Source organism: Lathamus discolor, chromosome 2 (assembly GCF_037157495.1).
Source record: "Lathamus discolor isolate bLatDis1 chromosome 2, bLatDis1.hap1, whole genome shotgun sequence".
Lineage (NCBI taxonomy): Eukaryota > Metazoa > Chordata > Aves > Psittaciformes > Psittacidae > Lathamus > Lathamus discolor.
The window spans coordinates 141,900,169-142,044,347 of record NC_088885.1 but is presented as its reverse complement, the minus strand read 5'-3'; the positions used below and the strand labels follow the sequence as shown (position 1 = coordinate 142,044,347).

Sequence of the window (144,179 nt, the reverse complement as noted above, 5' to 3'; positions counted from 1 at the left end):
AGGAGTCCTACACATACAGGGACCCTATCACAGAGTTTGTGGAATGCTTGTACGTTAATTTTGATTTTGATGGTGCACAGAAGAAGCTGAGAGAGTGCGAAACAGTAAGTATTATAACATTCATAAGACTGCCTTTCCTTTAAGTAAAGATCTCTCAAATTCGTAATGGACAGCTAATTTTGTTTGGGGTGGTGTTTGATTCTGTTGTCAATATTTTCTAATGAACTTTAATTCACGAGTGTGTGGAGTTGGGTTTTCTGGGACGGCAACTGATTTTGTAACACTTAAACAAGACTTACTGGTAAGGAAAAAAGCTTTAAAATTATATTTTAGCAGTTCTAGAAGTAGTGATAGGTAATCATGCATTTGGCTGAGCTTCAGCTTTTCAATTCATGCTTTAGAAATGCTGGAAGGAAAGCTTGGATTATCCTTTTGTAGTGAAAGATACTGCATTCTGGAATTGTAGTGGGTGGAAAGTAATGGAAGTAACATTAAGATAGCTAGGTACATATTCTTGGAAAACTCTTAGTTAATATACTATGAACAGTACAAGATATCTAACACTTGGGTTGACTCGTGTGAAAGTCAGTATTCCCAATAGCTGACCATTAGTAGTATTTCTTACAGCCTCTGGTTTGGCTTTTCTTTCATTAGTATTAGTCGCCTAACTGGAAATCAGGTGGTTTGTAATAGTCTTAGCTACATAGGGCTGCTGGTCCTGTAATCTAAACTTCATAGGCACACTTGTACTGCTAAGGAGCTGGTTTGCATGGTAAGGAGAATGCTGATCAAATTGCAAAGTGGAGTGGGAGAAGAATCCTACAGTATGAGCAGGGTGCTAAATTTTGCATTGCAGGGACCTTTGTTCTCTTCTTGAGTCAGACCTCGGTAATCATGTTAGCATGCAATTTTAGTTTAGCAAGCTGCAGAGCAATGAAAACCTCTAAATTTGTAGCTTTTCCTTCACATCTTAGAATATACCAAGAGCTGTGCTTACATTAACTGTTTACTGATATTGATGGTACAAGTAAATTGCTACTTCCATGTTTGTCCTCAGTGTTCCCTTCCTCCTTACACTGCAGGTGCTTGTGAATGATTTCTTCTTAGTGGCATGCCTTGAGGACTTCATTGAGAATGCCCGTCTCTTTATATTTGAAACTTTTTGTCGCATCCATCAGTGTATCAGCATTGGGTAAGATCACTTTTTAATTTTGGCAGTTCAGAAAAATCAGTCTTGGATGGCAGTTTGACAGGCAGTGTAAACTTCAGTACTAGACTACTCAGTCATCAGATAAAATCACAAACTAAAGTGTAATTGGATAGTTGCCTTTCTAGTTTTATAGCTGTAGTGTGATAATATTTAAACTACAACAATCAGATTTCAAAGTTGAATTTTTGTACTTTAATGTTCACTTTATAAGGAGGCTAATACTTTAGGTAAAATCACTTTGAGTATTACACACTTAGGGATAAGGGGTCTTTGAATAAGTATTTGGGAGAACAAATGCAAGTGTAGTTCTTCCTGATCGTTTCTTGCTGTTTCCTATACATTTTTTTATTATTATTATTTAAATTTTTTTTAGTACTGTGAATCTTGTGCATATTTAAGCACAAGTTTTAAATGAAATTAGATGCTTAAGCTTTTTTAACTAAAGACTAGATGTTGTCCTGAGAAGTCTGCTTCTCTGATCTGTCTCCAATCAATTAGCAAAGTGTGGAGGATGCATCCTAAATGTGTCCAGTCAGTCAAAAAATACTGATAAATAGTGTGTAACATACTAGTGATTTCTTACAATAGAAATAGCAAGATCTGTTTAACAAATCCACATTTATGGTAGATAGTTGTCATTTATTTAGCATTCACTTCTTTTACGGTTCATATTTTTGTGCTGTATGTGGTATTTCAACTTCAAATAGGATAGAAGATGGCTGTAGTTGGCCCTCCTTTTTATGTGTGATTCATAAATACAGGCAGCAGTGTCATAATTTTATAAGCATTATAGTGTTCTCTGAGTTGAATTATGTACTTTGAGTTGGGACAGACACATCTCAGATTGACATGGATATTCTTACCATGTATCACTTCAGGTAATTACTGTGAGATTCCTTTCAGTAAGTCATTGTGTTTCAAATAATGGACATAAGCGCATAAGCCTTAAATTTTGCCGAGCTTTAACAATCTTTAGATCTGGATTATTAAGTGGGGTGCTTATGTATTTCTTAGTGCATTTCAGACTTGGTTTTGAAGAAATTAGCCAGTGAGAATGCTTCCAATTAAATGACTGAGGCATGGTTCTTGCATTTCTTTGTCCACAAGTGATTTTTCACTGCTATTCTTGGAGTTGAAAACTAGTTGGTTGTACCACAGTGTTTGATAAGTACTGTTTAACTATTCAGAACAAATTTGAAAACAATTAGTGGGAAATCTGCTATTCTTTATGTTCAGTGCAAAATAGATGGGTCATTTAATTTTTTTTTACTACTTGCATCTGTTAAGCAGCTGACACTTTCAGAGGATGTAGTTGCTTTATCAGTTGTAACGTAGAATTTATACATACCAAATCATCCTGCAGTTAGTTTACTGTTTGAAATACCATCTTTAACATGGAGTAATAGATGAAAATAATTCGGAATGTATTTTGGTTAGTTTGATATCCCTGGATTAATTGAAGACCTGAATATGTTTCATTCTTCTTTTTTTGTATATTTTGCTTGTGCAATACAAGATAGGCTTGTTTATATACAAAGATGTGTGGAATTTGGTAAACTTGTGCTTTAAGCAAAGGAAAACTTAAATTGTGACCCAAATAAGTGAATCCCCTTTTAAGACAGAGGAACAGAAATAATCTCAAGAACTGTTTTTGAAAGTACCCTTTGAAATCACCTGTAACCTCAAATGAGAGACCAATATCCTTCAAACATTACCAAATAATAATGCAGTGATTTTATTAATCTCTATTGCATTACAGTGGGGATCTTTATAGACTGGTCATCTAGAGTACAACTTTTCATGCTTCCATTCCTTAGTACTAATGGTGTTAATGTGTATTTGTAAACCTGAATGTGTCATTACTCAGTGTAGCCAGAAGGCTTTTTGATCATGTCTGTAGCCCTTGCCTCATGTTTGTTACCGTAGTCATAAAGCTGATGGAAGAATGAGTGTTACAAATGTCCTGTAGGAGCCAACTGCCAGCAGGAAGCTAAAGGAGTTGGCTGGAAAGCCACAGGAAATGCCATCTGAAGGAATTACTCCTGGACAAGATTGTTTGTTTCATGAAGAATTTTCCTTGCTCTGTCCTGCCCCACTTTCCCTCCTTACACTATGCTCAAGCTTCTTGCAGTTTTATCTGTCACATTTTCTATACTAAACTTTGTCTCATGGTTCTGTCTCCTGAAGCTTCAATGTGAAGTTTGTTGATAAACACTTTCCTGGACTAATTGGGCTAAACTTTCTTAACTGCTGGCTGTATTTAAGTAAGAGAAAATCAGTTCAGTTGTTCTTGTTACAATCGTGTTTGCTAGCTTGTGGTTAAATTACTTAATTGACATTTTTCCAAAGAATGTCCATGTAGGCATGGTTTAATTAGAGTATAGAAAAATAGCGCAGGTTAAAATTTTAAGTACAAGATGATGTAGTTCAGAGTAAGTATATACTTAAGGGTGTGAATTCCTTATTCACACTGTCCCAGTGTAAAGCAGTGAGGGTGGGAGATGGGGCAGGAGTGCGTGTATGTAAGCTTTAAAGTCATTTCAGATGAATGGCTGCGTGCATCCCAGATTTGTGGTATTTATTGAATACAAGTCTAGGGCTGTATCAAATTTTGTGTTAGTTTAACTTGTATTCCACAGTCCCTAGTAGTGTTTACCAACATCAGGGGGACTGTATTTCACAATCTGATAAGTCTGTTATCTTTAGTATGTTGGCAGATAAACTAAATATGACTCCTGAAGAAGCAGAAAGATGGATTGTCAATCTAATTCGAAATGCACGTCTAGATGCCAAATTGGATTCAAAGCTGGTAAGACCGTACACATGGATCCAAGTGAATTTTTTGAGTTTTTCATTAAATTTCTTTTACTGTATTCAAGAACAGAGTTCTGATTTCTGCTGTTTGTTTTTCTTTGCCCATAAAGTGTAAAGTGACTCATGTATTCTGTTTTGATCCTGTGTGTAAGATGAACTGTGAAAGCTTTGAAAGCAGAGCATTCTATTAAAGGTTTAGCATTCTGAGTGATAGTTTAATTGTTATATCTTTGCTGTGTTTTAGGGCCACGTAGTCATGGGCAACAATGCAGTCTCACCTTACCAACAAGTGATTGAAAAGACCAAAAGTCTGTCTTTCCGTAGTCAAATGTTGGCTATGAACATTGAGAAGAAATTGAATCAGAGTGGAAGATCTGAGGTTGGTATAAGTTGCATTTTTCTGAACTCCTGAAATCTTTTTTTTTTTTGTGAGATATACTGAAGTATAATTCTTAGCCTGTTCTTCAGTTCATAAAATGTACCTACTTCTAGTTCTGGCACTAGGAATCAAATTGGAAAACTAATTTTTTCCTTACGGTGAGCATTAGGCAGTGATTTGTGTTCTTGCCTGCCTGTTAATCACTAAGTATTCCTTCTATTGTTGCATAAGTAAGTGTATTTCTGTCACCATTTGATTCTCTACTTCCTTTAAATAGTTTCCTTCACAACCTGAAAAGGGCTAATTTTGAAGGCTGTTATTTGTGAAAGTAGTTATATTACTTTTTTCAGGTGGGTTGTATTTAAATATCTGTAGGCATATATATAAGACTTAAGACTGGAACATGAAGGAGGAGTTGTGTAAAACCCCAACTGTTAAACCCATTTCATGAAATACTAGAGAATATAATTAGGTCAGCCAGAGGCTGAAGTAGAACTAGTGAAAGTGAAGAAGTTGGCAAGATCATCTGGTTTTCCCTCTGTCTGCTTTAAAACATAGGCAGCTTTTTTGTGAAGAACAACAGTGTAAGGTGGATAACTGAGGTCTAGTAAGGACCCAGCCATGTATACTCAAAAACACCCCAAAACCAAATCTCACATTAAAAGAACTTGGAAAGTATTTAAAGTTTTATTGGGCTTCCTCATTGCTTGTCTGAAATACTGATGGGAGTTGGACAGGGAGTGGTGCATTAGTTTATTCCATTGAAGAGAAGTCATGTGAAACTTATGTGGTATCAAAAAATATACCTGCTAATTTTATGTGTTTCTTTTAGACTCATTTAGAATTTTTCCTTTTTGAAAGTACCAGCTTAAAGGGCTCAGGCTGTACAACTTAATTGCAGCATGTATTTCTGCTGTATCAACATCTGCTTTAAACTTGTAGGGTATCCTTCCCTAATTAACAATGTTGCTGCTTCATAGCTGTTTATCAGTATTTTTTTACAATTTCTCATAAATTTCAATAGGCAATAGATAATACAGTCATTTCTTTTTTACTAATCTTTCTTTATTTTTTAGGCACCCAACTGGGCTACTCAAGACTCTGGCTTCTACTGAAATACTCCTGCAGAGGGGGGAAAATCAGTTTTCACTTCAATAAAAAGCACATGAATATGTAACTTTTTTGAGAAGGTAATCCTGTGTTCATCTAGCATTGTTCGAATAAAATTGGCTGACTTTAACAGTCTCTGCATCTCTCTAACTTAAATAGATAATTATGCTGTATAGGGGCTTTTTGGCAGTGGTCTGAATCATTTAGGATCACAGTCTGCAAAATTTACAGTATCAGTTCTGTTAGATTTGTCCTGAAGGATGCAGTTGCTGTCAGAGCTGTTTGAGTTTGGAAGTGGAAAATTACAGTTACTATTGCAATTGTTGCATTTAAAAAAAAAAAGTGGATGGTACAAACGAATGGATTCCCACTGAATGTTTGGCCAAACAGGAATCTTTCTGCACTTCCAGACTTTTCTTTGTTTGTCACAGAAGAAGCTTGGTGGAGTGAAAGCATATATAGCCTACACCTTTTATGAAACCTAACTTAACCTACACACAGAATAATCTGGGTAGACTTATGTGTTCGTGCTTCAGATTTTTTTCGTGTCCTAAATCTCCTTTTTAATCTTGCTCAGTGTTTCAAACTTTCTGGAGTAGAGTTTTTTGATTCAAGGAGGGGAAAAGCCTTTCAAGAGGTGTAACTAATGAGCTGTGTATGGTTTAAAACTTACATTTTGAAATCTTGAAGTTCTTGAGATTAATGTTGCAAACATGAAGCAACAAAACCCTGTGGTGTTCAGCTGTTGTAATTTGAAGGGTTTCTTAAGTTTCTGGGTTTTCCAGCTAGGGTTTCACACTTCCCTCTGTTTCTTTGGCACATTTGCACTGCAGAATGTATCATAGCACCTCTAAGAAAATTCAAGATCCTTTTCAGGGTTCTGTGTAGTGACTGATGAGCGAGGTGAATGTGAATATTGGAAAGAAACGGACACCTCTTTACACAGTTTTGCATTTAAGGTTGAAGGGAAAAATTAATGATTCTCCTTCACCTTATTCCATCCATGTACCTTTTTCCCTCTTTGCTCCCAAAGTTCTGGAATACATCTACATGTGGAAAGTTGCTGTAACTTGCCAGCCCTCCTGCTTACTGTCTGCAGTTACACTTTTGGCTGGGTAACAGTCACAGGAACTGATTTGTCCATCAGGATGGCAGGTTTCTTTCTTTAGAAGCGATTCTCAAGACAGACTAGTATCTTCACTCTTCCATGCCTAATCCTGTACTATACCAGTCCAGGAGGGGAGCAGTCTGTATGCTGGAGGGCAGGGTTGCAATTCAGGGGAAGTGCAGAAGGCTGGAGGAGTTGGTTGAAGTTCATCAAAGCCAAGTGTCAAGTCCTGCATCTGGGATGGAATAACGTCATGTAGCAGTGCAAGCAGGGGTCCTGAACTGAACAGAAAGCTGCTTTCCAGAAAGGGGGTTGGGGGCATGGTGGACAGCAAGGTGACCACAAGCAGCAAGTGCCCCTGTGGAAAGAGACATGACCGTAGCAGAGCCATAGTGTCCTTTCTGGGCTTCATTGGCAAGGCTAAGACCAGATCTTACTGATGCTTTTGGTCTGTTCAGAGGGAGGATTCACTGCAGGACTGGTCTTGAAGGTACATGAAACAGGATGAGTGTCAGTGGACACAAATAGGGTAATTCCAGTTGGATTTAAGGGGTTAAATAAGATTATTTTGGGGTTTTACTGTGAAGAAGATCAAGCACTGAAACCAGAGATGTTACGGAATCTCAGCCTTTGGAGATGATGAAGTGAATTACCTCACCATCCTGATAGACTTAGACCTGCTTTGAGTAGGGAGTTGGATTCAGTTGACCTCCAGAGGTTCTTTACAGTCTAAATGATTTTGTAACTTCTATTTATTAATATGCATACTAGAAACTTATTTTAAAACATACTTTAATACAGCAGAATATTATAAGAAGAACTGATCTAGCTGTAATAAGCATTGTTTATTGTGCTTAGTTACATCTTTTGCCTTATGATTGTCAAAGCAGTTGTGGTGGGTAGCGGGGAATTTAAGAAGTGGTGAAAATAAGCAGTTAAAGGTAGATTTCTGCTGGACTATATACACCAATGCAGAAAGCTGGTGTGGAGCACAAGGATTCACTTTATGAATAGGATTGGTTCTTCTGAGGATGAAGAGCCTCATTTGGGGCTGAAGGTAGCAAGACGCCTTTTGACAGCAACATTTCTTAAGGCTAAGCGTGCTCTTTATGCCAAGTTTCTTATTGCTCCTCAAGTTTTCTCTTGAGAGATTGGCTAAATTGCAAGCTGTAATTTCATTCTATATTGTTACAGCCCCAAAACACTCACTTTAGAACAATCCAGATTGTGTAATAGCCATGTTCCTTGTTTGATAACACAGTCACAAAAGTGCTGTTGTGTAATAATTAAAGAATTTTTAAATGAGATAAAATTGGAATGTCTTTTGTAAACAGCAGGCACATGGCCCACATGCAGCTTTGCTTTTGACAGGAAGAATTTACTTAAATAATCTGAGTTTTAAAATCGTCTTATCTCAGGAGCACAAAACTGTTGTCGTAACTTTTACTGTTTCTTTTTTTTTTTCTGGCCTTTCATGCAGCAGGTGTGCATTTATGCAAAAGATACCTGCAGGTAGTACCACTGCTTCAACTCTTGGTGGATACTGAATTGAAACATTAGTTACATGAAAAGTTTTGAAGCTTAGGAGTTTTTTTCATGTGTAAACCTTAAAGGAAAGCTTCCATTTGAAATGATGAAAGTACCTGCTGTAGATGTATTGTGCATCAACATAAAATCATAGAATAGTTAGGGTTGGAAAGGACCTCAAGATCATCTAGTTCCAACCCCCCTGCCATAGGCAGGGACACCTCACACTAAACCATCTCATCCAAGGCTTCATCCAACCTGGCCTTGAACACCGCCAGGGGTGGAGTACTCACAACCTCCCTGGGCAACCTATTCCAGTGTCTCACCGCCCTAACAGGAAAGAATTTCCTCCTTATATCCAATCTAAACTTCCCCTGTTTAAGTTTGAACCCCTTACCCCTTGTCCTGTCACTACAGTCCCTGATGAAGAGACCCTTTCCAGCATCCCTATAGGCCCCCTTCAGGTACTGGAAGGCTGCTATGAGGTCTCCGTGCAGCCTTCTCTTCTCCAGGCTGAACAGCCCTAGCTTCCTCAGCCTGTCTTCATACGGGAGGTGCTCCAGTCCCCTGATCATCCTCGTGGCCCTTCTCTGGACTTGTTCCAGCAGTTCCATGTCCTTTTTATGTTGAGGACACCAGAACTGCACACAATACTCCAGGTGAGGTCTCACAAGAGAAGAGCAGAGGGGCATACTTTGTCATCCACACACTGGAATTCCTGCACCAACAAGCTGCTCTACATCTTAAGGGGTTCCCAATGAAAGGTGTCTGTCCAGCTCACAAAGCAGGCCTGTGTTCACATGCAGTAAATTGTAGTGACTTGGGGGGGGTGGGTGGTGGTCCCTTTAAGGAAACTGAAAGGGTAAAGTTTCTTCAACTTCTTGAAGATGTAAAACTGATGCTTTTGTGGGATGATTTTTAGATTGTGGAGGGAGTGGAGGGTGAGGAGTGTTTCTGGTTTTATATTAGCATTTAACTCCTGGTGTAGTGATCACTGACACCACTGATGTAGTCAGTCAGTCACCACATGCAGTCAGGTGGGCTTCAGAACAGGAGTTCAAAATGAGAATTCATATCACTTCCCACAAGAGACAATTGCCAGTCAGTTCACTAAAATAGATATTGTAGAAGTCATCTAAAATTCAGAGCAAGGCATAATCACTGGTGATACTTCAGGTACCTGTAAGAATGTTGTAAGTAACATTTCCAGTTTTCTGCTGTTCCGATTTAATGTGAAAGGGGTTTTTAAACAATTATTATTTTTTTTCATTACTTCTGTCAGTCACCTGACATTGTCTCTGCCTAGGAGAAGTGGAAAGTTCATGTCTTTCAAATAAAAAACAAAGCATAAAGATAGTTACGTGATGGAGAGGAGTGTTCTCAAAGTCTATCTGCTGTTACACAGGGTAATGTTGTTAAAATGATTCTCTTAAATGGCATGGATTTCACCTTGGTTTGATAGTGAAAGGGGAAGGCTTCATTTAGGGAGTCCTGTTGGTTGTGAAGGGCTGTAGTTCCAGGTGAGTCTTGGTGACGTAAACCTACTGGGTGCTTCCAGTGACCTAGTAGGAATTTAGTTTCTTCTGTGTGCCTGTCCTGCTACTCAGAGAGGAAAGCTTTGCTGAACCAAAATGTGCTCTGCACTGCTGTTACTCTGTATATCTAAACACAGATTAGCCGTATTTAGGCATACGGCTTCTCCGTATGTCTAAATACATGCTCAGCAGAGCTTGTCACATAGGTACTGATAACATGCTGTCTTCCTCACAGAGCAAGTCAGGAGGTCACAAAATAACTGAGGTATGATTGAATTACACAGGGACTGAGCAAAAGATGGTAGAAAGCATGTTCTCAGCCGGAGGACACAGCTGGCCAGAGCAGGGGTTTGCAGTAGGTTGGCAGTAGATGAGACTTCAAGCATGACAATTGCAAATTCTGTCATAACTTTCCATTGACTATGATACAGCAATCTCAGTAGCAGCAATATTTTATAAACATCCAAGAATAGTTGTTCTCTTTAAATGACATGAAGATAAGGTTCATTTTGTGCCTCTTGTTTTGGCTTGGCTTTCACAAAAATATTTGTAGTAACTGCTAAAAGAAGCCTTTGGAAGGGGGAGAGGAAGACCAGTGTAAGATTTCCCTCCCCTTCCCTTCTTTGGGAAGAAAAGCAGAAGATGAGGAAACCCTGTATTTCCCCCTACTGCAAGGAATCTTTTCAAGCAAAGTTTGATTTTTATTTTTTTCTTCCAGTGAATTTGTTGAGCAGTTTCAGTGTTACATTGCCAAGTTTTCCTTCATGTGTAGAAAGTAACGATTGTCTTTTTCTCTTTACACAAGTGTAGCACATAAAGCTATGAGTCTCATGGGGTTAAAATATTTCATTTCTGATCTTACTTAGAGAAGAAGTGTTGTTGTCATGTTTGTAATTTTTAACTAACATTTTTAATGGTTTCAATAAATGCCTTCTCAGTTCTCATTGTAGAAATGCCATCAAAAATTAAATCTGAACACCCGTTCAAGGATTTTTAATTAAAAGAGCAGGGTGGTGGTATGGGGAACAGTTCTGCTGCTGGTAATGGGTTCCTTTTACAGCATGTACAAGTGGAAGAACACTGTGATGAACTCCTAATCTTCCCTGCAGTTAGCTGATGATTAAGTATGTAAACTTTAATATCCAACAGAAAAACAAAATCAGATGCCTGTGAGCTGTATATTAAAATAAAGGTTTAAACAAAATCCCACCAGCAGCTTGGAAAGACACATGATTCTCTACTCCAAGTCCTCACTAGGATTTATGGCCTAAGACTGTGCTGCCAACAGAAAGCGCTGGCTGTTGGAAGGGTGATGAGTCAGGACCAGGAATAAGTGGCTGAAGGAGGTCAGCGGAAAGCACTGAGAACACAGCATTGCTGAGATGTGGACCTGGCTTTCCTTGATCCTTTTGTACCTTTTGGCAGAGGATGCGGTGTATGTACTATCTTCACTGTAAGCAAACAAGATGGTAACAAACAGATACCTACCTCCTTACAGGTAAATAATGCAGGAAAGACTTCATGTGACAGCATGGCTGCATGGTTAGTACCGAGGACAGAGTGCCAATGCACTGTGCAGGAGCTGTGCATAAGCTCCCGCAGATGGAGCCATTAATTCTGTATCCTTAAAAAGGATGACAGCTGCCAGCAGCAGCAGGGTTGTGAAAATCATTCATTACTGTGACTGTCCAGCCAGCCGACAGGCTGTAACTAACATCCTTCTTTACTTGTATAATGCAGTCCTGATTAAACTATAATTTAAAGATGTGAAAATGCAAAACTGCAAACCTCCAAATGAATGTTTTCTTTTTGTATGAGAATGAGCAATGCTTTGCAAAGAGCAGAACTGTCATTGCTGCATAGCTATCCAAAGATTCGTTAAGTTGTTCAAATAGAGCCTGGCTATGGTTTCTCAGCAGCCTCAGCTAAGAGTTAAGCCACATCTCGGCCGCATGCATCTTTATAAGTACTATATTTGTTTCTTGCTCAGTGCATTCTCAGTGGCAGGAGGACATTCAATCCCTACTTCCCCTACTTCCCCTGCACTGATGGTATGAACTGAATTTCTCCATCCGTTGTGTCCCAAAGTATCTTCTCTGTGAAGGTTTGCACTCACACATGCATTATGGCCACTGGACAAATTTGCACTTTAGTATCAGGTAAAATCATAATGCAGTGTAAATACATTCCATAGCATAAGGAGTTTGAAAACATATATGAATTAGCTGATCATGATGTTGGAGCTTGTCTTTCTGGAGGAACCAACCCTGAATACACTTAAGTATTTACTAAGTAAGCCACAAAGAGAATTTTTAATGCAAACAACATGAAAGCTTAAGCTTGTTTCAGTAGGTTGAGCTTGTTCCAGTGAACATCCAATGTACATGGAAGAATTTGTCATAAATACTGGATTCTCATGAGAGCCTTCACACACTGTAATACTAAGTGCAGAAAGGTGCTGGCTGTGCTGCTCAGCTACAGCTGCCTTGGCTGAAATGGCCATGGCCTGGAAGCTGCAGTAAGTGAGCTTTTAAGAGGTGGGAACATGCAGGTTATATTCCTCTAACAAGGACCCCAGGCAAGGTATGTGGAAGAAACTATTTAAGACAAGGATCCTTTTATATCCACATTGAGAACACTTAGTTGTTGTGCCTCAGTGGTCAGAGGTTATGGTATTTAAGGAAAAAATTGTGCTGTGCCATAAAGGCATTTATTGAGCGTGTCACAAGGTGTCAACCTTGTGGTGGAATCAGGCTGGTTGTGGAAGGATCAAGATTCTACGCATGGCTTGGACACAGCTTTCTTATTTAAACTCAGAAAAAAGAAGCTTCGTCTTTGTGTCTGCACTTAGGAATTGGACGTTAAACTACCTTTTTGGAGTGTTGATATGTTAATAATTAAATTATTTCAGTATGTTTTCATGTCCTTGTACAATGAGGGCCACAGAAATGCAATGTGTTATTTGATAATAATTGTTCAGATGATGCTTAACTTGTTGGTTTTCCCCCCTATTACTACTGCTTTAAGGAGCGTTCTGCCTCCCATGATGCCAGGTTGATGTGAAGGGGCAAAAAGATGATAACATTTAGACAATAAGAGTTTACCCTACACCACACTGCAGTTTATCCGTCTGACTTAAATGAACTTTGTGTTGTATGATTTCCTTAGTGTAAAAAACCTTTTTCCTAATGATTTTTTGAAAAGAACAAAGAATTCTTGTTTGCAATACAGGAAATATAGAGGTTTGAGCAGTATATAGAGAGCAATCTGTTTCTTATTTTTTTCCTGCAGGTTTATTTTTGACCTAACTAGGACTATTTGTTTAGAATCTATGGTTCTCTGATTCTATGCCTTTCTTTCTGTGTACGTGGCAAAAGCCATATTGCAAACTTCTTTTCCTCTCCATCCCTTCACTTCATACCGCCTCATAAATCTCCCCAAAGGATCTGAAACTCACTCAGGGCAGTCAGCTTCCAAAGCTTTGAAAACATTTATTGGAAATTATATGAAAAATATAGTCCAATATGCTGTATGATTTGAATACAAAGCAAGCATTACCAAGAATGAGAAATGTCAGAGAATTTGTGGGGTTTAAATTAAGTTAGAAGAAGCAAGGACACTCATCTATTTTGGATTTCAACATAGTTAGATACTAGCCTCTTGTACAAATTCAGTCAGTGTTTTCAAAGAATATACAGTTTCAGCTGAATGACTTGCACGGATTAAAGGTACTAATAATTTGCAGTGTCCCTGCCTGGCCAAGTAGACAGAATTTGTGAGAGGTCAAACACTTCTGATTGTCGAGTAGTTACTGCATGTCTGTCTGTAGGTTGAAGAACCCGATTTAGACAGATGTGTTATCTCAAATCTTGGCTGCATTTTGTAAAGTGGCATAGAAGCCTTTTGCATTCAAAGGTGCTTTGTTTTAACAGTACAGTGAGGGAATACCCCTGATGTGAAAGGAGCTTTCCATTTTGACCTCACTCAGTCCTCATCCCCCCAAAGAAACTGTCCGACTGCATCATGTTATATAATTTATCTGTCGATTCTGTCAAAAAGGAGAGCTTGTGTTACTTGGAGGGCCTTCATGCCAATTCCAAAATGAAAAGCAATGTACACTGCCAGTACAGCAATTGCCTGCAGACTTACTGAATTTCTTCACTCCCACTCACCACCAAAACCAGCTCAGGAAAAAAAATATCCCCCAAAAGGCTTGTTAGAAGTCAGCAGAACTGCAAGTGATAAAATACTGACATTTTTTCCTGAGGGGAAGACAAAAGCAAAATTATATATTAAACATTATTAGTGGGCTATCACAGAATCACACAGAATCACAGAATCCCAAGGGTTGGAAGGGACCTAAAAAGATCATCTAGTCCAACCCCCCTGCAAGAGCAGGGTAACCTACAGTACATCACACAGGAACTTGTCCAGGCGGGCCTTGAATATCTCCAGTGTAGGAGACTCCACAACCCCCCTGGGCAACCTGTTCCAGTGCTCTGTCACTCTTACAGTAAAGAAGTTCTTCCTGATGTTAACGTGGAACTTCCTATGTTCCAGTTTACACCCATTGCCCCTTGTCCTATCACTGGATATCACTGAAAAAAGCCTAGCTCCATCATCCTGACACCTACCCTTCACATATTTGTAAACATTGATGAGGTCACCCCTCAGTCTCCTCTTTTGCAAGCTAAAGAGACCCAGCTCCCTCAGCCTCTCCTCATAAGGGAGATGTTCCACTCCCTTAATCATCTTTGTGGCTCTGCGCTGGACTCCTTCAAGCAATTCCCTGTCCTTCTTGAACAGAGGGGCCCAGAACTGGACGCAATATTCCAGATGCGGCCTCACCAAGGCTGAGTAGAGGGGGAGGAGAACCTCTCTTGACCTACTAACCACTCCCTTTCTAATGCACCCTAAGATGCCATTTGCCTTCTTGGCCACAAGAGCACATTGCTGGCTCATGGTCATCCTCCTATCCACCAGGACCCCCAGGTCCCTTTCCCCTTCGCTACTTTCCAGCAGGTCAACCCCCAACCTGTACTGGTACATGGGGTTGTTCTTCCCCAGATGCAAGACTCTACACTTGCCCTTGTTAAATTTCATCAAGTTTCTCCCCGCCCAACTCTCCAGCCTGTCCAGGTCTCGCTGAATGGCAGCACAGTCCTCTGGTGTGTCAGCCACTCCTCCCAGTTTTGTGTCATCAGCAAACTTGCTGAGGGTGCACTCAGTTCCCTCATCCAGGTCATTGATGAAAATATTAAACAGCACCGGTCCCAGCACCGACCCCTGAGGAACTCCACTAGTCACAGACCTCCAGCTAGATTCTGCGCCACTGACCACAACTCTCTGCCTTCTTCCTTTCAACCAGTTCTCATGTATAGAGCCAGTCTCAATGAACTGTTGAACATGTAGGCACAGGGATCCATAAAAACGTATAGCTTGTGTTAGTTTAAGCCCACATATCCCAGTACCCCACCACATTATCTTCACTTGCTCTAAAGGTTGATCCCATAGGGATGGCCTTTCTCTCTTTCAGTTCCTCTGTGTGTTAACTCTCTACACTGTGAGAAAAGTAAATGGGTGACATGGTTTAAGTGTGAGGTGTCCCTGCCCATGGCAGGGGGCTTGGAACTTGATGACCTTAAGGTCCTTTCCAACCCTAACTATTCTATGATTCTATGATATAAAAGGGTATCTATCAGCTGGCAGGATCCACCTATTTAAATGTAAAGGATGGGAAGGAAGCCTCCACTCCAGGCTTGAAAGGAATGTCCAAAGAAACAAGATACAGCAAGTAGAGGAAAAACTTCAAGAAATTATTTGAAGACAAGATAAAGCATCTTATGGAAGAGAAAAAAGAATCTGTTAAATAAGATGAATTTCAATAAGAAGAATCAAAAGTACTAGGCAAAGTTAGGAGGAAATTAGAGCAGAGATACAGACAAAGTAAATATTCCATGCTATGAATATGGGGAAGAAGTGTTAAAATTTGCTTCAATGTATGGGGCTCATCAGCCAATTATGCTATTTCTGTCAGCTGTAGTTAGTGATAATAATGGGGATGGAAGAGCCGGACAAAGTACGATGGGGAAAGAGGATAAAATAAGCACTGGTGTTTATCTCTTAATTTTATCTGTTTTCTGTGTGTTGGCTCATTAGGAATCCCACCTGCTGCCAAGAGAGAAACCATTTTGGTTTTGCATAGTTTCAGCCATGTGGGAGAAAAGAGATAGAGTATCCTCTCTGAAAACTTTTGTTTTCTCTCTAATGTAAGATAAGATATTTTGGGCACACCATGCTGTTTGCATGGAAATATTACAGCTGAGGAGTTAAATGGCAGAAACAGAAATGGAATAATAAGCTTGAGGAAAGTAGTCTGGTTGGCAGCTTATCGGAGGTTTTGGTTAGTAGTTATAACAATCCAAAGGCTTCTAGTACCACAAGCGTCTTTCTTTTCTTTTTGGTTTACTTGTGATGAGAGAAGAATGACAGTAAAGATCCAATTTTAAATTTCCAGCATGCTTTTATTTTTTTCTGCTGTGTTCAGAATGGTGATTTATTAAGTGACACTGAAGCAGGCTTGTCACTGGGGGAGCAGCACAGTGCAGCTCTTGCTATCTGTCGGACAACGGCTCAAAGCTATAATTTGCATAGGAACTCTTATGCAAAATGCCACAAATAAATAACACGATGTGGGGGTGGCTGGGAGCAAGAAGTCACCACAGTCCAAACTTCCCAGAGCTAGAGGAGAAGCCTGGCTGAACAATCCTTCATTTAAATAAGGGAGAGAATACTTCTCATTCTGGGGCAGGCTGCCAGGAACCCTAGGAATCAGTTTATTATTGTTAGATTGATCTAAAATAAGGATAAAAAAAAATCGCAGAGCATAGTTGTTCCAAGCACTATAGGTAGCTTGTGTGTCTTGGTGCTGTCAAATGGCCTGGAATATGGAACAAGAAAGGTAGCTGTTGCGTTAGTGAGGAGTTTCCAACCCCAGACCTGCTTTTCAGATCCTTCCACAAGCCGCTTTCCAGATGCATCTGTCTAACTGGTGGATGGAGAAGGTACAAAGTTCCTTGAAGAATTAGAGCCTTAAGCCTATTCTTTACATCCTCCTGATCTGCCCGTAAAAAATTTTAGTAAATAGCTGTGTGTGAGCAGGGCTTTGACCATATAAAGCATCCATGGAGCGAAGTATGTACTCGAAAGAACAGAGGTGTGACCATCGCATATGAGGGTGTAGACATGCCAGCCTGAAGTTACCTGATAAAGAAACTAGTGGCAATGAGGATGCTGCGTTACAGGACTTGGTGCCGATGAAGGATCTCAGGAAGGTCTGAGCCCACAGTGAAGGCCAAACCATGTCTGAGAGTTGTTCCCTTATAATCAACATTTAAGTGCTTTATTCAAAGCAAACCAGCTATTTCTGCTGGCTTACACTTGCAGTTTCACTTGCAGCACAGATTTAATCTGTGTGCTAAAAATCCCCCACGCTATAGCAATGGTAGGATTGCCCTGTAAATATCAAGAAGTAAGGACATTACCTTTGCTCTTACAGCAATATTGTCCTCACCACACTATGCATTCCCAAAACTGTCTGGCTTTCAGAACAGCATAGCTAACTGTACTTTTACATCTGGCATCAAGTCTGTGGGAGATTTGCTGCAGTATTTACTCAGACCATCAAGACATAGTGTATGGTGTTCGTTTTTAATTTTAGTTTTCAACCATTATTCTATTGATAAAGAAAGAAACCAGCAGGAGGAGATGTGTTAACACAGGAGGTTGTGTTAGTTTAACAGGCAGAAATGTGTAAGAACAGCCAATATTTAACCAACTTTCTCCAGCTGGGTGGTGGGATCACAATAACTGGGGAATGACTTCGGTAACCATTAGACCATTTGTCACCAGTAGTGTCCTTGTGTGACCCTACAGGATGAATTAGTAATAGAAAATCCTCCTTTCATGTGCAGGTGCCTACATATGAATTTAAACCTGTGATGCCTTCCAACGCTGCAATCTAACCTTGAGACTTCTGAATTCCCCACATGGCTACATTCCCAGTGTCGTGTATGCAGGCTGAGCTTTGCAAGAGCTGTGTTCTTTCACCTGGGGTCCATCCTGCATGGTGGGCTCTCTCTGAACATATTTGTGAGAGCTGGCACAGCAGGAAAACAAAAATGACAGAGAGATGTCTGCTGATAGCCTGAGCCCACACCCGAGACATGCAGTGGCAGGGTTATGTCTCTTGGATTCCTGATTCAGAGCAAGGATTTGAACCTCAGCATCTCACCTCTCAAGAAAGCACCAGGGTGACTTCTCCTTCTCCTGTTTTTACACTTCCTGAATGATTTTTGAAGCAGGTCTGCCCCAGCAAGCCTGTGATTCATTCCCTTATAATCAACATTTAAGTGCTTTGTTCAAAGCAAACCAGCTATCTCAAAGAAAAAGAAGCAAACTATTGACTGAGAAGCCAGAAACCCAAACACAAATATTTTCTATACCTTGTATACAAAACAGTGCAGTTTATGGGAAGGTTTTGGTTTAACCAGAACTCTCCAGCAGTGTAAACAGAGTGACAAAGTGGATTTATTTTGACTGAGGTATCAGCTAGTGATATCTGAGACATATGAGATATCTGCAATGGGAATCATTCTTGGCATAGCTATGCTAATTGCTAACCTCAGGTGGCTGGCTCAAAGAGTGGCTTTCTTCTACTGTTTGTTTGAACAATTTACACAGTTTTGCAGAATTTTTGTTATATATCCAGGCCTCATGTTGGACATGTATGACATATGGGCTTTGAATATATATACATATATTTACGTAAAATATTAAATTATTTTAGCTGCTCTGGAATGTTTTATCTGTTAAGCTACTACTTGCTTTTGTGAAAGCTCTCTGCTTCCAGAGTATCTTGCTGGAAGACTGAAAAAGCAAATCATAGAAATCAATACATTTCTCAGTATGTATTGTATGTATTGCAGTGTCAAATGCAAAACCAGTTGCAGACAATTTGGTATTTAATTAAACACACTGTAGCTACCTCAGCCAATCCAGTTGATTCCAAGATTCTATCATTCTGTGCAGTAATTTACAGGCTTGGCCATTCAGCCAGAGAGTGGCAGATGGGTTCTCAAACCCATCTTTATCCTCTGTGTTAAGTCACATCCACATTTCCTGGACAAAGCCGTGTGTTTTCCTAACCGGAAACCAGCAAGAGATGCATTGCTTCCTTCACTCGCAGCAACTTAATCCTTATTCAAGGCCAGGCTGGACAGGGCTTTGAGCCCCTGGTCTAGTGGAAGGTGTCCCTGCCTGTTGCAGGTGGCCCTGTGACAGGGTGGTTAGAACTAGATGAGCTTTAAGATCCCTTCCAACGCAAACCACTCTGTGACTCTATGATTGATCACGGACAGAGTGTGTAATGGGATGATTGCTCCAAATGAGGTATATAGCTGCGGGCTCTCAGCCTCCTGTTCTGAAATGGTTTTGTGGCTTGACGCATGTAACATTTTATGCAGTAACTGATGAATGTATATATACATCTTTTAGGGGGCAGAAAGCAGAAACCCGAAATCCAAGCATGACTCTTTCCTAGGCTGTGGGTTCCTCTCTCCTGCTTCTCTCTAATTTAACAAATCCTGATTTCCTTCCTGCACAGGGGCTCAGATGCCATAGGGATGGTATGGATCGCCTCCTCCCCACCTTGCCTTTCAGTTCTAATTACTTAGAACACATTCAGAGATTAATGTTTTTGTATAATTCGGCAAAAGAGGGAAAATTGTTATTGTGTGGTATGAGCATATTGTTGCTGTCTGTGTCTTTACAAAGAAGTCACCACAGAGGGGTTTTGCAGGGAAACCATTTCCAGAGATTTTCTCAGAATGTGCCTGATAAATCACAGAGTCATGGCTAGGGAGATAGACCGAAGTCATTGATACACATTTTGTATTTAAGGTTTGAAAATGCTTGTGTCAGTGAGGGCAAATGAAGTGAGGGCCTCAGCCTTCCAGATTTGCTGGTTTGAGGTAGAAGCAAAGCTTTGTTCCTCCAGGATCTTTGAACTCAGTGGCACCATTTAGTCCGATTTCAAAGCCTCTAGATGAGAAGCAAGCTAAAAAAGGGGGTTTTAAATTATTGTTATTTCCATTTTGGATTTAGGTGCATTGGCTCAGGTGAGATTTAGTTGCAGACATTCAAAAATGTCCCACTTGACTGATCCTTAAGTAGTTGTGAATGCTCCATTCTTGGCAGTGTTCAAAGCAAGGCTGGACAGAGCCTTGGCTGACATGGTCTAGGGTGAGGCATCTCTGCCATGGCAGGGGGATTGGAACTAGATGATCTAAAGGTCCTTTCTAACCCAAACCATTCTATGATTCTATGATTTAGCCCCTAGTTTCTATCTCACATATATATACATATATATATGTGAGATAGAATTGAATACACATATATACACATATTGAATATGAATACACGCACATGTATAGATAGATAGATAGATAGATAGATAGATAGATAGATATACTGGGTACACAGGATTTACTGGCTACACAGGATTTGGACAAGGCTAAGGTTCTGAATGACTTCTTCGCCTCGGTCTTCACTGGCAAAGGCTCTGACTGCACCACCCAGTTATTAGAAGGTAGATGCAGGGACTGTGAGAATGAAGACCTTGGGCCCACTGTAGGAGAGGATCTGGTTCGAGACCATCTTAAAACTCTGAACGCGCACAAGTCCGTGGGACCTGATGGAATCCATCCGCGGGTCCTGCAGGAGCTGGCAAATGAAGTTGCTAAGCCACTGGCCATCATATTTGAAAAATCGTGGCAGTCAGGTGAAGTTCCCGACGACTGGAAAAAGGGAAATATAACCCCCATTTTCAAGAAGGGGAAAATGGAAGACCCGGGGAATTACAGACCAGTCAGTCTCACCTCTGTGCCTGGTAAAATCTTGGAGCACATTCTCCTGGACAACATGCTAAGGCACATGAAAAACAACAAGGTGCTTGGTGACAGCTAGCATGGCTTCACTAAGGGGAAATCCTGCCTGACCAATTTGGTGGCCTTCTATGATGGGGCTACAGAATTGATGGACAGGGGTAGAGCAGTTAATGTCATCTACCTGGACTTGTGCAAAGCGTTCAACAGTGTTCCACACAACATCCTTGTCTCTAAATTGGAGAGATATCAATCTGATGGATGGACCACTCTGTGGATAAAGAACAGGCTGGACGGCCGCACACAAAGAGTTGTGGTCAATGGCTCGATGTCCGGCTGGAGACCGGTAACGAGTGGTGTCCCTCAGGGATCGGTGTTGGGACCAGTCTTGTTTAACATCTTCATCACTGACATGGACAGTGGGTTTGAGTGCGCCCTCAGCAAGTTTGCCGATGACACCAAGCTGTGTGGTCCAGTTGATACGCTGGAGGGAAGGGATGCCATCCAGAGGGACCTCGACATGCTTGTGAGATGGGCTGATGCCAACCTTATGAAGTTCAACCATGACAAGTGCAAGGTCCTACACCTGGATCAGAGCAATCCCAAACACAGCTACAGATTGGTCAAAGAAGAGATTCAGAGCGGCCCTGCAGAGAAGTTCTTGGGGGTGCTGGTCGATGAGAAAATGAACATGAGCCGGCTGCAGTGCACGCTCACAGCCCAGAAAGCCAACCGTATCCTGGGCTGCATCAAAAGGAGCGTGACCAGCAGGTCGAAGGAGGTGATCCTGCCCCTCTACTCTGCTCTTGTGAGACTTCACCTGGAGTATTGTGTGCAGTTCTGGTGTCCTCAACATGAAAAGGACATGGAACTGCTGGAACAAGTCCAGAGGAGGGCCACGAGGATGATGAGGGGACTGGAGCACCTCCCGTATGAAGACAGGCTGAGGAAGTTGTGTCTGTTCAGCCTGGAGGAGAGAAGGCTGCGTGGAGACCTCATAGCAGCCTTCCAGTACCTGAAGGGGGCCTATAGGGATGCTGGGGAGGGACAGTTCATCAGGGACTGTAGTGACAGGACAAGGGGTAACGGGTTCAACCTTAAACAGGGGAAGTTTAGATTGGATATAAGGAGGAAATTCTTTCCTGTTAGGGTGGTGAGACACTGGAATGGGTTGCCCAGGGAGGTTGTGAGTGCTCCATCCCTGGAGGTGTTCAAGGCCAGGTTGGATGAAGCCTTGTGTTGGATGGTTTAGTGTGAGGTGTCCCTGCCCATGGCAGGGGGGTTGGAACTAGATGATCTTGAGGTCCTTTCCAACCCTAACTATTCTATGATTCTATGATTCTATTCTATATATGGAATAAGACACCGTATCTTATCTTTTCCTAATCTTGAAAAAGCATCTTAAGTTTTTCAGGTGACCCTTTGATGAGGACACAGCAATAGCATAAGATAAATCCACTTTTAAAATTCCCTTGCCTGAAGCTTTCCCAGCCACATCCCTATGAGTCCCTCACGCTGAGCAGATAAAATGTGGATTTTGATACTGGAACAATTGGTTACTGTGCAAGAGGCTGTTCCCCAGAAGGACTAAACAGTGAGGAGTGGACTCAGTCCCAGTGTTATTATTAGTTGTATTCACCAAGCCAGCTATCAGTCAGAAAGTATCCAACTGCCAGCTGTGGGCCAAACCAGGACTGGGGTGAAGGAAGGTTTGGGAGTGTCATGAAGGCACTGCAGATGATCAGTAGCTGTTTTTAGACTGGGGCATGTGATATGTAATATTCCATTTGTTAATTGTCATGCTGGCTTAAACCCCAAACCTTGTATTTTCCCCTAGGAAAGAAGCTGACATTAAGTAATGAGAATCATCACTGAGGTCCAACTGAGCTGAAAATATCCATTAAAGCAATGATAAAAACTTCACTGTTAAGTTCAGGGAAAGCAAGTGAAATATCTGCATTTGGCATGGCCTCCTTATTCTCCTATTTTAAAGGCACAGTGGAGGAAAAAAAAAAAGCTTCCAAATGAAAGCAGAAATTAAAGGCAGACAACATCTAGATTACCATACGTTTAATTCTGCCAGTGCACGGCTGAGTTCTTTAATACTCATTTAAGTCTTTCAGTCCATAAGGAGCATGATTTATAGGTTTTTCTGCTGATCGACACAAGATAGGCATGGTTAAAGACTACAGCTACTTATGTACTGTGGTTCATGCTTTTGGCTCCAGCAAGGGCTTCTGAGCCCTTGGGGTGTTGTTGAAATGGTAGACATCACAGTTTCTCTGCCCTATTTTCTAATTCAATTTTACTCTGAAGAATGGTGACCTTAAATTTGCACTTTTTTCTGCTTATGGCTTAGCTCTATCCTACTATAAGGACAGATATGAGTCAAATTTTCGTTCCAGAAGAAAGGTATGATACACCTTTCCAAAACTTGCAATGAAGCAAAAGCTGGCATTCAGCTCCCATGGTGATTAGCAGGGTATAGAGCCCAAACAAGGCAGGATTCTAATGTGGTTTATCGCTTTTTAAAATTAAAAGCTGTATTTTGTGGCTCTCAAGTTCTGAAAATATGTCCTTGGATATAACTGTGCAGTTCTTCTGACAAAACGGGATGTAAGCTCTTTTCTTGCCCTTTCACTGAAAAACCTTCATTTCTGGGCTCAGGTATTTGTCACAACAACACGTGAAGGGCTGGCATCCTGAGCTCAATGAGATCATACAGCCATTTCCTATTGGTGTCACTATCTACTGATCCTTTTGCTGTAGGATTATCTATGGATCCAGGCTTTCTTCTAAGCTAGGCTAAAGGAGGTCACAGTGTTTTGGAGGGAATGCTCATGTGTTGTCTTTTAATTTGCTTTCCTGAGCTTTGTTTGTCAGATATATAAGACAAGGGGTAATCAATGATTTGACGGTGGAAAAGTATAATATTCTGCAGATTATGAAAGTTTCTTGAACATATGCTTTTATATTTATGGATGCAGTTTTACTTCTGAAACTCACTGTAGATTAACTACACAAGTTGTAGGATTTTATCTAGGGATTCTTAACTGTACAAAATTCTTTTTAAACTCACTTCTTTATTATCATTTGGCAGAGATACTTCTTGTATAATCCAAGAAATATTGTAATAGCTTTATTGCTATATAGATATGCTGAAGAAAGCATGTGCTTAGCCTCACAATATTTAACACTTAGCCTTCATTAACATTTACTAGGAAAGGTCTCTAAATTTTACTTGGAAGACATCTCCAAAGCCAGTTACTAAATTAGAAGGTTATTCAGAAAAGATGCTCATAAAATGAATCATAGAATGGTTTGGGCTGGAAGGGTCCTTAAAGCTCATCCAGTTCCAACCCCCTGCCACAGGCTGGGACACCTTCCACTAGACCAGGTTGCTCGAAGCCCTGTCCAACCTGGCCTTGAACACAGCCACGGATGGGGCAGCCACAGCTTCTCTGGGCAACCTGTGCCAGTGTCTCACCACCCTCACAATGAAGAACTTCTTCCATCTATCTATTCACAGAATCACAGAATCCCAAGGGTTGGAAGGGACCTAAAAAGATCATCTAGTCCAACCCCCCTGCAAGAGCAGGGTAACCTACAGTACATCACACAGGAACTTGTCCAGGCGGGCCTTGAATATCTCCAGTGTAGGAGACTCCACAACCCCCCTGGGCAACCTGTTCCAGTGCTCTGTCACTCTTACAGTAAAGAAGTTCTTCCTGATGTTAACGTGGAACTTCCTATGCTCCAGTTTACACCCATTGCCCCTTGTCCTATCACTGGATATCACTGAAAAAAGCCTAGCTCCATCATCCTGACACCTACCCTTTACATATTTGTAAACATTGATGAGGTCACCCCTCAGTCTCCTCTTTTGCAAGCTAAAGAGACCCAGCTCCCTCAGCCTCTCCTCATAAGGGAGATGTTCCACTCCCTTAATCATCTTTGTGGCTCTGCGCTGGACTCCTTCAAGCAATTCCCTGTCCTTCTTGAATTGAGGGGCCCAGAACTGGACACAATATTCCAGATGCGGCCTCACCAAGGCTGAGTAGAGGGGGAGGAGAACCTCTCTTGACCTACTAACCACTCCCTTTCTAATGCACCCTAAGATGCCATTTGCCTTCTTGGCCACAAGAGCACATTGCTGGCTCATGGTCATCCTCCTATCCACCAGGACCCCCAGGTCCCTTTCCCCTTCACTATTTTCCAGCAGGTCAACCCCCAACCTGTACTGGTACATGGGGTTGTTCTTCCCCAGATGCAAGACTCTACACTTGCCCTTGTTAAATTTCATCAAGTTTCTCCCCGCCCAACTCTCCAGCCTGTCCAGGTCTCGCTGAATGGCAGCACAGTCCTCTGGTGTGTCAGCCACTCCTCCCAGTTTTGTGTCATCAGCAAACTTGCTGAGGGTGCACTCAGTTCCCTCATCCAGGTCATTGATGAAAATATTAAACAGCACCGGTCCCAGCACCGACCCCTGAGGAACTCCACTAGTCACAGACCTCCAGCTAGATTCTGCGCCATTGACCACAACTCTCTGCCTTCTTCCTTTCAACCAGTTCTCGATCCACCTCACTACTTGATCGTCAAGCCCACACTTCCTTAGCTTATCTATGAGGATGCTGTGGGAGACAGTATCAAATGCCTTACTGAAATCAAGAAAAACTACATCTACCGCTCTACCATCATCCCTCCACCTAGTCACTTCCTCATAGAAGGCTATAAGGTTGGTCATACATGACTTCCCCCTCATAAAACCATGTTGGCTGTTCTTAATGACCCCCTCATCCTTGATATGCCTAGTGATGGAGTCAAGAATAAGTTGTTCCATCACCTTTCCAGGGATGGAGGTAAGGCTGACCGGTCTATAATTACCCGGGTCCTCCTTCTTGCCCTTCTTATAGATTGGTGTGACCTTTGCAGTGGAAAAACAAGGTAGATGTCTTGAAGAGATACCCTTAAATCAGATGTCTGAAAGAGGCATCCTTTGAAAAAGACATCCTTGATCTTAAGGATGTCTTTTTTAAAAAATATCTTAAATATTTTCTCTATCATCTGATTTATAGGTGGTAAAGAAACAGAGGAAGTGCAAAGTAGAAATAAAAATTAACATATGTTTAAAACAGAATATACCATCAACATATAATTCAATATATAAAGATATGCATACAACCAAACATATAAATATATTTAGATATAAAAAGGAGCTTATAAGAAGATGGGGTGCACAGAGAAAAAACAAGGTGCAATGGTCACAGCTTGTGAAGAGGAGAGTTCTCTCTGAATATATGGAACAAATTTTTGCCATGAGGATGGACAAGCACTGGAATAGGGCACCCAGAGGGGCTGTGGAATCTCAAAACTCAGCTGGAGAAGGCCCTCAGCAATCTGACCTCACTCTGAAGTTAGGCCTGCTTTGAGCAAGAAGTTAAACAGATGGTATTCTGAGGTCCCTTCCAAACTCAGTTACTCTATGATCTTGTGCTAGTGGGTTTATATGTGTATCAGAGATAAAGCAGTGATTGTGTACAGCTTAGGGCATGAGATGTAAAATCTATGAATGAGAACGCAAAAACTTATGTAGAAACCAATTCACATTTCATCTTTGCATTCCACAGGTCCTTGTAAAGCCATTTTTCTTACTCCATATTAGAGCAAATTTAAACTCATATATACATGTTGCAAACCTCTACTCTTTGGTTAGGGTGCAATGAAAAGTGCTGCAAACCAGAAAGCCTGAACTGGCCTGGTGTATGTTAGTTTTTTTCTGATATAAGTGATGGCAAACTGAAATCACCATTCTCCAAAATAAGTGAATTATCTGCAGCTGACAAGATGGAATTTGAACTTCACCTTCAGAATATGATATCCACAAATGAGCACACTGGCTCTTGTACACTCCGGGAGAAATACGGTGTCCACCACTGGCAGGCAGGAACTGGTTGTGTTGTGCCTATCCAAATGGGGAGAGGAGGATACACATCATTTCGTGCATATCTTTCTCATTATTTTTGCTGTGTTCCATTTTTTTTTTCCTACAGAAAAAAAACTTGAAATTACACTCAAGAGAGCTACAAAAGTTATTTTAGAGATGTTATGCCTTCTTTCCGTTTGGTTCTCTGAGCTCTTAATGAAAACCTCCAGCTTTAATGAATTTTTTCTTCTTCAGGCAAAATGCTCATGGATACTGCTGGAAGCCTTGCATGAGCAAAGCCTGCACAAGCCTGTGAAAAACTAGGAGTTGGATTGTGTTTCAGGGAGGAATGAGAGTTAGAAGAAAGACAGTCTTTCATCTCCTACTCAATATGTAAGAGAATTTAGTTAGATTTGCTTCTAGTCACAGTCTCTTACTAACTACAGTCTTCCTCCATAAGGCATTGGGTATTTTTGCTGAGACAAGACCTTTTTTAAAATTAGCCTAGTTTGAAATCTCTGTAGACAGAAGAATTCAAGATAGTGAGTTCACTGGCTTACATAGATGACAGCTTTTAAAGAACATTGTAGCTTAACATTAAAACCAGACTGATAACTTCAATCATTTTATTTCTTCAAACTATAGAGTATTTTATGAGAGTTTCAGGGTTTTTTTGTGCACTGTGGATGTTGCAGAGATAGCAGGTGGCTAGGTAGTGTTTGAAGGGAAGCTATGTGAGTGCCAAAAAGGTACATGGGGCAATCTGCTTTGGGAGCTCATGGTTTTTATAGGATTGCCAAATCATCCAGGTCAGCAGGGACCTGGGAAAGGCCGTCGGGGAAGGCCCCCGTGCAACCTCTTGCTAAAAGCAGGATGAGAAGAGTCCAGACCAGGTTGCTCAAGACCTTGTCCAAGGAAGGCAAGTCTACATCTTGGACTGGTGGTTATTCATCCTTACAAGGAAAACTACTGTCTTCTATAGCCAGTGCGAACTTTTCTCTTATTTCAGTTCATGACCACTGTCTCCCATTCTTCTGCCCAGAACCTCCATAAGGATCTTGGCTCCACCTGCTCAGTAACCTTGTTCTGGTTTTTGCTAGGATAGAGTTAATTCTTTCCCTAGTAGCTGGTGCAGTGCTGTGCTTTGGCTTCAGTCTGAGAACAATGCTGATAAGACACGGATGTTTTAGTTGTTGCTCAGTAGCACTTACCCTGATCAAGGACTGTTCAGTCTCTCATGCTCTGCCACTGAGGAAGGGTACAAGAAGCCAGAAAGGAGCAGAGCCAGGACACCTGACCCAAACTAGACAAAGGGGTATTCCATACCACAGCACCTCATGCCCAGTATATAAAGTGGGGACAGTCACCCAGAAGGGGCTAATCACTGCTTGGGTCAAGCTGGGTGTTGGTCAGCGGTTAGTGAACACTAGTACTGTCATCACTTGGGGGTACTTACTTATTTTTTTCCTCTCTCTATGTATTTTCTATTATTATTATATTTTTATTTATTTCAATTATTAAACTGTTCATATCTCAACCTGTGTTTTTTTTACCTTTTTTTCCAATTCTCTTCCTCAACCCACTGCAGATGGGGGGGAAGCGAGCAAGCGGTTGTGTGGTACTTAGTTACTGTCTGGGGTTAAACTACAACACTCCTCTTCCTCAGAGTGAAAAAGCCCAGGTCCCTCAGCCTTCCCTCACAGAGTACTCCAGCCACCAAACATGGTGGCTCTTCACTGGTCTTGCTCAAGTTTTGGGAGACCCAAGACTGGGCACAATGTTCCATTATTGTTATTTATTATTTTTGATCACTTTTCAAAGAATTAATGAATAACATGTATTTAAACAATTTAAAGGAGGTAAAGGTTATCTTGGAAATAAAGAGTTGGAGGCTGGATTGTGTATAAATTTATTTCTTTTTTAAGTTTAGATGTAAAATTTGTCAGGATTACTCATTTCTTCCGCCGAAAATAAAGATGCATCTCTTCCATTGCATTGTAAAGACTAATCTTATTGCCGAAACTGGCCTTAGGAAAGATCATGACTTCGGTGTAAAGGAGATGAGTTGCCCAGCTACAGGAATAAGGAGTAATCTCTTTTAAAATAAACTTCGGTATTGTTCATTTTAAGATCTTTCTCTGCTATGTGATGAAGTTAGGATATTCACAGATCACATCATATGGAGCCCAATAAAGAATGGAAAGGTTCAATTACTTCATATTGCAAAAGCAGCAGTACTTTGGCTTTAATACAGCCAAAGTGTAGAAAGTAAGGTCTTTTGCAGTCAGTGAAACCTCTGAGGAGCGCAACACATGAAACTGAATTTTCGGTGAACAGAACTGTAGTTCTACAAAATGATTTTTGAACAGTGTAATGAATCATCTCAGCACTGCTCAAGTACATTAATTTGGTTGCTGAGACTTTTGAATAAACTATGTAAAATACACCTCTTGTGAGCTAAAGCTGTTGCCCAGACTCTCATCATCTGGTATTTCAATCATTGCCACATCATCTTCTTGGGCCTTGACTAATGCTTTCTTTCTATGACCATGTTCAATGAGCACACTATTGCTCAGGCAGTTTTCCCAGCTCCCCACTTTGACAAATTCCCCCCTAGAATGGGAAGTGTTCATTAGTGCCCCAGTGCTGCATGACGGTACCCATGCTGTGCCATGCCTACAGTGAATTCCTCTGTGTTGATTTCAGGGGGACTACAGGCACAAAGGCCTACCACATCCTATGGAACCCATCCCAGTGCTTTTTCCTTGTCTGCTCAAGCCCACTCACTCTTTCCTTTGTGACCATAAACATATTCTGGGCTCAGCAGACTCTGATTTGGCTTCTGAGCCACTGGCACCATTCTTCCCAAGATTTTTAAGGACTGTTTCTTAATTATATATCAAAATTACTTTCATTCTTATTGATTTAGTGACCATCCTAAACAGCTACCCATGTGCTTGAATTCTTTTTCTACATTAATTCTTGTTCTCTTCAGCGTTTGTTTCCTCCTATCATTCCTTCAGAAGCTCACGCAAAAGGGATGCTCTGGTGATCCTCACCCACTTTCCAGCTGCCTGACAGGGGCTGACTGGTACTTCAATGTTCTATTTTATCTCCTTCTTCTACCCTCTACCTCTGGGTAGTCTTCTCTGAAAACACAAGTTCAGATATCATTTCTGTAATGGTGACTAATCATCTGAGACCTACCTGCAGATTTAAGAACCAAACTATATCTAATCTATGCCTAGAAAAAAGATTCTTTCCATGCAACCTATTTTAAAACATGATTTTTCCATCCACTGTACTGTCAAAACTGTGATCCAGATTCTTACTGCCATGTATCTTGCTTTTTGCAGCATTATATTCTGTGAATTTAAATCCAGTTTAGCTTGCTGTCTGTCTAGCTTTGTGTTCTTAGCCATTAACTTTGATTGTGATAAATTTTCTTGCATACTTCCACTGATTCTTCCTCATAATAGGAAGCATAAGCTGCTTGTCTTCTGTTTGAAAGCACTTCTTGCCTATCATACCTCATGCGGTATTGAGAGTTCACCTCCAATTGCCATTTGATCCAGGATGCAGGTGTCCACCACTCAAACTCTGAATCTTTCATACAAGTGCTTTCATACTGTCTCCTTAACAGTCCAACATGCCTAGAAAGATATCTTGATAAATACTTTTAAAATAAATAAAGAATTATATTCCTTTAACGTTCTCATAGCTGTGTTTCCTACCAAAGTGTTGAAAATGCCACTCCAGCTTGGATGCCTGCCTGTTACAGACTAACAGTGTCTCACTGGCTGCAGATGTTCCTTGCCTGCTGTCCCTTGGTGTAAATCACTTGAAACAGTCCTGAGGAAGTAGCTATGTCCTGTACTTACACGGCATGATAGGATGCTAGCCCATAGCTAGCCGTGCCAGGTATAACAGGGGCTGCCTGTGGGTGGTCTAGCCTGGATGCTGAAATCTCAGCAGCTCCTGAGGCACTGACTGCAGCTTCCTCCACAGAGCTGGCTTCTACCTGGGCTACTGCCTCCCCCATTGCACACAGGAAAATCTCAGTGCTGAGGCTTACTCCTGCTCTTAGAATCTAAGACTTTCACTTGGAGATACCTTCCTCATATTTACTTTTCCAGGTTTTGGAGCCCAGAGGGGAGAAGGGTGACAGGCTTCCTCCTTAAGAAATGGGGCAATGTCTGAGACCTGTTTCCCCTGAAACTTAGTACTACATGTTGGGGGACTTAAGACAACATCAGTGTCAGCAGGGCACCTTTCTGAAAGTCCATTTATATTTCTATGCATTTCAGACACATCCAGAAAAGGAGCTGTGTTCATGGAGAGGTCTTGTTATCACTGTTTACACAAAGGACTCTAAGACACATCTCCAGGTAACTGTTGTAGACTCAAAGCCCCATGAGTATGGGTTTGTAGACCTGAAAACAGTAAAGGAGATAACTTCCTGGAGTACTCACAAAGCTGGGGTTAACCCCTCTGATTTCCCCTTCTTCTTGTAGTCTGATGTCTCTCTCCCTTGCACTGCAGCTTGGGGGGATCTCTAGGGTGGTTGTATGCTTTTTATTTCTGCATCAGAAAATTGTAACCATGTGCTCTAAAGATAGTGCCAGTGCAAAAAGTGTCAGTCGCAGCTGCATGTGGCACACAACCTGTCACTTGAAGTTAGAGTGGATATGGGGACTGCACATCTTGGAGAACTCTGGTTGCCAGTAAACATCCTCCACTAAAATAAATTATGGGCTCTGTTGCAACAAGATATATTGTAAAATTTCACTGTGTAAGTAGATAGGAGAAGTAAAGACCACAAACCACATCTAGACATGCCTTTGTTTTTGCACTCTTTCCCATAGCATCCACTCCAAATCCACTCAGAGACCACTGACACTGAGTTAAGCTGACCTTGGCTGACTTAGTTCTTAGGTCTGTGTTAATTATTTGACAGGTCACATCTCTGAAATTCTTAGGTTATGACAACACTGAGAGGTACAGGTGCTCTGTGTAGCTCAGTAGGATCTCGTACACTGTAACCCCATAATGACAGTTGTAATAAAGACTTGGCATCAGAAGATGTTGTAATGTGACTTTACAAAATGTATACATTTCATACTAGCGATTAAACCTGTACATCACTACGATTGTACAGTAAGTAAGTGTAAAACAGGGCAGCCCAAGGGTTATTTATAGTGGTGTCTGAGAACTCGGGAAACTCAGGACTAGGTTTTGATGCTGTCTCATACATCCTTTTTGATTTCAGGGGAGTTATTTAGCTTCTTTGTAACTCAGCCTTCTGTCTGGAAACTGAGGGTACTGATGCTTCTGTGCTTCAGAGGGATATTATAAATACAGTCAAAATTTCTGGGGTCTCAGGATGGGATGGTAAGCACCATACAGTCAGACATCATTTATCTGTGGTCAGATTGTCTGGGCCACCGACGAAAAGCCCTCTGGGGTCTAACATGATTTATTAGCTCGGGCACAGTGCCATGTGAACACAGTTATGCTCCTAGAGTCAGCTCTGTTCTGGAAAGCATACATCTGCTCTGGTGAGAGCCTAGCTGGCTCCATCCCGAGGCAGCTCAGGTACTTTGGCACCACATGCCCACAACCAGAATTGTCAGTGGGTCAAAAGGAGCAGAAACAGCCAGCTCAGAGCCAGGCTGGATCCAGCTGGGTTTATGAGACCTGCCAGCTGTATCAGACCCAAGATGCCTCTCCAGCTTCCACACCTTCTCTGTAGTATCCCAGGTCTTCTGGGGCTCATTATGTCCAGCACTGCAAACAAGGAGCCATGGTCTGTTGATACCTGCAGTGCTGGGGTACAGGCTGTGAGTGAGGAGCAGAGAAATTGGATAGCTCTGTGGGGTCAGTGTAATAGATGCTACGAGAATTAACAGGCCCTCCTCCATCAGAGCTAAGTTCACCTGGAACCTCTTGGGTGGTCACTTGTTTCATCCTCTCTTTTGTGCAATATTGGGGTTCCCGATTTACTAGCTCCACAGTACCTTTGCCAAGAAGAGATGTGGCTAGAAACAGCTAAAAAAAAAAGTTGTGCTTTAGGAATGCAAGAGCCATGTTCCCAGGACAATGAAAGTGTCACTTCATTTGGAAAGTACGAGCTCAGATTTTAAGAAGCTGTAAGAAAAGGAGGGGAAAATACATGGATAAAGGTCTTAAAGCCAGGGATGAAAGAAGGAACCGGAGTTCACTACCAAACACTGCGGGAAGAAAAATAAAATAGAAAAAGGAGTAAGAAAGCGGGAGAGCAGTGCTGAGCGCCGGGTTTCCCGGGGCTATGAGGAGTGCAGGGAAGCGGCGAGGAGGCTTTGCGGGAGCGGGAGAAGCGCGCCGAGCGAGGCGAAAACCTCAGCAGCTGCCGGGGCGGGGGGCGCGGGGCGGGCGGGCGTTAGGGCCCGGCCGAGGCAGGGTCGCGGGCGCGGCGGCGGCGGGCGGCACTAGGGCCGGGCGGGGGGGGTGGTCCCCCGGCGGCGGCGGCGGCGGCACTACCAACGGACCGCGGCCCCGCGGCCCCGGCGGAGCTGGAGCCGGGGGGGGGGGGTGGCACGGACACCGCCTGCATGCGGGAGCCGCCCGCCCCGCCGAGCCCGCGGGGGGCTGCCCCGTGGCGCGGAGCCGGTGTCCGGGCCCGGCGGCGGGGACGCGCCGCGGAAGGTCGGGTCGGGGGGGAGCGGCTGCGCCCCGCCGTGCCCGCGACCTGAGCGCGTGTGGGCGGGGTGCGCCCTGCGCCGCGATAAATAGCGCTGTGCCGCGACTGACAGCCCGGCCCGAGCGGCACCGCTGGCCGCCGAGCTGCGGATAGCTGCGCCCCGCGGTCTGTGCGCGCCCCCGGCCGTGCTGCTTCTCGTTTTGTTTCTCAGGGAGAGCCGGAGCAGGGGGCGGACCGGGAGAGCTGGAGCCAGGCTCTTTCCCCTTCTCCCTCGCTGCGGCGCACGGGAGATGCTGGAAGCTGCTGCGAGTTTTCAGCGCCCGAGAAGTGCGGCGAGAGCCGTGTGAGCTCCTGCCGGTCCCCGCGGCTGGCGGCCGCTCGTAGTCCCGTACGCAGCCGGCCCCCGCCGCCCCTCGCTGCCGCCGGAGCAGGCTGCCCACCCCGCAGCCCAGGATGCAGTTTCGCCTCTTCTCCTTTGCCCTGATCATACTGAACTGTATGGATTACGGCCACTGCCAAGCCGGCCGCTGGAGACGCAGCAAGAGAGGTGAGTAGCGCCGCCGCTCGCCCAGGACGCCTGCCTGGGGCAGTGGTGCTAGCGGGGCACAGGACTACGTGTGCCCGTCCTCTCCTTCTGCGCCGGGGCAGCACCGGCAGGTGAGCTGTGTCCGCTCGGCGCAGGCACGGCGAGCCGGGGCGCGGGGCTGTACGGGCGTGGGGACCCTTCCGCGGGGCTGCTGCCGCCCTCCCGCTGGGAGGCCGGAGCGGGCAGAGCGGCGTGGCCCCTTTCTCGACGGGAAGCCTGCTCCGCGGGGTGCTGCCGGGGCCGTCGAGCGGTGGGTGCAGCTCCCCGCCACTCCAGCCCCTTCGGACGTGTCCTTCTCCCCGCGGGGCAGGCCGAGCCGGGGTCTCTCCGGGAGCTGCCCGCCGCGGGAATGGAGCTGCCGGCCCCTGGGCCGCCGTGAGCCGTGGAAGCGGGCGGTCCCGCCGTCGTAGCTCACGGCGGCTCGAGGTTCACTGTTCGCCCGTGCCGCTCAGGCTCGTGTGCCCATGCGGCGGGCTTTGAAGAGCATCCCGTGCAGCATCCTTGGGGTGACCGTGCTTCCGAGGCAGGAAGGCGGGTTCTCCCCTGCCCGTCCTGTCCCAGTCCCGTCCCCGCCGCTCCCGCGGTTCTCGGCGGCTCATCTCGGGATTGCCGCTAAGGCGGAGCGAACCGCGCCTCTCTCAGCGGCAAGAGGTGCCTGTGCCGCCAACTTTGGCTAAAGCGGGCAGATCCCTTTGAGTTAAAAAGAGAAACGGTGCATTGGAGTTTAATCTGCTTTTCCTAAAATGCTGGTGTCGGGATTACTGGAGTTCAGGAGTCGCAGCGGTGAGATGTGCCAGTACAGCACCCATGTGGACGAAAAGGTTACTGCAGCTCTCCCAGCTGTCAGGGCCGTCTGGTGGGCTTTTCTGCGTCTTTCCTTTTTTTTTTTTTTTCCTGTTTTTGGGCTTACACCTTCAGTATAAATATTTTTATAATCAAAATATTTCGCTAACCCCTTTCCTATTGTTTTCTCGGCCATGTCTTCCCTTCCCGTTTCTAAAGTTAGCTGAGGTTATCAGGTGTCTCAGCTGCTGAGAAATTCGTATTTCTGAAAGAACTGGACTTTTGGTGAAGTTATTTGGAAGGGGAAGGAGCTAATATCTCCTGTGTTAAGCCAGTACATATAGCACTGAAAGTGTGAAAGGGCAATAGTCTGCTTCAGAGTACGTACAAATAAAACTGTGAAGCAGTTTAATTTTGGTGTATTTTCAACAGATGGTTTCCGGAATTTAATTTTTGTGTGTGTGGCTAGAACTGTAGCAGTCCTTTAAAGTGACCAGACTATCTGTGCTAACAAAGGGTATACTGTGTCTTTAATTAAATGTGGAACTACTTAGAGTGCTGGCTAGACTGCGGAGGGTGATAGTGGTATTTCTGCTTTACAACAGAGCTTAAGGATTGCATTGTGGGAGTACTGAAATGAATAGACATCCAACTCGAGTTGTGTGAATTGTCCTCCTACAAAAACTTAAGCTGGTTTTAATTGATCTCACGTTCGCTGATTGATCTTAGACTGATTGTTGCGCTTGTTGAACAGTTGGCTTTTCCAAAGGAGATTGATTTAAATTAGGTTTTAGTTTAGTTATTGGATAAATACCATCAGTATTGACAGTTGACTTACTGGCACTGTTTTATGCTATCACCTAAGGGTTCCGTTTTGCGCTTCAAAGAATGCAGTCTTTTTCAGCTAATAAGTCTAAAGAAGTAAGCAGAGCCAGTTCTGAGCACTGAAAGCAAACCCTAAGAATGTATTAAAATTATAATAGACATTTGCTATGACACATGCAGTCTGAAGTAATGCTTTCGTACAGGACCCAAAATTCCAATAATTTCACAATTTTTCCATATCCCATCTGTAAATAATCAGGCATTCACTGTGGGGTACTGGCAGTTAAAATTTCTCTGGCATTCTGTTTTTGTCTGTTACATGATCTCAGATGCTCCATAATATCATTTTCTTAATGAAATAAAATTTTTGGCATAGATCAAGTCTCCTGTGAGGTAGAAATCAATTGTATTCAGTGGAATTGTGGGCAAATACCATGTGTAGCTGACTTCTTTAAGCAGCTAAATGTACAGTAAGCTCAAGTATATATGCCTGTATTGGAGTTTGAGTGGATTTGTATCTGATGTAGGATATTCTAGTGAACGAGAATTTAGTAAATGTGAGGCGATGTTCCCCGTCATCTTCAACCCTTTCCCAAAACAAGGCATGCAACTTTGCAGTAGAAGCGGAATGAAAAATTGAGGTTTAGAGTGTGGTTTCTACCTGGCATTGATTTGTGTTTTGTTAGTCAATGTTATTTCATTAAGCATTATTTGGTAAATGCATTATAATCAACAGATTCTAACTCCACTGCTGCTTTTAGTTACTTTTGCAACTCATTAGAATATTGCTGTGCCTAGCTGGCTCAGAACCTTGATTCACTTGAAACATGCCAGCAAATTCTTCCTCTGCAAGTCTCTGTCCTGAGCAGGTAATAATGATTATTTGCTTTTCGTGCAGAACTTATTCTAAAATGGATCTAAGGGTTACATAGCTTGAAGGTCAGTGGTGTAATCTCACACCTGTTATCAAAGCACCTCCTTTCTCTTTCTTGTCTAATTGTACAACTTTATTCTATGCTCTCACTCAGTATTAGATATACTTAAAGAAAGGGGTACTATCTCTGGCAATGGGTGCATAGTATGTGACAGTGGCCATGGCAAAATATCCACAGGTGGAAATAGCAGGAATGCCTGGGGAAGATTTACCCAGGTGTTTTTCGGAGCTCACTATAGCTCTGTGTATGGCACTCGTAGCAATATATGCATGTATGGAGGAACATGGTAGCTGGAATCAAAATTATGTAGATGAAATCTGTATCACCTTTATGTAAGATGGAAATCTTGACCAAAACCCAGTTATTAACATTATAATTATATATAGGCTGTTACATGGATTTTTCAGCTAGAAAAAAAGCCCTGTTCAGATACTGGGGACTGATTTACCTTTCTGACTAGATACTTATGAGATGGTGAGCATCTTGGAAACTGTCTCAGTTGGATTGTGCAGTCAAGCTTTTGGAAATACTGATGATTTGAGCACTAGGAAAAAGGAATCTATGTTGGAAGTACTCAACTGAAAAAAGGAATCTATGTTGGAAGTACTCAACTGAAGTAAACATCCCATCTGCTTTTATAGGGACTGTACTACCTCCAAAAGAGTAATTTGCAATCTCAAAAACCCCAAACCTAACATCATACGACAAAGAATATCTTTGAATTGTCCAACAGTGTCCAAATATTTTTACCTATTCTTTTTCCCTTTGAACTTGAAACATGTTTTACATTTGGAGGGCAGTTAACTTTTTGTCTGCGGGTTAACCTTTAAAATCTTATGAGGAAGCTGTGCTTTGAGATATCTGTTTTCCTCAGGTGTTACATTAAATACTTGTAACAGAGTTTGTAAAAGAACTGAGACATGTTAACACTTCCTGGAGCAATTTCCCTGGTGCTTGTGATCTGTAGTAAAGCTTTGGAGGTCAGCTTCTGTACCTCAGCCCCTTACTACTTAGGATAGAGAGTTATTAAACATTCTTCATATACACATCATTACTACAGTAGCAAGAATATGCTAACACTGTAACCACTGAAAAGTAAAAGCTTTTAAACTTTTTGGCTACACCCTATGATATGTTAAGTCTGAGAAAGTTTCTTACATTAAAATGCCAGCAGAAGTCAGTGACTGAGTACCAAACTAGGTAATGGTGCAGTTACTGAGGATAGTAGATGCTCAAGTGGATTGTGAAGGTTTGTAGAAGAGATGACCAAAGCCCCAAGAGCAGGATTCACCATGAAAACAGACACCTAAGTTTAGGGGCTTGGTTCAGTTTCCTGAAGTAGGTTTCTAGTGCTGCTTATGATATTTAAAATACAACCTTCTGGGCTTGGCATGTATGTGATCTTGAGCAAGCAGAGGTCAGGCAGGGTACCCTGGAGCAACTTGTATGCACCTGACAGGTGTCTCAAGGAGGGCTGTTTTAGTGGAAACTAAAATTTGGGAGCGTGTGCTGGCACAGTGTTGCTGTGTGTATGCTTTCCCTCACCTATATCCATCCCCATAGCCTCCATTCTGGGCCACTTGGGGTCAAGATGCTGGACTCAATGGCTGTAGACCTTGAAGTCTATGCTTATGGAATCATAGAATGGTTTGGGTTGGAAAGGACCATAAGACGATCTAATTCCAACCCCCTGCCACATGCTTATATGCTTTTTGTTTTAAAAACTGCAGCATGATTTACATTGTGATGAAGAATTTGGCTGAAATCTGTTACTAGAGCAGCTCAAAATGCATGACAAATGCCAAAAGTGAGTTTGTACACCAATATAGGGAAGCTAAGATGCTAATAGCAAGAATGCGGTTTCTTACTTCAATGTGTCATTTACAATACACAGGCCAGCATACATCATAATTACTATGACAAAGTGTGTTTGCATGGTAGTGTTTAGATAAGCTGATTTTAATGAAAAATGTTATTTAAAAGCTAGAAAGTGGAAGAGGTGTTGATTATCAAAACTCAAGGCGTGAAGAAATAAACAACAGTCTTTCTGTAAGCTGTATTTCGGTTTTGTGGGTTTTTTTTTTTTTTGTTTGTTTCTTTTTTTTTTTTTTTTCCTTGCTATTTCTGCCAAAAGTCAGACTATCCCATGGAGGTCTGCATTTCATTTCTGATCACAAGCTATTTCTCAATACCCAAACCCCTTAGCTAACTGTACATTAGAGGGGACTGTCTAGTTAAACCTGCGGACTATCACAGGCTGCAGACTTTTCTCCCAGTGCTTTGCATCAAGCTCTGAAGCATACAGCTGACCATAAAATCCCTTTCCAAAAATGCAGCCTTGATTATAAACTCCAGGGGTGGGATTCATGTAATTATTTGCAATATGAATGCCTACGTTTTCTTTAATAATTGATACAGTGCTAGTTGGTATAGTCCATAGAGCTGTTGGTACATTTTAACTCATCCTACAGTAGGTGCTTGCTTTTGATAAGATAAAGAATACCCCAGACTCAATAAGCATAAGATGACTTGACTGCCTCTGTCTGTAATTGAAGATGTGTACATCTGAACTACACTTTACTGTTAGCCCCTGTAATAAGCTGAAATGAGCCCCAAATGAGAAGAGAATCACCACATCTAATCTATAGTAAAATAGTGTGTTAGTGCAGCTGTTTAACAGATAAGGTCCCTGAAAGCGATACTTTCTCTTGTATTAGAGATTCATTTAGTTTCAGGTATTTTGTAAGGACTAAATTAGATTCCTCAGACATTTTCTTTTCACCTTAAAGTTTTGTTTAGTCACAGTTGGAGAACTTTCTTTATTTGTCTAGGCTCCAAGTGTTTGCTAATCCTTTTCTTGGTGAAAAGCATGACTTCATATGTGTTGGCTGTTGATAATGCACAAATGTAACAGCTTGATCCTTTCATCATGGGCTGCTTTAGACACCAAAATTAGGTGCTGCCATGGTTTTCATACTCATTGTAGTACTCGTTTAGCAGATGCAGCGCTTTGGAAAGCATCAGTCACATGCTGTAAAGCCACTTGGTGCATGCAGAGTAAGTCTTGTAATTTTTTGTGACAGTAGTGTTGAGGTTAAAGCCTATTCCCAAGTAATTTTAGGTGTAGAACATGGAATAGACTTCTAGTACGACTTTTTGATATCTGGATTCTGACTAAAGCATCTTGGGAAGTGAAGTATCAAGGGGACCTTGTCTCTGAGCTGTGTCAGGCAGATGAAGAGTTTGAGTCATACAGCTTTTTCTTCTATCTACATGATGGATTTGTCCAGCTAGCTCCATACATAAAGGCCAGGGTTTACCATCACACTTGTTAAAGTGTGTGTACCTGTGGTCACAGGGGCTTGTAAACCTGACTTGAAGCCTGCCTGCATCATTTCATTCTCTGGCTCTTCCAGCTCTTACAGGGTTTAACATGAGATGCACTGTCCTGTCCATCTTCACTAATGCCTTTTCAAAACTCTGAGGAGAAATGAAGTCAAAAGGGATTGCCCTTTGTCATGGTTTAAACCTGCTCAAACCAGGACACCCTTCCAGTGTGTGCACCCACAATTGTGTAACATGATGTCAAACGCAGGAGAAGCAAGAATGAAAGAATGAGTCTGTCAGACACTCTAATGTCACCCTTGCAGTGCAGTTTCTGCATTGAGGTGGCAGGAGGAGAAATTCCATGGAGCTGGTGTTTGCAAATAAGCCTATTTCAAAATACTTAATTGATGTGAAAATCGATGTTCTGAGCATGGGCTGGAGATGACAACTGTAACTCACCTAAAATGGTTGCATATCAGAATACTCTGTATATAATCCTCTGAGATTGCAAGGGTTTAAAGACATAACTGTATGTCTTTACTTTGGCATTGCTCCATTTTAGCACCCTGATTAACACATCTCTGACCTTTATCTATTAAACTGTGGATCACAGAGCAGGTGCTAGCATTTTCTGGATGTGTGCAGGTCACCCTGTTTCATCCTTGTGTTTGTACCTAAGTACTCTTGAATGCAATGCTCCAATAAATTTGTATAGCTTTGCTTTAACCTTATTCTATTTTGATGCAACTGCTTATTGCTTAAATGCAAACTTGTCACTTAAAATTCATTTTTAGGTAGTTGCACACAGAAGATTGGTGATTAAATTTTTTGACCTTTCTTCTTGTTTATGGAATTCAATGTACAAACTGTGAAGAGCAAAAAGATTTTTTTTTTTTTTTTACAAAAAAGGATTAAAATTGTAGTGTGAGGGCAGAAAGAGATTCTTTTCTTTTTTTTTTTTTTTTAGGGAAAGCAAAAAAACAACTAGCGTTTGAGGTACCTTGATTGTGCGATCAAGGGGAGGTTTTCAAGATTGCACCTGTTAAGATCTGGTGAGCAGTGCAAAAAATGTTCATGCTCTTTGTTTCATTGTAATAGGAGAAATATCTTTTGATAGCAGGCAGTTTGCAAATCTTGGAATCTAATAATTAAGCAGTTATGCGTTTCCTTTTGAAATGCAAATTTCAGTAGAGCCAAGTACTTGATGTATCTGTAAGACTTTGTCCTTGTATGAGGGAATGGAATTTATTCTATCTGCTTTCATTCCTTTTGTTTTGTTTTTGTGGGATGTTTTCATGACTGTAACAAGGGAAGTGTAAGTAATTACAGGTAATATTTAGAAGAGGCACACAGCTCTGTAATTATGTTTCAAAATAAACACTTCTAATTGAATTATGAATGTTATTTGAAGAGGGTAATAGCAAATCTCATGTATGGTTAACATAGGTCCAGAACATTATGAAAATCCTTCTAGTATGATTTTCTGTTTAAAAAACCAAATAAAAATAGTTTTTGCTCTCTAGGATTTAAAAAATGTAAATCTGAAAATAATCCAGAACATATGGTTTAGGGAGTATGAGTCTCAAGTTTACCTCACAGAAACTTTTGCCTTTTTTTTTTTTTTGAGAATTGTCAAGATTTTCTCCATCTTGATGCAAACCAGACCCAAACATAAATATAGTGAGGCAGAGGAAGGGGCCTAAAAGATAAATAGTGTTTGTGATGTCGGCTTTTAGGTACAGCCTAAATTGGTGCTTTTTTAATCAGTGGGCAGTTGCATGAACACTAACTCCCAAGCACACCATGTGCAGCAATGAAGACAAAGTTTGTGCCTTCTTATATATTGGGAGAAACTTGTACTGCCTTACACTGCAAAGGGACAGCAGTATTTCTGTTAGGGTGTTACAGTGGTGCAACAAAATATAAACTTCCTGAAGAGATATTACTTTCTTTTTCAGGTTGAAATGCTGGCTGAAATATGTTACACACAAATAAATACTCTATACTAATGTATGGTCTCTTCAGCCGTATGGTTGCCACCTTTGAAATACCAAAAAGCCCCCAAACTAGCCACATCAAGCCATATCAGACAGATGGCTGTTGTGCATGCACAGATTAATCTGCACATGTATAGCAGCGCTGACAACACCCAGTGTATCCACACTGAAACATGCTGGGTAACTTGGGAACACTGAAACAGCAACAGTGCTTGGCTCTTGCTTCTTTCTTGGATTACGCAATTAACAAAAAATTGAAGTGGGTATCATACAGCTCTTTAGAATGGGAATTAAAGCCTCATCATCTTTCGCTTTGTCTATATTGAGGTGGTACTTTAGAATCCAGACTGAGGTGAGGCCCAGTAATGCTTGCCCTACTTAGACAATAATGTTTGAATTAAGGTTGCCAGAGCAGAATCTGTCCCAGATTACGCTCCACTATCAGAAATGCTCTTGGCCTTTCATTACAGCTGGTTCAGGGCTGGTTTAGGTCTCGCTTTACACAGTGTGTGCCAATAACAGGATGGATATTGTAGCTCATTACATCATCAGCCATCACTGTCAAAGTGAAGTCCAGAAAAGAGAGGACAACCTGATGCAACTTCCTGAGAGGAAGCAGGAATACAAAAAGCACCTCACTCTTCAGTCGAGGAGACTTTGTTTAGGGATCTGCCTTAAAGAATCCCGTGGTTACAGGTCTGGAGAAAAGAGGCATCTGAGAAAGCTGGTTGATTTTCAAGGATTAGAGTGTGGATGAGGCCCTCAGTGACATGGTTTAGTGGTGGACTTGGCAGTCCTGGGGTAACATTTGGACTTGATGATCTTAAAGGTCTTTTCCAACCTAGCTGATGCTATGATTCTATGACATGGGTCAATTTTTGACTCTGCAAGAGTAATTGTGACTTGACAGGATCACTGCAGTGCACCCAAGGTGTGTTAGGTTGTTTTCACAGCACAACACTGCAGCAGCTACTTGTTTTTAGCTTGCTCAGAGCTATTGCTAAATATTGTAAAATACTTACAAATATGCGATGCTTCACTCTTGCAAGGACCTAAACTGAAAGAACACTTCGTCCTCATTCAATTATATGGTTTAATACTTTCATTAGGAGCATTCTCAGGAGGTGGTTTTACTTCTTAATTTAGTGTCCCCTCCTCTCCAAAATGGGCAGTCTTCTCTCCCCTGCTTTGTTGAATGGTCATTTGTGAGGAAAGCTGTTTTTCTGAGAAACATCAGAGGGAAGACACATTTTGGAGCAGGACAGTTTTGTTCCTTTGCTGTTGTGGTCTACTGCTGTAGCTACAGCTGATGACAGGGCATTTCTTCAACTTGTGCTCCTTGCTTGGGCCATGCAAAATATACCTGGCCTGTATGAGTCCTTGGTGATTTTTAAGATGTTCTGTAAATATTCATTGCACATGGGCTGATCACCTGTTTTGTGTTGATGTTGTCTGCCTGTCATGGTTAGGTGCAGGGAAGTCTGCCCTCCTAGTGAGAGGGTACCTTAAAGAAGTCGGCGGGATTGCTTGCACTACTAGTCTTTCCCCGTGTAAAACTTTTGCTTAATACATATCTGTGCTAATGGCAATGGTAGTAGAGAATAAATCCTTCTTTTTGTGTAAATGCTAAGTGGTGTGAGTGCGAAATTTCAGTGTCAAATGTTAATATTATGGCTGTACGGGAGTTAATAATGGAAGCATGTAATTGAAATGGAAGCCAAAGCACCTGTCTCAAAGCACCGGCTGTATTTCTCACAGCACTCCTGCAGTATACTGGAATTCAGCGGCTGCACTTCAGCTAATGAAACTGCAGAATTACAAGTGCTTACCATAACTTTTATTCAGTCCCAGATTTTGCTGAACTTCATCTTTTGTCTTTGGCCTTCAGAGTTGTTTGGGGTGTTTTTGGAGGGAAGAGGGGAGAATTGAGTTTTAGGAAACACTTGAAATTGTAGTTGGGAAGTAAAATGAGAATATCCCCAGCATCTTTGTAGTGTTTGAAGTAATAATATTTTTCTATAAAGAGAACCTTGATTCAAGTTTACAGTGTTATGTTTGTGAGGGTTTGGTTTTGTTTTTTTTTATATAGGTTGTTGTAGAAACTGAAAACTAAGAACTGCTTCAATGAAGTATGTGTGCTGCGAAACTGAGATGCGAATCTTCTTCAAACTCTTATATTTAGGTGAACAGAGCCTGCAGACCACCTAGTGCTACACAGTGCATCTCTACTGCTTACAGATGTGTAGTTGTAAAAATACTTTTAATTGAGCAAAACTGTTTTAGGGTAGAAGAGGAAGAGGAGGCACAGAATAATCTGGTGATTAAGAGTTTGGGATGAAGTTGGGTATTTGATCTCCAGTTTTGATTCTCAGTTGTCCATGTTAACTGGGTTATGTATCACCTCGGTGTTAGGGGCATGTACTAGCACACACACAAAAAGGGTATTTCCTTCATTTCAGATAGCAGACTTCAGCCTCATCTGTATCTCTGTCAGCAAGGAAGCCAACAGTTTAACTGTTATCTTCCCATATTTGTGCTGCACATGCTCTCTCTTTTGCATAATCTCTGTAACCCAATACAGACATTTCTATACTGTGTCAAAGAGAATCTAGTTTTGCTCTACTTTGGGTACAGGAAGAGGAGGATGTTGTCTGTTCTGCTAAAAATGGCTTGTTATTTGCATCTTGTGCCAGCAGTATTCTGGAAAGTACCCCCCCACCCCATGCAAGGGTGACCTCAGCAAACTGAAGAAATTGAAAGGAGCTTCATGAAGTTCAAAAAGAAGTGTAAAGTCCTGCACCCACAAAAAGAACAACTCTATGCATCAGTATCTGCTGGGGACCATCCATCTGGGAAGGGTCTTGAGAGTCGTGATGTTGCTATGTTGAACATGAGCCAGCAATGTGCCCTTGCTGCAGTGAAGGCTAATGGTACTCTGGGTTTCATTAGGAGGAGTGTTGCCAGTAGGTGATACTTCCCCTGTAGTCTGCACTGGGGAGGCCACACCTGGAGTAATGTGTCCATCTCTGGGCTCCACAGTACAGACACATGGACATACTGGGGAGTGTTCAGCAAAGGGTCAAACAGATAACTGAGGGACTAGAGCATCTCTCGTGTCAGAGAAGGTGGAAAGATGGGACTGTTCATCATGGAGAAGGCTCAAGGGGGATCTTGTCAATGTAGCTGAAGAAAGGGTGCAAAGAAGGCAAAGCCAGGCTCTTTTCAGTGGTGTGCAGTGACAGAAAGAGACTGGACCATAGGAGGTTCCCTCTGAACATCGGGGAAACACTTTCTTACTGTGAGGGTGACCAAGCACTGTTACAGGTTGCCATGGAGGTTGTAGAGTCCCCCTCGTTGGAGATACTTATAAGCTATCCAGACTTGGTCCTGGGCAACTGCATCTAGGTGTCTGTGCTTGAGCAGGGCCATTTGACCAAATGACCTCCAGAAGTCCCTTCCAACCACAGCCATGCTATAAAAGGTGGTTAGAAATGTATCAGGTGCCTAGCTTGTGCCTTGCTTGGCTTTTAGTAATAGTCAGCTGTGGAGAGGAAACAGAGATTCCATTCCCTTTAGGAATCCTTGGAATATGTGGCTAAATCATGTGCGGTTGCCATCACCTTAAATTTGTTGGAGTACTGAGATCAACCCAGAGAAGCTTCCTGGTATTTAGCAGTGACACAGGACTGCCCAGCTCTGACACTTCCCTTCAACAAGACTCCCAGTCTAGCAGAAGTCTTGCAATTGCACCTGCTCCACCTCTTACTTCTGTTCTCTCCTTCATACTTCCACGCAAAAACTGCTGATGATGCACAATGGAAATGAAAGGTGAAATCAAAGAGAAGGCAAAAAATTATGTTTGCCTGGGTGATCTGAGCCATTTAAAGTTACTGTAAATATAGGGTTTTGCATTGTGCAAATTTTGATTCATATGAGTTCCTTGCTCCCCCATTTCTTTTTCTTTCTTTTTCTTTTTCTTTTTTTTTATTAATTTCCAAATATTTTCAAATACCAAGGAGTGCTTTGTGAAGATACTGGATACAAGCCTGGTCTCACTCATCTTGCCATAAATCTTGGGCCAATGTCAATCTGTCTCAGGTATAGTGTATATTTCTGAAGTGATGCTTGCTCTGGTACATCGTTGTCTCATTCAATATTACTATCAGATCATACAAAAAGTCTCAAAGTCAGGCACTTCTCTAGTTTTTAAGAGCTGTAGTTCACTTTGCTAATGCTGTGTTGAGAACTCTTTTACATTACTTTTAGTTCTTTCCATCAGACTCCTGGAAAAAGTCTTGGTGCTTCCAACTTTTATTTCAGTTATTGTAACATTAGCAATGGCATCAATGTGTAGGTTTTTTTCAGCTTTTGGAAAAGAGTTGAAATATGACTCTGTTAAACCTGAATCTGAAGACAGACTTGGTTTCATATTGTTTTCTCTTAATAGCTTTCCAAGCAGCCACTAAGTGAAACTACTGCATATTGAGCCTGGTGTAATATGAGGCTCATTGGGTAAAATAACATTAGTCTGTGCTACTTAAACACACACTCTGGAAGGCTTAAGGAGGAGAGGAAGGAAAATATTTGAAGAGATCAACTGGATGTGGTCGAATTCAAGTAATGTCACCTGAGAAGGATTAGAATTTGCCAAAGCTTGACCTGAATGAAGACCTCCATTTAGGGCTTGTGTTCCTACCAGATCAGCTGCAGTAATTTTTCCACGCAGAGTTTTCTCCTAGCAGTTGTATAGTGAAAGAGTCCAGTGATTTACTTGGCTTCTGTGTCTCAGCTGCAGTAAAGTGGTGTTTTTTTCTTTAAAATGAAAAAAAAAAAAATCAAATCCCAGTTTAACATTCCTTCTCCTTATTAGCTGCAGCTGGCTTTTGCTAATTACCAAAGTCTTAACATTTTTTTCATCTACATCTTGTTACTTTTATCCTTGCTGGGAGCTCAGTGTATGTACTCTAGCTGATAAACAGCTACACGTGTACTTCATATCCTTAGATGTGGACAACTTCAAAAAGTACATGCATTGACACTTCAAAATCCAGAAGAGTCAGTTGAATGGTTAGTAGCGATGGCACTTCCTCCACCATGGTGTTTGTTTTCTGGTTGTGTGGGGTTAGCAAACCCAACAGTCTCATATCCTTACTAACCTGCCTACTGTGTTGATGTCTTTGAAAGTAATTTTTTCTTCTGTTTGTGATTGAGTTTTGGAGGGCTAAGGATACTTCCCCATGCACCTCTCTGAAATGAGAGATAATCTCTTACAGGCATAGAAGTCTAGACTCTGGGGTTATAAAGTCCTGAGTTCTTCCACAGGGCAAAAGATTGCTCACCACCAGTTCCCAGCCCCTTCCAAGCAGCAATCTGGTCCTTCTGGGTAACTCCCCCTGCCTTATACACTGGGCATGACATGCTGTGGTATGGAATACCCCTTTGGCTACTTTGGGTCAGGTGTCCTGTCTCTGACCCCTCCTGGCTTCTTGTGCCCCTCCTCACTGGCAGAGCATGAGACTGAAAATGTCCCTGATTGCAGTAAGCTTTATTTAGCAACAACTAAAACATCGGTGTGTTGTCAGCACTGTTCTCAGACTAAAGCTGAAACACAGCACTGCAGCAGCTACTAGGGAGAAAAATGGACTCTATCCCAGCCAAAACCAGGACACGGAGGAACTGCTTCATCTCATGCTTCTAGGTTTAGATTTGAGTATCTTAGACTGGGAGCACTCTTAATGTGGAGATGAATTTGCCTTTACTACCAAGAAGTTTCTTGGACCTTTCTCAAAAGCACTATTGACTGCTGCTGGAGTGCGCAATGCTTGTACTCAGTATATCAATTTCTGTGTGAAATTTTCATTACAAATTTTGTGTTTCTACAGAAAATGGTAATTGACTCTAGATCTTTGTGAGGCTCAGCCTAGCACGTGTCTTTCTGGGCTTGATTAATCTTAAAATACCCAGAATCGAGCCTGGCAGGTATGAGAAAAAGCACACAATGAAATGCCATGCTATGGAGGAATAGCATGTCTCTCAAGAGACTTACTTTGAAATGATTTAATGTCAGAACTACTTGGTGTTATCCTTCTTTTGCATTTACATCTCACACCACTAACTTATGAAATTGTGACAGAGCATTAACCGTTTTGTTTAGTCACAAGCATAGTTGACTTGTTTTTCATCATTGCTCATTACCATGTTAATTCGTTTCTTGTTTTTTGTCATTCATGCTTAGTTTGTAACAGAAACACTATCTCCTCTCTCCATAGAGTAACCATTTAGAGATCCCCATGATATTCTACTGGATGGAATAATTTCTCTTTTGTTTACATAAGTTGAGCTGAGGAGGAATATGATTAGCTGAATGCTCTTGATAGTATTAAAGTACATCCTAGAGCTTGGTATTTGCTGTTTGATGTTTCATTTTACTGCTTTACTTAAATGCTCTGCAGGGATTGTGGTTTTGTGGTGAGAGCATGAAATTTGAATCCAAGGTGCCTGGTTCTCTTACCAGCAGAGCTGGTCAGTATGTTTAAAACCAGATTCCTCTACCCCACCACCCCCATAATGGATTCCTGCATTTGCGCCTGCAAAGTAGGTTTTCCTCTCTCTTTTTCTTATAAATCTTGAGCATTCACAGCTTAAGAAGTCACTGTAAGTCTTTCTTTTGCGTCTGCATTATGACAGTGCAATTTTAATTGTATCAGTGACTTGCATGCTTAAGAGGTCCTAGTGTGTTGATCTCTAGGCATGTATATAGTTATTATGAAGGATAATAAGCACATGAGTAAGCTTCCTGCCTCTGAGCTTATTGACTGTGCACACACCTGCATGCAGAACATTGCATTAATGACAGTGATCTAAGAGACTTAGAAGATACGATGGGGAAGTTTTCTGCATTCTCATGTCTGTCAGAGATGAGACAGCAAAACCTGTGTGTGCATCACTGCTTTGTAGTGTGCAGAAATTACTGCTGTTTTTTTCATTACACGTGTCTGAAAAAGTATTTAAATGTGGTTTTATCCTGACATTTTATTAATTTTCAGACACAAAGGATGGAGCTCTTCAGCAGGCTGACTTAACTGCTGTAAGGACAACTTATATATTCATAAAAAAACCCAAATTATGGTTTATTTCACACCAAAATAACACAAGATTTTGAAAATTACAAGGTTTGAGGCAGTTCAGACTTGGATTGTAAAATTAAGATGTTTCAAAGAGGCCTGCATTTAGAGATACTTAGCTGAACACCTTCCTGACTTGAACTTACCTGAAAATGGAAAATAGCTTTAAAAATTTAAGGCATTCTCAAAATTAAGAAATGTATATTTCTTATATTAAGAATATTAAAGTATCTTTACTTTAGTTTTAGTCTGTTATTGTTCACATTACAAATCTAATCTATGTAATGTATACCAAGCACCTTTTAGTGTTTTATAAGCATATGACGTGTCTTTTTTTTTTTTTTTTTTTTAAGATTGTATTTTCATTCCCACAGTGTAAAGAAATCAGTAGCCCTTTGCCAAATACTGATTTTAGTTCCCACTTGGAATGTGCTGGATGTTAAGCCTCCAGAGTGCAGGTAAATGTAATACATTTTTTTTGTTGTTTTTATGCGGGAATTATGCTTTGGATTCAAAAAAGTATTCAGCCATTAAGTGTCATTCTTTCAGGGTGAGATCCAGCCTGCTGTGATTTGAAAGGATCTGAAATACAGAAGCTACTTCATTTTAATTCCATTTTAATGGTATTCCTGCAAGATCAGGAGATGAAGTTTACATATATTTGAACAGTAAATATGCTCTATCTGTTCTAGTTCGAAGTTTCTAAGTCTGGTCCATTGTCATTGTTTGTTGTCTCAAACTGATGCCTTGGGCTGACAACAGGGAAGATGATAGAAGATTTGGTGGATGTTTTGAATATTGTAAGTACATGCAGGATATAAAGCTGTACTAAAGATTTATAACAGGATGACTGCAATGATAAGGAGTTGTCTCAGGGTACAGAAGATATATATCCGCTTCTTGACTCTCAGCCTATGTGACTGTGGTGAAGTTGTTCTGTTGACCTCCAGCCTCCATCTTTCTTCATCTGGAAAATGGGACTACACATTTGCTCCTGGAGTAGACTTCTAACAGCACTACAATGGTGAAGACTATGCATCTCTTAGAAGATATAAATTCAATTCTCTTATTTGGGTAGGCCTATTAATCCTGTAATATATAAGATTTGGAAAAATACAGGATGTAAATGTGTTCTTCATTATGCACGACAGAAAATTGCTCACAGCAGCAATGTAAATTGGAAAGAGTTACTAAGGTGACAACTGTCATCATCACAAACAGGATGCCAAGCTGGTGAAGAGGCCTTTAAATGAAAGTTGCTGGGGGAGGGGGACCTCAATCTGCCCCACTCCTACCAGTTTGATACCAGTGCCGGAAAGAGATTCCCACAGCCTGGAGAGGGATTGTGGGTCACCAGAGGAGCACTTGAAGAGCAGCATAAAGGAATTCCTGATGCTCCAACCAATGCATTGGCTTCATCAGGTTCCTAACTTAAACACCTCTATGTAAAAACATGTAGTATGGGTAGTAAACAAGAAGCATTAGAGATGTGTGTGCCCCTGCAGGGCTATCATCTTACTGGCATCACAGAGATGTGGTGGGATGGCTACTATAGTTGGAGCCTTGGAATGGAAGGATAAAGGCTCTTCAGGAAGGACAGGCAGAAGAGAGAATGTTGAGAAGGTGTGAATGCATTGATGTGTTCTTTCTCTAAGTGATAGAGGAGCCACTGAGGAGAGGTGCTGTGCTAGATGTTCTTCTCACCAACATGGAGGGGCTACTGGGGAATATGGTCCCTCTCCAGAAGGAAACAGCAGACCTGGTTACCTGGATATGGAGAAGACTGAGGTACTCAATGACTTATTTGCCTTGATCTTCAGCAGCGAATGCCTAAGTCACAGAGCGCAAAAGCAGGAACTGGGACACTGAAGAACTGTCTGCTGTAGGGGAAGATCAGGTTCAAGAACATTGAGGCAACTGAAGGTGCACAAGTCCATGGGAGCTGATGAGATGCATTCATGGGCCCTGAGGAAACTGGCAGATGAAATGGCTAAGCCACTATCTATCATATTAGAGAATTGTGATAGTCTGGTGAAGTGCCCACTGACTGGAAGAGGAGAAAAATAACCCCGTTATTAGAAAGGGAAAAAGGGCGACCTGGGGAACTGCACGCCGGTCAGCCTCACCTCTGGACCTGGCAAGATCATGGAGCACATCCTCCTGGAAACTGTGCTAAGGCCCTTAGAAAATACAGAGGTGATCGGTGACAACCAACATGGCTTCACTAAAGGTCAAATACGGTGACCTTGTACAGTGGGGTTACAACATCAATTGATAGAGGAAAGCAAGTGACGTCGTCTACCTGGTCTTGTGCAAAGCATTTGACACTGTCGTTATCTCTAAGCTGACATCGTTGTCTCAAAACTGGAGAGGCATGGATTTGACAAATGGACCACTCGATAGGTAAGAAATTGGTTGGATAGCTGCACTTAGAATTATGGTCAACAGCTTGATATCCAAGTGGAGGTCATTGACTGGTGTTCCTCAGGGGTTTGTATTGGGACTAGTGCTGTTCAACATCTTTGTCAGTGACATGGACAGTGGTATTGAGTGTACCCTCAGCAAGTTTGCTGATGACATGAAGCTATGTGGTGTGGTTGACATGCTGGAGGGAAGGGATGCCATCCAGAAGGACCTTGCAGGCTGGAGGAGTGGGTCAGTATGAACCTCATAAAGTTCAACAAGGCCAAGTGCCAAGCACAAATGCAGGCCGGGTGGAGAATGGATTGAGAGCAGTCCCGAGGAGGACTTGGAGGTGTTGGCTGGTGAGAAGCTCAACATGAGCTGGCTTCAGTGTGTGCTTGAAGCCCAGAAAGCCAATCATACTCTGGGTTGCATCAAAAGGAGCAGCAGGTCAAGGGAGGTGATCCTGCCTCTCTACTCGGCTCTTGTGAGACCCCACCTGCAGTACTGCATTCAGCTCTGGGGCCCCCAACAGAAGAGGGAGGCGCATCTGTTGGAGCGAGTCCAGAGGAGGCTGCACAGATGGTCAGAGGACTGGAGCACCTCTGCTATGTAAAAAAATGAGAGTTGGGGTTGTTCAGCCTGGAGGAGAAGGCGGCTTTGGGGAGGCCTGATGGCAGCCTTCCAGTACCTACAAGAAATCTGGAGAGGGACTTTTTACAAGGGCATGAGGGGATAGGACTAGGGGGAATGGCTTTAAACTGACAGAGGGGAGATTTAGATTAGATATTAGGAAGAAATTCTTCACTGTGAGGGTGGTGAGACACTGGCACAGGTTGCTCAGAGAAGTTGTGGCAACCCCATCCCTGGTAGTGTTCAAGGCCAGATTGGACAGGTCTTTGAGCAACCTGGTCTAGTGGAAGGTGTCCCTGCCTGTAGCAGGGGGTTGAAGGTAGATGATCTCTAAGGTCCCTTCCAGCACAAACCATTGTATGATTTTGTGATCTAGTTGTCTGTTCTGCTTTCATTCTGCTACAAACCTGTTTTTGTTCCGATGTTTATAATCGGAAGACCTGTTCCTTGGCATCCTTTATCTTCAGTTTTTAGTGTCTTTATCCCATGTGCTGCTTGGAAGCTTTCTCCTTAACCAACACCACAATGGTCAAAAACCTCATGTCTGGAGGTTAGAGTAGTGTACTTCTATTCACTTAAACTGTTCTGTAAGTTTTCCAGGGCAAAGATAAAGGGAGAATTCTGTCCCTCTGAAATGAATGATTCATAATTCATTGATTTGAGTGGAATGAGAATATTGCTATTGGTTCACCAGTACCAAGGAAATGTTGTGACAGTTGGATATGTCTGTGAATGAACTTTGCTTATCCAGTGCTTTTCCTGGTATCTAGTAGGAGTGTGTTCCTTTGCTTATTTGTCCAGTACATGTTTTATGTAGATTATAATGAGGGCTTAGGTATCTTAGAAGTAGTTGAGGTGGGCTGGAAAACAGGCTGTTTTCAGTAGACTGCCAAGCTTCCTACTAATGCCCAATAAAAATAAGAGAATAGGATTTCCTTTAGACTTGTGAATTTTATTTATTCAGCATAGTATTAGAATGTAAAATCTTATGGGCATGGATGAGATTAAGTAATGTATTCCTTTGTTGGTTTTGTTTCAGTGTTTGCAACAAACAACCAGTGCCATTTCCAGCCTCTTACTAGGTAAATGCTTCATATTTTATTAGAACTATTTGGTTCCTGCCATGAACTTTAGGTCCATTAATCCTGTAATATAGTGAATAGGATTGGAAAAATACAGGATGTAAATGTGTTCTTCGTTATGCACTTTAATGTCAACCAGATATATAATATGCATTCTAGAACATGGTAGTCAGAATCTACTAAGCAACTATCAAATTATTGACAAGGTTCATCTGCTGTTAGTTTATTTTGGGTTTAAGAGCAAAATGACTTCAGAAATTTTAACTGTTTGACATTATACTTTGATGTCTATCATGTCCTGCTGGACATAGCTTAAATAGATAGGGCTAGTGGCTTTATTACCTTCAGCTCAGTACTTTTCATTGAATCCAGAAACAAGACAAAGAACACATGAAGTGTTCTTCAATAAGTCTTATGGAATAAAAAGACTCCTCAATTATCTAAATGGTTAAATTTTTACTTCGGGAATAATAATGATATTAATAATTGAGTTAATGAAGCAGTAAATCCAAGCTCTTCTATTTTACCATATTTTTTTTTTTTTTTAAATTTGGCACTGGTTTTTCTTCCCAAATATAGTCTGAGAGTTACTCAGATCACTTAAGAAGTGGTAAAAATAAATTCCTATTGATACCATAGCATGTTCTACAAGAATCTTAGAACTGATGATCATAATGTTCTCAGTGGTCATACATTCAGTTAATTAGTTGGTGCTATTCAGTGGGGTAAAATTGACCTTCAAACTGGAAAGTATGCTCTAGAGAACAGCCTGTGTATCATAACCTGTAGCTCATCTGTCGGAGCATGCATGTGGAAAGGAAACTTGAAATCTTTGAATACAGTTTTATATTTCCCATGAAGTATTTTCCTCTTGGATTGTCAAGGTATTAGACTTCTGCTTGAAATTTGTGAAGGGCAGAATATTGATTAAGGCCTTCACTATCTGTGATATTTCTAACATTTTTGAGGTTTGTAATTCCAGAAATGGACCCACTGTGTGCTATAGAGTATTACAGTGTTTATATTGAAAGTCAGCATGTTTTGTTTTGTTTTGTTTTCTATAAAGTTTAACTTTCTTCCCCATCGAGTTTGTCCTGAAGATATTTTAGTGTGTTGGCTTCCCAGTTAGACAGACTTCCAATGCATTTGTGTAGTGAAAGGACAGTCCCTTTATAAGGAGACATTCTTTTGAGACCACCTAATTAATGCTTACTTAATTATCTAATAATGCTGCGAAATTCTGGTATTGCATTAGTATGCTGCAATGTTACTTCCTTTTTCTTCCTAAAGACAGCATAGCAGAAATTTCAGTTCTTCAATAATAGCATTTGTAGGAACAGGTCAAGTTCCACAGCACCGGCAAAAGATGCAGTAAAAGACAATTTTATAACCTTGCTTTGTCTTTTTCTAATGTTTCAGACCTTTCCTTTAGGACTGAGATCATTGCTACCACAGCACAGAAATGCTAATGTGGAAAAAAAGCAAAGGAACCACTGCAGTTGGTGGAAACTGGTGGCAGAAGTTAGGTAGAGAAATAGGGAGAAAACCCCTTTTTCATGGAGAGCAGGCAACTTGCAAAGAAAGTGTCACTTAGTAAAAAGCAAAAAAAAAAAAAAAGCTAAACAAAATATCAGTGTAGAAGCTCTCAAGCAGCCATAGAAAACAGTATCGAATTCCTTGGTATGGGATTTTGGGGTACAGTTTTTATTGGGTCTGACAAAGCATGTTTTGATCTGTTTGGAGTGAGACTTCATGGAAATACACTAACAGCCTGTGCACAGATTCAGAAAACATTCCTGTATTTGAAGTGGTTTAGCAAAATTCATTTATCCATTAAATCAAGAATTGTGTTTAGGCTGCAGGACCTGATGGCCCACATAATGCGCACTGGGCTACTAGCAGTCATATGTAAACAGTGTATAATCACTCTCAGCTGTATTATAACAAATAATTGGAAACTTAATATCTACCAGCAGTGGTACCTGTATCTGTAACAGCAGTAGCCATTCCTCTTAACAGTTCCTTAAAAAGAGATCCCTCAGAAAAAAATTGTTTGGTTTTCTTTATTTTTCTTTCCTGCTACTTTAAGAAGCTGCTGTTACAGCTTAGCTGCCTGTTGTCCATGTTGCATTGTTTTCTTTGAACAAAAGCCAGTCCTCTTTTGGCAAGTACTCTGCCATTAGAACAACTGTTGGTAGGGAGAGATGCATTTCTGTGTGGATACAGCGATGATTTTAACAGGTCACTGATGCAGTGGAGGACATTCCAGAAACATTCCTGGATACAGAGTCCCTTACTATGAACTGTGTATTGCGAATCCTAAAGCTCCGTACAGTGGGCAACTCTGGTCTACTGTGTTGACTTTCATATTGGTTAAAAGACCAGTAAACCCTTTTGCAGTAGTATTTGATATTGCTTCTTGTTCACTGTGTGCGATGCAAAAGCAATGGGGAAAAGAAGTACACCCTGTGTTCTGTAGAAATATTTTCTTTTTTTGTAATGTCACCTGATCTACGGGAATTCTACAGATATTGAACCCGTATATGCTCAAATGTATTACAAGACCTGGGAAAGTACCCTGATGGTAGGGTTGTGGTTCTAGATAATATAGCTGCGCAGCCCTCTCAAAAACATAAAGGACATACTGATGTGAAAAATGGTGAATAGCTGAAGCAAAGCTGTAATGAGATCACTTGAAAACTATCATTATGTACACGTTCATTTGAACTCTAATATGAAGTGAGAAATCTTTTTTTTTTTTTTCCCCACAACAGCCATGTCTGAGCAGATGCAATGATTTTGGTGTGCTATAGTTAGTCCAGTAATTAGCTGATGATTGCTTGGCAAAGAAGCCAACAAATCAAGAATATAAAGAGTACAGTGACTCATCTGAGAACATTCGCTGTGTTATATTTGCTTGTTAATTTTTGGTTATATGATTGCTGTTTAAATTATTTAGGGTTTTATAACTACAGAAAGGAAGTAAGTGTAAGAGCCAGTTTTCAAAGGAAAAGTCTTTTTTCGGGTTCACACAGAGATGATGTTTCTGTTTCCCACTCAGAATAAAGCCCATGAGGCCAAAATAGGAATGAAAAAGCTGCAATAGTGTTACTGTGAAGTTGCCGGTGATAGTAGATTCTTGATTAAAGCATTTAATTGGGAACCTTACATTCACCTGAGTCCAGCTTCACCTTTGTAATCTACAACAGGTGCTGATAAGTATTAGCTGTCAACATCTTCCAGGATATGATCATCTCCTCTTGGTCTCCTGAGCTGAACCAAGCCTGTGATGGGCTTAGTAAGACACAGGTCTGCTCAACAAAGAACTTTGTACTTCCTTAACTTCATGGCTGTATAACACTTCACAGGCTAAAGGCTGGCATGTGAGGAGATGTCTCAAGTGAATGGCACTTTCTTCCTTTTGATTTTCTTCACTCTATCTACTTCTAATGGCCAGCATGAGTGTGATATATTGTACTTGTAGACTCCCAGGCTCCCTTAGTACTTAGGGCACAAGCTCACATTTATTTTTGTACTAGATGTTGTTATGCTAAACTGAATGTGGTGGTTACATGGACTTGAAAAGTTGAAGTTTTCAGTAAGAGAATGAAGTTCCTTTACTCACATTTGTGTCTTTGAAGATCTTTCTGCTTAACTACTTGAACTTCACTAAACCTGGTAGGGTTTTTTGCATTTTAACTGGATTTCCCAGCAAAAGAGGGATGAGTAAAGATAAATGAGCTTTCCTGTATTGTTTTCTTTCATTATCAAGTCTTTGCTGTGAAGTGACAATCCATATATGTATAAATATTTGTGCAAAAGCAGTGCACCTATATTTTTCTAAATACCCTTTAAGCTTTACTTCCTTGCTATTTGTTATTTGGGTAGGATGCTTTTCAAGAAGATAGTCCCTTGAACCTTGAGTGTGTACCCCGGTCCATGCCTCTTGGGATCTTTTATTGCAGCTCTGATCTTGAAGTAAGGCATATGCAAGGGATTTTGTAGGTTTGTAATAAATTCCACTGAATTCAGGAACCACTTGTAAGACTAAGGCCAAACTGCTTTGATCAGGAAGTCCAAAAGAACATAAATAAAGTAAGGTGGGAAAAGATGATACTGATGTAACAGGGCAAAATGTGGCAGCAAGAGGAAGGAACAGTGAAGGCAGTTTTATTGTGGAATGGAGATCAGCTGAGTTGATTAGTTTCATGTGTGGGATTCTTTCTTAAAACATTTGTTTATAGAATTAAATAAAAGTTCCTCACTTGAGACTATTGTGGTTGTGTATGGTTATGCATGTGTGACAGAGGATAGCAATGTATATATTAAAAAACAATCCGTTCAAAATATCAGAAGATTAATGGGAGAAGCACCTTTTCATTGACTTTAACAGCACCTAACTGTGTGTCCCTGAATTAATTAGTGTCAAAGTTATTCATCGCTCATCATATTAATCTTCTGTTTTGCTGGAATACAGTCCTTGACACTGTTTCAGTTTTAGGTGCTGATGACAAAGTTTGTGCATCTTATAAACTGCATGCAATGTATAGAACTCTTATTAATTGGTGGTGGAAGTTACAATCCATATTTTAAATAAGTAGCATAATACATCCATTCAGAATTACACCACAAAAAAGAGAGGGGTTTAATGGACTCCATATGTCTGCTTTTAGAACTGTTTGAGTAAAACTTTGCTATACCACATAATGGTAAACCATCAGTGCTGTAATGTCCTTCGGGTCTTTTAAGAACCTTCTTTATAGACACTCTTCTGAGAAAGATTAATTCATTAATGGATTCAAGCCAACAGTATTATGGTTTATACTGTTGCAATAATCAGGAATCAGTGTTGGTTGCATTGTCCCTTTAAATTCCTGAAAACCAAAATGCAATATCCTTGCTCTTGAGGAAAAAACGATTTTGAACAAGCAGCAGCTTTTCAAGTACATCACTTACATTTTAGAACAATTGTTTTAATGCATACCTTAGCTTATGCCCTTTCAGAATAAAGACTAAAAGAGTAGATGTATATAGGAAAATATGGATATGGGATGCAGTCTTCCTGCATCAGGGATAATTTTTTTTTATACAAGAATGTTAATAACTCAACCTTAAAAATTGTTTCATGGCTAAACATTTAAATAAAGGAGCTCTATGTATAATTTTTAAGAAACTATAAGGCTTGGGTACTAATGGTAGTTAGCCAGCTTAGGGCCACATTATGTTAGTGGTCTGATCCCTGCCTCATCCTTTGCCTGCCCATCCCAAAACAGCACTTACACTTGGGAGTAGTTCCCAGCCCATGATCCTACAAGTGTGCTGCCTGGCCTAGCCTCGCCTTTCGTAGTGAGAATCAGATCACTGGATTCTGTATCAGCAGTCTTGTGGGAAGCATGTTAAAGTCCTTGGCAATCCCTCCTTCGCTTCAGCTCCTTAGGTATTGGCTGGTGAGGAACGTGCATACCTTCATTGTGTCAAGGGATACATTGCTTCACCATTCAGATGAAGCTGGGTCTGCTGCTCCAGGGATCAAAGCCGTAGAGTGTTGCATGACACTGCAAGGAGGGACACAAGCTCTTGATGGACCCTGAAATGGGAATTCTGGACATTTGCGTAACAGTGCACTAATGAGACAAGCATGTTTTGGTAAAACACAAAAGCCATGGTTCTAATGGAATCTAATCTATTTTTTCATTAGATGTCTTAAAATGACTTGTGCTTTTCAGAAAAGTGTGCGTGTTTAAGCATGTGAGCACATATAGGGAAATTACTGCATACTGCTGAAGTTCTCACTATGTTCTATCTAGGTGTCAAAAATAAAAAAGAATAAAAAAGCATGTTAAAATGGTCTTTTCCAAGACTTTGAAAACCTAATAAATTTCAGCTTATTACTTTCTTTTTTAAAATATTGGATTAGTAATTGAATGAGCTGTTTAGATTTGCTTAAAAATTTAGACTGACTTTGAAAAGAACTGTTTTACTACTTGTAGGTGACTCCCTCAAAGGTGCATTCAGAGCAGTTTGTCTGTTCAAAGGAACAGACCCACATTCGGGTAGATCTCCTATATCCATAGTCCACATGAATATTCACGCTTCATGTCGGGATTGTTGCAAGTGTCTAAGTGGGGTGGGCTGACCTTGGTTGGCTGCCGGATAAGATACCCACCTAGCCACTCTCTCACTCCTGTTCCCAACAAGATGGGGAGAAATAAGACGAAAAATCTCATGGGTTGAGATAAAGACAGGGATACCCCTTACCAACCTAAATGTTCTTTTGCTATATGGGAGTAAAAGCAGTGGGATCCATTTTTAACTCCTAGAGAGACAGAAGGCATATGGACCATCATCTTGAATGGTATCACAGTATCACCTTATGATAATGAAGTAAACCAGTTTCCTCAAAACTTATTGGAATTACTGATATTTCTATATAGCAAGGGTGGTAAAACACAAAATTAAGTTCTTCATGGTCTGTAAAGTGGATTTCAAGGCTGTATACCAACTTGACTGCAAACTTGGACAGACGCCACTGCTTCTGTCAGTCCTTTACAGTTTGTTTGTTTTTGTTTTTACCTTAAGAAGAGTAGAAAGAAATCCCATTGTTTGCCTTTTTAAAATTTATCACAGGAATCTAGGACCTGGGTATTTGGGATCCCATTCTCACACATCTTCAGTATTGGCAATGCCACCTTTGAGAGGCTCTGCATTTCAACAGGAAACCAAATTGCTGCTGGAAGGAAGGGAGTCATAGCTGTCAGAGAAGGAAAGGGGAGCTTTCAGCTCATGGCAGCTGATTTTTAAATCCTCATTTCTGCTTTCTTAAAAGGCTGATAATGAATTAATTTAGTTGCTTGTCAGCCCACATTTTTGATAAAGAGGTAGATACTGTAGAAACAAACGTTTGTTATTTCAGATGCTGGGTTTTAATACATGCTTGCAGTTACCTTCTGCACATATGTAACATATTCTAGCTTTTTATAAGGCTGTTGGTTACAAATAGCTTTGAAATAACTACCATGCCTTCCAGCTATAAAATCTCATAATAATTATTCATTATATCACCATCATTTTTACTATGCTAAAAGGGATTCCTCCATACCCCCTCCCGCAGCAGAATAATATTGTAGAAGGGATTTCATTTGCCCAAATTAATTCAGGATTTTTCAACACTGCGATACAGCTATATCATCTTTGTTTTAGGGGAAACTGAACGGAGTGAGACAGCAGTTCCATGAAACATCAGTAATTGGATTCATGTTTAAATAATGTGTGGGCAAAGAAACCCTTCAGCTTCTAGCTTAATTCTTTTTATTATCTGCATGTAATCTGAGTAGGTTCTAACTAGAAGTTCTCTAAGAATTAGGCTAGCTGGCTTTATAGCTATAATTTAGGCATAGTTATACATACCTCTGACAATTCCCACTTCCTGTTATATATTCAGAACTTAAAAGACAAGGACGTTGAGATGGTAATTTGTTTCTGAAAATGAATTCTGATTCTTTTAACCCCTCTTCCCCCAAACTGTAAAAGTACTTCTGAAGCTTAAGGCCATTTATTTGTGTTTCTGTTTTGGCTTGATTTTTTTCCCTTTTACATTTAAGACGACCAGAAAGTCTGATTTTAAATTAATTTCAATGCGGTATATGCTGCTGTAATGTCCAACTGCTTAAACATATTTTAGGCTTCAAAATGCATTCATTGAAACTGCTTTGGTTTCAGAGCATCTGAGTTAGATACTTGTGCATTCACTTCTTAAATAAAGTGAAAGCATATTGTGTCATACAAGATTATTTTTTTTTCTTCATTATCTGATCCTTATGCAGTTGAACTTGGGCTTCTGTGACAAAGACACAGTTGTTTGTGTGCTGATTGAATTTAACTAGAAGCTGGTGTTCTGTAAGTACGAGTGCCTCATTTCCTATAACAGTACAGTAATGCTAAATGCAGATATGTAAAAAAAAAAAACAAACCAGAAAATCCCTTTAAATCTCAGAGCTGGAAATTCAACCACTGAAAGGTAATTGTACTGAAATTTAAGCCACAAGTCATTTTCTTACATGGTTAAGGAGTTTTAAATGGAATCAATAAACTGCAATAGAAGGGGTCTTTCAGAGGCAACTTCAAGGAGATGGTATGAATTTATGTGCATTGAGTGACTGTAGTTCCCAGCCAAATGTACAGCAAAAAGATATTTTCAAGCTTCTTGTGAAATAATAGGTAAAATAACCCTCATTTTACTAAAGCTTCTTAATTCTTTCTGTTACCTATTTATGTAAATGATACATTTTTTGGAGCTGCTGCCTAGTAAACAGGTACTACGGACAAGCATCTGTCTGCCTACCCCCGAAGTGTGGGACCCTTGCATCATGCTGATTGTTACAGCAAATAGAGTACAAGAATGTTCTAGATTAAAGTTTAGGGAGGGACCCATTTCTCATAGTTTTAGCCATCTGAAGGTTAGATTCAGTCTGACCCAGTTGTTAGCGAAAAGGGATTGAGCATCTCAGCAGGGATGCTCAGCCCACTTAGCTTTTAGGTTCTTCTGTAGTCAGTGGAAGAGGATGAACATCTCCAGAGAGTAATTTATCTTATCCCAAGGGGGTAACCTAAGAGTGAATCCTTAACGTTTTAGCTGGTGAAGTTAGTTGAGGTGAATTTCAGCCCTAGCTTGCTAAATATTGTAGCTTGTTACTGGGCTGTATTTGTTTATGACTTGAGAATGATCCAGGATGTCTGTGGTGGAAATTAAAACACACTTGTTATGTACTTAGTAAAGCACAGCATTTGCTTTAATGTAGTTGAGTAAAACCACATTTTGAATTGTGAATTTGTGAAAAGAAATACCTTTGTCAAGACTCGGAATCCCTGCTGGTGGGCTTCAGTCTGGGAAGTTCTGATGGAGCCTGAAGACTGAAGTTTCAATGAATATTTTTTGAAACATCATTCCGTTACGGAATGATAGTGGGGTGAATTATAGTAGAAAAATGCTTTTTAGATTATACTTAGAAGAATTATGACAAGTATTTCACATTTTACAACCTGCACAGGTCCTTTCCTATTTTTTATTCCTATATTTTCAAAACCTTGACTTCATAAAAGTAGATTGGAGTCAACACATCCAGCAAATCTTCACGTGCACAAAGCTAACACAGTTCTTATGGGTGACATCCTTTTGCTCACAAGTGTCAATGAGCTGATGGAAATACTAAATAAAGAAATCTGCTTGTCTCTAGTTCTGTTAAAGCAGCTTAAAAGTTGAAACTTTTTCTGCAGTAGTGTTTGTGGAGAATCTTGCCATGGTACTTTGAGTTTTAGAATTGCCTAGAAAGCACTTTAGGATGTCCTGCCAAGCTCCTAATCTTTGTATGTTCACTTGAATAGCAATATTAAACTCTCTGTAGTATCTGTATGTGTAAATAGGTTATTGTTTTCCTCTGGTTCCTGTCTGGCTCTGCATAGTTGCCATCCTGGGCTTTTTGTTTTTTTGTGTTCGGTAGGGTGGTAGAGCAGTGGTTTGCCTCTTAAATTGTTTTGCTTTTTGGCACTGGTGCTTGACTGGCTTCTGCCTTCTGTTTAGTTCCTAAATATTTTTGTCTTTGCATTGTAGTTACTGATCTTTATCTCTAATATTTATGTTTGTGGTGATGTGTTTGTTTTAGATTTTCCACAGCATGCTGCCATTTGTTCTTTGTATCATCTCATATGCTCACTTACTGACTTGGAGAGTAAAGAGAAGAAAGAAAAAAACTAGAAAGGAAAAATTATATGTACTTTTTTTCCCAACATTTGTAGTCAACACAAAATACACTGTGGAAAACACAGTTGTTTCAACAGACTCTTGAAGCTGAGACCTGGGTGAAGTTTATGGTTTCAATGAGGCTCAAGGGAACATGCATTTTCTGCCAACTCTAAAAAGACTTGAAAATGTGTTGAAATATTATATGTATTGTATTTGTTTTGTCTGTGTAGGCAAGTGCTTCTGTGTGGCCCTGCTTTTCTCGATACTCACTACAGCTGACCTTGTAGGTGGGTTTTATGTCTCCGGTGTCGATCAAAGGGAGTTTGTAAAGTGCTTTTAAAAAGTGCTTTAAGAGTTGGTCTGACTCATGTTTCATGGGTTTGAGGGATTTATTGAAAATATCTTCAGCAAATTAATTCTTATTTCTACAAGGAATCTGAATTCAGTTTCTTGACTGTTAGATTTTATTTTTCCCTCCCTATGACAAAAAAAAAAAAAAAAAAAAAAATAGGGTTTTCCTATCATATTTATGTCTTATCTAAGTAGAAAACAGAATTTCCATTTTATGCTCTGATGCCTTATAAGTAAGTGTGTAAGTTTTCTCATGGTAAAGTTACTGGCAACATGCAGGTGAAAATACTTGTATGCACCTGTACTTTAAGGTAGGATTTTTAGAGTGGTAGGCATGGTCTTGCAATGCCTAACACTTCATTAGAGTCACTATTTTCTTCATGTTTTTCCCTTTTTTCCCCTCTAAGTCTCTTTTATTCCAGTTCCACAAACACCTATTATTACTGTTAGACCAGACTCACTGCAGCTAGGGACAGGTTAGAGTATTCTGCTGTGCTGCTTCAGTTAGAAAGGAGAGAACAGGTACTTGTTATTTAATGTCAAGTGGAAGAATAGTACTTGATCTCTGGATCTCATGGACATGGCTTGATTGACTGATTTATTGTCCCAAGCGTGCTTGTTTAGTACCATGTATTGTCTAGACTCCTCTATCATTTCAATTTGAAAGTTATTTTCCGTACTCATGTTTCCAAGTTCAAATTTGAACAGATGTAACTGATTTTAACTATCTAGTCAAATTGACTGGTTTCAAGACCGCTGGAAGTAAGGAGTATCAGTATACTTTCTATTTTGACAATGGTGCAACTGTTTTTATACAATTGCTTAATGCATTTGATTAAGCTGGTAATGGATTCCTATCGCTTCAAGTGGAGCTGAGCAAAATTTAGCCTCATCTCTCCATGATGGTGTCACCTTCAGAAAGGTTCTGTTAAGTCTATGAAAATCCTCTGCACAGTAAGTATGTAAAGATGGGACGTCTCACAAGAACATACTTGAAACTGCACCAGGGATATCTCACAAGAACATACTTGAAACTGCACCACATTTGTAAGCAGATGTTATTTTGCGGTTTATGAAGATTAACTTATTTTTTTTACTCCAGCTGTATGCCAGAATCTTACATTTGCGCACTTTCTGGATGCTGTCAGAAGTTGATGTATCAGTTGAGCAAACCCCAGTCTGTTCTCTCATGTATTTGTGCCTAGTGTTGCCAAAGACACTTAGATACACTTGGATGAGCTTTTCCACTTTTGGATGCATTTTTATTTGTTTGTTTTGACACGATATTTTGAGATCACATCTGTCTGCAAGAGCAGCAGCAAAAGGAGATGAGACTGATTCTCACTTTAAGCAGTTCAGTGATAAACTGATACAGTAATTGTTCTTAGAATATCCAAACTGCTTTGTTACTAAAATCATATAGTGACCTTTCTCCTTATTTTAAAAAATGCATTTTTATTTAACCATCATCTCTATTTGAGAGGGATTTGGGGGATTGCAGTGGGAGTCAAGGTCAATCTGGCTTTTTTATTTTTTATTTTTTTTTGTCTTTAAGTCTTACTTAGTCATTGTAGCTTCTTTTCTTAGAAGAGCACTTCTCTGATAGCAAATGGTGAGCCACTCAGCTACAGAGACTGCGTGTGTGTGTGTGTAAACTTTCCTTTCTGGGCATTGTTTTCTGAAATCTGTATTAATTCCTGCTTCTAAGGACAGGCACTTTTCCTCCTACTCTCTTGAATTGCAGTGTCTAAACGTTCCTACCAGTAGGTGGAGAACGATTAAAAGAAGGCAATTTGACCTGATGATAACTCCTCTTTATGAAAGGTGACCTCAGAGGCTTTCAGAATATCTAACTTCATTTTTCCTGTTCTAAATCCTACTTCAACATATCCATTAGTTTCTGTTGCCTGGACAATGTATGCAGAAAAGAGCATTTGAAGGGAGATTTCCTGAGCTGCAGGAACCTTTGAGGAAAAGCTGATGAATGGGCAGAGATGTTACAGCTTCTCAGCAGGATGCCAGTTAACATTTCTGCCTCCAAAGGAGCCTGGCAATTCCCTGCCTTTCCAGTTGAATGCTTCCACAGGAATCTTTACAGGGATAAAAAACCTCCAAGATTTCTCCAAGCCCTAAGTGTGATATGTCCCTTTCATGTACATCAAAATGTTGAGTTCTACTGCCAAGCAAGAGGAAAGGTTTGGGATTAGTGCATTTGCAGTTAACAGTTTTAGCCTTTCTGATCTGGTTCCAAAACAGGGTTTGTGTTCGGGTTTTTCATGATTTATTTTTTTTTTTATATTCTATTTTGAAGTCTTTACAGGTAACATACCACAGGAGATCGGATGGGTAGGCTCTTATTTAGCCTAAGGTGGTCCAGTCTTAACCACTGGGCATGTGAACTAGAAGTCCATTTTGGGTTTCTTCTTGGGAGACAGCAGCAGCAGAAGCTCAGTGCAGCCCTGAGCTGTGCTGGAAGCCGTCCTCTTCCGCTCCTGTCTCCTTTCCCCTTCTGGGCAACAGAGGCTTGCAGTTCTGCTGACTCTTCTTTCTTCCACACTTGAAGAAAGCTGCAGCACTCGGGTTTCTCCAAGGCTGTGACGTTGTGGGGTGGCAGATGCTCCCAGCCCAGCTGTGTGAGCAGCAGCTGGCTGTGCTGTGCTGGCTGGTTTGCCTCCTCCTGGGAAAAGGCAGTGAGCCAGACTCTGCTTGTTAACTTCCAGCTGGATCTTACTAGCTAGTCTGTCCCAGCAGCATGCAGAACTGGCAGCTGACAGCTAGGAGATAAGCAAACTGTTAGAAAGTATAAGAAATTTGAAGTGTCTCCTAAAGTATTGATTGGACTTTCATAGGATGCAGAATTCATCCAATAACCAGTTGTCAGTTTTACAACTGGGATACGTAGGACTTCAAGACAAATTTCTTTGCTAGCTTTACCTTGGTGTTTATTTTCCCTTCCTTTTCCTGCAAGAGCTTTGTTCTACATCCACTCCTCTGCACACCACCTTCTCCAAGAACCTTTCCTTGAAGCCCAAGGAAGTGGTTTAACAGTGGGTACAGACGCATGCACTCAGACATACACAAGTGTAACATCCCATTGTTAGAAAAGGAGCGTGACTTCCTGCACACAGTGGGATTGATGGGGGTGGGAATGGCAGAGTTGCTAAAACGCAAACAGCAGAAAGGCAATCCCCAAAGTATATAAAATTCCTATAGTTCAAATGACTAAATCAGCTGAATGATGCTAAATGTTCCAACAGTTCAGTACAGGCTAAATGTGAAACCTGTAGCCTTTCTAACAACCAAACTTGGGCTGTGGAGGCAAGCAAAAAGAACAGTGGGTGGTAAAAGAGGGTAGTAGGAATGTTTTAAGCATCTTGCTACTCAAAACTAATTGCCATTTTGCTGTCAACTAGAAGTAAGGATGGGGAACCTAGATGAGCATACAGAATTTCTGTGTTGGAATGTAACCTTGGCTTCCTTGTTGCTGTATCTCTGCTTCTGGTTGTTAATATCTCATAAAGTGCATACAGTAAAGAACTGAAGTAAAGAGCTGAAGTCAAACGCATTCTGTCCTGGAGCAAGGTTTCTTGTGGTACTTTTTCCTCTGATAAGAGGTGGAATAACATGACAATGCTGTGAATGTGATGGACCGATTTTCCCTTTTGAACTTTTTCATGTCTATTCTTCCCCCACATGTGTTCTTCTCCTGTAAAACTGTGTTGCACACAAATCTCCTTGCAAACTTGTAGAAGTTGGTTCTGTATGTCCTTAATGTTCCTACATGCCCTCAGACCAGCCAAGCTTGTGGCCCTCTGGGATAAAAATTTGATGCGTGATCTCTCCCGTAACAGAACACATGTAATTAGATACTTGAGCATATAAATACTTGATCATCTGGGTTAGTAACTGAGGTGTTCCTAATTTTCTCTGCACCTAATAGGAGAATCTAAGTCTTTCCATGGGGATCCATGCCATGCTAGGTGGATGTTCAGGTGCTGCAGGAGGTTCTGGTAGAACAGCATTTGTCTGGAACTTCCCCGTACGAGGAAATGAAAAGCACAAGCTGATGGTGGTACAACAAAGAGTTTTCTGATGGACTGGTTGAGAGCCTTAGAGGTCTTTGTCCCGGCAGCAAACTCTAGTGATACCTCTGCCATCGGTAGGAACAAGACTATGAGAAAGACCACATTTTTGTTTAAATAGAGAGGAAAAACGAGATACCAGCTTGATCACAATCAGCTGGATGAACTCAGACTTTAGCTGACTCATTACTGAGGCACTCCTTGCTTCCCCAGCAGCTATTTATGGGAAAGAAATCCATTCTTGAAAAGAAGTGGTATCAAAAGTACCGTCTTTTCATCTGAGACGTCTCCTGAGCCTTGTGGTGGTGCAGACTTCTAAGAGCACAACTTGGACTGAGAGAGTTATGACAAGTCTTTTCTTTCTCTCCTAATCGCCACATTCTCCAAAAAGACTGTCCCAGTAAAAACATATAGTTCCGTGTTCCTTTTCTCTTGTATTTTTGAATATGATAAACTGTTTTACCCTGAGATAACCTTGTGTGCCTGCAAAATTTTATTTAGATGTCCATGTTCCTAAAAATAATACATGAATGAAGTGTTCCAAGCAGCAAACCGCAGCTTCCTAAGGTAACAGTGGCTGTAGTACAATTTCTAGTTCAAAGATTTTGTTTTATAAGTGATATAACATTGCAGAGTCTGCGTCCAGTTTTACAGCCTTGCTTTGCTGTGTGCTGTTTGTTCGTGTTCCTTTAATGATACTTGGATGCAAAGCATGTGTCATTAGTTGGCTCATATAGCAGAAGATTGCTACAGCATATGTTTTGTGGTATGTGTGCCCACTCCACTACTTTACAAGGCTGTTTAACCTATATGTTCTTTCTAGCCTCTAATTATCAAAATGTTGATCACACATTTTAGTCATCTATTTTATCACTTACATTCTGAAAGTGCACTTATTTCTGAAGAATATATTCAGGACTGAAATTTTGGGTTAAATACTCTGACTCTTGGTACAAATTGTTTTCTAAAGCCCCGCTTGCTCAAAAAAACTCTCTGGTAAAATGGGATCTGGCTGGGATTTGATTGCCAAATGTGTTTAGAGAAGGCATTGTAAATGATAAATAATGATTTCAAGTTCATTTGTCTGGGACAAATCCAAGCATGATATGTGTTATGTTCCAAAATTAATTCAGCAAAATAGAGTGCAGGGAAGTAAAGGGAGGAGAGTGAAATGGTCATTTGGCAATATCAAAGTACTTCATTTTCTTGACAAAGTTCTTAATTTTTTAAAACATTTCAATCTTTTGGACAGAAACCATACACTCTCTAATTACTGGCTATAAAACTAAGGATTTAAGAGCTATGAATGTTACAGTTGGAGGAAACTATAATTAAGGCTGGCAAGACTCCGTTTCCTTAAGGAAACAGAGTTCAGGCAGCTATTAAAAGGAGGTGGTAATTTTTTTTCCCATTGAACTTATATGTATTGATAAATGCTGTCTAGTCTTCAAACAGTAAGTTAAGCAGTATATATCCTAAGTAACTTATTGTGTTTCCCAGTGCGCCGTTTCATCTCTAAAAGGACTCTTCAATTATGTATCTTACATCTTCTGCTGAGAGAGAAAGGTGTAGAACAAAGTAAAATTTACTGGATATGGTTAAAAGTAAGCTGATTCTCAGTTACTGCACCTTGGATGTATTTGCATGCATTCTCTTGTAGCCTGTTTGCTTTCAGGGAACCAGGGAGACACTGGTGAATACAATAGCAGGAAGACGCTAGTCGTAAAAATAAATGTGGGTGCACATTAGTGTTGCCAGTCAGCAGGTCATTATATGCAACCAAGTCTAGACCATCCTGGAATCACTGAAGAAACCACTGGCTTATAAATCCCTCTTAGTCTGGTGGGCTTCCCTGGAGCAGTATTTTGTAGCCAGGAAAGATGCTGTGGAGGCTGAAGCTGGGAGTGGTGTTTGCTGCAGTATGAGCTCTGGGGCTCTCACTTTACCACAATGTTACAGTGCTGCCAGGACTTTGGCTGCCACAGTAGCTTCCCAGACACTCTGGGGAGAGGCGTGTCTCAGTGCTGCTTATTGGGGTCTTCCTCTTAGACCACTAAATCACAGGACAGTTAGAGTTGGAAAGGACCTGCTATGGGCAGGGACACCTCACCCTAAACCAGGTCACCCAGGGCTCTGTCCGATCTGGCCTTGAACACTGCCAGGGATGGAGCATTCACAGCTTCTTTGGGCAGCCCATTCCAGTGCCTCACCACCCTAACAGTAAAGAACTTCTTCCTTATATCCAATTTAAACTTCCCCTGTTTAAGTTTTAACCCGTTACCCCTTGTCCTATCACTACAGTCCCTAATGAAGAGTCCCTCCCCAGCATTCTTATAGCCCCTCTGCAGATACTGGAAGGCTGCTATGAGGTCTCCATGCAGCCTTCTCTTCTCCAGGCTGAACAGCCCCAACTTCCTCAGCCTATCTTCATACAGGAGGTGCTCCAGTCCCCTGATCATCCTCGTGGCCCTCCTCTGGACTTGTTCCAACAGTTCCATGTCCTTTTTATGTTGAGGACACCAGAACTGCACACAATGCTCCAGGTGAGGTCTCATGAGAGCAGAGTAGAGGGGCAGGATCACCTCCTTCGCCCTGCTGGTCACGCTCCTTTTGATGCAGCCCAGGATACGGTTGGCTTTCTGGGCTGCAAGCGCACACTGCAGCCAGTTCATGTTCATTTTCTCATTGACCAACACCCCCAAGTCCTTCTCCACAGGGCTGCCCTGAATCTTTTTGCTGCCCAACCTGTAGCTGTGCCTGGGATTGCGTTGATGCAGGTGTAGGACCTTGCACTTAGCATGGTTAAACTTCATAAGGTTGGCATCTGCCCACCTCACAAGCGTGTCAAGGTCCCTCTGGATGGCATCCCTTCCCTCCAGCATATCGACCGAACCACACAGCTTGGTGTCATCAGCAAACTTGCTGAGGGCGCACTCAATCGCACTGTCCATGTCACTGACAAAGATGTTAAATGAGACCGGTCCCAACACCCTGAGGGACACCACTCGTTACTGGTCTCCAGCCGGACATCGAGCCATTGACCACAACTCTTTGTGTGTGGCCATCCGGCCAGTTTTTTATCCACCGAGTGGTCCATCCATCAAATTGATGTCTCTCCAATTTAGAGAGAAGGATGTCATGTGGGACAGTGTCGAACGCTTTGCACAAGTCCAGGTAGATGACGTCAACTGCTGTACGCTTGTCCATCAGTTCTGTAGCCCCATCATTGAAGGCCACCATGTTGGTCAGGCAGGATTTCCACTTAGTGAAGCCATGCTGGCTGTCACCAAGCACCTTGATGTTATTCATGTGCCTTAGCATGCCTTCCAGGAGAATGTGCTCCAAGATTTTGCCAGGCACAGAGGTGAGACTGACTGGTCTGTAATTCCCCAGGTCTTCCATTTTCCCTTTCTTGAAAATGAGGGTTATATTTCCCTTTTTCCAGTCATCGGGAGCTTCACCTGACTGCCATGATTTTTCAAATATGATGGCCAGTGGCTTAGCAACTTCATTCACCAGCTCCTTCAGGACCTGCGGATGAATTCCATCCGGTCCCATGAACTTGTGCACGTTTGGGTTCTTAAGATGGTCTCTTTTATTTGCAGTGTAAGTATAGAAACCCTTCCTGTTATCCTTAACATCCCTAGCCAAGTTTAATTCTAACTGGGCCTTAGCTCTCCTAACCTGGTCCCTAGCTTCCCGAGCAACATCCCTGGATTCTTCCCAAGCCGCCTGTCCTTGCTTCCACTTTTTATAAGCCTCTTTTTTCCTTTGAATTTTCCTCAGCAGCTCCTTATCCATCCAAGGAGGTCTCCTGGCCCTCCTGCTGCACTTCCTTCTAGTTGGGATGCAACACTCCTGAGCTTGTAGTAGGTGATCCTTGAATATCAACCAAGAGTCTTGGGCCCCCCTGCCCTCCAGGGCTATATCCCTTGGAACCTTACTAAGCAGGCTCCTGAAGAGGCCAAAGTCTGCTCTTTTGAAGTCCAGGGCAGTGAGCTTGCTACACGCTCTTCTCACTGACCTGGGGATCTCAAATTCGACCATCTCATGATCACTGCATCCAAGGCTGCCCTGGAGCATCACATTTCCAATGAGCCCTTCCCTGTTGGTGAGCACAAGGTCAAGCATGGAACCTCTCCTTGTTGGCTCCTCTATTACTTGCAGAAGGAAGTTGTCTTCCACACAATCGAGGAACCTCCTGGATTGCTTGTGCGGGGCCTTACCGTCATTCCAACAGATGTCAGGGTGGTTGAAGAACAAGGGCCTGCGAGCGTGAGGCTGTTCCTATCTGTCTGTAGAGTGCTTCATCCACAGGTTCTCCTTGATCAGGCAGTCTGTAACAGATCCCACAGTAATGTCTCCTATCTCTGTTCTCCCTTTAACCCTGACCCACAAACTCTGTTGACTGCTCACCTGTCCCCAGACAGAGTTCCATACTCTCCAGCCTATCCCTAACATAAAGGGCAACTCCCCCTCCCCTCCTGCTGGGCCTGTCTTTTCTAAAGAGCCTGTAACCTTCCATTCCAACACTCCAGTCATAGGAGCCATGCCACCATGTTTTTGTGGTGCCTATTACATCATACCCCAGTAGATGTGCACACTGCGTATAATAATATGGAGGCACACAGGTACTTGGGAAGCCCTGGGGATGCTGGTTCCCAAGTGCCTGTGCTCCTGCTCCCAGCTCAGGGAAATGCTGTGGTTAGTTGGGCAGCACCAGAACTTGGCTTATCTTTGAAGTATTTATTTGTAATCTATTCTGGACTGGACTGAAGACTGATTTTTGAAACAGGAAGGTTTACTGTAAAGTGGGATTATATTTTTCTGTACATCCCTGCAAATGAGAAGGACCAAATCCTGTACTACAAGGTTTTGAATTATTACATAGATTCAAATAGAAACTTAGGTAATTAGAGAACAGAGTACCTTAAAAACCTGTATTCAGAAAGTCATCACAGAATGAGTGCTGAGAAAGTGTAGCGTGGTATATAAAATTCCTTTTATTTTATAGAAGTTATCTTATATAACTTATATAAGTTATCTTATAAACCTTTTTACAATTGCGATTTAGTTCAGGTTAGTTGTTGTTTGAACTAGTCAAGCATTTGGAGTGTTTTTATTTCACTTTTGATGAGGCAGAGTTTATGGCTCTAGTATATAGCCAGTTTGTTTGTGTAAGTAAATGTTTTTGCATGTGAGTTTTGTCTTTGAGCGAACTTCTTTGGAAACTGGTTGTCCCCTGTTAGACCTGTCTGCAGATAAATGGGTTGCTGCAATGCGGTGAAGAGGATGTGGGGTCAATGGCTCTGTCTAGATGAAGATCAGTGACAAGTGATCCTTCAGGGGTCCTTGATGGGACCTGATACCAGTGCACGATGGGGGATGAAGGGATTGAGAGTACTGCTGAGGAGGAATTTGGGATACTGGCTGAAACACCTCTCCTATGAAGACAAGACTGAGAGTTGAGGTTGTTCAGCCTGGAGAAGAAAAGGGTTCAGGGAGGCCTTATCGGAGCCTTCCAAGACCTAAAGGGGGCTTATAAGAAAGATGGGGTCAACCATTTATCAGGGCCTGTAGTGACAGGACAAAGGGTAATGGTTTTTAAACTGAAAGAGGGTAGATTCAGACTAGATATAAGGAAGACAGAACAGGCTTCCCAGAGAAGTGGTAGATGCCCCATTCCTGGAAATATTTGAGGTCAGGTTGGATGGGGCTCTGAGCAACCTGATCTAGTTGAATATGTCCCTGCTCATTGCAGAGGGGTTTGACTAGATGACTTAAAGTTCCCTTCCAACCCAAATGATCATATGGTTCTCTGAATGTGTTCATGCATCCTTCTGTTTCTCCAAATATGAATTAGCTAATTTTTAAAAGCTAAAATAAAATGAATATGTTTTACAGTGGTTGTGGTAAAGCAGAGCTAAGCATAGCACAATGTCTTAATGTAGGTTGTGTCACAGTTATGTTTTTCTCTCCATCTTTGGAGGTGGAGACAGCTGTTCAACAAGAACCATAGTGGAGACTAAGGGAAATCTGTGCATTTTTTGGCACTTAGGATTCTTTTTCAGTTTCTAATTTTCGCATTTAACCAGCCCTAAAAAGACACGCAAAATGTCAAACCACAAAGTGTTAAAAATTACTTCCCAGGTCACAGGTTGTGTTTTAAATCACTCTTGTGTTGTTATGACTCCTGCTAATATTTCTGGAGTTACAAACCTGTCAGTGTTTCCATTTGGAGAGAGAGAGCTGTAACTGTCTATAAAAAATATGTTCCCAGCCAAAGCATGCCATGTGAGGTCGTTGCTGAAAAGCAATTAGAGTCTGGCAGCTTTGAAATTACAGACACACCAACAAGGCTGGGAAATCTGCTGCTTTCTGACTGTGCTGAACTTCTGTAAGTCAGGAAACGTATGACAATAGGTTCATGGTGGCTGTTTGGAGTCTGCTTTTACAGGTCACTCCATGCAGTGTCAGGTCTGCATGGATGATTTTGGTTTGTGTGGATGTCTTTAGTGTTAGGCTTTGTTATGCTTTTGATGTTGTTTCACAAATTATGCTCTTGATGGGTATTTTCACACCTTCTATCCATTTCCTAAATCTTTTGTGCAATTGGTCCTTTTCCTCTGGTTCACCACAACTTTAAGTAGCTCCAGCACACTTCCAATTTACGACGTCTCCCTGACTCACCAGCTGGACTCCACACATAGCCTTGGTGCTCCAGGAAGGAAGACTTGGCATTGAGTGAGTCTGGGGTTAATGAAAGCCTGGAGTGGGAAGTTATAAAAATCAGATGGTTATAGTAATTGTAAGGGGCTATATGTTGAGTTTAATAGCTCCATGGGGAATGGTGAGATTGGTGATATATGAGGAGTGCAGGAAGAGAGAATGCACATAGGAAGGTGCCATTATATAAATATATATATCGCTTTTCCCCCTCCCCTTTCATTCCCTCTTTGCAGGCTATTTTATATCTTTTTGCCACTGCATCATCAAACAGTCCCTGCAGAAAGCCTGCAGAGAGGGGAAGCTGTTCCCAAGATCCAGTCTTCCCCTCTGGCTGCAATGAAATACATAAGTCTGATAATCACATGTGATTAACCATCCTGCATTTTCCATGGCGATTCTTAATCCTCTATTTAACTTTTGGCTCGATCAGCTACTTACCTGTTTTAGTTTACATTCAGGCAGATGTAAGACAAATTTTTTAAAGGAAGACAGCCACAAAGTTAACATCACCTTGCTTTTTTGGTGGTGGCCCGAGTTCAGGTTCAGTCACACACGCTACTGCTGCTGCTTAGGTGGAAAGAGGGAATAACTAGAGGCATGCCTACTATAAAGGGTTGACTGCAGTCATAAACTTACCATCACAGGCTGCCTGTGGTGACCAGCATGTAGACAACTGTGGTAAGCCCGGAGTTTACAGCTCCATACAGAGGCACTGACAGTTGCTGTAGGTACAGGGCTTGATGCTCCCATCCTTCTCCCTTCATGGAGGTGATGCTAGGTCCTTCGTCTTAGTGCATTGGACCATTGCGTGTTGTCCAATGACCCCAAAAGTAAGGAGACCCTGCTGTTGCTTAATAGGCATAAGAGGACACTAAAATTAGAAGCTCCTATATGTGGATGATTGCAATATTAGCAACTGAAAATGAGTGCTTAAGCAACAGTTAATAGGACTAAATTGAGACATGGTGATTATATTTTGAATTAAAAAATAAAATAATCTTGAAAACATTAAAAAATCTATTATAAAATAAAGTTTCTTCTCTGGGACTACCTTGCATACATTCTCTATCATTCTTGCTTCATAGAATTAAACACTTCTTGTTTGTCTTGGCTTTGCAAAGCCAGTGCTGTGACAAAAAATGCTTTTGATTCCAGCTTGTACTCTTAGAATAATGGAATAAAATTACACTGGCCTTTGTTTATGTCTCCTTTTAAGTATGAAGGCCATGTTTTTATGTGGTTTAATAGAAAACATGATGAGTACAAAATCTTTGAGGGTGATACAAGCACCTTCCATGACAGAATTTAATTAGTTTTTGTCTAGGCTTGGTTTTGGCATGGAATATGTATGCCTGTGTATATGTGTGCACGTACACATTTACATGTGCAGCTCATAACTTGGGCAAACTGTTCTTTAAGTCCTTAAGGTACAACTGTGGAACACCACAGTGTACTTGGAAGAATATTCAAACTGCATAATTTATTCAGTTTTTAAAAACTGTTTCAGGTCAGGATAGCACGTTTTCTGTATGCTTTATAATGCCATAACATAATAAATAAACAAAAAAACCAGCACCATAGAGATTATGTGAGTAACTTGAGGTTTCAGTTTAAGTAGCTAACTATCTAAACATAAATTTAAATATCAATGTGTTTAATGGTATTTTTTTTCAGAGGCAAAAGTAATTGTCATAACTTCCTAAAAATTTGCTTCTGGTGGTAGACATGAAAACGTGCTCATGATTCTCAGCTGCAGCTTTGTGTCACAAACAACCCCTCAAAATCTTAAGGAACTGCAAACTCAAGTAAATCTGAGATACGAAGTGAGATGTGCATTTAAATAATATACTTTCTTCCTGTGAAAGTGCTGTGTGAAGAAAGCAGGTGTACTAGGGCATCATTTGAGTACGCTTTCCTCAGTACACGAGCTTGCATGAGTGTATGCAATGAAGTAAATCTGTTCTTGGTCATTTTCACCTCATTTTAGAGCTCAGACCTGTCCACACCAAGACTCTATTTACAGATATTTACATGAATGAAGGTTTTTATTTTTTTAATTTTTGAGGTCCTAATATGTGATTCTGGATAAATATATGTGACAGCATGCTTAGTACTGCCAAGTTTTAAGGTGGCTTTTGTTAAATGACAGTATGGCTAGGTTTTTCTTTATTCAGATGCTGGGTTTTGGGCTCACCATGGGCTTTCTTAAAAATCCAATTCTTAAAGACCTTTTGCCTAACTTTACAGAAAACTAATATCATTTATTCCCAGTGGAAAGATACGTTTTCTTTCTTCCAGTCAATTTCTTCAAGTCAAATGTCCAGTAGTGAGAGTTGTAATCATGGTGTGAATTAGCAGGGTGAGTTAAAGACCATAGTTGCACCAAGGCTGTACTACACAGTCTTTTCTTTCTGGGAAACTACCAACAAATATTTATAATTCAGAAAACTGTACCAGGAGACCCATAACTGGAATGGTTCTGGCTCCTGCTGACTTACTTGAAATTGTTAGAGTCTGTTAATGTACAGCAGTGTAAAAAACAAAGCCATGTTCCAATATCAAAGTATTGATTTAGCTGCCAGGTTTCAAGTGCCTCATTTGAAAGTACTGGTCTGTATTTTTCGGTAGCTGTTTTTTCAGTGGCTTACACAATTTTTACTTCTGGTGGTCTCTAGGATGAAGTGTTTTAAGAGCTGAGGGGAGAACTTTGGAAAAATAATTTCTACTTTATGAAATACTCCAGAAATGAAGTTTTACATTGTATCGATGGCATTGATCTCTTCTTTTCTTTCTGTTTTTAAAGTGAGATAAAAGCCCATGTAACTTCTTACTTTATGGCATTGACACTCCTTTTATTCTGAGATAGTGAAGTGCAATAATCTCAATTTTAAGAATGAGGAATTCAGAGTACGAAAAGCTAAGGTATTTGCCGAAGTCATGAAATCAACAGTAGCTGACTTATTCCTTGAACGTAGGTGTGCCTTACCCTAACGTGGGGACTCCCTTGAGTACTTCATTCCTTCTCTCAGAGGTACAGCCTTTCTAATAAAAGGGAATAAAAATTAAACTGTTTTATTCAGGATATCCTCATTCACTTTTTAAGACCAGGAAGGACTGTTTTTATAATATATTGCCAAGTCTTACTACCTTTTACTCAGATGTATGTTGTCTAAAGACTCAAACTGGCACAAACCAGTTCAATTCACAGGTTACTCAAAAACACTCAAAACCAGCCACAAAACACTTCAGGTCCTTGGAAAGGCAAGACATTGAATGAAAATTGCCCAGACAGTCCCAGCAGTCAACTGTGCCACATGCTGCAAGTTTATGCTGCTTTGATGGGAGAAAATTCCTTTCTGAATAGATATAATAACTAGGTTGACTCTGAGTATATGGGGGCATATACAAACTGGACGCTAGTTTTGATCTAGCATGTTACTCTCACCTAGATATGGCCAGTCTCTGATCATTCCAAGGAAGAAAAACAATTTTCCCTTGTTCTTGGGAAAGTAGATCTGCCAGTTGCACACTGAAGTTGGTAAATTTTTCAGGTTACTGTCTGCGCCCTGAACTGTGACACTGTATGTGATCTATAACTGATGTCTTAACAGGCATGGGACTACTGAGAGCAATATGGGCTTTTGTGTTGTACTTGGGATCAGGAGAGTCTCGCTGGCCATGTCTACAACAGCAGGAAATAAGGTCTGGTGGGGTGCAGTTGTAGAACTAAGCAACTAGTACTGGGGGACCTGATGCACGTGCTTTACGTATTTCAGGGTTTTAATTTGGGCTAGTTCTAATTTGGTCCTGTGAAGTGGGTGCATACTGCTTCCTGAAGAATGTTAGGTCTACACTTGGAGCATCTTTTCTAGTTGAGGTTAATTTGAAGGAAATGAAGCTTCAAGATTCCTCCAGCTTGTACAGCAAAGCTCAGTCTTTAGGTGATGGTTTGGTTTCCTGATATAAAAGCACACTGATGACCCAAACTGTGACAGACACAAGTCATGTATTCTGAAGTTCTTGCATGACACCTTCAGGGACAAGAGCCAAATACTTTATACCACAAATGCCATTAAAGCATATAACTTCAGAAGAGAGAGATAGTCTCCCTAGCAAGGGCTTCCAGCCTGTCCAGACCTCTTCTCATTCCCTTCTGTCCCAGTTTCAATCTTATAGATAGCATGTTCCAATATCTGATTACAGGGCGGACATATCCTGGTAAACCTAACCTGGTAAACCTAGGTTCAAGCCTAACTTCAGTTTCCAGTCATCATCGGCAAGATGGACCTCCTCCCTCCTTCTCTTTTCCTGGGTAGTTATTTTTTACCTTTGTTCAACTGCATTTCTTAGGTTGTAAATCATTAGTTGAGACTTGAGTTGATTCTATGCCAGTAGTGGTTTCTACTGATGACGTATTACCTCTTCAGCTTTTGTCATCTGGAGATTGTGCCAGGAAAAATTTTGTGTATTCTTTGGAGCTTTTTTGCTAAGCATTGGTTCTTTCTGAATACAGTGTACATTTAGAGATTAGTCCATGATCCAGGCTTTAAAATCAAAATGGCACGTAATAAGACAAATGAGTTGAAGAAATTTAAGTATAACTCACCAACAGTTTTCTTCCATGTTCATAGTGAATAACAGTTAATTTTGATCTAAACCCTTGCTTCCTCTATTACATAGATATGTGTGTATATTTAGTCTCTAATTCTCCATGATGAAACACTTTCTTAAAGCTGTTGGATTTCTTCAATCTTCAAGCATTTATTAAATAAAAAAAAATTGTTCTAGAGGGAAACATTAAGTTAATGCATTTAGCAATTGGCTGGGAGTGGTAGTTGCTTAACCCTTATCCTCTTTGGCAAATGGTCTTGCGTAGCTTCCTCTTGTATGGATAGCAAAGTTTTGATTACAGCTGTTATCACATTGGGTGGAGACATCCAAGCACAAGATGTAACTGATGAGCTCTTTCGCTTTGTCTGTTATTTTAAATGTTAGAAATAGGGTTTGTTATTCTGGTCTCCATTCACTGTTGAGTTTTGGGATTTGAAGGTTTAGAGGGGTGGGGTTGCGGGTTTTTTTCTGTGTGTGTTGGGTTTGGTTTTTTGTTGTTGTTGGTTTTGTTTTGTTTTGTTTTTTCCCTTTAGGTTATCTGTCAATTATCTCATTTTTTTTAACTGTCGTTGTTTGCTATTTCCATCTTGGTTTTCCGTTCTTTGAAGCTCTGCTTTAATACCACTTACATATTTTTTTAATTTATTTTTGCTTATAGGCGGAGTGGTGGTTTTCTTCATCCAATAGAATATTGTTAAATAATTACAAATTTTAGCTCTTTCCAACATCTAATTTCTGTTTCCAAACAATTACACTAACTAGTAATTTAAGCATGGCAAATTTGGAGATTGCGAAGTTTCTGGTTCATCCTGTGTGCTGCTTGTGCGATGGAAATAAAGCCAGTCTAAAACCCACAGGTACATTGTCAACTGCTAATTTTCGATCAGCATTTACCTGATTAAAATTTAATCTTAAATTTTTCTTAAATTTAGTCTTAAAATTTAATCTAACTTTGAATTGCACCGTAATAAACCCACTGAGGTAGTGCCCTTTAGAAATACAGAAAGACCCCACTTTTTTAAAGAAACTTTAGGTAATGTTCTTTAAATGCTAATATCTGACATATATTGTATTTCTCCAGTATCAAATTTTCTGGGATGCCATTTTTCTGTAATGATAGCTGATGGCTAAGGAAGAATTTATCCTGTTGTCTTTGGAAGGCTGGAGGTACACCAGTACTATCATTTTAGTCTTGTGAGTGAGGTTTATAAGCCTTAGAGTTTCTACACTTCTGTGTGTGTGACACTAAAAGGTAGTTGTCTGTCTGATGCAGAATACTGCCCCTGTCACAGCTTATCAGAGTCTCACCTCCCAGAATGAGGGGTTTGGGTTGGATTTTCAGCATTTGGACATATACAGCCTTTTCTCAGTCTTGGTAAAGCAAAGTGGGTATCCATATCCAAATTCACCTCTCCTTGTGGAACATCTCTACTCTTTTCAAATCAAGAGTATCACTGGGGAGCACTTCCATGTGGTTTAGGCCAGTGGTGGATGTCATCTTCTGCTTTCCTGAATTATCTCATTTGAGTTCAGCTGCATTGCTTCCTATAGGTCTTTTCCTCTGGTGACCTATTTTCTCTTAAGAGAGCTCACTTTGTGTGGGAAAGGATACTTCCAGCTGTAAAGTTATTCTTTAGGATCCCTTATTTGCAATTACAGCACATTTCCAAAATGGATTGTTTCCATTTCATTCATTGATACTTGTTGCCTCCCTCCATGGGATCTCCTGTGAAAAGGAATATATCTGGACATCCAGAAAACTTTCTGTAGTCCTGTGTGCTTTGTTACCTGTTCCTCCTCCATCAGAAGTGCATTGAACATCATGTATGTAGCTCAAGCTATGATGCAGGTCATAGGACCACAGGGTAAGTCAGTCTGGAAGAGACCTCCCAAGCATGAGATTGGACATCCCTTTACAATCTGCTGCTCAAAGAAGAGTCAGGTGTGAGGCTGGACCAGGTTAGTCAGAGCTTGAAATGGCTGTGCACTCCTTTACCTGTTCAGGAGTCTTGTGGTGTCACTTGGAGTCCTGGGCTTACTGAAAATGGATAGCTGTTGGAGCAAACGCACTGTCCGTCTTGCCTTGAATTTTCCTCTTGGGCAAGGAGAAAACATTATCTTCTCTCTGCCTAGTGCTTCAATAGCATTGAAATGGATTCATCCCAAGTATGCCATCTGGGACCTTGTAAGTGCTACTGGTATTCTAGCACAAACATAATCATTCACTATTCTGTCAGCTGCTGTAGCTGGGGGAATGCTGAGCTGTGTCTACACACTACCCAAATGAGCTTCTCTACAAGCTTGTTGCATGTACCTAATACCAACCTACTCCTCTGCAAGGCTGTGAGGAGCAGTTTTACTTATCTGTGGTCTAAGCTTCATTCTTAACCTAATGCCTAACCTGAAACTCAGGTTGCCTCTGTCAGGCTTGGACATACGGCAGATCTGCTTGTACAGACCCCTGCTGAAGCTTTGTTCAGAACTAGCTTTTGCTCAGTGTATGACAGACTTGTACAAGATTTCTTGTGCAAAACATGGTACTGTGAATATAACCTTACATGCATTTTAAAGTTTCCTACTCAGCTCCTTGTATTCGGGGCAATTAAATCTTCCAGACTCTTCCCAATTGTCTAAAACCTTGCATTTCCTCATTCTTAGGGGGTACGACTTTCTCTACCTTTCAATTTAAGATTTTTTAATTTTTTTTTTAAAGACAAAAAGCTCTGTTTTTATGCTGTTCTGTATTTTCAGAAGTTTGGTGTTTATGAGACACCAAACCAGTGTGTTCACTGCTTTACAAACTGGAGAAATAAGGCATGTTCTTCACACTGTTACAGATTTACAGTCACAGTCAAATATTTGGCATTTCCTTTACATGCCAGCTCCTATTATACTATAAAACGTGATAGTAAACAATAGTTAAGTGTGTAGTCATTAGTTTAGTGGTGCCTAATATAACAGTGAAATAACTATATAGAATCATAGAATCATAGAATCATAGAACAGTTAGGGTTGGAAAGGACCTCAAGATCATCTAGTTCCAACCCCCCGCCATGGGCAGGGACACCTCACACTAAACCATGTCACCCAAGGCTTCTTCATCCAACCTGGCCTTGAACACCGCCAGGGATGGAGCACTCGCAACCTCCCTGAGCAACCCATTCCAGTGCCTCACCACCCTTATAATAAAGAACTTCCTCCTTATATCCAATCTAAACTTCCCCTGTTGAAGTTTTAACCTGTTACCCCTTGTCCTGTCACTACAGTCCCTGACGAAGAGTCCCTCCCCAGCATCCCCATAGGCCCTCTTCAGATACTGGAAGGCTGCTATTAGGTCCCCATGCAGCCTTCTCTTCTCCAGGCTGAATAGACCCAACTTCCTCAGCCTGTCTTCATACGGGAGGTGCTCCAGTCCCCTCATCATCCTCGTGGCCCTCCTCTGGACTTGTTCCAACAGTTCCATGTCCTTTTTATGTTGAGGACACCAGAACTGCACACAGTGCTGCAGGTGAGGTCTCACATGAGCAGAGTAGAGGGGCAGGATCACCTCCTTTGACCTGCTTGTCACGCTCCTTTTGATGCAGCCCAGGATACGGTTGGCTTTCTGGGCTGCGAGCGCACACTGCCGGCTCATGTTCATTTTCTCATCGACCAGCACCCCCAAGTCCTTCTCTGCAGGGCCGCTCTGAATCTCTTCTCTGCCCAATCTGTAGCTGTGCCTGGGATTGCTCCGACCCAGGTGTAGGACCTTGCACTTGTCGTGGTTGAACTTCATAAGGTTGGCATCAGCCCACCTCACAAGCGTGTCAAGGTCCCTCTGGATGGCATCCCTTCCCTCCAGCGTATCAACCGGACCACACAGCTTGGTGTCATCGGCAAACTTGCTGAGGGCACACTCAATCCCACTGTCCATGTCAGCGACGAAGATGTTAAACAAGACCGGTCCCAACACCGATCCCTGAGGGACACCACTCATTACCGGACTCCAGCCGGACATTGAGCCATTGACCACAACTCTTTGTGTGCGGCCATCCAGCCAGTTTTTTATCCACCGAGTGGTCCATCCATCAAATTGATGTCTCTCCAATTTAGAGAGAAGGAAGTTGTGTGGGACAGTGTCAAACGCTTTGCACAAGTCCAGGTAGATGACATCAACTGCTTTACCCTTATCCATCCATATAGTCTTTGCCTTTATTTCTCTTGGAATTGCTGTATCGATTATCTAGCTTCAGAATCCAGATTTGATACCTATCACTTTATCATGTATTGAATTTAGTCTTCCAGGAACTGAAAAGAAATACGTGAGCTCCTTCTCTAACCACTTTTTCTCTGTTCCTCAATCTTTTTTACCTTTTTAGAAATTGTTTATTAAAAGTATGAAAAGACAACATGAAATATCATGCATCATGCATAAAGTCTTCTTGTATGTCATTGTACTTTGTTTCTTAAATAGAGTGTCCTGGTTCTTCATCTCTTTAGCTTTACTGCTTCCAATAATGTTTTGTCTTCAGTGGTTTGGGTGGATCTGGGTTTGGAACTGTGTTTTGGTTTGAAAAGCCAGTGTGTTGGATTCCTGCAGTTTTCAATGCTTGTAAAAGTTATAACTTACAATAGAAGACAAAGTAAACACACCATCAAAAGGGAAAAAGTTAAATCTGTGTTTATTCACCTGCATGCTAGAGAAGAGTCTTACAGCAGCTAGCTGAAATAGTCTAGCTATTAAAAGGCTTGGAAAGAAATGAATTTGTTTAAACCCTGGGCCTTTGTTCCAATAGGATTTGTGTCCCAGATGTTGATTTGCAGCAGCAATATGCTGGATAAAGTTTGCTGTTGAATGTGTTATCAGATAGTGGCACACAGAATACGTACATGAGGAAAATGCATTTCTGTGTATTTCTGTGCTGTCTTGTAATTAAGAAATAGGCTGTGACAGCCTGTGCATTTCTGGGAGACTGTTGCATGAAACAGAAAGGTCTGAGACTGGTGGTCAAGAGACTTGTAACCGCTTGAGAGGTGGAAGTACACTGCCTTGTGGACTCCACTGACCAGGTCTCTCCACCAGTATGGGGTTATGAGGAAAGTAAAGGATTGTTTCTTCTTTCATTTTTGTTTCTCTTTGCAGCTTCCACATTAACATCATATATAAAGAGCTGGTCCCAGGTATAGTGAGTATCTGGAAGTGCCACCACTATTTCTGGAACTACCAGGCTGTGGTTGAGCATCTGCTCATACTTCCCAGTGGAATTTATTTTTAATGGAAGGCAAATAAACTTCCCACTTGAAATAAGCTGGGAAATGTGAGGGTTGTCATGAACTGTCTTCCCTGATTACTTCTTCCTACATACAAATTCTAGAAGACACTCTGGTGTCTCATATGTAGATGAGATAAAGGAGATAAAAGTGAAGAAGAGATAAAACCTTAGCTGAGGAGTGATTTTTCAATAGCATGTTTGGGAGGACACAGTGATTGGTGTGTCAGGAAATTGAAAATTCCCTGTTCCTGCTGTAGATGGTTTAAAGTTGGCTCTGTGCAGGCGCAGAAGCTGCAGAGTGCTCACGCTGTTTTGAACTTGAGTGTCTGCTGGAGAGCTGTGACTGGTGAGTGACAAAGAGGTGGCCTGGTGGGAGGGAGCGTAGATGTCCCTTCTTTGAAACCAGCCTGCTGCGCCACTAAGTCAAAAGAGCCCCTCCACTGCATGAAAAGCATGCCAGAGAGAGATTGGCATTGGGTTTGATCCTAGGGGTAGAGCAGACTAGGGGTCTGGTCTCTGTCCCCTCAGCTGATTTATGCAGTTTTCATCAGATGTAATCAATGTGCTCTTGCCAAAGATGCTGACTTGTGGTGTTTGTCTTCATGTCTGAATTGCTGGAGTTTGTGGAACAACCCAGAATCTCAGATGTGATTGTTTTCTTTTCTCAAGTAGTTGCTTTGGGGGTTTTCTACATTTTACTCTACAGACCTGCAAAAAGCTGAAAGTCTAATTAATATAGCATCTAAATAAGAGAAATTGGAAGACAGTTTATTCTTCAAAACTGATGCATGTCAAAAATCCTCTTGGGTTTTGTGTTTGGAGTTTCTTGAGGTTGCTATACATGAAACTACCATTATTTAATCAAATTCTCTGGGGCATATAAAGTACCCTAAATAATAAAGCTACCTGATGCAAGTTTCTTGAAAGCTTACATCATGGATAATTTTACAGAGACTGAAGATGCCAGAAAAGATAAAGAATTTTGGGATTTGGAGTAGACAAAACTGCCCACAGCTGTGCAAACAGTGCAGCGATGTGTTGGACATGTTTTGGTACTGCTAGAATAAAGGGTTCTTAAAAAAGAATCATACTAGCATTTCATAAGCTGATGAAACAGAGGTCACCTTGGAGGGACTCTTTTCAGCGTGATAACTGAAGCAGCCACTTTTACAAATCAACAACTTCTGAATGGATTAAAGGAAATGGCTGGTCCATTTGTTGGTGTAATGCGATTTCTTACTATAGCTGAAATGGATTGGCTTATAAATAAAAGCTCGGAAGTGGGATTAGCAATGTGCATATGAATGTGCAGCATGTGCCCAAGACTTGTGAACATCAAATGTAAAAAACGTTTTTTTGGGAGCTAGGCTACAAGGTAGATGACCTGTGAATCAGTTGGTTGATAAGACTTGATTGGATTTGTTGTTTTTTTTTATGAATAGGCTATGTAGCTGACCCTTATGCATGAGCAAGATGGAAGAGGACTTTTTAATAGTATATTTTATTTTACCTTTTTGTTTGTCTCTGCTTGTGATGCTTAGACCTTTTATCCCTTGTTTCAAGTGTTGGTGTTGCATTATTCTGTCAGTGGAAGCAGGAAGACCCAGCGTAAAACTGGTGAACAGCGAACAGCAGAAAAAGCTGACATTTCCTAGGATATTTGAGCAGGGAGTAGGACACTTTCCTCTCTGTGTCTATTTCTGCACTTGAGTTTTAGGATGGCAGGTGATGAAGTGGTGTTTGTAACCTGCAACAAACATTCCATATTTTTTTTTTCCATCTGGTAGCCAGAAAACACTTCTTGTGCATAACATGCAAATTGTTGACAACACTGGATTTCTGGACTGAAAGGACGAGTACTGTCACTGGGGAAAAGAGCAACCAGACTGAAGAAGCAGTGCTGCTCTATTTTCAGGGGCAGAGAAAGTGTCCTCCAAGGAACTGAACAGAGGGAAAATGTGAAGGAAGTTTTACATCAGGAGGAAGCAGCATTGAGTGGGGTTGAGGGCAAGTGAGGACTGGTAGGCTGTGAACAGCAGACAGAAGAGGACAAGGGGAGTTAAATGTTTCCAGTTGATAGCAGGTATCCAGAAAGTAGCTGAGAGATGCCTTTAAAAGCTCCAGACAGTTGAATGAAGAAGGATGCCTGAGATCTTTGGACTACCTCTCTGGCAGTTCAGCCCAGCTGGTAAGAAGGTCAGTAATGTTCTAAAAATATCTAAGCAACCAAGGCATCCTGAAACCAACATGTATATCATTTTGTTGATAAAGTAGGCTTCTGAATTTGGTAGTCAGTATGCAATGCTGTTAATACATGTACTTACTAAATATTGCAAAATATCTCAATGTGTAGGTGATTTCTTGAGACTTGCCAGGATGCTGAAGGAGAATAACATCTAACTGATCTTCACAGTGATTCTCCATACCATGGTAGTGGGTAAAACAGTACAGAAAATTCTGAAAGTATTCAATGGGATACCCACATAGGAAAAGTAGAATGTTTTGATTTAGGAGTGGAATAAAAGTCCAAAAAGTTCACTGTCTTTTGAATATAGATGGAATGAAGATAAGTCTTCTGAGGCCTAGATTAGAATAATCAGAAGGACATATATCGATAGTGAGAGAATGAAATGAGCTGAAAAATGGGAGTAGTTTAAGCATAAAATTATGATATTGAGAATACAATTAAGACTTCTAAAGGAAGTGAAGAAATAGTTTCATAATAAGCAGGCAAAATTGTTCATTTACGAGCATAAATTTAGTGAGATTTATACCACTCATTGAAGTGAAATGCCACTCTACAGTTAGTCTCTCTCCAGAAGAATGGTGGGAAACGTGGATTTTCTGACATGTGGGGAACTTCAGAGAAAATAATTCTGAGTGGTTAAGGCCCAACATCTTGATAAAGATAGCACTGAGTTTTCTGTGTAACTCCAAAAAATGATGGCTTCATACCCAGACCAGCATGGTACTTGGGAAATGGTGTCTTTGTGGTCAAAAAAACTTTATAACACATGAATGTTTTTGAGAGTAGTATCTAGGAAAAGTAGAGAAGTTATATCATTTCTGTCTTTGGCAATGGTACAATAACTTTTCCCGTGCTGAGCAGTATTTTTGGTGCCCATAAGCCTATTCATAAAATGGTAAGGGATTGATCAAAGGACTGGATACTTTGCCTTGTGGTGAGACATTCTGGAATCTTGCTCTGTTTATCTTACCCATGAGAAGGCTAAGGCTTGACCTGATCAGAGTGTCTGCATTGGGGAAAAAAAAAAAAAAACCATTGAAAAACTTAACAATTTGGCAGGCGAAGATACAAAAAGGTCCCGTGATTGCTAGCTGAAGTTCAAAATTCCACAACAGATTTTCAACAGTGAGAGTGATTAGCCCTGTGATATCTTAACAAAGGTTATGGTGGTTTCCTACCGCTGACAGTTTAAAAATCAAGATTGAATGGTGTCTTAAATTATATGTTTTAGTAAAACGCAAGTTCTGTGGCTTCTTTATATAGGACATTGGGCTAATTGTTCATAAGGATACCCTTTGACCTTGATTCTCTTAATTCTCTTGAAGACAACGACTAGAGTCAAGCTAGTAATTCCATGCCCCCCTTCTTTTTTTGTTGTTATCGAAGTTTTCTGTCCAAAACTTACTCTTTGCTTTTACACAGCTCTAATGACAAATAGATGTTTTTCTTGGCCAGCATCTGTTCATAGCCTGTCAGATGGTTTTTAACTATAATGACCTTGCAGTCTTACAATGTTAGTACATTGGTACACTGTGTAATATTGGTGTACCTGTAAGGCTGTATTCTTTGTTCCATTCTTTGGTACCCTGAAGATATATGGCAAGTATATTTTATTTGGTTTTACTGAGATGCGTGGGATATCTTTATAACACTAAGTGAATTCTTTCTACAAAAAGTGCAGCTTGCAGTAGTCTTTTAGTTGCTTCCCTCCTCTGAGTCCTGTCTGCACACCTAATATTTACAGTAATGAATGTCTTAGAGACATTACTGATAGATCTGAACTAAAATCCAGGTACCAGAATTTATGTGGCTGCAATTCCAGTTAGGGCAAGTGTGCCATTGAGCTGGCCATTGTACCAGTAAACCCAGTTTCTGACTTCAGAGAGTTTGAAAGACCAAAGATTGCCAAAGTGACACAGAGACCAGGCAATGAGGGATATTAAGCACTTAAAGAGCACATTAGCCTGTCCCTCTAAATAATGTTTAGGTAATGATGTTTTCTATTGCTTGTTTCTCTGCCAGGCCCTCCTCTTTCTCTAATTGATTTTGGATTCATTTGTCTGTTTCAGTCAGGATTTTATGAAAGTGTAAAAATACCAGATTCTTGTGGTGAACTGAAGCATCAAGTTCAAAAGATATTTGTGACACCTAAAAAGTGGGTATACAAGAAAGACACAAATTAGTAGCAGTTGTTGTGGTATGGTTTGCAAGACAGTAAGATCACAGAAAATCAAATGCTGTTAGATCTCTTGCTTACAGAACAACTTGTATTCTTGTGGGGAACAGGCTAGACTCATTTTGCACTATTGATTCTCTTGTGATTTCAAACAGTCATAACAATTCAGTTAAAACTGCTTCAGCGATATAGCTTAAATACATTTGATCCAGACAAGAGTTAATTAGCTGACATTTGATTTTACTTGGTATGGATCCAAACCATGAAACTTTGAACACCCTTAGAGTTCATTCAGTGTTTGGGTACTAGTCTGTGTTCTCAAGTAACCTTTTCAAACTTGGCAGCTTTAATCCTAGATCTAAAATAAGAAAGCACCATAGCAAATCGAGCCTGTAAATGGTTTTTCTTTATACTCCAGATATTTAGTTGTAGAAGCAGCAGGCAGAAGGAATAGAAAAATGTGTTATCTGTATAAAGGTGTGTGTTTGTGTGGTGTTCGCACCCATGCACATACTTACATGGCTGTGCAAAACATTAGTCCTTCTGCAAAGACCTTACAATCTTAAACAGACAGCCAGGGCAGTCACGTACTGTGATACCTAGAGGATGGTGCTGACTTGGAGCATGTGTGCATTTTCAGTTTTATGATGTGACGACAGCAGCGCTCTGATGCTGGTTAGCATTTGTAGACCCTGTGGAAGGAGCAAGTTTCCATGAGGGATTTTTTCGGAGGAAACCTGTCTGCCTGGCACACACACTTGAGGGAGGAGGGTGTTACAGGCAGGGTCAACACAGGGATGAGTAGTGTGATGTTCTACGTTGCATGTGTTGCAGCTGGATACTTGGAATGTGATTGACCATGTTTTGTAAGTTTGTTATTTTTTCTTGCAGTCTAATACAGAAAGAAAGTTATGAAGAAATTTGAAAGGAAGTGTATAGGTTTTTGTGTTGAACACAGGCACTGGCTTCCTCCTTCAAAGAGGAATTATATGAGAATTGAAGAAGCTGTATGTGATAAGAATGCATTGTATTTGCTATGTTAAGAAACTAAGATGGAAAGGGAAGACTTTGGGACAGGGGGAATTCAGTAGGATTTAATGATAGCCTTTGTATGTAGGGGCAAAGAGAGAAAGTTAAGTTGGTATCTTCAAGATGGCTTACTGATGTGACAACGAAACCAGTGCTGTGATACTTGATTTGCCAAAATATTTGTTCAGTATCCAAGTAATGTAGTAGTAGACCGTACCATGATTTTCCCTGCATTGGATCATGTTGAACTGTCACGGAAGTCAGTATGCTTGCCATGAAGGTCTGAAAAGAATATAGGCAACAACAATGTGGAAGACCACCAGTTCTATGATATACTTCATGGTAACTTACTGTATGCAAAATACTTGGAAATTTTTCAATGTCATGCTTGAGCAGTGCAGTGGAAAGTTTTCAGATTATTTTATAAAGTTCACTGGTTGTATTGCATCATATAAATCATATTATTTCCCCTTACGCCCTTATCATTGTATAATTCTTCAGTGTTTTTTTTTCCTTAGTGTGATTAAAAAAAAGGAAAAATATCTGATGCATTTTTAGTTTTTTGTTATAACTTAATCAACTAGGAGAGCAACAAGGAAAGTCATCGCTATGTGACCATTAACTGTGTGACCATCTTGAACTCTATTATCCAAAGTCGGTGAGTTAAAGTTTTGATGAACTGAATCTCCCAGTGTTTCTGTAAGAGGGGAAAAAAAAATGCAGGCATAGAAATTATAAATAATTTTTTAAGGCTGGTCAAGAGATAAAGAAGAGAGTCTAGATGTCATGCTTTGGGGAACCTCCACACGTGAAATTTTTGGAATAAATCTATACAACTTACAAAATTACTGTATTATTCAACTTCTTCATATATCTTGTGTTGACCTTAAGCTGTGAAAGATATGCCCTCCATCTCCAAAAAAAGGATAACACAGGATAATGGAGGATCGTTTTATGCTGTTAGCTCCTTTTCATGTTGGAGTATGTTAGGACAAAGCTATGGCTGAAGCTCAGAGAAATCAGCGTAATTAAATTTGCCTGCAACACTCCCAGGTCCAGGTTCCACTGAGCAGCTTTCCGGCCATTCTTCCCCAGGAATGTAGCATTGCATGGGGTTGTTGCGACCCAAGTTCAGGACCTGGCGAGTTGGTTGTCTTCCCTGCTGGCTTCTTTTTTGGCACATGAGGACAACCTGCTCTTCCACCTTTAAGATTTCCTTCTTGAATGTTCAGCCTTCCTGGACCCCTTTGCCCTTCAGGAGTACCTCCTAAGGGACTCTGTTAACCAGGCTTCTGAACAGGCCAGGATCTGCCCTCTGAAAATCCAAAGTAGCAGTTCTGCTGCCCCCCCTCCTTACTTCTCCAATAGTTGAAAAGTCTATAATTTTGTGATTGCCATGCCCAAGATGGCCTCTAGCCATCACATTACCTACAAGTCCTTCTGTGTTTGTAACAACAGGTCCAGTAGGGTGCCTTCCATAGCTGGCTCACTCACCAGCTGTGTCAGGATGTTATTTTCCACACGCTCCAAGAACCTCCTAGTTTGTTTCCTCTCTACTGTATTGTATTTCCAGCACACATCTGGTAAGTTGAAATCCCCCATGACAACAAGGGCCAGTGATTGAGAGACGTCTCCCAGCTGCTTATAAAATATTTTGCCTGCCTCTTCATCCTGGTTGGGTGTTCTACAACAGACTGCCACCATGATATCAGCCTTGTTGGCCTTCCCCTGATTCTTACCCAGAAACGCTCAACCCTATTGTTGCCATCAAGCTCTAGACTATCAAAGCAATCCTTAACATACAGGGTTTCACCACTGCCTCTCCTTCCTTGCCTATCCCTTCTGAAGAGTTTATAGCCATCCATCACAGCACTCCAGTTGTTTGAGTCATCTCACCATGTTTCCATGGTGGCAACTATGTCATGATTTTCCTGCTGCACAGTGGCTTCCAGCTCCTCCTGTTTGCTTGCCATGCTGTGTGCACTGGTGTGGATGCACTTCAGTTAGGCTATTGATTCTGCCACTGTTTTGGGGGGAGAAGCCTTAATAGCTGTGTGACCATTCTCAGGCACTTTTGTCATTTCTAACACATCATTAAGTCTTGCTTCTCTGCTGCCTCATGGATCTCCATCCGCTACCTGCACTGAGATGGTGGTACACTGAAGGACCTCGGCTAGAACACCATCCCATAAACATAGGTGTACTGCCCCCAGTCTTATCTCTAGTGGGCCTCATTTTATTCTTTTCCCCCTTCAAATCCAGTTTAAAGCTCTTTCAGTGAGCCCCACTAACTCCTGTGCAAAGATCATTTTACCCCTTTGAGACAGGTGTACCCTGGTACCTTGCCTGTTGCCAGCAGGCCTGCTGTTGTATAGCTTCTAGTTGTATCTGTGTATATATATTTATATTCATATATATAGTCGCCTTTAGCTGAAACCATGCCGTTCAGTGGTTGGTCTGGACCTAGAATCATAATCATACACATGCTGTATATGAGATCTGACTTCACCTGATTGAAACTCCAAAGAAAAGTGTTTGAGTGGCAAATAAAATCAGACATCTTGCATCTTCACTGCTTTGTTCTATTTAATTCTTTTGTATAGTACAGGCTTCTCTGAGGAATCTTGAACAAGCTGAAGGTACAGATTTACTAAGAGATCCAAGGAGACTAAAAAGGGATTCAGAAGACTACAGGATTGCCCACCATGTGTTAAGCAACAATTGTTTTGGAGTACATGGTCACATTATTTGATGTGGTTACAGATAGGCAATTCCCTGCTGACAGTGAGATGAGGGATGTATCCAGGCCTAGATCATCATCTGTTTATTTCTCATATGTCTTTGAAGATGTGGCTTGTGAATGAGAATAGTAGCAACATGAAGTGTAGGAAAAAGTTATATCTGAAGTCTTGTGGGCAACAGGAGGTGGGAACTGGTTTAGGATTATAAGGCAGTTGGCCTGATAGGAAGCGTTGTTACATAAGGGTTATCAGAGAGGCCAAGAATCATACATATACCCTAGAGGGTAAGGATGCTATTCCCATCAAGTGGTTCTCACTGTGTGAGTCTGGTGCCAGAGGACTCCAGTACTCAAAGCGTCCCACTGGCTGAGCTGTTTCACACTGATTGCTTGCCTTCTTGTCCTGCCTGCCACCCACTAGGATTATTTTGTACAAGATCAGAGTTGAATGCTGTTGGGCTGAACTTGGTGAGGCATGTGTGGGGGATGGGAACAGAGAGGGAGTGGGAATGTGGTGTGCAGATGTGTGAAGGTGAGAGTAAAGCTTATCAGCTACCAGTTGCAGAGGGTGGTGGGCTTTTTCTTTTCCTGGCTCTGCTGGCGAAGTCATCCATCGAACAACCTCAATTATCCATCCATACAAGATAAAAGTACCAGAGTACTATGTTAGGGTGTGAATACTTCTAAGTTTTTAAAAGTATAACCATTAGACGTAGTCCTTGTTCTTTTGGCTAGCTGCTCTGTTAAAAAGCTCTTGAGACCCTAAAGACACTTTCCTTCTGTTGCATGGTATTTTTTAATTTTGTTTCCAGTAAACAGAGTTTGAACTGGCAAATTTCTGTGAAGTCCTGTAGCCAGTTTAGTATTTAAACCAGACCTGTTAAGTTATGCTGTTTTCAGGAATGTTGTGAGCCATCCTCCCTCTGCTATCCTGCTGTGCTGACTCTGCTTGAGGAGTTGACAGCCCATGGGGACAAGGCAGTGTTTGGTGACTCTGTGGAAAGGCAGGATAATAAAAGCTCATAAGGGCAAAAGTAATACAGCTGAGGTTTGTGTTGCAGTTATCAGCCAAGTAATTAAAGAAAACAAAAGGGGGGAAAGAAAATCAAAACTTGAGAATAGAATTGAAGGCACAGCAATTGGTGACCTAAAATGGTAATCTCCTTCAGTAATGTCCGTGCATATTGTTTTCAGCCTATTTTGGTAGAAACTTGTAGAAAAAGGCTTCTGGAAGTTAAAATTGCTACTCTTTTCTTGGAAATAATTGTCTTGATGTTCTTATTAGAAAGATCAAGAAAAGGCTGCAAGAAGAGAGTTTTTCCAGAACTGGACCCTTGAGAGCTATGGGACAGCGTTGCTAGTGCTGTACCTGTTCTGCAGAGAATTCTCTACTCTTAATAATATTGCTTTCTTCACATGTCAGAAATTGCAGTAGTGTGGTCGCTGGATTTCCATAAACATATCATTCCAGGTGCATGTACCAGTGTGCTCTTGTTCATATATTTTGTTGTTGTGTGCTTATGTTCCCAGCTTCAAACTAGAATTCAGCACCTGGGTTTTGCTTAAGTTATACTGGTGAACTTTATATAGCTTGGTCTCTGCTTGCCGGTACTTTTGTTTTCAATGTGTGTAAATTCATTGAATTGCCCTATGTACAATAAAAAATGTAGAGATTGCATTTCTCTTTATTCACTTGCCAGTGCAGATGTATGAGAGTGAAGCGCACTTTCAGAAACTTCCTTTCAAAACTGTTTGTAACCATGTGGTAGATAAGTAACACTTTAGAGAGAAGAGGACCTCTAGCCAAAATAATTTCCAAATGATCTCAAAGTGCAATTTATCTTCTTATTTTGCAGCTAGCTATGGACCAAATCCAATTTGCAAAGGTTGTTTATCTTGTTCAAAGGATAATGGGTGCATCAGATGCCAACACAAGTTATTCTTCTTCCTACGAAGAGAAGGAATGAGACAGTATGGTGAATGCTTGCATTCCTGCCCATCGGGATACTACGGACTCCGAACGCCAGACATGAACAGATGTTCAAGTGAGTTTATATTTTTTTTTTTGAGCCCTTACATTCACTGTTGTAGGAAGGCCATAACTCGTGCTCAGTTTTTAAAATGATATGTTGTGGAACATAGTGATATTTTCACAGATGTCTCAAGATCATTATAAAACTTCTTTGCTAAAGAACATCCCAACTCAGTCCAAGATATGTAACATTCAGCAGATTAAATAGTCGATGCATTAGCCTAGTTTTTATTGTTGTGGCTATTTTTATTGGTTTTATTGCTTTAGTTAGGAGGGAAGTTGGGGAAAGTATGATGATCTAAGCAGATATTCCTAATTTTAACAAACAAATTCCCACTATACGAAGAAAAAAAGGATTAAGCATTAATTTAACAGTGCCTCATGTAGGTACTAGTCAGTACATACACTAATATATGGGTGGGCTTCTTGTCATGCTTTTTGTTCCCACACAAATTTCATGTGACCAGACACCTCGCACCAGACATACTTTAATATGTAAGTGTTGCTATTTTAATAAAACAGATGTACTATTAAAACCAAACAAACAACCTTTCACTTTTAGTACTGCATTTTATTTGGAAATTTACAACCTGCTAATGTGCAACAAGATTCCCTGTTTGCATGTTTGTGCCTAGAAGCACAACTGTTAAAGTCAACGAGTGCTCTGGTATCTCTGCACATTATTTCATTGCTGTCTGGCAGTTGTGCTGATTCATATCAAGATTTCCATATGCTCATATGTGCAGTGTTACCCATATGGATTATTAATTGTTGTTATTACCTCTAATTCATATTTATGGGTTTTTTTTTTGGTATGTGTGTGTGTGTGTGTGTCATAGTCTAACCGGAATTAGGTCACTGAACCTAGGAACCTGAAGTGAGAAATAGCTTTACTTTGCTTCCTGGAATAATCAAGTGTCTGTTCCATGAATGACATTCTCCCCCTCAGTACTGTGACATGTCACTGGCATGCACCACATTGTGAGAAAGTGGGTGCTGGCTTTCACATCACATATGATCTTCAGAGCTATGTGAGGTCAGCCCGTAGCAATCTGAGCTGGACGATGAGCGCTCATAGCCATGCTTGGACCTGTCCCCGCCCATGGAATGATGTCCTGCCTCTCTTTCCCCATTCCCTGTGCAGGCTCCATGGATATGGTATTCTTCAGGTTGTGTTCCCAACTGCTGTGTAATATTGCCAAATGCTGCCTAATCTATACCAGGTGGCTAGGTTTTGATGAAAAATTAAATGAGACCACTATATGGTTTATGTATCCTTTCTGTAAATTAATTTAGGATTTGGACTTCATTTTCATAACATGTTTCAGCAACTTGTCCACTTTAAACCTTTCAAAACCGTGCTGTAAAAACTTGCCCATGTAAAAATGTTTTTGAATATAGTTACAACTTCGGGAAATAGATTAACTTATCTGTATTACCCTGTACTGTGCTTATGAAATAGAATAAGTCGTCTGTACTGGCAAGTCTTTCTTTACTTCCTTAAAAAAAAAAACACACCAAAACCAAAAGATTATTTGCCGAAGGTGGATGGTGAATTCAATATAACTTTTTTCATTTTTACCACTTACTGAAAGTGGCCATTTCCCTGAATTACGGGATTAGTTTTGAAAAGCATAAATGTGAGTTGTGTCCAACCCATGTTGGCATGTGTTGAGCGCTGGATACTTAACTCACCCTCATGCCTTTGACAGTTTCCCTCCTGTGAGAATAATTATGCAGTTGCGTTTACCGGCCAGTTTTGATTCTCCTCCAATGATTTTTGTATTGTATATTTTTATTTTAGTGTAACTGCCAACTGATGTATTTATAAATCACATCTTTTTTTTTCCTTGGTTTGGTGATCTTGCATGGCACATACATTGCATTGTGGACACACAAACATTTTGAATGTGGATTAAAGTTAAAATGAGCATTCTTAAGTAGAATAAATTTCTTCCTGCTTGATGTTAGATACTTTCAGGTATGCTTATTTACAGACTCCATTGCTCAGATAATACTGTCTCAGCTAAAAATAATAAAAATTCTGGCCATTTAAAAGTCCTTCTGGGAGTTACAGGGCTTGAATTACATAAGTTAAAATTATTTCTGCCTTATTAATGTCTTTATAGGCACAAAAGCTGCTTAATATTTTATTACTGGAATGCTTGCCCATTTTTGTTAAACAAGCTATAGAACATATTTTTATGGAAAGTTGACATGATTTTAAAATCCAAACATATTTAGTGCCATATGTAACACAACAAATGGAACAGCTAAGTGCAGCAATTCTAAAATGATGGAAATTTTGAATTTCAGGACTAGCTTTCTTTTCTACATGTAAGCTGTATGTGTGTCTTGAATTTGCTAAGTGGTTCTAGACTGTTTTTCTAGTAGCAGTGAATCATGTAATTTGAGACTGTTTGCCTCTAGAAGTCGATGTAGAGTTTCCTGCTGGAGATATTTTTCATCTTGAGCACTGCAGTATGAAAATGCGGTACATTTGGACATGAAATTGGAAAGTGTTGTGTCTCTTCTGTAGAAGAATACCCAAGAGAAAAGCTACACTTTGTTAGTTTTCCAAGAAATTTTAATAATTACTGACTTTGAACTGAACTGCTCCAAAAAGAAATAATCTCATGAGAAAAAAAAACCAAAGCCAAATTAAAGAGTAAAATGAAATCTGTCACCTGAGTGGTTGGTTTAACATAGACTTGATCCATTAATCAGACCAATCTTGAACCTTTCAACTTCGTCTGTATCCATAGTAACTTCTACAATTTTAGGGGGAGGAAGCAGTCAGTGTTGAGAAATTACAGCTCCCTTCAGCTTTGGTTGGCTACTCCATTTGTTTAGGTTCACCTTCTTTCTTCACAGGAGGGCTTGGCACTGCTAAAAGTGTAATTTCCCCTTCCATGTGCCTTCAGTAAAATCAAGATAAAGAGAAGCTTTTAAATAAATTGAGCATTTATTAAGTACCTGTAGTAAATTCACTGTATTAGGAAAGTTCTTTTGTTGGCTTTTTTTTTTTTAACTTTGTTACAAAATAGCAAGGCATCATTAATATATCATGGCTTGACTATTTCTAATGTAGTATAGCCGAGCATATGGCTGTCTGAAACTATTGTAGTCAATGCAATTGTAATGGTCTGCTGAGGGGTTAAATTACCACAGGGACAGCACTGTTTGCTTTAAATATTTTTTCTGACTTTCTAGAAATAGGTTTCATTACATTTGTGTTTGTTTCCTTCCAATATGGCCTTATCTCGTTAAAACAAACTTAATATAGCATTTGGGATTTTGAAAATTAAGTTGAATGGCCAGAAATTGAGGTCTACCTGTCAATATTTTATAGGCTTCTCTCTTTCATTGTCTTTTCTTCCTTCAAGTAGTTCTAGATTTCTTTTTAATTTGGATTAGTTTATTAATTTATTTATCTATCTATTTATTTTTAGTTTTAGCCTTTGTGCTTTGATGGAAAAGTTTTATTCCATCTGTCTGGCAACAAAAATCATGACAGTGCTTTGAATTAAGATTTATTAAGTCTGTAGTCAATTTAGATTTAATAAGGCGATTGTATATTTGTAAAGTAATAATTGAAAACACTGTGGTTTGACATTTATTTAAAAGATCTCAACTAATAATGAATTGGGATTAGAACTTACTGGAAATGTATCATGAAGTCTTTATTAAGTGAATTTAATTTAGAAAATATCCTCACTATAGTATTTTATAATTAGGATGTTGTATTCCAAGCATTGCTTTCTATGAAATGGTAGACCTGTGGTAAACTTCAGTATCTGTTGTGGTCAAGTGACTGTGTGTGTCATTCTCTAGAACTCATGTTTGGCCCCAGCCCTGTAGCTTAAAAATCTTTATTTGTATAATAATAATAACAATAAACCTGTAACTACCTATGCTATAGCTGCTTAGGAGGTTAAATATCTAATATAGATACTCCCCTGTAGGCTAAAGCTCTTTTACTTATAGTTTTCCTTCTCTCCTTACTGTTTCCTCAGGGACTTTCCTGAAAGTTTTGGTCTCTCTTTCCATTGGTTGTACAAATGAATGCTCCATCCACTTTAAGCACTTCTCGCATCATAGCTTTCTTCAGCATCTTGCATCTGTCTCCCTCTTTTGTTAGCAATAGCACAGTCTTTGCCTCTCATGTGCCCCTTGTGTCCTCAAGATGAGCTACAAAACCTGTAGTCTGTCTGGATTTTTGAAGTATTTCTCAGCTCAAGAAATTCTGGAGAGGATTAGCATGGAAGGTGGTGCTTGATCATGACAGATTGGTGTGGAGTGCCAATGCACACGTCAGGATGGCAGCGTGAAGTCTGTAGTACCAATGCTGTTTTACTGACCAGCAGAGGGATGGGAGCAGGAGTTGGAAGGAGTGAGTGTGATGGGCATGGGGCCGATCTGGTCATAGGTGAAATTAGGAGGTTCTGGGGTAGAAGAGGCAGAGATCTGAGGAAAGAATAGTGGGGGCTGTGAGTCAGAGTTCATGTGAAAGACTCAAGTATTTAATGCTTTGGACCAAGCAACAGTTGTCACTCCCCAGGATAACCAACCTCACAAGCTGTGGGCCCAGAGGCTTCTTTGGGATGCTGCCTTAAAGACTGAGTTTGACCTCCAAAAGTAAAACACTAACTGTAGTGAATCATCTGTTACTTTGACTTCTTAAATGCCTCAAGCAAAGATTGCCAAGCCCTTCAATTGAGTAATGCCATGTTTCCTTCCACATATAGCTTCAGTCAGCAGCTTCTCTTTGCAAAATATGATCATTATCTCTCCACCTTGAAGGTGTTCAGGGGAGTTATCTTTCTTACACTGGTGGTTGCTGGTTTCCACTCATGCAGATCACCTCACATGTTCTCACTTCCCTTTCCCATAGTCAACGTCTCTTCACTGGTGTCCAAGATTCATGTGGAACAGAACTTACTGTGAATTGTTGTTGTTATTAACATTACTAGGAATTGACCAGCTATCTTTTCCACTACGTGTACCTCAAAATAGCTTTGTTATGAAGGGGGTTATGGATGGATAGTCAATCACATTGATTATGTTTAGAAGGGGACAATATTGCAATGGTAATGCTACAGAATCTGATCTTTCACAAAGGCAAAATAAGGCTCGTGTAAAATTTTCAAGATTATTCATATCAGTAAAAGTACAAATGAATCACTGCTTTTTGTAGTTGAGGTAGACATTTTTTGACCTTAAAATTCATCATATTGTACTTTGTGTAAGAAAATGATATAATAAACCTTGTTAAGGTATGTTAAAATATGAAGCACATACATCTCGATATGGATACTTTACTTTATTTTGAGGCATATATTCAAAGGCATATCCTTCCCTACAATTCATCTTATTCTGCATCACCTTATAAACTGGTGATAAATTTACTATGGAGGTATGGTATTTGTTTTGGTAATGTTATGCTCTCTGTAATTTTAATACAAAGAGATGATGTTTGCAGGCGCATGTACTATTTTTTTTTTACAATAAAAGCATATGTACCTGAGTCCATATTTAATTAAATATCAGAATATGTATTTCAAACTCTTGGGCTTTTGATTCCATCTCTAAAACATAAACTTGTAAATTCTTTAATGCTCATTTTAAAAGAAGAATGAGTAGGACTGGCTTATCATGACTGTCAGGAAGCAAAAACAGGTCACAAAAATCTTTCAATATCACTGTGGTTTATCTGCTTAAAATGTATCTCTAACTTAGACATGATTTGTAATCTGGGCTTTCTCCTTCCAGAGTTCTTTAATGCACTATTTATGTAGTTTTCTATAAATATTGTCATCCACATCAATCAGATTTGTTTTTTTTGTGATATTTACATAAATATATGTGGGTCAACATAAATGAGATTATAAAGCCTAAATACAAACTTACTATTCCTGGCCAGCTAAATAGAATTCTTACACATCTAATTGTTGCACTAACCTTGACTGAAAAATGGCTCAGAGCTATTACTTTTTCAAAATATCTGGTGCACGTGCGAAATACTTCAGAAAAAAGTTATTTCTGAGGTGTCACGGGGTGCTAGAGCTCACTTGTAATCAAGGAAAAGGGGACTTGGACTCCTAAGTCCTGTACATAACTTCTCTTTTGCCACTCTGTTTCAGTCAAAGTCAAAGATGGTTTAAATTTCTGTCTTTGAATTCTTTTCTGACAATGGCCTATTTTAAAGGAGATGATATTATCCTTCTTCTTTTTCTCCTTTTTCTCCTCTCTAGAACCAAAGAAGTCCTTCAGTTTGGTAAATTTCTTGCCTATTGGCTGAGCAGTGCATTATTAGCTTATGGAGTTAAGTTTCTTTCTTGAGCATATTCTGCAGCTACTCTCAGGCATGGGAGCACTTTTTCATACTATAGTCTACCCTTGGGCTCTACTGAAATGTCAGTCATTCACATTCTTACTCTTCTGTCAGCCTAAGTTAAGAGATTGCACAGTATCAACAGATTTTTCCAATGGAAAATTTATATATCTTGTCCCATAAATCAGCATTTTAAAGCTCTTGAAGAGGTAAGTTTCTATTTCACTTTGTTTTGTCTGAACAGTAAAGACAGTTGAGCAAAGCACTTCTGTCTGATTTCAGCCCAGCTCAGCTTCACCAGACAGAGTAGTGACTTCTCTTCCACCCTTTCCCGGGGGGGTGAAGTCATGGAGCTGTAAATTTATAACCACTCCTGGGACAGCTTGTGATTGAAAGTAATCTGCTAGAAAGTTTTTCTAACTTTTGGAGTACTGCTCTTCTCCATTTCTCACTTTTCACTTTATAAATATGTTTTTATCATGAAACATTATGCTCTTTATTGTTTCTAATATTATTTTTTCCCATTGAAATAATTGCAGTGGGTCTGGTCAATTTGATGGGCTAAGAAAGTTACGAGTTTAAAACTGCCTTTGCTGAAGCAATTCGGACCTTTGCCATAGATTTTGGTGAGGTCAGAATGTTTTTCTTTTAGCATTTACATACAACTCTTGTGGGAAGTATGGTGTGACATTTTAAAGTGTTGTCTGTTTAGAAACGGTGTTTCTAAATCTACCAGCAGATTTCTGTGGGCCTGCCTGAGTGCTTTTCAAAGTCCAGTTATATGCGAATGGTAGGAAGAAAGATATATGGTCTTCACATGGGAGTGGCTTTCAGTGGTGCTTTATACCTTTCAGGTGAAAGGATGGAAGCAAGAATTTCACTTTCTGGCTTTCTCAAAATAGAATCACTGGAAAAAATATATGAGATTGTGCTAGAAGAGTTGCAGTGAGTGTTATGATGTCTGAGAGGTCCTTGTTATGAATAGAGGGCAGTAGGGCCAGGGGGATATAAGGAGACATGATGCTGATCAGGAGGGATTTGAGGTTTAGTTGAAAGCAGACCCTTGGTGAGATGCTGCAAATTGAATAGGGACTCAAGCGTCTGCCGCTGACCTACAGACCTCTTTTTGCTAGCTAAATGGGAGCAGCAGCAATGAAGCACCCTTTACTTCTTTACTGTCAGGTTTTGAAGATTAGGTTTCTAATTCTGTCATTGTTGCCCTGCAAATATGGTAGGCCTGCCAAAAGTAAGTGATTGCTCTTTGGGGTTCTTCTGCAGGACTGAATTTGTCAACTCTTTCTCCCCTTTAAGCCAATCTTATCTTTCCCTGTTCCCCCCAGAGTTACAGGCTTCTTATTGCTTCTCAAGTCTCCCAGGCACCCTTGTCTATCTGGTAACCTCTAGTGGGCACCATTTTCTATATATTTTTAAAGATTTTTTAATTCATTAATTTAATGTTTAAATATGAGGTATTCACAGATATACTAGCAATACACAATAGCAGTTTAAATAGTAGTAGTTTTATGGAGGGTATCCCGAGCAAAGATGAGGCAGGCTTTTGCCTGCTAAGCATGTTTATATGTTATAAATAGGCAACTTATGTAAAAAAGTTTCTCATTTAATCCCTCTTCCACCCAGAAAAGTTCAAATGGATTAACTTTAAAGTTTAAACTTGTAACTTCCCAACGTGTTTTGAAAGCAGTAGAAAACAATATTTATTTCAGAAAATATACTTGCATCACTTGGATGTGAGCGAGGGTCAAATGATGCTAATTTTTCTTTTAATGTTCTGTTCTGCACCTCATCATTGAACTACAAGATCTGGAAAAACCTTGATGCCTTTTCAAACTGTCTTGTGTGGGTGGACAAGAGGCAAACGTTCTTTTCTGAATATTTACACACACTGGATGTTTGATTCAAGCATTGCAATTACTAAAGTACTTGCATAGTACATTTTGAGTAGACAACAAATCTCAAACGTAATAAAATAACTTGCAATTAACTATTGCAGTACATCTCCAGAGCAAGTCACCATACCATTTGTGCAGTCAGGTTAATCTAGGGAAGTGATGTTGCAGGGTTATTGTTTGGGCAGTGATCTTCTCTTCTTTGGAGAATTTTTCAACCCTCGTTCTTGGAATTTCCTATAACGTAAACTGTGGAAAAGAAGCCCAGCTTGTGCTGTTTATGTGAACACAAGTTCTTAAAGCCCCTTTGAGAGATGCTGGACACAGGAGTTGGTAGCACACAGGTTACGTGTGGTTGTGACTAAACAGAGCCTGCAGAGCTTATCTTTGGCAGTGCAAGACTTCAAACTGATGTTCGCATTCCTTCTAACCAAAGAAAAGAGTACCGGCATTTGATTTTCTTTTTTTTTTTCCATGCAATATGCCTGATTTGTTGTCCAATGCCACAAGAAATCTGATCTAAAAAGCCTCATATTGCCCTAATTGCTAACAAAGAATATTTTTCCACCGCCACCCAGTTTAAGTGTTATGTTGTGCCTTACTCAGGCATGTTGAAGTTCAGGAATAAATACTAAAATCTGTTTTATAAGGATTACCTAAATTTGAAATGTTGTTAAGGGAAGGGTATATTTACCAATACCTATTTCAGAAGTCCGTATGGTTTGTATTTTCTTTTTTTTTCTTTAGAAAAGAACGAATAATAAATTAATTAATTGACTAAAAATGTTAGTATATTGTTGCATGACCCGAGTAACAAATGTTTCTTTCTGTGACTTGAGATACCTGAAGACAGGATAGTTAACTATAAATTAACTATGTTAGCTGAAGGATTAGATCATTTTAAAATAATTTTGAAGTGTTCATTACTTTTCCAAGTAAAATCGCTTTTACTTTTTAATCTTGGGAACACTTTCCCCTGGCATTTTTTTTTTAGGTATGTGTGACTGACTTTCATAAGCCTCCGTGTAAGTATTTCAACTTCTCAGGTGTGCATCTGAATGTTGATATCTAGTTCATTTCCAAGTTGCCATGTTTTAGTATGGAATAGGATTTTTCTGAACAGTCTGCCTCTTGAGTCTGTAGTCTATCATGGATGTAGTCTATCTATTCTCTTTAATTTTCAAAGAAATACAGTATTTCAAAAGACAATAGTATATTTAATGTTGGGGGATTTTTTGCTAGTGTTTATAGCTTTATGTTTTTTAATCACTTAATGTTGGTTTTTTTTTTTTTTTAATGGGTTAACTGCCTTAATAACAGAGAGGAGTTACATCCAGAAAAATTGAGGCTTTTTTCATGATAGAACATACCTGGTAGATATGGACATCAGATCTAATACATGAAAACATTCATTCAACTATTTACAGGGTCAACTCATGAAAAAAAATACATATCCTGCTTTTGATGACAAATAGTAAACTGAAGACAGTGCATACAATACATGCATACTTCCCAAAACTTTTGCATCTTAGTTGGCTCAAAATTAGTTAAACACAAAAATAATTTACAATGAACATTTTTCCTCCAAAAAGATGTAATTAACTCAAATATTACCTAGGTAGAGGTTTTAGCTATAGGTTTGATTTAAAAAATATGACTAAAAGGATGTAGGGGAAAATGTGATAAATAGTTACAGTTAATTTCTCTTACAGAGCAGATGAATTTCAGGATGACAATATTCCTCATTAGAGTACTTCTAGTTTTGCTGGTTTATTGCTTTATGAAAGTCGTTCCATTTTTAGCCTGACCCTAACTTAGCTGTTTCACTGTTCCTTATGATCCTTTCAATTCAGGATGCAGAATAGAAAACTGCGACTCCTGCTTTAGCAGAGACTTTTGTACCAAATGCAAAACTGGCTTTTACTCGCACAGAGGTCGCTGCTTCCGAGGATGCCCCCCTGGATTCACAGCTTTGGAAGAGCTTATGGAATGTGTGGGTGAGTCTTCTAGCACAGCAATGCTGCTAAAGCAGCTCTTTTGCCAGTTGGCAAGCTCAAGTATGGCACTGTTTTTGAGCTGATGCTCAACATTTCCTATGAAGAAATACTGACTACTGAATTGGGTCTGCATTTTTTTTAATCAATAGTAATGATGTTTTTTCCCAGACTTTGAAATACTGCATTAATGGGAACAGCACTCTGTTCTGCATCAGAAAGTTCTGTCCTTTCAATTGTAAATCACTTTGTATGAGGATTTACAGTTCAGAACTTACAAGATTTTAGGAAGGCCAGTTTTTTGCATTAGAACTGTAAATCGGTGATGTACTTGTTGGATACTTGCCCTCATAAAACTACCTGCTCATTTGGCCTTTTACCAAGGCCAGAACCCAGGGGCAGGGCAGGTTGCATTCCTGTAACATCTGGGTTTCATATTCACTTTCAGTTTCTCTGCAGCCCCTCCCTTTTCCAAGGGAAGTAACAAATATAAACCACCAAATAAGGGTGGGTTTTTTTTTTTTTCTGCTAGAAATTACTATATAACTCCAACCAGCACTGGCAGTTCTCACAATATTTCTCAAGTCTCACAATTTGGTGTTTTAGCTTGAAGCCTTGGAATCGTGCCAGAACAGATTGTCTTTCAAGAGTATTCTTTACATTTCATTATGGTTAAGACCTGGAAATGTGAACTCTTAAACTTTGCAAATCCCGGTGACAACCAAATAAGATTTATTTATTAAAAAAAAAATTAATAAACTGTGATTTTTAGAAGGCTTTTTGAATATTTGGGACTAACATGTTGTCTCTACGTTCAGATTGATAGTCAGATGGTTTTATGCTCAAGTTGATGCTGGCTGAAAAGATTTTCAGAGATTTTATATAACAGATTTTAATTTTGTTTGAAAGTTTTTGCCTGTTAACAGTAAAACTTTCAAGTGATGCTTTATAATATTATATTCCAATAAAAAAGAGCCAACAACGAAATAAAAACAAAATAATTGCTTACTCATGTTTTCTTTTGCTTTATCAGAGGGCTGTGAAGTAGGTCAGTGGAGTGAGTGGGGAACTTGCAGCAGAAATAACAAAACATGTGGATTTAAGTGGGGCCTGGAAACAAGAACAAGACAAATTGTGAAGAAGCCAGCAAAAGACACGATACCATGCCCAACCATTGCAGAATCCAGACGGTGTAAAATGGCCATGAGGCATTGTCCAGGAGGTAAGTGTAAGTGTAATCCATGCTACAAAAACCTGTATGAGCTTTCTTTTAACTGAAATCCTATTTCTAACTTCATCCCAGCTGAAGGGGAAATCCTGTCCCTACTCTGCCAGCTAAGGCTGAAAGGCAGTACTGTGGCAGTCCTCATTTGTGCAGCAAGGTTCAAGGTAGAGGTTCAGCGTGATTAGTCTCTTAGTATACCGTGAAACTGTTTTTCCCGGTGTGGTACTGAGGCTTTTTCAAAGAGGTGCCCCATGGAAGAACTATAATAGGTTGCAGTTTGAGCTTCAGCATAAAAACAATAGTGATGGTGGAATAACTAATTGCTTTGCACATGGCAGGAAAGATTATGATTCTAAACCTTTCTGCAAGCGGCACACCCAGTGCTGGTGTGATGGGGATTTAAATTCAGCGAAGTTAGTTACACATGGCATTGTTATCTGGAATGTTACTTGTTCTGAATATTGTAGATCAGGGCCAAACTTTGATAGATGTGATATTTGCAGAACAGTGATAGATATGAAGCTTTTCATCAGAAGACCAGCTTATGGTAGTTACCACAAGTAAATTTCCTAAGAGTTAGGAAATTTGTTGCCTAGACTATATCAAGATCATTGATCAAACCTCTGCAAATTTTCACTAAGTATCAGGAAAGACATTGAATAAAAATCCAGTGTGAAAGGTTTGAAGTACTCTCTCAAAACTACGGTCTCCAGTAAATCCTAAATATTGCAGTCCTCTCCTGTCCTTCTATAGTGTGAATTCCCTGCCTGTGTTTTGGAGATAAGAATAGATTTATATGAAACTGCAGGTTTGAACTCCCCACACTGAATGCTGATGCTTAATAATGCTTCTGTGCCACCATATAAAACACTGGCCAGAGTAAAAACTCTCTTCTTTCTCCTTAGAAACTGCTGTGAGAGAGTGTGTTAGTGGTGTTTTAAGTGCCTAGGGTAAATCATCCCCTGGTCTGGTTATCTCTGCAGGTGAGGAAAACATAGACATTGTCCTGTTTGTAATGCCTGCTTCATAGTATGTTTAATTATGATTATACACATGTCTGGTCTAAGATCCCACTCCTTTATAATATTTAATTTAGATAGCAAGTTGCTGCATTTGACACTCAAAGTGTTTTGTTGCTTGTTTAATAGTGATTATTAGTCCTGTGAAGCAGCAGGAGGCAGAGACACTGGTTACAGGGAAACTCAAATCAAGCAGATCCTACCTCCTAAAATATGGTGTTTTCTTAATGTTAGAAATTTTGTAATTGAACTTTTAAACTGAGGAAATAAGAGAAAAATAAAAGATTAACACTACTGGGGGACTGAGGAACCATAATCCCTGTAAATGCCAGTTGAGAGGCTGTTAATAAATGCTTTCTACCCAATGTTCTCAGTATATAAACTCACAAAAATGTGTAGGATAAATATTGGATTATAAAGCTGAAAGAGCTGTAGATTGTGGTGGATTAAACTGAGCACAGGCAGTAAGGTTATTTTTGGTAGAACATGGTCAAACACAGTGCTTTTGTCGCATGCTTTTCTACTTCTGTACAGTTTACAGTTACTATTTATGGTCCACACCACAGAAAAACTTCTGAAACAGATTTTTACAGATTTGCAGAATTGGAGTTAAATTCAGTTTTCCTACTAAGTACTTCAGTTTCATATTTATCAGTGATTGAGATGTTACCCATGGGTCTGTGTACAAATCTAGTGATGAAGAATTCCTTATCACTTTCCCGGTATTTGCAGAGTTGTAGAGATACAACCTGAAATGCAAGTGAAAGATGATTTCACTTCTTTCCTACGTAAGCCAACAACATTAAGAGGATACTCTACTTGATGTCAAATATATATTACTGTGTGATATTTTCTTATTGTCAGTACTAATTGATTTAACTGTTATTACCAGGTGGGAATGTGACATCTGTGTATCTGTTCCTATTATGTATGTTACCCTGTGGCTTGAGTGTAACATGACTCATACTATGAGAGGCTGGACTTAGAAAAAGATTGGTTTGATTGTTCAGGCCACCTCCTACTTGTGCTGGTCTCTTCCTGATAAGATTTTTTTTCCCTCTTTATCTCAAAAAAAAAAAAAAAAACCCAAACAAAAAACCAAGAATTTTTGAAAACGAGTGGTTGTGTTACAAGCGATGGGGAAATTAGCAGCAGAAACATTCTGTGCACTGATAAATCTTGTGGTCTTGAAGTCTTCCTATAGATTTACTACAAGTATTCTCTTTTTACCTCTTATTTTCACATGGTCCCCACATTCACCTCAATAGTTACTCCTCTTTCATTTTTACCTTTGAGAAACTTGCAAATTGCTCTCATTTCGTATTAAGTAATACATGAATATCACTCTATGCCAGACTCATTAATTCTAGTACAAATCATGATGCTATTTATGAATGTTTATTTAAGACATGAATCAAGAGGGATGAAGATGTCATATATGTATGCATTAATTTCCTGAGCTCAAAAGGGGGAAGGCAGCAGGACAGGTCATAAGGCTATAGTGGGAGGGACTTCTTGCCTTGACTCCGGCATGTAATTGGATAGATGTCGTGGTGGTTGATTGGGATTTTGTGCAGTAATCTTTTATCTAACAGTAAAATGACCCCATCAGATTTTCATTATTAATGCTTGGAAATTATGACTAAAAAGACTAAAAGAATTTATAGTTAAATACAGAAAGCTAGTGAATATGCGAACTGTAGTACATAGAATTTACAATATACTGTCATTTGCCTACTGCATCTTTGTGTTAATTTTGCAGTGACATTGGACCAAATCTGCCCTTTTTTCACATTCACCAGACAGGTAGAGACTGCATTAAGTGTAGCTCCACTGAGTTCTGGCTCTGCTAGAATATTGGTATCACCAAGCAGGCTTGCCTCCTTTGCTGTATTTTGCGACTGCAAATTAACCTCAGACCAAGAAGTCTTGGCTTTAGCATGTCTGAAAATACAACCAGTAATTTTCAGTTAGAAAGCGTAACTCAAAGCTTCTGCAGAGTCAGAGAGCAGAGAGCTGACAAGAAGTAAGCTCCACCAGGCACTTCGCACAGGGCGGGTTGGGAAAGTAATAGTAATAGCAATAGTATTAGAGCAAGTATTTTTGTGAGTATTTTAGTTGATTGCCATTTTGCACATTTAGTGAAGGAGTTAGCAGTTGGGAGCAGGAAGAGACAAGATGAATGTAGCTTGGAGTATGGCTTAACACTTGGAGCCTTGCATGCTTATTAGTATGTTTGCTCAGGAAAGAAGCCTTGATCAGCTGCAGAATCTGCTCATCTGGATTGTCAGCATCTGCTTTCATACAGGGAATGTTGTGCTGAGAATATTAAAATATTTGGGGTTTTGTTTTTTTTCCCACCCTTTAGCTGATTGCATTTAGAAGGGATGGCTGCAGACTAAAACTAATAGTAAAGGAAATCTAAACCCTATGGAAAATGAAATTCCTAATCCTCATTTCAGTAAGAGTGCCTGTGACTAGACTTGAAGTCTAAATTTAAATCTCTAGTCTAAATTAAGGGGTATAGGAAATAAATGTAGTTATATTATCAATATAAAATCAGTTTGTGCCAGCTCCTTTAAAAAAAAAGCACAAAGGTTGTAATCTCTGTTTGGTAATAATAATAGTAATAATAATAATAAAAAAAGAAAAACTGAATCATAAGTAGGTCATGTTGGAAAGGACTGCAGAAGGTCCTCTAGTCCAGCCTCCTGCTCAAATCAGGTCAGCTGTGAGAAAAACAGGATTAGCAATTACTCTAACAATTCTCAGAGACTAAATATTTTCTCTTTTTTGGACATAGCTCTGTTCCTCTTAATATACTTATTTCTGCATTAAAATATAGTATTTCAGTTTTTTTTTCTTAGAAGCAAAAAACCATGTACTGATAATTCACATGTGTATATCTTATTTTTCCTTCCTGCGGCAGGGATAGGCAAATTAGGAATCTGTTGATGGAGGAGCATTTTTCTCCATATTTTCATACCAAAGCAGTAGAGAAAATTAAGGTGTGTTAATGATGAAATGTGAGCAGATATGTTCTTTTCTTAAGGTTGATGAATAACAACTTTGTTAGGTCCTCACAACCAAGTATGACATGTTGATGTTCACACACATAGGACAGAGATACAGCATGATTCATATAAATATTATTTTTCATGTAATTTATGTGTTATTTGGTCATATGAATGAGGAAATATGGGATTGAATGAATCTATGAAATCCTGTTCTGAAACTTCCCTTACACACTAAATGTTTCAACTGAATTAGTGTTACAGCACTTATATTGGTTTGTTGGTTTGTTTTTTTTTATTTTATTTTAGTGGACTTTTTTGTTTGGTTGTTTTGGGGTTTTGGGGGGTTTGTTGGGGTTTTTTTGGTTGTTTTATTTTGTTTGGTTGTTTTGGTTGTCTTGGTTCCATCTTTTGTTTGTTTGTTTGTTTGCTTGTTTGTTTGCATAAAAAAACCCACCCAAGCAAGAAATACTCCTGAATAAATGCAGTAAAGAAAATGCCTACACATATGAGCTAAGAGACAAAATAGGTGTGTTATGCATGCATTTGATCCATATTCATTAAAATTAGTTCAACAATAAACTTAGTGTGACTTTTAAAAAAAATGCTGGATTTTTTATATTACATTATTGGAAGTGATCCATTCTTTAGTAATTTTCTAAAGAGAAAATGCAATCCAATTAGACTCTTATCTGAAAAGTATTTAGAAATAGTTTTTATGAACTATATAAACTTGTACATCAGCTTGAGTAGCAGTTAAGTTTAAAGCCAAGCGCTATCTGTCAAGGACCAACATTCAGGTTTCCTTTGCAGATTTTACAGGAATGATTGCTGTGTTACTAAACTGCTTGATGGTTTAGATGTCTCTCAAAGCTCTGTGAACAAGGTATGGCTGTTGACTCATACTTCTGCATTTTCTATGTGTTTGAAATAGGTAGGTTAAATTGAGCAGCTAAGCAATTAAGTGCTCTGAAAAATATCAGCACTTATTGAAAATAATCCTTTCAATATTTAGGTTCTTTAGGTAACTGCTCAATATTTGGGTTGGTATTTTCCTTGAAGCTGGTATGGTGGATCATGCATGGGACTTGAGGCAGCTTGATATTAAGTCACAATACTTCTACAAAACTTTTTTGCTGTTTCATTCCAGATAAATGTTACTGTGGGTTATAATCATAGTTATTAACATTTGTGGGGTGTGTGAATATGGTGAAATAATACATTACTTATATTGAAACCCGTAACTTAGCTTGAATAGATATAAGTAGCCTAAATTTCCTTGGAGTGCTGTTGTAGTGAAGTGTGGCTTTGGTTTGTTTATTTAACTGATGGGTCAGGTTTACGAAGGATTTTAAGAGACTTAGTTCTCTGTGACTTCAGGAGAATTTAAAAATGCATGTTCTTTTTAAGACTAGAAATAAGATCTCTCTAAAATGACCTTTAGAATGTACCTTTTATGACATGAACAAAATACTTTCGTGGAAAAGAGTTGTTGTCATCTGATTTGTTTTAGTTTTCTTCTTCAGGACAACTGCCCAAAGCACATCTTGTCATGGACATTCCCAAGTGCAAGGGTTTTTGCTCTACGTATCTTATCAGGACAATTTAGTCTGTGGAATTTTATGTATTGTTTTATCATATTGTAGCATGATACATTTTCAACTTATTTAAAAAGACTATGTGAGTGCAAAAGAGCCAACTGAAACACCTTTTTCCCTTCCTCCTGAATATAAATTATCCTTCAATCCTCCTTTTTAGTTAAAGTAATAGGAAATATTTTCTTGGGAAGTCTTTCACACAGTTTTTCCAAGCATTAAAAGGTTGTATGCACAATATATTTATTGCCATTATTATATCTTAGACCAGATAAGTACTTTCAACATGTGTTTTTTCTTAAGTATGTTGTATTTGAAAAGTAGCATGAGTATCATGTGAGGCAGTATCTCCTATGGGAGTAATCTTTTTTAATGAATAACCAAGTGTACCAGCATGTAAATCCTCATAAATGACCAGTGTGAGTTATAACCGTCCCATGGCAATTATACAGTTCAGGGTTGTTTAAAAATGCTGAAGGAGAGCCAGCTGCTAATCCACAAGGACATACAAATACCAAAGAGTGCTGTAGCTGATCCAAGTGCATAAATTGAATTTGTCTGTAAAAGGTACTTGACAAATTTTATTGTGATACCCTTATGAAGTAACTCCTATTGGCTTTTTTCTTGTTCATTCTGTAACTACAATTCACCTGAAGGAGGAAAAGCCATATATTTGCTCATTTCTACTTCTCAACTGGAGAGCTATTTTTGTTACATTATAGTCAGCCATTCCAGTCACAGCAGAGAAACCAGTGAACATTTTCCTACCTGAGATTATGTTTTCTTCCCTGAGGATCAATCAGTAAGGCACATTTCTATGGATATCCTCTCCCATACCATAGACCTAGGTAATGGCAGGTCTGCAGACCTGTCTGCTTCAGGTATGGCATGACTAGAAAGCAGTCAGCCTTGCTTTTTTTTTAAGGATTCACGAAGGCTTTCCTTGCACAGAAATCTCTTTTTAAAGTAATAAACCTATTAGGCTATACAGACATTATTTGTTTCTACCACATTAATACAAGGCTGCATCCTGACATACTCCTGGCAGAATTTTTGGTTGGGTTCTTCTGATACTCCTCAGCTTTTGTACCACTCATCTTTCTAGCAGAACATGAACCAACCATGGCAGTGTTTGGATCTTAGAAGTTACTCTATAAATAATGGTGACTGTGACTGAAGCAGAAAGACTTGACCGTACTATAATATTTAGAAAATCTGCAGTATTTGTATGCAATACTTAGATTCTGTCCCTCTCATCACCCTTAAGGATACTGTAAGAAAACGTGTATAACCCTGAATGTTTGGCCTTGCTCTGCAGGACTGGCTTGGTGATTTCTAACCAACCGTGACAGAAATTAGATTCTTTGGATGCACATGTGATTGCAAACAGTTAAATTATCAGTTTAAGTAGATGAAGTTTTTCAGACATAACTGGGTGCATATTCCTTGCACAGTACCAATGAAAGTAAATTATCTAAGTCTGCATCACCCTCTAATTACAGCTGCTTGGTCGTTAAGCTAGGAACTCATTAGACTGCTGTAACTTGATTGATTGTGATGAACTGTCCAAACCCTCTATAATAGCTTTCTGCTGGAGCATCATTTTGAATGCTCTGCAGCCTGCTTGCTTGATATGTACTGGCAACCTAAGGTAGCCTAAGAGAGGAGCTTCATGGATTCAGGCTGAATTCAGCAGAAATAGTTTGCCTCTATCTCACAGCCTGAGGGTGCAAATCTGGAGAGCAAAGAATCCAGCGAAGAGGAGGAGAGAGGAAAGAACCTGAGAAATAGACAGTTATGGCTTCTTCCTGTTGTTTGGCTCTTTAGACAGAAAAAACATGTATAGGGATATTTGGGTCCCAATTAAGGCTTTGTTAGCAGACTGCAAAAGGTAAAGCTGCTTCACTGACTGGTTTCTAGTGTCTTTTAAAATCTGACACCCAACAGATGTGTCTACAGTGATGCAGTGAGAGGTTCCCAAGCTGGTGCTGCGCAAGGCAGCTCACTGTCAGCATAATGTTGTGCACAAGTTAGTTACCCCTGCTGAGAGACAGGATTTATTAGATCTGGCTCAGTCCTGCACAGGCCATGAGGTACCATGTTTGTGATAAAGAACTGTGGTTTGCTCTATGGATGCATAGCTCATGAGTGCTAACTTGGGGGATTCATTCTCTTGTGGGGTTTATTCCTGTTAAATAACTACCACAAGGCTCAAAGAAATTCTGGACAAGGACACCGCTTAATTCATATATGCTGCAGTTTCCAGTACTCTGCTGTAGACCAGATTTAATTTAATTAGCTTTCACCAGCTGGCTACAGGAGTCATGGGGGAATGCCAACAAGGAGTAGGTGAAGGAGCAATCCCCCCAGCTGCTCTCACTTCGAGTTGCTGCCAGTGTTAGTACTAGGCTGGAGTCAACTGCACTGATTTTAAGGATGTGCTTTGCAAATCCTTCATAGAGAGTTTCTAGACATGTCTGTATCTTTACACGTCATGAGCAGCACAGGAAGAGGGGAATGGGGGAAAAGATCTGTTTCTTTTTGTTATTGTTGCTTGGTTTTGCTTGTTTGTGTGGTATTTTATTAGAGCTTTCTGAAATAATTTGAGATAATTTTACCCCAGATTGGAAAGCTTGGTCTGATTCCCATCGTTCTTTTTGCTTTGCACCTCAGAGGTGAATGAAAAGAACTTACTCTTGAACAGTTTGAATCTCAGGTTCATTTTGAAGAAAATCAAACATGACTGCAGATAATGTTTAGAAAGGGAGTGAGAACATGAGCAGAGAATAAGACCAATAGAAAGCAAGAACTGCTCATGTTGAACAGGGCAGTCCTCCTGCACACTGATTTTTATATGATGTTATAGCCTCACATTAAAAATGGGTAGATTTGATAATTTTCTGGGCACTGTCTTAATAATGACTTAGCCTAAAATGAGTAGTAACATGTAAAATAGCAATGCAATACCACAGAGGTGATCAAGTACCTGTGTCAGTATGACATTCTGCACCAAATGTTCAAGCATAAAAGCAGTATAAATTAGGATAGATGCAGTACTGCACCAATGGTTGGTTCCCAAATAGGCTCCTTTTATGCAATAAATCTTCATCCTTAAGAGTATTTATTTTGTGTTTCTAAACTGGCACTGCTTAAATTCTGAAGAGGCCCCAAAAATCTAATGTAAAGTGTCTTCCACTGAAATAGAATCCTCTATCATTTTGCCATTTAATTTGAGAGTTTATCAGCTTATGTTTCTTCATAGAGTGTGAATCAGGAAGAAGGCTATTTGAGCTCAAATAAAGGCTGAGTTTATACAACTTTGCTTATCACTTCCAAGTTTGACACTTTAACCTCGTGTCATGCACATCTATTTAGTGCATATAAATACTGCAGGCACAGTAGCAAACTGTTAGCTCATCTTTTAAGACTATTCTTTTGAGATATTTCTTGTAGAACCTAATTAGCTTGGTTGTTCATATATTTGTGCGTTTTAAGCCTTTTTACTCAAATTCTAATTTATTGGTTTCCCATGAGCATTCCTTGGCATTCTTAGCTAATCAGACACTTAAGTCTGATGATTTCTGTGAACCTGGTTCCAAGTCAAACTGCTGGAGAGCAGAGAATCATGCAGGTATCTAGTTGCAAAGAGCCACTGCAGTAGGACACCAGTGAGAGCAGGTGCTTTACAGCATATCAGATTTGTTAAGAACTTTGTTTAGGAAGTTCAAACACGGGGCATGACTTTCAAGCACAGATGTTTGAATTGCACTGTAATGTTTCATAAAAATCACAGGTATTTCAAATGGCATTAATATCCCATGATAACACCATGGCACACATTAGAGTGAGCTCCTGGTGAAAATGACAGCCAGCTGTTAAATCATGCTCTTTCTCTGTCAGATACAAATGTGAACATCTTGAATAGATTGCCAGCTCTTCCTATACAAAGAGTTCAGCACAGTAGAAAGAGTACTGTGAAAACTGTCAAATGTTTTTTCTCAATTCATTGCTTTTAAAGTTGCCCAGTGAAACCTTAGCTGTTGACTAGATGCAAGTGCCAAGCAGCTTTGATCAGATGGAGAGTAGCTGTCTTGAAGCTAGATTGCTTTTAGCTTTAATGCTACAGTATCTTCAATACCGAAAAAAGTGCCACATTTATCTGCTAGTTGAAATGACAAATGCCTAAATGATTCCTAAAACAAAGATAGGTAAAAACTACTACGAAGATGGTTAAATTCCAGCTTTGTTCTTTTGCTCTGAATTTATGGACCAGAGTATTTTGTTACCTCCTGATTTACTGTCTGTTCCTTATAACATCTAAACTAGAAGAAACAACTTTTGTGAGGCCTAGTAAAGAAAACCCACAATTTGGCTGAATATAGAGAATAAATTTTAAGCATTGCAAAAGATTGTACAGGAGAGATGCACTAAAAATCAGTGCACAACTCTGCCAGATAGCACTAGGAGTGATATATGAGTAAGATTATTTGGATATATTTACAGCAGAAGAAAAGAGATTGTATTTGATAACTGATGGCTGAAGAAATTTCTGGACTGTAAAAACTCCACAGATAAAAAATATCTACTGAGCAAGTCCTGTGTCAGGCTTCAAATCATTGCTCTGGTTAGGAAATTAGAATAGCTGATGGAAGATTTCTAGTTTAAAGAAAGTACCGTAACAGAACACAGGGAGATAAGTCTGGAAGAAAAAGCAAGTTGGCTTTAAGATCATTTCAGACTGTGTTAATTTTATAAGCTGTAATACTGACATTCTGATGTAATGGTCAGAATCAATTTTTCATGATCATTGAAGGTGATTAAACATATATTCTCTGCAGGACTTATGTATATATGCCATCAGCTGTAATTCACAGCACTCAGTATGTGATTATTCTGCCACTGGACTTTCTTAATTGGCTCTGTAGCCCAATGCCAGCTTGAGCGTAGGCTGCAGTAATACCTCTTGAGATCAGGGGAAGCCAGTGGAACATGAGTCCTAAACACAGAAATGGAAAAATCCTGGGAGATAAGGTTCATTTTATTCTTGCAGCTGTGGCAAGGAAAAAAAAGAGGGATTTATCATTTCTGCAGAACTCAGTAATAGAGGTGGCCCAAAAACCAAAGAAGTGTTTCGTAAGAAGTTTTATAACATGCTGAATATTTCTTTCAACTGGAGTGTTTTTATTAAAGAAGTAATTGTCCTTAAAGTTAAAAGCTTTAAAAAAAGTTGATTCATATGTCTTTTCCAGAATAATGTTTTCTGGGTGGAGTATGTTATGAAAGAATAATGTATTACTTTCTCTTACTTTTCTTCCAACCATCTGAATTATTTGTTCAGGATGTTTAAAAGAATTCCATTTTATGGGAGGGGAACTTCCCCTCATGCCCCTTTTCATTACGTAGTCTTTCAGTATCTCAGACTGTGACTCAAGCTTATAAAGCATTCACATCCTAGTTCTTTGGGTGTGATACTTATCTGGAGTAGGTCAGTGTTCTATAGATGTGTTGCTATTTGGTCTTTTATAGCATTGATGAGCATGAGCTTCTTGATGGTTATTGCCGAAAGTCAGAATTTCTGACGAAGCCAGTAAAGCTTCATTGATTGATTGGTTTAAATGAGAAGCAAATCTGGCTCTTTTGTAGTTGTTACTTGTTCCACAAAATATTAGGATTTCAGAACTTAAAAGTGAACTGAAAATAGGAGCCAGAATATAACTACCATCCTCCTCACTTCATGGAACTGTGTTGGGACCTCTCTCTAATTGAGGGAAGGTTGTCCTAATAAAAATTAAAGAAGAAATTATTAAAAAGGGAGAAAAAAAAAGGGGGGGGAGGGGGGAGAAAGATGCACTTTCCCCAACCAGCTGAGTGTAGAATGAGAATTCAAATGGTGTTGTGAACTTGGAGTTGTAACTGGTTGCATCTGTGCATGCACTTCAAAGCTGGGAAAAACATGTTGCAAAAGAACCATTTAATTTTTATTTATTTATTTATTTTTTAACAGTTGTCCAAGTACGCATCTCCATATCATCTTTCAGGGCTATCAAAACAGGGTGAGGATCTATTGATAGGGCTATGATTTATTTTTCTATGTGAACCAAAATGTAATCTAATTACACAGTCAACTGTGTAAACTCTCTGTAACGGTTCAGTATGTGGTTAAGACATCATGTCATGCCACTAGCAATTGATATTTTTATCTACCTTTTTACCACTTACACTAATTTTTGTACTGGTTTTATTCCAACACAATAATAAAGAAGAGAACAGGGAAAGGCCTTTCTACTGAGAAGAGAGTGATGTGGAAACTTCGGGCTTCTCCCTGAATCAAAAGTGGCACATTTTGGAAAGACACATTTTCAGGAGGTGAAACTCTGACACTTTCAGCATAGCAATGCTTTATCTGCAAAAAGAAAGAAAGGTACAGATACCTGAAATCTGTAAGAGTATTCATCTGCTGTGGACACTTGGAGAACGTTCAGGTTCCTCCTTCAGCAGAACTCTTTGAACTGTGAAGTTACTATGCGTCACTTGCAGGAACTCTTATAAAAGGGCTTTACCTATTACTTGCTAAAATGATTCAGTGAAGAGAGTGGTGTAGTAATTAGGGCATTGAGAGCTCCCTGTATTGTTTTCTCGTATGATTTTTGTCGTCAGTTTTCTGATTTCTTAAAGCTAAGCTGCTGGAACCACCACGTAACAGTTTTCATGTTTTAGCTGTTTTTCAAGTCTTTGTTAGCTGCAGGCAAGAATCTGAAAACATGGACACCCTGAATGATTCAACACCATAAATTAAATAAAAAGCACTGGAATTTAATTATTGCTCTAAAATCTAGTGGTTTTGAATTTTACTTGTGACTGGCTCATGATTAACTTGGTTGTCAAACTTGTACCCAGCATCCAACCCCAAAAGGAACATATTTAAAGGTTCTGATTAAGATTTTTCAGTTTGCTAAAACGCTGTGCCTTGTTATTTGTGTGAACACTCTGATATATTTTTGTCTGAAAACATTTGGCATATAATTTCTGAAGAAAAGGATATTGTTGTGTAGGGCTATACATTTGGTGTATTTCCAAAGAGCTTGCTTTCATGTTATTTATGTAAAACCTAGTCAGCAGCAAAAAATCAAGTGAAGGAGCATTTCAATGCAATGATCTAACGTGCTAATTTGAGAAGATAAAAATTCAGATTCTAGTTTAGGTTCTGAAAAATGAACTAATGCAAAGCATTGTGACCTAGCAAAATAATAGCTTGTAATTTACTTCCTTGGTTCCTGTCAGCAGTTTCATTTGTGTTGAATAGGTATAATTGTGTATCCTCAAAGAGATTGCACTAAACCTGGTTATGGTATAGGCAGACTTTCCAAATCCTTTATTAAGCTCAGCAATTTCCTGATGCAGATAAAAATACTTTGGTTTTATTTGCATTCTACTGGTAAAAAGTAGCTTTCTTTAAAAATGTGTCACTTGTGATCCTCAAAGTTGAGCTGACTAAGGGTTTCCTATTTACATTAGTGTTCATGTGAATATGGTGTTTAGCTGAGCCAAATTTAAAGTAAAAAAGCACATATTGAAAGGCCTTTGACTGATAGTGATGCCACCATGCTACCGCATGCATTAAATTTTGAAAGCAAGCGTTTTCTGGTTGTTTAACAGTCCAGAGGAGTTGCACTGGGAAAGTATGGGAGGTTTCAAGCCTAAGCCATTTTATATTAAATGAAGTGATAATAGTTACTGCCATTAGCCACATGACTCAGAGAACTCAGAGAAAAATTGTTTATGCTTGGCTGAAGTTAATGCTAAACAAGCTCCATAATGTCATTTTTGCTAACAAACAAATTTTCCCGTTAAAAAGGAGCTACAATGTACTATAGGGTTCTTACAGTTCTGAAGATTAAGTGCAAGAGGTACTTTTCTAATTTGTAAGTTTTGGGGTGTTCTTTTACAAAACTTAAAAAAATTAATAATCAGATCAAGATCTTCCTTACCTGAAGCTTCATACAGTGTTTATTACAGCCTAGATTTATTTCAGTGGAAAAATAGCAGGAAATTATGTATTTAATCATGTGTATTATGTTAAAATTTGGAAACATTTTTGTTTGAGTTACTGGAGCTCAAGAGCCAACATTTATTATTCTGTTTTGATTTTTATAACTCTCAACCTATTTGGCTAAGTTATGGAAACCTAGATTTTGCATGTGCTTAATTTTTTTCCAAATAGGCTTGGCATCTCTCATGCTTTTCGTTTATACCTAAAGGTTGCCGTGTTATCCCCAAAAGCTAATGCTCCATGTTAGAGATATTGGGATAATAGTTGTTTGTTTATATATAATACAAATATTAACATGTTTGCATATACACATAGAAATAAATTGTTTGTAGGCTTCAAGACTTGCTAGTATTTGCTAAATCCAGAAGATACTTGCATCTAGAATAACTTGAGTCTTTAGTTATTGGTACTTCTTTTAATACACAAATGTCATTATTCATTTTTCAAAAATTTGTTCAATGGTAATTGCAGGTCCTAGTGAGTGCTGAGCACTTTTGAACATTTGCTGAAGTGTGTTCTTTCAGAACGATGAGTGCGTTTCAAGAGATTCCTTCATCCTTTTTCAAAATGCCTTACTGACTTGTAGTTGCACTTGCTGGTCTGAATCCCTCGTTGTGAAAATGTCCATCATAAAGTTAGCCTTTTCTGCCCAAAGTAATGGTATTGTAGAGCATGCTGTAGGTTTTTGTAGTCTTACATTTCTCTATACTAAAATTCAAGACTGTAAAATGCTAGATTATAAATAGTCAGAAGCAGTGATCTAATCTGTGAAATATTTGGCTATGTTGCAGTTACACATCTCATCCCAAGTGGGACAAAATAATCTAGTGGTCATATTTGCTGAACACTCCTCAGGGAGCTCCCTACCCCCAACTTGGGTTTAGAAATTGAGTTTGAAACACTTAAACAATAAAACTTTTTTTATATTTTTTTTTTATTTTGCGCTATTCTTGGAATTCTCTGGTATCAATAAAAATATGCTAAATTTATTTTCAAGTATTTAAAACATTATGTTTACAAGATCTAAAGCAAGGGGTGGAATAATGAAATAAAGAATGAGGGTCAGGGATTTCTTCAATGTAGCTACCTGTGGATTACTCATTAGTTTGGAATAATGGTAGCACAGTGTGTCTTTGAATGCAGTCTGGATATTAACCCTCATCCCTAGAATCCTACCCATGACCTCAAGAATATTTAGCTTTCTATATCATTGTAGAAATTCTTGACCATTATTTAATTTATCTTACCCTTAAAAAGGGATTTAAAATCTCTCATTGATACCATGCCATAGGAACAGACTTTGCTGCTTCCAGTGCTGGCTGAAAGTAGAAATTGCAGAAGCATATGAAAATATTCAAATTGTGATTAATGGATTATGTTTTGTTTTGTATGGTTATATTGCTATTGTACTGTGTATAATTGTGTTATTTGATATACAGCTCTTTTTCTAAATGTCAAATTGTGGCTAATAAGTAAACTTAAAACTCCTTTTCATGCTTACTACATACTACATTAAATGATCTTCAATGGCGTAATGGAGTTTGGAGAGGAGACATAGCTGTTGTGCACACTGTGCATTTTTTGTTGTGACATTTCTACTTCTGGGGTGATTGCTTTTTTATTTTATTTTGTTCTCTAATGTAGACACACAAAAATGATTTTTTTTCTTTTTTTTAAGTCACTTGAGGAAAAAAAGGAGGCTGATAATATTTCATAATATTTGTCCTGGGTTCAGCAGTAGCAGTCATTTTTCTCCTTCTTAGTAGCTCGTGCAGTGCTGTGTTTTTGACTTTCAGCCTGGGAACTGTGCTGATAGCACTGATGTTTTCAGTTGTTGCTCAGTAATGTTTACTCTGACCAAGGGCATTCTGAGTCTCATGCTCTGCCAGGAAGGAAGGGAAGCCAGCAGGAAGCAGAGACAGGACACCTGACCCGAACTAGCCAAAGAGGTATTCCATACCGCAGCACATCATGCTCAGTATATAAACTGGGGACAGTTACCCAGAAGGGCTAGACCACTGCTCGGGTTGGGCTGGGTATCAGTCGGTGGGTAGTGAGCGGTTGTATTCTCTTCTGTTGTTATTTCCCTTATCATTATTATTATTGGTGGCAGCAGTAGTGGTTTGTGTTACACCTTAGTTACTGGACTGTTCTTATCTCAACCCGTGGGAGTTACATCTTTTTGATTCTCCTTCCCATCCCTCTGTGAGTGGGGGGAGGAACGAAGGGGAGTGAGCAAGCATCTGTGTGGTCCTGGGTTGCCGGCTGGGCTTAAACCATGACAATATTCCATTCAAATCTTATGCTTGTCAGTCCTGTATTGAGATGAGATTTGATATTCTTGTTTGATGGAGTGACTGCACTCGGGATGTTTGTACAAAAGTAGATGCACTTTTGTACACTTTCTTCATAGTGCATGTTGCAAATCACACCAAACACTGGCTCATCTTGCCCAGAGAGGCTATGGAGCCTCCCAGCTTGCTGATAGGTAGTCAAAAGCCACTTGGACATAGTCTACATGGTCCTGCTCAAGCAGGAGAGCTTAAACCAGATGACCTCCAGAGGTTCTTTCCAACTTCAATCATTCTCTGATATGCATAGTTTGATTTCAAAATGGGATTTGAAGTAACTGTAAATAATGATACTATTTATCTTTAAAAGCAAGAATGATGCCAGCAAAATGTGCCTTTGTGCTATGCACCTTAGAACGCCATATGTTTTAGTCCAGGTATGGACATTGCCATCCTGGGAAGTGCAATTTCTGTGGCTAGATGAGAGACGGGAAACTGTACACCTCACTGGAACACTGAGGGTGATTGTGGAGAAAATTTCTGACCCCTTGGAGTGCTATGGAAATAAAAAATTAATGACAACTTACCTAAGATATAGTAATGCCAGCAAAATATCTGCAGCTTATTTGATGTATTTGAAGGTAGAACATAATTCTTTGTTTCATTGTACATGTTCTTTCCTTAAAGCTGAGACACTAGCACCATTTTTGTCTCTTGTACTATCCTAAAATACTTCCCCTCATCGCCTGCCAGTATTTTGATCACTGTCTCTCTGCTACACTAATGATTATCATCATAAATATAAGTGACTGTAGAAACTAAAAAGTTTCCTTCTGCCTTGAAATATCAATATTAAAGTCTGAAATCCATTAGCCACTTGTTCTTTCATTTCTGAGTCACCCTCGTCTTAACCTTCTCAAAATAAAATTAACAACTGAAAGTTTGCAGTTTTGGTGGCTGAGGCAGAAGCATTGGCAGGAAGGCATTGTGCTTAAAGTATTCTTTCAAATACTTGTTGAACTTACCACCATCTTCTGTGTGTAGTTTCTTACTGCAATAATTCAGATGATTTGGCTGCATTATATTCATCTACGAATCTGCAACTATTAGGATTTTCCTTAGTACAACAGTTGGCTGAACAACACGGTTTATTAACAGGCATCTTTCTCTTTTCTGGTCCCATATAAGCACAGGAAAACAATTTTCTCTCTTTTCCCAAAGACGATATAGCTTTTACTTCAGAGTGTTGTCTGGTGTAGTTATAAGGGAGGGAATCTTAATCAGTCATTTTATCAGAAATTAGTTTCTCCATATCTTTTGTAACAACCATTCTGGACCAGTCTTTTGAAACTGAATAATTTGAAGCCATATGCAGAAATACTCATCATTTTTTCTATGGTACTAAACCTAGGGACTCTTCATCAGGGATTGTAGTGATAGGACAAGGGTAATGGGTTTAAACTTACACCAAACCAGTCTATGATTCTGTGGTCAGTATCATAAGGTGGCGAAGAAGTTACTGAGTGGCAGGAGGGCAGTGGGGCTTTTGCTTCTACCAGAAAATACATTCCCCAGCAAAAACCTTCTTTGCAAGACCTTCCACCACATTCAGTGCCTCCTTATGGTCATGTACATGCCAGGGCTGATGCATGCTAGTGAAGTTTCTTATTAAGGGAAGCATAGAGTTTTGTCCTACTCTTGAACTGTTACTGGCATGTTGGTTTTGGGCTACAGTTACAGTAGTAGTGTTGGCGGATCCTTGGTTGACCCAGAGCAGCCACTTTCATGCTTTTGTGTTATGCTACCAGCTGACTATCTCAGCCTGTAACATTATGCACATAGGTTTTTAAGGATCTGTGAAATTTGATGGTCAGAGCTTTGTACAGGACTTACGGCCAGCATAGAATGAACAAAATTCTGCTAACGATAGTAACTTGTATCTGATCTGTTGTTTGAAAGCTCAGTTATGTTCCCAAGCATTAATTCTTGCATATAAGAGGGGAATAAATCTTATCTTCAAAGATGACCATATTTTCATTTCCGGATGAAATTTCTGAACAGAATCACTTATCAAAACAATGCTTTGAGAAATTATGAGACTGAGTCAGTGAAATTCTTCACTATATAAGTTATGGGTTGAAATCAATCCCATCTATTATAATTTAGACAAGAAAAAACCTATCTTCCCAGTTTGTAACATACTCTGTGTTGTTCAGCATTAGCTTTAGCTTCTGTCCTTGGCCTATTCACAGATCTGCAGCCTGTTACAGTGGTGCCTGTTAGAGCAAATGCTGTGAAAGTTTTGCCAGTTTTTCTATGATAAACCATATTTTCCAGGAATTCATACTTAAACATTAAAAAATCCCATGCAATTGAGACTTGGCATGGAAAGTCTTGATTCATGATTTCGCTCATATATTTATCCAGATTTTCAAAAATAAATCAGTCATCTAATTTATTAAGTTGGAGGTATTTCAAAATAATTTATTGTTTCAAGATCATAGCATTGTATTTGTAGGAAACAAATAATATTATGATCACTTAATCTAAATAGACACATTTCCTGACAATGAATAATTACTTTATTGCTGTTACCTCACAAATCACTTTTAAATGCTTCTGTGTGTTTTTCCTGTTGGGTAGATCCATGCAGAAACTGCAGTAGTTTAAACTGATTGTATCATTTTTTGTATTCTACAAATATTCAAATAGCTAAGCTGTTTTTCTTTGAAAAGCTAACTGTGTATCAATGAAAATTCAATGAAAATTTAACCGTATAAACTCTAACTTATGATATCAGTATTACATCCTAATGTACATTTTAAAACATTTTGTTCCCCATATTTTATAGTTGGCAGTATTTTTCCTTTTAGTTAATTAAGAGTAAATAACTATTAACACACATTGTGAACGTTCATCACAGAGAAATGAGTCTATGTATTTTGTGACTCTTACCTAGGATGTTTCCATAGTTGTGATAGAGACAAACTATAACACTGTTGAGTTCTAACAAATAATCTATGTAATTGTGCAGATTTTAATTATCTGCATAATTATTATTATTAATTAATATAATAATATATTATTAATTAAAATAAGGTAAACTAGGGAGAAATGTTTATTTTGTATTGCAAACATTTATTCTTGACTACATATTAGTACTTTATGTTTCTTTTTGGAATCAGGTTTGGGGAAAGAACTATTACTTGAAGTTTATTTACACAGAAAATAATAACAGAAATCACATGTTCAAAGCCTGTATGCATGGAAAGAAGGTTAAAGAATAACTGGATAGTGGTAGGGAGAAAGTAATTAATCAGCTACACAGTAAGGAAGCAAAGATGTTAAGCATAACTGGAAGGAGAATACATTCAAACAGGATTTTGAAAGGAATCTGGTAAAGCCAACAAATGTCAAGAAGAAAATGCTATCTTCCAATCTGAGTTAGAAGCGAAGTGGCTGTAATAGTGGATCAATTGTCTCAGTAGAGAAAATAAACAATTGTGTGGATGCTGGTAACTAATTTGATCAGTATGTCACACCCTAAATGATCCAGTTGTCACCCCCTATTAATCTTATAGGACAGTTTAAATCAACACATGGAATAGATCGCGATGAATGCACTGGCCAAGAAATGAGTACTTGATAACATAATGAAATAATTAACATTCAGTAGAGATCAACTATACTTCAATGTGAGAAGCTGATAATCACTTAGCTTAGCTTGGTTCAAATAAATAGCTCCTTTCAACATTCAAAAAAGTATCAGCCAGTTTAAGTATGTTGCCAAAGTTTATACATTTGTGTCCATGAGTTTTACCCTTTTTCCCAGTTCTCTCCCCCATCCCCTAGGAGGCAGCCAGGGCTGTGTGGTGTTCAGCTACGTACCAGGTGAAACCATAGCAACTCGAATGGGTTTTAGGACCATCTATTCCAGCCCAGGGGCTTATCACATAAATATCTAAAATTAGGATTGTAAAAAATATCCAGTTTGAAAACCAGCTGCTAATTTGAAATCAGTGAGGTCCAAAGGGTCTGGGTAAATGTTTCTTTTATCATCTTTTGATCTTCTGCAAAGAATGTACAGACAGGAGTGTGCCATTCCTGGGAGAAGTATTAGCTGGCACAAGTCAGAAGTATGCCAGGAAACCTGCTAGTGTTTCAAGGCACTATTCAAACCTGTGCTCTGGCTCTTTGTATTTTATTAATGAGATGTAGCCCTTGCAGCTGGCCACCAGTTTAAAAAGGTCTGTGGCTTTTGCTACTGTACCCACAGTACCATACAGTTGGATGGACTATGACTGCCAGCCTCAATATCTACTGGTGGAAATACCTCTGCCCCACAAGGAATTGTTAACATCAGGTACTTCTAAGCAAAAAATAAATAGATCTTGAACAATTTTGGTTACGCAATGACTTTAATACTGTTACAAAATAACAAAGCCAAGATCTCATACCCATCAGAAGCTCACCCAAAGTAGCCATAAGAATGTGATGATGTGGAGCAGGAATAGCACATACATTTATATTTTTCATATGGGTAATTAAACCCATAGAATCATTCTGTACATACTAAGCTTTTATTGGTATTAGAATAAAGAATTTCTTTTTTGAAAGAAAAAAAAAAAACCCAACAAAAAACCTGATAATTACTTCTCTCTGTGCTTCTAATCAACAGTCTTTGATGTACATCTGTTTTTTAAGTACAACTGTAACTTCCAGTCAGGAAAAGCCTTTTATGGCAAGTAGTCTTTAAGCTACATGCTGTGTTTGTTTTATATATTCTTTTTCCTTTTTTCTTTAAGAAAGCACCCACACATTTTTCTTCAGCTTTATCAGTGAATACATACTTTAAAACTTTTATGCAGGAAGAAACTTTAGTTTTCAAGTTAATTTAGACTGATTGTTTAAACTGATGGTGGATATTTTAGGGATGTCTTTCTTGCAGATGTTTATAAGGATAAGAAGACAACCTAATATGTCCACTACACGTGTATTATTAGATATCATGTTATACTGCTTCTTACATCATGTGATGCCAAGGCTGTTTCCAGCTGCTGTGTAGATGAGGGGAAAGGACAGCCCTCATGAGCTAAGGCCATCTGCAGCAACAGGCTGGTGTAAGAGAGATGCTGCAGAGCATTAATTCCCTAGCAAATCAGTGTCACTTACCTCTGGGAGGGGAAAAAATATGTTTGTTGTTGTTCTTCAGGTCATATGTGAAAAGTAATTTCCTTTTGGATCAGCATTTACAGCTGTAGAGATGAAGCTAAAAGAACCGTCATAGAAGTCATGGCCAGGACTAACTACCAGACTTGAAAATGTTCAGACTTGGGACTTTTACAGATCTATAAAGTTTTATCTTCACCACATATAAAATCAAAGCACAAAGCTTCTGAATGTCTAGGAAAAAGTGGTGATGATCTTAATATAGTCCTGTAAGCATTGCTATTTGTGTCAGTCAATTATACATTTTTTTTTCCCCAAAATAAATATTCTGAGGATAAAGACAAACAATACTCTAGACCAAAAGAAAAATTCAGGCTGCTTTGTAAAGAGGTCCCACTCAAACACAATTAATTTTCATTAAATATAAAGTTATCCTGGAGGATCGAAGAGTTACAGAACAAGGAATGTATACCTGCAGGATGAAGAATGGCATCTCAAAAGCAGAGTTTCTCAGAACAAGTCACATGAGTCCACTACAATGTAGAAAAAAAAAAAAAAATCAAATGTAATTCTTGACTATATAACTTTGGTAATAAGGAAAAAGCACAATAAATCAACGTTATCCTATGTATGAGAAGAACTCTGACATCTAGTCTGAGACCTATATTTTGTAGAAGATATTGGATCAGACGGTTCAGATGGAAACTGCAGATAAGAGTCAAAAACTTCATTTGAAGACTACAAAATAACTTTAAAGAAAAGTGCACAAAGAGTGCCATATGTTTAACTTCTCAGAAAGATGGACAAGCAAAGATTTATCTACAATGCGTGAAGAGAATTGTCTGATTTAGGACAGAAAGGCTCAATGAGGAATACTAACTGGATATTAAAATTTAAGTTAGGAATTGGGCAGATATTTCTGGCAGTGGAATGGTTAACTGCTGGGAAAATTACCAGAGGAAGTGGTGGATCCTCTGTCTCCCCTTGCCTTCAGATCTAGACCAGATTTATTTCTTCAGCAAGTTAGTAGCCTCAGCAGCCGAGATTAATGTTTTATTTCTGATATGTATGTAGGAGATTTCACTAGAGGCTCTATTGACCCCCACTTCTCACTTGCAATCACTGTATCATCTTCAGTTTTAAGGAATAAAACATGTTTTCAATAATATAAAGTGTAAGTATTCTTAGAGACACGCATTAACTAATTTTACTATCTTGGATTTATTATTTAATCTATAAACCTTGAAAAAGAATAGAAACATAGAATCCTAGAATAGTTAGGGTTGCAAAGGACCTTAAGATCATCTAGTTCCAACCCCCCTGACATGGGCAGGGACACCTCACACTAAACCATCTTGCCCAAGGCTTCGTCCAGCCTGGCCTTGAACGCTGCCAGGGATGGAGCACTCACAACTTCCCTGGGCAACCGATTCCAGTGCCTCACCACCCTAACAGGAAATAATTTCTTCCTTCTATCCAATCTATACCAGTTTGAGAAAATCTTGATACAGTTAATTTCGGATAACTGCTTCAGCTGGCTTCAAGGCAAACAAGACACTTTACATTATTAAATCTTATAATAAACTTTGAGAAAGATTGTTTGACTTCTGGTTTGACATTACTATGATCCCATGTGCATCTGCAGTAAAGTTTAATACAGGATACATTATATCTGATGCAGACCTGAATTTATTAGGAAATGTTGTAGAGCATAACTTAAAGAAAATACAGCGTAAATTGCTTGTTTCTACATGAATTTCTATTTTAAATAATCATAACTTGGAAACCACCTCATTTGTTGTCTTCAAATGTGACTTTTTCACTTTGAAAATCTCCAAGCATTCCAGGCTGAATTTTCTGCTTTTGGCTGTTTAAGACTATATTCTGATTAATATTAAAGAAAAAATATCTGCAATACCAAAACAAATAAATATTTTGCAATGCATTCACTGAAACCTGTGAACTATCATATTTTTAAAGCAAAATTGTTTTTCCATGGAACAAAGAATTGATGAGTGGTATGCACCCATTTAGTGCCTGAGGGCAAGAGTGTTGGGGGGGGAAGTTAGGTGGCCCCATGGTCTGGTTATGAGTTGCTTTGGAGAAAACCAAAAAGAAATACTTTAAACTCAGTTTAATCTTAGGTCCTTGATCCCAATTTACTGATATTTCCTCCTGTCCTCCACCAGCTCATGTTTAAGCCTTAATTGCCTTTTGGTCAGAAAAGTTTAACACTTCAGAGCAACATCAGGACATTTAAGGAGCTGCTTCTGAGGAGTGTTGTGGGGATGGGAGTGCAAAGTTTTTCATTGTGTGAAGCATTATGCAGAGAGTTGAATGAAACATTGCTAAAACACTCAGAAAAAAAGTCTATGAGGAAGTTTGAAGAAAATTCATTTGGTTGTTTTAAATTAATGGTGACTGTTTTTACAGTTTCATGGTCCAGAGTTCAAGATGTGCGTGTGCCAGAATCATGGCCAGGCTTGGAGCCAGAGTACAGCAAAGCTCTAGGTGTGTGGTACATGAAAATGAAAATAGGGTTAATGGTACTTCTTTCTGAAATAAAATAGACAAAACTTCAAAGATCTGATGGTCATACAACTTGCTTTTCTTTCATATTCCAGGCCAAGTCTGACAGGCAGCATGAAACAGTTGGTATCAGATATTTTAGTCTGATATTTAAGTCTGAATAAAGCCTCCTTTAAAACCAAAATTACACACTGTGCTGATGAACACATGGTAATTGTGTACCTGTTTGAATACCAGCTTTGGCGTAGGGAGGAAACTTGTTTTTCCCTGAAGAGTAGAAACTCACCTTTTAGTCCATGGCATGTTTGCAGTGGAGAAAAAATAGCTTTAACATCGTGGGAGAGCTGTGCTGCCAGTTCCTGCAGAGGCAGTGGGCAGGCTCAGGCGCAGCATGAGGTCCATCATCCTGATGTCTTTTAGCTTCCTTGCAGAACTCCTTGTGCACTCATTTTCCAAAGATAATAGCAGAGCTTCAAAAGGTGGTCCAGATCATAGTTAACAGAAGCCAGCTGGGTGATTTTATGTTCCTTATTTCATCTTAAAGTAGACTCTGTATAAACAACAGACTTCCAAAAAAGTTCTATGGGCCATAAAGCTGTTTCTACAGTTTTGACAGTGGTTTGATGACACTAGTGCACAAATAGAATGCTTTAGCAAGGTAAAGTGCCATATTGGGTACTGTATGCCTCTATTTTTCATAAATGGTTGTGCAGTATTAATCTTAATATCAATGAAAAACTGTTGTGTGACTATTAGGAAACAAATATGATTTAGTATGCAAAGTGCTCTCTCTCCAGCTTCTGACAGTGAATAAGCTTCCTGTAGCTACTATATGAAGTGGCACTGAGTGGTTACAGCCTGGCATGCATATAAGTATTAGGCCCTCATAGGCAGTCTTGGGAAAGTGCTTCTCTTTAAGCCAGCAAGAAAGCAAGAAAGCTACTGTAATACATTTATGGACAAAGCCATGTAACTCAGGACATCTTTTAAATCCTGAATGGCCACAGCACAAAGACAGTGACCATCTTTACAGTTGCTAACTAAACGTCTAGCACTGTTAATTGTTCTCCTCAGAGAGCCAGGGACACACCTGCAGGAGCAGCAATGGCCTGTGCTGTTTCCCTTGAAAGGCAAGGGCTGCCCCAGGTGAAAATATGACCGATGATTGAGGGATATTCTCTAATACTGTTTAATTTAGTAATGCAGGGGCTCTGGAGAAGTCTGTGGCTATAGTGTGTAGGTGGGATGTGCAGGTAAAGGGAAGTCCAGAAAGCTAAGTTTAGATCATTGCGTTTAAAGACTGTGTTGCACTCCATCAGCAGAGGGGAAATGTCAGAAAAGATAATATCCTAACTAGAAGACCAAGACAGTAACTCCATCATGACCAGAGCATGGATAATAGAAGCTATAATGGATGGAGTGCAGTTCTGATTGTGGGTTTGGTGAAGAAAACAAGTGTGTGTGCATCACAATGTATGAGAAAAATGTCAGAGGAGAAGGGAAAAGTGTACACAGTATACACCAAAGTATTTATGAATAAACAGAGACTAACCTGACCAAATTTAGGTAGGCAGTGTGAATACCTTCTGTTTCGGCACCTTCTTGAGTATAAACCAAATGAATAACAGCGAGTAATGCAGGTGTGGCTGTTATTCTGCTACACCATTCCTGATGCACGTGCTGAGGGTAATCAACTTATATTATCAGGAATAATACATTCATCTTCACTTTCAGTTGTAATTCAGTAGGAGTGTTCCTGCTGGATTGTACTTTATTCCTTTGTCAGGTGCTCACTTTCGCCTCTTTTCATACTGAACTTCGGTAACATTACGTATGCAGCACGTGAAGAGAGGCAGAAGTGATAATTGAAACTATATTTTGAGCTATTTCAGTTAAAAGGAAAAAAAAATAAACGAAGAAGGGCCTAGAACAAAATTGTTCCTCCATTCTTAACCAGAATCCCTAAGGGGAATTTAAAAAGACAAATCCTTTATAACAGGAATAAGTAGTGTTTTACAGAAGAAGAAGATCTCAATAAATAAATAAACTACAGAGTATTACGTCTCTCTCTGTAAGACACCCATGAACAAAATGCAATTTCTAGCATGAAATTAAACCTTGCGGGTGCTACAGATAAATGCTGTCTCAATAGAATTTATTTTCTATTCCCTATATGATGAGATAAAAATAAAATTAATTAAATTGGCTAGAAAAAGGAGACATGGAAGAAAAATAAAGAATATGGCTTGAAAACTGGACAGAGGGAGTTTTAAGTCAGATTAATGTCCAGTCAAACCTAGAGAAGTTCAAAGCCAATTAGTTTTTAGCTGTTATTTTTGCCCATGGAGTTAAAATATGTTTACGTGTGTATGTGAGCTTTTGACTATAAATATTTTTGTGTTATTTTGAAATTTGCTTTACATTGCACTGTGAAAGAGGAAAATAAACAAACACAGACTTTTCACCGGAAATATTTTGTTTGGCTCTGCTTGCAAAGCATCTGATCTGACAAGGTGTTGATTAAGATAAGAAGAGTGAGTACCCTGCATGCAACTGATATTCATATCTTTTGAATTCTGAGCTAGGTCTACATTAGATGATAAACATTTTGACTGCAATGGAGACCCGCCTGCTTTTACACCACTATGACTGAAAGTATAATGGGACCCAACATTTTAAAATCTATACTATTCAGGTAAATGTAGGTCTTCTATCAGAGTTTTCTGAGTGTTTCCATGTGAACTTGAATTTGCTAGTTTTCCTCTTCCTTTAGTGTCCTTTCTCCCTCTTTCTTCTCTGTGTCTATATGTATGAATAATTTTTGTACTTATTATATTCATTAATTAATAGAATAATTTATGTTCTAGCAGAATAATGGGTACCACATATTCTTTGAAATTCTGGAAATGGAAACCAGTTTTCAGTTAATATCTCACTGCCATCTACTGTATACATTGGAAAACTGCACTGTGGGAAATGCATTGCAGTTCAGCAATGTAAGATGACTTTTTCCTAATGAATTTGCCTTAAAGTTGAAGAAAAAATCCACTGAACTCTCAATAAGCTATGACATGTAAATTCCATTCTTGGTGGAGGAAACAGAATTTCTTAAACAGATGACAATGCCTGATGATACTCAATATTTTCCAGAAGGAAAAAACATCAGATTTTAGTATTGCTTATTTAGTTTGTATTGAGGCCAGGCGAAAAGTAGATGTGTACTTTGAGAGAAATAGGGTACCTCACTTTGCTTGTTCTTGCCCTAAATAGTAAAACCTTTTATTTCTTAATGGATGTGTCAAAGCAAAAAAAAAAAAAACCTAGTAGCATTAAGATTCATAAACTTGAGATAATTTGATATTTCTGTTAGTTGAGGGAGTATTCTTTGATTCCTTCAACTCAGCTTTCATCTCAGTAGGTGATGTCTGGTGTATACAAACACCAAGTAAACACAATGTTGTTGGTTGTTTAAGATATAATAATTTACCCAGAGATGTGAAATCATTAAGTTGAAAATAAAGTATCAGGATTCTGGGTCTCAGGAACTGAATATGGTATCATGCAGGTTAGTTTTGCACTACCAGTGCTTTTGTAATGATTTGTATAGAAATTACAAAGTTTTACTCAAGACAGAAATTTCCCTGATTTTCATCAGGAAAGCTGACATCAAATAGACAAGAATGTGTAAAAAACATCAGACTGCATTTACATAAGGGAACTCCTTATCTTAGTCTATTATTAATTTCAGGAGGCTGAGAATACATATCATTTGTACCATAAGCTGTTAGTATTGCACCAAAAAGTACAAAAGGCGACCAGTAAACTTGCAAACTCCAGCACTTCAAAACTGAAGAAGTGCTTTCGTTTGCTTCTTCTTCATATCAGTTGTGAGAAAGTCTATAATTATGGCATGCTTTTTTCCCCCTATTTTTATTCAGTAATTGTTCTAAGACCTCATTTGCTCAACATTATTCAACCTTTGCAAATGAAGAAAGAATGATAAAATAATTCATTACTTTTCTATGATCTCTGTTGTTACTGTGTTTCAGTGCTTTGCAAACATTAATTAACCCACCTTTACAACTTCTGGTATTTTGGGAGTTGAAATGGTATTGTGGGCAGCTGACATACTCTATGTGATTATGCCATCACTTCTGCTGTCTTCAGAGGCAAAAATGTGTTTGCAGAATTTCTTCAAATGACATCAGAAATTTACCCAGGAAAACAAGGAACTGGTTTCTGACACTTGGCCCTTTCTGTCGCATCTCCTCAACCTTATTACTTTTTTGCCAGCGTCACCATCCAAGTCCCAATGTCTTTCACTCCCTGTCCAAAATGTTCTTTTGCTACGCCTAAAATTTCCGAGGTAATTGCACTATGAAATAAAGCTGCAAATAGTTTTTGCCTTTTTTTTTTTTTTTTCCTGAATGAGATGTTTTAAGTTTAAATCCTTGCTGCCCTCGTGTGGATGTATATTGTTTTCTCCATCTGCTGAAATCTGCAATGGACAGATTTTGTTAGAAGAGCGGTACATACAGCAGTGTTTATACAGCAGGTGAAAGACATTTCAGATTCTGAACTGGAGCTGTCAGTCTGTGGCGAGGTTCTCAAGCAATGTAGCTGGGAGTCCCTGTGGATACATTTGCTGCATTTTAGTTCTGGATAACCAGGAGTGCCTTGAGGGTTAGGAATCTGCTGCCCAAGCTCTGTCTGGAGAAAGCTGCCTTTGCATCTGAAAGAAGGTGATGAAGGCTCCTTCTGAACCAGATAATGCATATCCTGAATGGACAAGGTGGATCCATCCAGAAGGAGCATGCAGTATTTCCAAACACATGGTCAGGGTACGAGACAAGCATCAAACTGAGCCCAAGTCTCTGATATACCAGCACACAGCAGCTGTAAGAGGAACACTGGTCAAATGGTACAAAAATGACAAAAAAGTAAGAATAATAATCCAGCAAGGGCCAAGTTAAATAATTATTTTTGTAGCTGTTACTCTTGTCTACAGACAATTGCTGTGTATATTATCATGGTGTTTTTTTCAGGAGTTCATGTTGGAACTGCATTATTACCTATATGTTACCATACCATTACCTGTATGTAATCATACCCTCAGAAGTTGTGGTACATTGTTCAATAATGAGAAGATTTCACAGCATACCGTATTAGTAACCCATCCACCTACCAGAACCAAGTGATCCAAACAAAAGTTTAATGAATAACACTGTAAAGTTACCAAAAATTGTGATAAGTTACTTAGAAAATTATGACTAACTTATTGGTAATTTCAGAAGCAAATAGGAAAACTGAATTTTATAATATTGCAATAAAGGGTTCGAATGAATGGCTTTGCCAGTCTTGCTTATGTAAAGTAACCTGCACAGAACTAAGAGGTACAGAATGATAAATAAGCTTTTAAGGTTTTTATCTGCTGGATAATTGAACACTGAATCCAGCTAAGTTTCAGATCTTTCTTAGGCCTTATACATTACAATGTATGCACACAACTTTGTAGCGCGTCCGAGTCCTGCTGCTTCCTATGGAGAGAAGGGCTCAGGGTCAGGGCTCTTGCTCTCTGGAGCACTGCTCATGTTGAGGTGTGGGGGAGGCCATGCAAGGCTCCCTGCAGATGAGGTTCTCCACATCCAGGCCATGGCACAGAACAGAGGAAGCCACTGCCATCTCATCCCCAGGGCAGCATCTCCTCCATTGCCTGTTCTCACCCCATTGTCCTCCAGCTGGGGAACTGGGAGAGTTTGGCTTCCAGATCCTCTCTGAGGATCTACTTTCTGTGTCATAAACATCTTGTTCTTCAAAAGACATCTGTAGCAAGATATTCAGAAGTTACTTCTGTTCACTGTGCTTCTGATGACAAAATAAGCACTGTAACTGAAATCTGTGTTTAATTAAAATTCTCAGGAGTGTGGACTTCAGCAGCAAACTTTGAACTCTCTAATCTTTACAGTCACTTTTTTCTTGCTAATCTCTAACCTCTGATGCATTCTAGTAACAACGTAGGAACCAATGGTTAGCCAAAAAATACCTTTTATATTCAGTTTTCTGGTTAAAATAACAGTTGGAATTTAGGACTCAGCATCGCCAGCCATCTGGATTTTCTCTGTGTGGTTTAATATTGTTCTGAAAATAATGAAACTTATTCTGTACAACAGGGGACTTGGAAATACAGTGAGCAGCCAAAATACTCACTCATGAGAGAACAAACTACCAGATATCAACAGCTTGGTGGTACTGCCTCAGGTTACTACTCCATGGCATGTGTAAAAGAGGGTAATTTGTCTTTGGTGCGCTTTGGGGCAAAAGTAGGTACAGGGACAATTGCTGCAGAGCAGCAGAAGCACCATAATATGTTCATGGCACAATGACATGTCAAATCACTGAGATCTAGTCCAGTTCATGTCTATTTTAAGGATATTGTATGGGGTTTTGGCTATTTGATTTGATGCTTGTGTTACAGAAGCTATTTTGTAAAGCCTAGACAAAGATAGCAAGTGGGTTGTGGGCCATTTTATTTGTGCATCTCAAAGTTTTTAAGGAAAAATAATAGGATCTTTAACTACCTCAAACTTACAGTGAGCAGTTACTGTAGTTCTCTGGAGGAGGTTGTAGAGAAAACTAAATGGGGCACTGACTGGAGTTTGTACAGTGGAAAACTTCGGAAAGTAAGATCATTGAGCAAACCTCCGGTAAAGCTCTGACTGATTCTGCTGGTCTTCTGACAATCAATTGACCAGCAGCATTGGTCACTCATTTCAAATTGTTTCTCCTCTACTCTTTTCTCAGTAAGTATTTTGAAGTTTTGGATTAAAAAAAAGAATATTTAAAGTGCAAGTTGGAATTCAGTGTTGAATTATACATTCATCCCAGTTCTCTGCCTTACAATGGCCCAAATAGTAGAATCATGTCGGAGAGAAAAAAAAAAAAAAAAAAAAGATTAAATAATGGGAATCTCTATAATTCAAACCATCTTGTTGTAATGCTATTTTGTGTCAAGTATTCCTTCCTTCTGACCTCATTACGTGTGCCTAGTCATTAGATACAGTGTTACTAAAGAGTTTTAACTTAAAAGCTGCTTTGATTAATGATTGGTTGGACTGAGGTTTTACTGTGTAGGATTAACTAGATTTAAAAATGGCAAAATGCCATAGTAGCATTAATTCCAGACTTTAATGAGAAGCAGAAGTAAACTCCAAGGACCCTTATGATTTTAATATGGACTAAACTCATGTGCTCATTACCTTAATGTCCTGTCCTATTTTATATACAAGTATTCTGTTAATTCCTAGCAAATTGTAGCCTGGATGGCATATTACAGATGTATAATCTGAAATATATTACCCTACATTTTTAATTAATCATAATCTTCAATACTTTTAGAATCTGATGTATTCAGTACTATTATCAAATAGAGATAAATGCTTCATACTGGTTTGGGTCTTTTTAATTAAGAAACAGTATGGAAGTAAGAGAAAGCCAGTCTGGCAAACATTTCCCCAATTAATAATGTACTGAAAATGCAGATGAAAAATGCATTTTCACATTTTTATGTTGTCTGATACTTGAATTTCCTTTCACTGTCTTATTATGTTCATTCAGTTCTCCTGAAAGTTTATGAAGTTAGCAGCTCTAGAGATTAATAATCTTATTTTTTTTACCATCGATCACATATTTCAATATATGATACTGCCAAGAAAACTCATGCTGTTCTCACTCCAGACAGCATTCAGTCATCTCCTTAAATCCTACTAGACTTGCTAGTATTTAAGCGTATACTTAAAAGGTCATGCGTTACTGAGTAAGGGCCTTTGTATTTAGCATTTCTTCAGTCCATGGTACCTTTGCAGAGATTTGCAAAAGGTGCAGATTTATTGTTGAAACTGGACAGATAGGAAACATTTCCCATCCCAGGAGCCTGAGTTTTTTTTTCCTGCATTGATCCTGATTTCCCAATTTTGTTTATTTTTCACTGAACTTCCAATAGTAAGAAGTATGTAAGGAAATTTTTGTTTCCCCACAGTAGTATGCTGTGAGAATTAGGCAGAGTGCACTAAGAAGCAGTAACAACAGTTATTCGCAGAGGCAGCACTGTTTCAGCCAAAGCATGTAGGATGACATCCAACCAAATGCGTGGTCTGTAATGCTTGATTTCTTATTGAAATCACGGATGTATTGGACTTGACTTAAATAGGATTACTCATTCAAGCAAGTTTACGCAAGGGTCTAAGGCACATATCCAGCTTTCAGTGAGTTAGGAGTCTATGCACTTGCTTGGCTCCGGGCCCGAGGCACTTGCATAACGTTGCTTGCGTGAGTTACTCTGCCGAAAGTGAGACCTACATCAACATGGTTATTCATACCAGTGAAATGTGCCTGTAGAAAAGTGATGACAGTTGGGGATCCTGCTTCCTCTTGTATCACATTGAAAACTTCTGTTTTCACAGATGATCGAAGCTCATTAGCCAGTATTACCTTTGCAGTCCCCATCGATAATATCTATACCACTGAGGTTTTCAACTACAGTCTAATGTCACTTCTGTATTCTTTACTTAGTTGTCTCATTGATACTATTTGCCTTTCCTTTTTTTTAGGGAGAAGACCAACAAAAACAAAGGACAAGAAAAAGAAGAAAAAGAACTTAATGGAAAGAGCTCAGAAGCAGCACAGCATCTTTTTAGCAACAGATAAAACAAGCCAGTAAAGACTCGATTTTCTTTAATATATTTTTTTGCAAAGCGCACAAAAGCTGCTATATGCTCCTGCCCATGGATGCACTACGATTCAGCTGCTTTGACAGTATTGGTGGCAAATACCTTGTGAAAAAGTAAAAAAAGTCCACAAGCTTCTTTGTTTTATTTATATATTTTTTTTTTATTTTATTTTTTCTTGTCATTTTTGACCTGAAGACTTCAAGGTCAGGAGCACACTGAGTTGAATCAGTGGAAGTGGTGCTGAAGGGCATCAGAGATTTTATCCTGGGTGCCTGGTCAACATGTTGACACGGAACGGAAGCAGGAAAGAAGCCTATGTATCACCATTAGGCGGACTTGTTCATATTTAAATGAAAAGAAGGAAGTCTTGAAGGTCTAGGTACTATTGCATTTATGGCCTTTGTTTCCTATATTTGAACATTTCAAGAGTAAATAGATATGACTTACTTACTTAGTGTTAATGTACATTGTTCTCAGCACCTGCTACATCGAAACAGTTGTATAATAAAACTGCTTTAAGACAGCATAACATGGGAATTACTGCTTAGACTTACAGAAGCACAACAGACTGTGTACATATTACTCTGTCTACATATAAATGGACATATTTACTGTACATCTATGCATTTTTATGTATAATACTTTATACATGTTTAAAGTTATGTCCTGTTGGTTCTAGTAATATACTTTAAAATAATCCAGTAAATGTTTACTTTTTACTATATTTTAAGTATCTTCTCATATTTCTCAACAGTTACAAACTGGATTTCCTTTCTGATTTGTTAAGCACATTCAGATGGCTAAACTACCTTGTAATGACCCTCTCAATAGTGTCAGCTCTGAAGTAGACATGCCAGACTAGTAAACAGCAAATCTTTTACACTCTTCTGTTCTCCTATCTCAGTCCTGTCTCAGAAAAAGAAACGTAACTTTTTTAAGATGAGGAACGATGACAATAGATGTTTTGAGTGTCAGGAGAGAAATTATATGGGAATTTCTTGGTATCTAAGATTGTATGTGTAGTGTTTGGTTTTTTTTCAAATATAATGCACAATGTTTTATTACTTTTAGTCCTCATCCAGTCAGATACAGCAAACAAATACCTGAATAGGGGAAAACCAAAGAAACAGCTATGCAAGTTCAGTCATTCAAAAGCATAGCAAACACCAGTGTCCCAGTATTGCCAGTTATCTATAGAAGTTCAGCAAATTTAATCAGAATCTGGTGTTTGTTTGGGCTTGGGAGGGAGAGGTTGAGACAATTTTCTTTGTACGAAGTCAAAATGACTCAGGATGTGTAATTTGGTAATCTAGTGTTATTGGACTTGCATTCAAAGAAGGTTTTGAATACCTGCTGGGAAAAGCCCACACTAAATTGACTGTCATTTATGCTGTCAGATATGTTATTCCTGTTCTAGGGCTAAAACTTGCATTTGACCTACACAAAGCAAGGAAAAGGTAAAGCTGGCCCCAGAACCTTACAAAACTCTTCTTGGCATACACTTCAGAAAAATCCCACAAGTCTCAGTTTTATGGGTTATATGCTTCACATATAAACTAGGGAACTACAGCATCTATAAGCACAACTATATCCATATTTAGCTAGGACAAGTGTTGCTACAAAAATGTGCAGTGGTTAGGTATATATGAATGTTCCATGAAGACACTTGCAGACTTTCACTTAGCCATCTTTCATTTAGAATATGTTAGTATTTAACTAGAACATAGTAATGTTAGGGACAGTAAAATTGTTCTGATCCTGGGCTGCTATTTTGGACCTTAAATGCTCACTTAGAAAAAAAAAAAAAAACCAACAACAGTAAGAACTGTAGCTGCCTGTTCGCTTATTGATCACCAAATTTGGCTGTAAATTCAGTGAATGCCCTCATATGATCCTTCTAGTAGTGGTTACAAGTGTTGTATTAGGCATGTCATAAAAAGAATGCTACAAAATGCAATAAAATTATGTCACAAGATTCTGAGTAAAATATTTTCAGTCCTTGTTAATTCAAAGAACATACTCCTTTAGATAAGCATATGTGGATAAGAATTAGAGTAGGTGTGTGGATGCAGATTTTTTTCCCACTGGAGTGGAAAGTTTGAGGGTTTTTCAAACATCTGTTTTCCTGATACTTGCAACATGTTTGAAAAGGCACTGTACATTCGATATACATTGATTTTTCAAGGTCAGGTTGGATGAAGCCTTGGGTGGGATGGTTTAGTGTGAGGTGTCCCTGCCTATGGCAGGGGGGTTGGAACTAGATGATCTTGAGGTCCTTTCCAATCCTAACTATTCTATGATTCTATGATTTCTCTTGTCCCAGTCACCTTCATTAAAGAGTTTCCTTGAGAGTGTAGATAAAAGCAAGCCACCTCTAAGTAGCGAGTGCCCTCATGTGTAGTTTCTTCTTTGTCCTAGACATCTGTTTTCATCCTGGCTTTGCATGGTGTGTCCTATCAGTATATTCATAGCACTGGTGGTTTTGTAGGATCATACTTCTGAGGTTAGAAAGGACCATTTGGACATAAGAAAAGGTTCTTAACTGGGAGGGTGATTGGTCAGTGAACAGGCTCCCCAGGGAAATGGTCACAACACCAAGTTCAAGGAGCATCTGGACAATGCTCGTAGTCATATGGTTTAGTGTGAGGAGTAGAGAGTTGAATTTGATGATCCTTATGGGTCCCTTCTAATTTTAGATACTCTATGATTCCATAATGTTGGGAGATCATCTAGCCCAAATCTTTGCTTGACAGGGGGTTAATCTTAAAGTTATACCAAATCTGCTACTGTTTCAGGATCTTCAAACAGATACTGTTTCTTGGTAAAGTGAAGAACCTGTTTTCAAAGCTGGATATCATGAAAACACCCTGCACCCACTCTGCCTCTTATTTCTTTTAAATGTGACCTTGTTAAGGTCTTACTTCTTTTTTTGGTAAGCAGCTGACCAGGTAGAGATGCCGTCTTTTTCTCCTTTCAGAGCTGACTTTTTTTTTTTTTTTTTTTTTTGTTTCTCTCAAACAGTGAAAGAATTCAGAGCAGTGGCACTTCTGTGTTCACAAGGTTTATATAACCCTAGTTTAATGATCAGCTATTGGAAATCTGTTTAAAAACAGAAAAGATTCAGGTTAGTAGGACAAAAAACTTTCCATGCTGTAATCATTGGTTAAACAACAGCTACATTGCTATGATGCACAAAGACTTCTCTTTGAAAATTGTATGTTCCTTTACATCTTATCACTTGTCTCAGAAGACACAATTGCATAATCCCACTCTGCATTTAGGATCTCTCTGTTCTCAGTATACTTTACCTTATCTTGAGCTCCTAGCATCTCTCTCTTTAAATTAAACAAACAAATCCCCCCCAAAACCCAGATATACGTTTAGAACAATTATTTAGTGACTGACTGGTCTTTACTGCATCTCAGGTGTTCTTGCTAGTAAGAAATTATTGTTACATGTCTCTTTCCTTATACCTGGGGAGAGGAGAGGGGAAACAATCTCATTCCACATTATGGCAATGTAAACCTCCCATATTACTAATCTCAGTACTAGGAAATTGTTCTTATACCTATGTGCGCAACATAGTGATGTCTATGAAAGAAAAGTGAATACTTTCACAACTTATATGTTGTGCAAGCATGCTTTTATTAGTATGCTCTTTTTATTAGTATGAGTTTTTATTACAGAAAACTGAACAGCAGAAAAAGAAATTAGATTTTCATTTGAGTTAGCTAAAAGTAAAGCAAAAATCAATTAAATGACGTTCACTTTATTTTTTCTTTTCAATAAAAATAAAAATATTAGTAAAAAATCTTGATTGAAAGCTTATAAAGCTTATAAATTGAGAAGAATTTTTCAGACAGATTAAGATCAAAGTTAGTGTTTCAATTTTGTTATGCTAATGAAATAGAATATAGAATAAAAATAAGTGCCATTTTTTTAAGTGGGTGATGCTACTGAAGACTGGTGCTACCACTTACCAGAGGGTATGAGATATTTTTTAATTCAAACTGCACATCTCTTTTCCTTCACCACCAAAATGTATTCATCTCTTGACACTAGTTCACTTTACTTCCGATGGTGTAAGCCAGCATAAATTCCAGTAAACTTTAGACTGATATTATTTTGGCCTGACACCAACAAGAACAAAATGTACCCTTCTGAAAGCACAACCCACAAACCACTGTCGGCTTTTTGTTTAGTGCTTTACCAAAAGCTCTGCACTGAGCCTGGCTTTGTTTCTTTTATGAGAAGCCTCTATCCAGGAGCAAGGAAGGGACATAAACTCTGGAGGTGTTAGAACAGCCTGATCTGAAGAGATCAGGGAGATCACTGAGAGAGGGATAGTGTTTGAAGTACAATTCCTCTCAGGAGTGAAAAATGCCATAAGGAAACTAGGACTAGAAAGAGCATACAAACTGAGCCCAGCCTTTAGCCTGCTGTCTAACTCTTCTAAGACCTCAACTGTTTTTTGGGGTTTTTTTTAATGCAAACTATCTCTGTTTATAGCTAATGAATATATGTCCTCAACCCCAGTGCAGTTGGATCCTTACTTAAACTGTCCAGTAGAGTATCCGTAGTCATGTCAGCTGTGAAGGAGCTACCCAGCATCCTTGTTTTCAAATTGTGTCGTCAGTGACACTCATGTAATCTTGTTGATTTTAACTGGGCGATACCAATGAAACTAACTAATAGGTCATAGACCACAAATGAATAAACACTGAAACTGAGATGGTTTTGTTTTTCCCCAGTCACTTTTTGAAACAGGAATTCAGCTCAAGAGGGCAAAGAGAGAATATGTCTTGGCTTGCAACTATGTCTTAGCTTCTCTGATTTTAAGGGGGCTATATGAGAAAGAGAAAAGTTGTTTGTTTGTTTTTGGTTTTTTTAAACCCTGAAGTCCTCTTTTTCTCAGAAACTGGCAAGAGATTATGTTTGCTTTCTCTTTCTGAGTGGACTTGGAGGTATTTGTTGCCATCTACAGAAGCTAAGGCCCTTCTGCAGGGGGCCTCCTGATCTTTGCTCCAGGATTGATTTGGTCTTTCTTTTAGTTGCTGTCTGGTGATAAATACAAAAAATCTCAGGGCCATGGAGCGACAGGATTTCTCTGTCACAGTTTGGTACTCTCCTTTCTTCCTTTGCTCCTTGTTGTGCTGTGGCCTGGCTTCGGCAGGAGCAGTGAACAGCCCTTCTACCACAAATGCCTTCTAGTCTGCTTGTTCATGGACTGCTGAAGGTCTATAAACAGATGATGGATGAGAGAAATAGGTAAGTATGTATCCTGTCACATCCATAATCTAAACCAAGAATAGGTAGGTATATAGGCAAGTAGAATGACCATCCCTGATCCAATGATTGCGGCTACTGAGGGAGTATGAGATGAATGAACTGCAGACAATGGCTCATGCTCACCTTACACAGCACTGCCCATTGCCACTGTTGGAGGCACAATATTGAACTGTTGGTTTGACTCATAAGAGCCTGGTTTTAGATTTTTATATAAAAGTTTAGATGACAGTTTTTCTATCATTTTTTTTCTTCATCATGCATTCATCATGAATTTGTACATTCACATCAGTTCAATCCCAGTTCAATGAGATTGTTCAGAATCAAAGTCTTTGATCAGTTTTGGTGGTGCTTTTGATAAAGACAGTCATTGACTTTGACAGGGAAGATGGAAGGTTCTTATCACCTAAAGGTACACTTGACCATAATAAAAGCCATGAAGGATTTTTTACTTTATGACAAAGTTCATAGAAGATGGGCAACAATAATAACAAATGTAGAAAAAATATTTTCAATCTGAATCTTGTAGGCAGTTATGAGGATGATGCATGAAGGCTGAATGATAGCATTTATAAAATCTGTACTGAGATGACTGAAATTGTATTTCTTCTGATTCTAAATAGGTTACAGCTCTGCAGTGCTGATTACTTGAATGAGGCAGTCAGTCTTCCTTCTTACTCTCAGTTTTTTATAATTATTTCTTCATGCAAACAGTGCAGCACAAGGATTTGGGAGTTTTGGTTAGTCTTTCTTTCCCATCCCTCCAGCTTGCTGGTGCTCCCTATACCATAATTCAAGGAATTCCCACGAGCTCTAAGCTGCAGATGCTTTGTGATATGTAGCTGGCTTGCAGATGTTTTGGCATGTATTTCCAAGTTACACAGCTAGCCACTCTGAAGAAAATCCAGATGTTATTTAGAGAGAGAAGTAAGTAGAACATGCAGTCTGGAGAAATATATTAATTCTTATGATTTCTCTGGTCAGCTTCATTTTTTGAGGTGTGATATAAAAAGAAAGGGCAGATGTATTATCTGGGAAGCCTCCAAATCCACTTCTTTCTTAGAAAAGTGAGATCTTTGACCGTATTACCACTAAAGAAGACTGGTGTGTTTTTAAACAGAATGTTAA

General features: G+C 39.6%; 2 protein-coding genes across 7 annotated transcripts in view; both read left to right on the top strand.

Annotated features, from left to right (window-relative positions):
* Positions 1-5,584, top strand: part of EIF3E (eukaryotic translation initiation factor 3 subunit E) — a 22,163-nt gene extending 16,579 nt beyond the window's left edge. For both annotated transcript variants that reach the window (XM_065668805.1, XM_065668806.1), the window contains 5 exons: positions 3-104; positions 1,083-1,192; positions 3,917-4,019; positions 4,269-4,403; positions 5,480-5,584. In XM_065668805.1, the coding sequence (XP_065524877.1) occupies positions 3-104; positions 1,083-1,192; positions 3,917-4,019; positions 4,269-4,403; positions 5,480-5,518 (489 nt within the window). In that variant the 3' untranslated portion in view covers positions 5,519-5,584. The remainder of the gene's footprint in view (positions 1-2; positions 105-1,082; positions 1,193-3,916; positions 4,020-4,268; positions 4,404-5,479) is intronic.
* A 27,993-nt stretch (positions 5,585-33,577) lies between these two features.
* On the top strand, positions 33,578-138,489 carry RSPO2 (R-spondin 2). Of its 5 annotated transcripts, none has more exons than XR_010610267.1 (6): positions 33,578-33,775; positions 93,737-93,925; positions 104,007-104,150; positions 105,181-105,369; positions 131,625-131,734; positions 137,646-137,706. XR_010610267.1 is itself a non-coding variant. In XM_065668816.1 (6 exons), the coding sequence occupies exons 3-6, from the start codon at positions 93,844-93,846 to the stop codon at positions 137,753-137,755; spliced, it is 525 nt and encodes a 174-aa protein (XP_065524888.1). In that variant the 5' UTR covers positions 33,758-33,775; positions 52,881-52,923; positions 93,737-93,843; the 3' UTR covers positions 137,756-138,489. The 5 variants fall into 5 exon arrangements, 4 of the variants coding, with proteins under 4 accessions (XP_065524884.1, XP_065524888.1, XP_065524887.1 ...); XM_065668816.1 differs by lacking the exon at positions 131,625-131,734 and adding an exon at positions 52,881-52,923 and having other exon boundaries at positions 33,758-33,775; positions 137,646-138,489; XM_065668815.1 differs by lacking the exons at positions 33,578-33,775; positions 131,625-131,734 and adding exons at positions 45,716-45,779; positions 49,180-49,263 and having other exon boundaries at positions 137,646-138,489.
* Positions 138,490-144,179: the final 5,690 nt, after the last annotated feature.

What these genes read in the sequence shown, in the direction of transcription:
- RSPO2 (XM_065668812.1), top strand. Translation starts at nt 33,682, where the DNA reads ATGCAGTTTCGCCTCTTCTCCTTTGCCCTGATCATACTGAACTGTATG. An exon ending in CTGGAGACGCAGCAAGAGAG is followed by an intron (nt 33,776 to 93,736) that starts GTGAGTAGCGCC and finishes CTTATTTTGCAG; the next exon opens with CTAGCTATGGACCAAATCCA. An exon ending in AGAGCTTATGGAATGTGTGG is followed by an intron (nt 104,151 to 105,180) that starts GTGAGTCTTCTA and finishes TTGCTTTATCAG; the next exon opens with AGGGCTGTGAAGTAGGTCAG.